The 144,179-nt window shown below is 39.3% G+C and overlaps 4 protein-coding genes and 1 long non-coding RNA gene across 6 annotated transcripts in view; 2 read left to right on the top strand and 3 right to left on the bottom strand.

The window, feature by feature from the left end:
* LOC307127031 overlaps positions 1–8,964 on the top strand; it is a 9,088-nt gene extending 124 nt beyond the window's left edge. The window contains exons 2-4 of the long non-coding RNA XR_013816587.1: positions 1,180–1,294; positions 7,454–7,535; positions 7,702–8,964. This is a non-coding gene — a long non-coding RNA (uncharacterized lncRNA). The remainder of the gene's footprint in view (positions 1–1,179; positions 1,295–7,453; positions 7,536–7,701) is intronic.
* Positions 8,965–34,035: 25,071 nt separating this feature from the next.
* mest (mesoderm specific transcript) lies at positions 34,036–39,077 on the top strand. Of its 2 annotated transcripts, none has more exons than XM_079817415.1 (12): positions 34,036–34,276; positions 34,521–34,710; positions 34,796–34,875; positions 35,050–35,127; positions 35,233–35,369; positions 35,486–35,544; positions 36,375–36,415; positions 36,502–36,572; positions 36,731–36,832; positions 36,921–36,997; positions 37,416–37,479; positions 38,733–39,077. In XM_079817415.1, the coding sequence occupies exons 1-12, from the start codon at positions 34,259–34,261 to the stop codon at positions 38,848–38,850; spliced, it is 1,035 nt and encodes a 344-aa protein (XP_079673541.1). In that variant the 5' UTR covers positions 34,036–34,258; the 3' UTR covers positions 38,851–39,077. The 2 variants fall into 2 exon arrangements, with proteins under 2 accessions (XP_079673541.1, XP_079673542.1); XM_079817416.1 differs by having other exon boundaries at positions 34,043–34,276; positions 34,524–34,710.
* copg2 (COPI coat complex subunit gamma 2) lies at positions 38,889–51,822 on the bottom strand. The gene is made up of 23 exons (XM_079817412.1): positions 51,686–51,822; positions 50,884–50,936; positions 50,720–50,800; positions 50,556–50,627; positions 48,244–48,323; positions 47,794–47,869; positions 47,590–47,682; positions 47,352–47,438; positions 47,115–47,272; positions 46,442–46,575; positions 44,883–44,950; positions 42,972–43,160; positions 42,713–42,808; positions 42,264–42,507; positions 41,904–41,979; positions 41,501–41,604; positions 41,198–41,323; positions 40,924–40,992; positions 40,509–40,820; positions 40,095–40,192; positions 39,864–40,002; positions 39,645–39,743; positions 38,889–39,516 (listed from the first exon to the last, which is right to left on the bottom strand). Exons 1-23 carry the CDS (start codon positions 51,720–51,722, stop codon positions 39,386–39,388), a joined length of 2,622 nt encoding a protein of 873 aa, XP_079673538.1. The 5' UTR covers positions 51,723–51,822; the 3' UTR covers positions 38,889–39,385.
* Positions 51,823–53,132: 1,310 nt separating this feature from the next.
* On the bottom strand, positions 53,133–54,625 carry ucn3l (urocortin 3, like). The gene is made up of 2 exons (XM_079816611.1): positions 54,552–54,625; positions 53,133–54,153 (listed from the first exon to the last, which is right to left on the bottom strand). The coding sequence occupies exon 2, from the start codon at positions 54,142–54,144 to the stop codon at positions 53,701–53,703; it is 444 nt and encodes a 147-aa protein (XP_079672737.1). The 5' UTR covers positions 54,145–54,153; positions 54,552–54,625; the 3' UTR covers positions 53,133–53,700.
* A 5,908-nt stretch (positions 54,626–60,533) lies between these two features.
* On the bottom strand, positions 60,534–135,540 carry col7a1l (collagen type VII alpha 1-like; the record flags this gene model as incomplete). The annotated part of the gene is made up of 109 exons (XM_079816479.1): positions 135,409–135,540; positions 129,574–129,754; positions 129,297–129,456; positions 126,158–126,251; positions 124,965–125,138; positions 122,148–122,311; positions 121,850–121,979; positions 121,113–121,229; positions 120,624–120,779; positions 119,307–119,423; positions 119,081–119,227; positions 118,007–118,126; positions 115,312–115,470; positions 115,085–115,198; positions 114,840–114,989; positions 113,232–113,369; positions 113,001–113,147; positions 112,796–112,915; positions 111,823–111,969; positions 111,117–111,380; positions 109,272–109,411; positions 109,008–109,131; positions 108,772–108,915; positions 106,114–106,301; positions 105,944–106,024; positions 105,844–105,861; positions 105,726–105,752; positions 97,159–97,227; positions 96,480–96,560; positions 96,375–96,401; positions 95,983–96,027; positions 95,797–95,865; positions 95,602–95,697; positions 95,095–95,121; positions 94,952–95,005; positions 94,713–94,784; positions 94,379–94,438; positions 94,233–94,259; positions 94,104–94,148; positions 93,868–93,903; positions 92,280–92,324; positions 91,485–91,520; positions 91,212–91,247; positions 90,853–90,885; positions 90,292–90,363; positions 90,127–90,186; positions 89,167–89,202; positions 88,940–89,020; positions 88,721–88,756; positions 88,446–88,490; positions 87,792–87,863; positions 87,610–87,645; positions 87,391–87,420; positions 87,110–87,148; positions 86,939–87,001; positions 86,818–86,856; positions 86,655–86,705; positions 86,508–86,540; positions 86,020–86,076; positions 85,870–85,914; positions 84,275–84,310; positions 84,149–84,175; positions 83,976–84,044; positions 83,831–83,893; positions 83,634–83,651; positions 83,515–83,550; positions 83,385–83,420; positions 83,258–83,293; positions 82,244–82,378; positions 81,977–82,078; positions 81,562–81,744; positions 80,542–80,649; positions 79,999–80,043; positions 79,314–79,388; positions 78,795–78,857; positions 78,576–78,620; positions 78,409–78,462; positions 77,172–77,225; positions 77,043–77,096; positions 75,273–75,356; positions 75,107–75,160; positions 74,974–75,012; positions 73,790–74,302; positions 73,475–73,510; positions 73,008–73,034; positions 72,862–72,921; positions 72,603–72,728; positions 72,407–72,478; positions 72,266–72,301; positions 72,103–72,162; positions 71,884–71,928; positions 71,064–71,099; positions 68,907–68,942; positions 68,775–68,831; positions 68,298–68,369; positions 67,924–67,995; positions 67,765–67,800; positions 67,604–67,684; positions 67,319–67,372; positions 67,185–67,238; positions 67,042–67,104; positions 66,905–66,967; positions 65,726–65,842; positions 64,253–64,330; positions 64,095–64,148; positions 63,952–64,000; positions 62,744–62,944; positions 60,698–60,883; positions 60,534–60,547 (listed from the first exon to the last, which is right to left on the bottom strand). The coding sequence occupies exons 1-109, from the start codon at positions 135,482–135,484 to the stop codon at positions 60,534–60,536; spliced, it is 8,964 nt and encodes a 2,987-aa protein (XP_079672605.1). The 5' UTR covers positions 135,485–135,540.
* Between the last annotated feature and the right edge of the window lie 8,639 nt (positions 135,541–144,179).

Below are 144,179 nucleotides of genomic sequence, written 5' to 3'. Positions count from 1 at the left end.
AAATGTCTGATGTGTTAAACAAAAGGCACATGGTCCAAACACAAATACGGGACAAAAGATCATCTTACAAGACTCTTTTTTTTTTAATGATTTGTGTAATTGGTAAAGTAGATGTTTTCATCTTTTTTGTTAACAAATAGCGTTTTGTTGTTGTGTTGGTACAATTTGCAAGAGTCAAGCAGCTTATATTAAGGTTTTTTATACGTGTTATTTGACAGCTCCCTCTTATGGACATTAAGTATATGCAATAATAAATGACTCAAATGATCTTACATCTCTCAATTATCATTGAATTGTATTGCAGGCCCGTAGCCAGCCTAGTGAAAGGGGGGGATCTTTTTTTCCAAAAAGTGGGATTATCTTGTCTGCTGTTTTCTTAATGAGCATACTTTTTGATGCACAGAAAATATTTACTACAATGTTGTCAAATTACTAACCAAGATCATGTACCACCTTTTTCAGTCGAAACACACACAGTTATTTGGCATCACTGACTTATAATTGGTCAGGAAGCATAGGTGCTTTAATTATGTGTACTGCGTACACACACACACACACACACACACACACACACACACACACACACACACACACACACACACACACACACACACACACACACACACACACTAGGTAGTCAGGGGGGTTTGGGGGCATGCTCCCCAGCGAAAAATGTGATTTCTCTGATCTACATATCTGCATTTTAAGATGTTTGAAGGCCAAAAAAAAAAGAGAAATGGCTTTAAAACGAAGTCAGTGAGCACTAAATTATTTGTCAATTCCTGCTCTCCTCATCTCCATCACTCTTTCTTTTTTCTCTCATTCTCCTTATCTTGCCCTCTCTTCCTCTCCTAAAGCAGTCAACAAAGCATAGGGTATTTAGAATATTTTTTATTAATCACTTTCTAGCCTACACATTGGAAAAATATAAAATTATTGGCAGTCATTACTTAAAAGAACACTTGTTTATTACAAAAAATGACTTAAATTCTGGACCTTTGGCAGTTAGGTGTGGTTCGTTTGAACAAGCTTATGGCATATTATATGAGACATAAAAGCCTGGTTTATCTAATATGATGCTCAACTGAAAACATATGTAAACATCAAGATCTAGATTTTTCTGACTTTTGTTTGTCAGCGTTTACAGCATTATATTTATATATAAATATTTATGTTTAGACCTCCTTGGGTTGAGACTCTTGCTGTTCATTTGAGTCATTGAGCAGAAGATCAACATCCGGTCACATGACTATGGAAACACTGTAGCTCTTCAAGGCTTCTGGCAAAAATCCAGGTGTGTTAAACTGCTTTTTCTCTATCTCTTAGTTTGGCCGTATACGCTCAGCAAACCTGTTCAGATGTTAATGTTAAAATATATGTGGTTTTTGCAAGATAAATGTGTAACCAGATATTCTTAGATGTGTTTTGAAATTGAAACTTGAGAGTAAAGTAAAAAAAAAAAAAAAAGTTTCAGTTACACCTAATGTTGATATTTTACATTTTCTTTATTTTACACCACCCACGCTGCACTTCACTGCCTGTCTTTTTTCTCGCTCGTTCCCTCTGTCACGCCAGCCAGCCGTTTGAATTTTACTGCCCATTCCGATGGTCTTCTCCAATTCGGTGAGCATGTGCTGTGGCTCAACCTATCAGATCTCCCTAATAGCGAGGAGTTGCGCATTGTTTGAAGAGGCTTTACAGTTCCCAGTGCGCCCCAACCCCCCCACCACACACATCCGTTGGGCGATTTTAAAAGGGAAAACATTGAGAAAGTGTGCACAAGCAGTGTCCCCACACAGCTCCCTACACGTACATCTCACAAGTTGAATAAAGGCTTCAGCCCCAGTGTTCCCCAACACACAAAAAATGTAACGAATCAAATGAATTTGTTAATGAGAGAGCACACGTGTCGCCCCTAAGTTGTCCACTATATGATGCCATCGTATCACAAATGAACGATCCGGCCGAATTAGCAGACCTATGCAATTCTCTGGGGAATGTGGGGACTCTTGAATCATGTAACAGCCTGGCAGTCCGGGTTCGGCTTCCGAATGAGTGATTCGAACTATAATGAAGGGCAACAGACTTCAGTTTGCCAGAAAACCCCCACATTTCAGCTGACTTCTCACACAGAAAGCTCCGCTCACACTCTAAAAGACGAGATCTCTTCTCGAGAAGGGGATGGTGCGAGTGGTCGGAGGCTATCACTGCTGTCCTGATTTCAAAGAAAAACGGTTCTCTTCATCCTTTGCTGGATCTCAGAGTGTTGAACAAACATTTGAGGAAATACAATTTAAAAATGTACGATCCACGATCGATCTGAAAGAAGCTTTTTTCCACATAAGCATTTATCCGCCACACATATGAAATGTATTCGTTTTGCCTACCAAGGCATATGTTACTAGTTCAGAGTTCTTCCTTTCGGGCTTGCTCTCAGTCTGAGAGTGTTCTGTCTGTGTGCGGAGGTGGGTTTAGCACAGCTGAGAATAGCGGGGATCGTTCAAAATCCTAACATAGCTTCTCTGTTCATTCCTTGTGCACTAAATTCTCTCTCAGCGGTGATATGTTTTTTCTCATGCCTAACCCGGCCTTTATGCCAAAATGCTTCCCAGTGTTCACATGCAAGGTGGATCCGAGGTTGGATGATTTGTGTCTTGTCCGTTCTCAGAGCACACTCCACTAGGGGTATGGCTGCCTCCTGGGCCCTGTTCAAGGGAGTTTGCTTTCAGGACATATGGGCCGCTGCAAGCTGGGCCTCTCCCCATATGTTTGTCAGATACTACCGACTCGATGTCACCAGGACCCCGGTAGCTCATTCTGTCCTGGGTTTGAGCTTGTGCTCATAGGCCCTCTACCCCTCTTTAAGCCCGGACTGCCTAGCCCAGCTTATGTCACTAAGCATGTTATTTGTACCCTCACCTGGCACCATACAATTTCATCATTATGTGTTTGCCAGGTTTATTCATTAATGTAATTTCTACCACGTAATTTCTTTCATTGCTGGGTTGCATCCTCAATTTGTGTATGGTCTGCTACTTTGTGACGTGTCAGTTGATCTACAGTGTATCTCCAATAGGTGGATTTCGAAAATGAGTTGATGAAAGAGAACAATAGGTTACTGTTCATAACCCTGGTTCCCTGAAACATTGAGTAGAGAGATCCACCAAGAAGTGAATATGCTCACTGAGGAAAGATAGTGCATGCAGGTGCTTTATACACTCTGGTAAGGGGCAGGTCCCTTACCTGGCATTGGGCACACGCTTCTGTCTGTCATGCCAGACTTGGTGCAGTTGGATGCTTCTGCAGAGGTCAGGTACGGATGCCCTTCCCATAGGTGGATCTCTCCACTCAGAGAACTGGGGTCACGAACAGTAACCTATTGCTTTAAAGGGATAGTTCACCCGGAAATTAAAATAAAGGTATTTTTTTCTCACCCTGCTGTTGTTCCAATGCCCTATGTCCTTCTATCTTTTTCTGACCTCAAAAGCAGAAATAAAATAAAAAAACATCCTGGCTCCTCCATAAAATGGCAGTGAATGGCAACCAGGCTAAAAACATTACAAAAAGGGTACAAAACTATCACGCAAGGATACAGAGAGATGCGCGCAATATACAGTGAGGAAAATAAGTATTTGAACACCCTGCTATTTTGCAAGTTCTCCCACTTAGAAATCATGGAGGGGTCTGAAATTGTCATCGTAGGTCCATGTCCACTGTGAGGGATAATCTGCATAATCTAAAAAAAAAAATTCCAGAAATCACAATGTATGATTTTTTTAAACTATTTATTTGTATGATACAGCTGCAAATAAGTATTTGAACACCTGTCTATCAGCTAGAATTCTGATCCCCAAAGACTTGTTAGTCTGCCTTTAAAATGTCCACCTCCACTCCATTTATTATCCTAAATTAGATGCACCTGTTTGAGGTCGTTAGCTGCATAAAGACACCTGTCCACCCCATACAATCAGTAAGATTCCAACTACTAACATGGCCAAGACCAAAGAGCTGTCCAAAGACACTAGAGACAAAATTGTACACCTCCGCAAGGCTGGAAAAGGCTACGGGGAAATTGCCAAGCAGCTTGGTGAAAAAAGGTCCACTGTTGGAGCAATCATTAGAAAATGGAAGAAGTTAAACATGACTGTCAATCTCCCTCGGACTGGGGCTCCATGCAAGATCTCACCTCGTAGGGTCTCAATGATCCTAAGAAAGGTGAGAAATCAGCCCAGAACTACACGGGAGGAGCTGGTCAATGACCTGAAAAGAGCTGGGACCACCGTTTCCAAGGTTACTGTTGGTAATACACTAAGACGTCATGGTTTGAGATCATGCATGGCACGGAAGGTTCCCCTGCTTAAACCAGCACATGTCCAGGCCCGTCTTAAGTTTGCCAATGACAATTTGGATGATCCAGAGGAGTCATGGGAGAAAGTCATGTGGTCAGATGAGACCAAAATAGAACTTTTTGGTCATAATTCCACTAAACGTGTTTGGAGGAAGAAGACTGATGAGTACCATCCCAAGAACACCATCCCTACTGTGAAGCATGGGGGTGGTAGCATCATGCTTTGGGGGTGTTTTTCTGCACATGAGACAGGGTGACTGCACTGTATTAAGATGACCGGGGCCATGTATTGTGAGATTTTGGGGAACAACCTCCTTCCCTCAGTTAGAGCATTGAAGATGGGTCGAGGCTGGGTCTTCCAACATGACAATGACCCGAGGCACACAGCCAGGATAACCAAGGAGTGGCTCTGTAAGAAGCATATCAAGGTTCTGGCATGGCCTAGCCAGTCTCCAGACCTAAACCCAATAGAGAATCTTTGGAGGGAGCTCAGACTCCGTGTTTCTCAGCGACTGGCCAGAAACCTGACTGATCTAGAGAAGATCTGTTGGGAGAAGTGGGCCAAAATCCCTCCTGCAGTGTGTGCAAACCTGGTGAAAAATTACAGGAAACGTTTGACCTCTGTAATTGCAAACAAAGGCTACTGTACCAAATATTAACATTGATTTTCTCAGGTGTTCAAATACTTATTTGGAGCTGTATCATACAAATAAATAGTTAAAAAATCATACATTGTGATTTCTGGATTTTTTTTTTTTTGATTATGTCTCTCACAGTGGATATGCACCTACGATGACAATTTCAGACCCCTCAATGATTTCTAAGTGGGAGAACTTGCAAAATAGCAGGGTGTTCAAATACTTATTTTCCTCACTGTATGTAAAGTGTTCAGGAGGCATGCTATAAGAATTTGCGAGAAAGAAACCTCATTATTCAGTGAAAATACTGAGTTTGGCCGTGACTCTGTGCGCGTTCCTGTGAGTGTGTGCGAGCCGTCAGCAGCCGCACTGTTGTCATGGCACCCAGGATAAACACACACACGCACCATTTTGAGAAATGAGGCTCAATAGAAACAAACTTGACTCTCCTCTCTTCATAACATAAATAATAAGAAATAATACATTAATACTAATAATAAGGTAAACCTCCTGAAGTGAATGTTGTGTACCGGTTGTCATGACAACATTGCATGCTGCTGATGGCTCGCACACACTCACAGGAACACACACAGAGTAACGGCGAGCTCAGTATTTTCACTGAATAATGAGGTTTCTTTCTTGCAAAACCTTATAGTATGCCTCTTGAACACTTTCCATACATGGCGCGCATCTCCCTGTGTCATGCTTTTGTATCCTTTTTGTAAAGTTTTAGCCTGGTCGCCATTCACTGCCATTATATGGAGAAGTGCATGCAGGAGTTTTTTTTTTTTTTTTCTCCTTTTGAGGTCCAACAAAGATAGAAGGACATAGGGCATTGGAACAACAGCAGGGTAGGGATGCGCGGTATACCGGTACTGCAAAAATACCGGTATATATTTTATTTCAAACGGTACGATATCATGATTTTGCTCATTTCGGTATATGCTGCTGTTCCGAAGTTCACCGCTAGGTGGCAGCGCGCTACCCAAACTGACGCGAAACCGGCAAATGTGGCAACAGAACAAGATGAATACAGCAGTTGAATCTCACTCAACACGCACAAAACTCATTAATAAAGACAGGAGTAGACGTGAAATTTGGAATTACTTTGCTTATAAAACTGCTGAAGAACCATCAAACCTTGCCAAGCATCTGCCACTTAATTCCTGACTTGTAAGACATTAAGAGATCGACAGGTGAGTGCATAATTCTAACGATCTAATTTAGACATTTTTCTTTTAACACTGATTAACGCACATACATAAGATCGTATCGTTTAAATATAAAGAAATCTCCAGCATTCGTTTCAACCAGTGACGTTTAGACCTCATAGTATTTGCACGCATACTATTGCACTATTTACATCCGCGAAAGACATACCCAACTGTGTTTATGTAACTACTCACTAAAGATTGACATTTTGACATAATTTTGTGTGTATTTGACTGAGGAAAAACAACTTAATTTGGAATGCGCGAGCTCTTTAGGCTTGTGTGTGTGTGTTTGTTGTTGGCATGAGCGCAAAGAAAACTCTCTCTCTCAAAGAGCTCTCATCCCATATGTATTACGAAATGCTATAAAATCGCTTGCATGTTCAAATTGGCGAGGTTTAAAAAGACGTGGGCAGTGATTTCCGTCATTTGTCCCGCAACGGAAGCGAAAGTGTTGAATCTGAGCGCGCAGATTGCTTTTATAGTGCAGGTGCGATGTCTTTTCAAGCCAGAAGCAATGGAGACGCGCAGTAATGCTGAAATTACTTACAAAAAAGTTTCCAAATGACTGATTGATGTGACAATCTTTGTTGATTAATTTAATAATAAACATTTGCGGTAATTTCCCGCTTCATAAACCCAAAACTTGCGAGAGTGAGCAAAATTATGCACAATACCCGCATCAAAATTCAGACCCTGTATGGTATCGATTTAATATCGGTACTTCGGTATTAGATTGTGGTACCGTACCGAAGACAAAATTGTGGTATCGAGCCATCCCTACAGCAGGGTGAGTAAAAGATGGCTTTATTTTCATTTCAGGGTGAACTATCCCTTTAAGTTGTCAATGCGGGCAAATGACCATGGTAAAAGTGGGATAATTCACAACAAAGCTATGCATTAAACACGTTGGGTGGTTCTTTGCCTCCTCGTTGTCTATTAAAATCTAGTCGTGGATTATCCCTATTTTAATTGATTTACCTAACTACAATAATCTTCAGGTTAAAATATACTTTAACGTAACAATTTTAAAAGAAGCCACTGCAGAGTTAAAGGTTCTAAACACTAAAAATCAACTTGTTCTGTTGGAAATATTAGAGCCAACCATTGAGCTCTCTTTTTTCACTAAACTTAAAGCAAAGAGACAGTTTGTCTTTAACATGTTAGCTGCTTCCTAAAGATAACGTAATTCAAGTTTAAACCTAGTAGTACAATATGGAGCGATGTCTTTGTTGATTTATATCTTTGCCCTACAGAATAAGAGATGTGTTTGGAGCGTTACACTCAGGGACGTGTGGACAGACATTCACTGTATGATGGACATCTGCTCAGGCACAGGTAATGCTTCTAACTTGTCAGTGTGTTGTTGGCGTGTAAATGTGTAGGTTACCATCATTTTCTTTTTGAAGGGACAGCCCTTTGAAAATCAAATGATGGTAACCTAAGTAGGTGGGGAAGGAAGGGTGAATTAATTTTTTTTAATCGCCAATTTAATTTTTTTCAGGCAAAAGTATAACCGCTGCTGGACATTGTGCTGGCGGTCAGGGGGGGACCCCATGATCCCCCACGCCTTCTCACTCACACCACACCATTCATTCATATCGCAGAGATCTGGCTGGACTCGAACCAGCAACCTCTGAAACCGTGAGGCAGCGCTCTTACCTGTGAGCCACAGATCTCTTGTCAGGACATGTGAAGGAACTTATATTTCACTCTTCACCTGTGTGTGACAATAAACCAGTTAAAGTGCTGCTGCAGGAGGACTCACAGAGAGCCAACCTGCTGAAGTGGGGTTTGAACCCAAGTCTTTATCGCAGCTTCACCCACAAGTAATGTGTGTTTAGCCACTGCACCGTCATGGCTTTCACACTGAATGGTGTTATTTATGAAGTTTTGTTGGATATAATTCAATTTGTAGGATTTAAGATGAGCAATAGTGGGATTTGAACCCAAGCCTTTATCACAGTCTTATCCATAACTGCCTTGTGTTTAACCACTACACCACCACGGCTTTCACGCACAATATTGGCATTTGGGAAGTTTTGTTTGGGTATTAGGAAATATTTGGGATTTAACTTTAGCAATAGTGGGTTTTGAACCCAAGCCTTTATCATAGTCTCATCTACAACTGACATGTGTTTAGCCACTGCACCATTATGGCTTTCATGCAGAGTATTGGCATGTGGCAAGTTTTGTTGGATATAATGCAAATTGTGGAATTTAACATCAGCAATAGTGGATTTGAACCCAAGCCTTTATCACAGTCACATCTCCAACTGACATGTGTTTAACCACTGCACCATCATGGCCTCATGGCTAAGCGCAGTGTTGGCATTTGGGTAGTTTTGTTGGATATAATGCAGTTTGTGGGATTTAACATCAGCAATAGAGGGATTTGAACTCGGGTCTTCACAATGAAAACAACACTTTACCTCCTGTGCCACTGAGTCTTGGAAGTATTATGTGGGTTTAGGAAAGGTTTTATTTATTAAAAACTTCAAACCCACACTTTCATGTAAGAGAAACAGATGATCATCCTCTGAGCCATACCTACTGGTTTATTAGTGTGTTTTATGGTCTTTTATGTACTTTGCTTTATATTCTGACAATCATTATGAAGCTTCAAAATGTTTGCATAAAGTCATGTGATTTTAGGTTTCTTTACGTCGTGTATGTTTTGAAACATTTGGACATTTCACTGGTTCGCCACTAGAGGAAGTCCGAGCCAGAGAATTCCAGATCTACAAAACAATAAAGATAGTGTTTAAAAAAACATGAGCAAATGCTGCTGAATAAAAACCTGAGCCCTGCTTCGACACATTCGAATGATACATCAACACAAACTTAAATTCAAATTATGACTGATATAATGTGTAGTAGCGACAAGAGAAAATCCCTTTATGTGGAAAGTGACTTACAGGTGAGTCGCGTTACTTTCTTGATTCCTGCACTTTATAACAGAGATTGTCGGTTGTTTTGCAGATGTGCTGGAATATGTGCTGTTGAGTGACATTATGAGTCTGTCAGTGAGCTGTCATCTGCAGGATTTATACTTTAATGGCCTTAAAACGGTAAGAATGTGTTGTCGCGAGCTGGCGACTGTCATCACGTGTCATGTTGTTGACAAAAAATCGTGTCATGTTGAACGTGAAAGGCGCTTACGCCGCCTAGTGGAGCGGATGATAAACTGCACAGTTTCTACCAGAGGAATCGTGTTATTTCCACCTACAGAATGAATGAAAGTGACTTCAGGTTGGGTCATTTACACAGTTATAATGCCTCTAGCTCATTTTAACATATTCAGAAATCCCTTTTTATTACGTTAAATAAGACAGCTGACACCGGCTCCCTCCTGTGGTCAATAAGCGCATCAACAGCATTAATGGATGAAATGCCAAGCTCCAGCTGGCCGTCTTTGGTGAAACGACAGAAATGTTTAATTTGATATATCTTAAAGTAAATCTATGATTGTGTCAGAATCTCGGGCGACAGATAAACTGGGAATCTACTAGTTAATTGACTCAGATCAGCTCTCAACTGAGGGGTAAGACGACAGATTAAATATCTGATGTGTTGAACTGAGCCTGTGGGATCCTCCATCTGCGGAAAGTGATGAGAAACGGAGCTTTATGAAACTCTGAATCAAATGAACCGATTGCTTCGCAAAAATGATTCACTCTTTCGAAGTGATCGAAACACCGTGGTGACACCTGCTGGTCAAAATAGTGCAATTGCAACAAGAACAGCACAAACACGGTGACATGACATCCTATACATTTCCATTATAATTCCAAGTGTCATTTAATCATTAAATACTATTAAATATGAAGAGTATGTACAACTCGTGTAAATGTATTAATTTGTAGTATGTGGTTTTAGGAGGTTTTTCACTAATCAGGCCAATGAAAGAATTAACTCAGTCTCCATTATACACACTTGTGTTTGTCATTATAACTGAACCTAAATAAAAACTGACCCAGATCAGTAGAAACCATATATTAACACTGGTTCATGGGTTGACCAGACCAGAGGGTCACAAACCCTCTAGTGGCGAACCATCGAAATCTTTTGAAACAGTATGGAGTAAAGAAACCTTGTTTTCTGAAATCACATGACTTGACCAGTTTGATGCTCTCTTTGAAACACTGAATTGAAACAAAGGATTAATAACATTTTTAAAGCTCCGTGATGATTGTCACTATATTAATCAAAGTGCAAAAAAGACACATCAGGACATATTGGCAGAGGATAAGCGTCTGTCTCTTTCACATGAAAGTTTGGGTGCAAATCCCACAAGAGCTTTAATATAAAAGAGATCTCAATAAGAACCCATCGAAAACCTACTTAAAACTTGCCAGACTCAGTGGCACAGGAGGTAAAGTGTTGTTTTTTTGTCAAGAAGACCTGGGGCCTGTTTCAGAAAGGAGGTTCAACCAACTCTGAGTTTAAACCTGAACTCTGAGTTGACTTACTCTGAGATGGGAAACTCTGAGTTTTGGGTTTCAGAACAGCTGAATTGAGGTAGTTCAATCAACTCTGAGTAGACTGACTCTGAGTTAAGCTCGTGCACTCCAACTATTAAAAGCCATGATCAATGGAGCTCCGAAATTACGATTAACCATGGCAACAGCACCCAACAAAAATATGTTTGCATACTTCCGGGTCAATACACAAGTTTAATTCTTAATTATTTTAAATAAGTTTAATTTTCATGGTATCCAAAAGACAAACAAAGAATGTGGCAGCAGCTAAAACAAAAAACAAAAAACAATTCAATCAGGAAAAGCTTTAAGCATAAAATGTTCATGGGTGTAGGTTTAATGACTTTACAAACATTTGACATATTAAATAAATATCATTCAGTGTCTAGTGTGCAGCAGCTTTTCCCACATAGACCCTTTTCACAGACTGTGATGACGTGTTTTAATGGTCATCAATATCGTAAATCCTGCAACGTTTTTTGTATTTTTTTTTTGATGTATGTACATTTATAACACTAATACTTTGTATTATATTACTTTTGCATCAAATTACAAAAATCAAGTTACCGCTGCTGTGAGAGTGTTTCTAATACAGCGTCTATGGGAGTGATAGTTAAAATTAACATCTTTCTCTCTTTTCACTTCCGTTATCAATCTCACTCTAATTTTTCCATCTTTTTGAAAGTTGTGAAATCACTATTGTGGAGTTTTTCTTTTGCAATTTGAGCAAATGGAGACACAAAAATATATATTTAATGTATTCTCTCATTCACCGCTATAAGAGTTAACCCAACTATGACGACTTCAGCTTCGGAAACCCAGAAATGTGAAAGGGTCTATGCTCTTTTCACATAATGAAATGTTCTCTGATCCCACCTGTTACATTTATTAATCAGGGTAATGACATTAACATTTGACTTCTACTCAGACCAAACTCCAGCACCACTGACAGATGAAGAGGAGATGGAGGAAGAATATTAACACCCAACAGGAAAAAAAATAAAGTATTTGTAGGAAATAAAGATGACTATAAAAAAATGTAAATAAATGTATTTAACAGCTGTGGTGGCGGTTATGGCATATATCTCGTACTACCATCTGGCAGCATCCTTCCATTCCATACAATAATCCGTTTTCAGAAAGTGTGATGATGGGAATATGAGTGTCAATGCATCCAACCACTGGAAATCCTAAAGGAAACTCTAATTATTAGGATACTTCTAGAGGATTATCAAGTGAACGTCAGGATCCTGTATAAAAGGACATGCCATTTTTGTCACTTTGACTGTGTCCTCATGATGAAAATATGAGCAATGAATGAATGTTCCTGCAAAGAATGCTTTTCTTACTTTGCATTTTTGTCAAGTGGCAGATAATTTAATTTGTTTTAAGTAAACTTCGTTTACTTTAGATTTAGATTAAATTCATAATTTTTTTTATATTTATACTTGAAATACGACCAAAATACTCAGTAAGAAAAGCATTTTTGGCGTTTGAAGGAATGAATGAAGTATTTAAACACTGCTGGTGCTTTAAAAAGGGGGAGGAGAACGAAACAAACTCTGGGTTTACCAAAGAAAACCTGCTCCTGACCAGGTTAGGTTCACAGAGTAAGTGACCCTGGTAACTGACTCTGAGTATAAGTTACCTCTCTTTCAGAAACGGGCTTGACTTATCCTGCTTTCTCGGGTTTGACATACCTCCCATTCTGAAACAGAAAACCCAGAGTTTCCCTTATTTCAGGGTTAACCAACTCAGAGTTTTCACTTAACCTCCTTTCTGAAACGGGCCCCTGAGTTATTATATCCAACAAAACACCCCAAATGCCAACACTGAGTGTGAAAGTCATGATGGTTGTGATGACTCCTGTGTTTCTGGGGTTTTCCCCAGGCCCAGGTGGATAGTTGGCTGGCTCCGCCCTCTCAAGTGGCTATTCAGCACACCTGTTGCTAACTTCCTGTCGGGCCTTGTTAAAAGGAGCATGATGAAGAGGCCAGGAGGGCTGCAGATTGGACTTGATTTTGTTTTGCGTTTGGTTTCCTTTGATATTGTTTCTTTGGTACATCCAACATTACCACATCACATTACCCTTACATGCATTCATTTCACTTTACACCACTGACTCCGGTCTTTTACATGATATACTGTTTATTTCTGTACAGTTATATTTTGTGAATAAATTTAGTATTCTATTTTTTGCTTTCTTGTTACATCCCTTTTGAGCCACGGGGCGTAACAATGGTGCAGTGGCAAAACATGTCAGTTGTGGATGAGCCTGCGACAAACACTTTGGTCCTCATCCCAATGTTGCTTAAGTTAAATCCCACAAATTGCATTATATCCAACAAAACTTCCTAAATAACACCATTCAGTGTGAAAGCCATGATGGTGCAGTGGCTAAACACACGTTACTTGTCAGTAACAAGCTGCGATAAATACTTGGGTTCAAATCCCACTATTGCTAAAGTTAAACCCCAAATATTGCATTATATCCAACAAAACTTCCCAAATATCAGTATTTTGCGTGAAAGCCATGATGGTGCAGTGGCTAAACACATGTTACTTGTGGATGAGGCTGCGATAAAGGCTTGGGTTCGAATCCCACTACTGCTAAAGTTAAATCCCAAATATTGCATTATATCCAACAAAACTTCCCAAATAACAACACTCAGTGTGGAACCCATGATGGTGCAGTGGATAAACAAAAAACTCAGTTGTAGATGTGATTATGATAAAGGCTTGGGTTCAAGTCCCACTATTGCTGATGTTAAATCCCAAATATTGCCTAATACCCAAACAAAACTTCCCAAATGCCAGTATTTTGTGTCAAAGCCATGATGGTGCAGTGGTTAAACACACGTCAGTTGTAGATGTGACTGTGATAAAGGCTTGGGTTCAAATCCCACTATTGCTTATATTAAATCCTACAAATTGCATTATATCCAACAAAACTTCCTAAATAACACCATTCAGTGTGAAAGCCATGATGGTGCAGTGGTTAAACACACGTCAGTTGTAGATGTGACTGTGATAAAGGCTTGGGTTCAAATCCCACTATTGCTTATATTAAATCCTACAAATTGCATTATATCCAAAAAAACTTCCTAAATAACACCATTCAGTGTGAAAGCCATGATGGTGCAGTGGCTAAACACATGTTACTTGTGAATGAGGCTGTGATGAAGACTTGGGTTCGAATCCAACTGTTGCTGATGTTAAATCCCACAAATTGCATTATATCCAACAAAACTTCCCAAATGCCAACTCGAAGAGTGAAAGCCATGATGGTGCAGTGGCTAAACACACGTTACTTGAGGGTGAAGCTGCGATAAAGACTTGGGTTCAAATCGCACTACTGCTAAAGTTAAATCCCAAATATTGCATTATATCCAACAAAACTTCCCAAATGCCAGTATTTTGTGTGAAAGCCATGATGGTGCAGTGGTTAAACACACGTTGCTTGTCAGTGAAGCTGCGGTAAAGACTTGGGTTCAAATCCCACTATTGCTAATGTTAAATCCCACAAATTGCATTATATCCAACAAAACTTCCTAAATAACACCATTTAGCGTTAAAGCCATGATGGTGCAGTGGCTAAATGCATGTTACTTGTAGTTGAGACTGCGATAAAAGCTTGGGTTTGAATCCCACTATTGCTTATATTAAATCCTACAAATTGCATTATATCCAACAAAACTTCCTAAATAACACCATTCAGTGTGAAAGCCATGATGGTGCAGTGGCTAAACACACGTTACTTGTCAGTGAAGCTGCGATAAATACTTGGGTTCAAATCCCACTATTGCTAAAGTTAAACCCCAAATATTGCATTATATCCAACAAAAATTCCCAAATGCCAGTACTTTGCGTGAAAGCCATGATGGTGCAGTGGCTAAACACACGTTACTTGTGGGTGAAGTTGCGATAAAGACTTGGGTTCAAACCCCACTTCAGCAGGTTGGCTCTCTGTGAGTCCTCCTGCAGCAGCACTTTAACTGGTTTATTGTCACACACAGGTGAAGAGTGAAATATAAGTTCCTTCACATGTTTAGACAAGAGATCTGTGGCTCACAGGTAAGAGCGCTGCCTCACGGTTTCAGAGGTTGCTGGTTCGAGTCCAGCCAGATCTCTGCGATATGAATGAATGGTGTGGTGTGAGTGAGAAGGCGTGGGGGATCATGGGGTCCCCCCCTGACCGCCAGCACAATGTCCAGCAGGGGTTATACTTTTGTCTGAAAAAAATGAAATTGGCGATAAAAAAAATAACTCAGCGTTCCTTCCCCAACTTCTTAGGTTACCATCATTTGTTTTTCAAAGGGGTGTCCCTTCAAAAAGAAAATGATGGTAACCTACACATTTACAAGCCAACAACACACTGACATGTTAGAAGCATTACCTGTGCCTGAGCAGATGTCCATCATACAGTGAATGTCTGTCCACACGTCCCTGAGTGTAACGCTCCAAACACATCTCTTATTCTGTAGGGCAAAGACATAAATCAACAAAGACATCGCTCCATATTGTACAAATAAACTTTCAATTGTATAATAGCACAAACAATCTTCCTTTACACATTTATCTCCCCAAAAAAACACTTTTTTTGTTTATGCAATTTAAACAATTTTGATTAAATTATGAATAATAAAAGACACATTTATAGACAGAGCTTTAAATTTGTGGTACTAGTGGAACATAATGACCGCTTGATTTGGCTGTGAGCGAGTCTTTCATCTCACCGGTTTGTCTGAGAAACCAAATCATAGGAAGTCGAGTGCAGCAACTCTGTTAAAGCGTTGAGTCAGAGAATCCCAGATCTACAAAAAAAAAAAGATATAGATTAAAAAAGAAATTCTGCACAATGAAAACCTGGCCTGTGTAAATTAGCAAGAACATCAGAGCTTCACACAACACCAACTAACTCTAATAACAACATGAATCCAGTAGACTATTTAAGGGTTAGTTCACCCCAAAATGACATTTCTGTCAGTAATTACTCACCCTCATGTCATTCCAAACCCGTAAGACCTTCGTTCGTCTTCGGAACACAAATTCAGATACTTTTGATGAAATCCGAGAGCTTTCTGAACCCACATAGACAGCAACACAACGACCCTGAAAGGCCCTGAAAGGTAGTAAAGACATTGTTAAAATAGCCCATGTGACTCCAGTGGTTCAACCTTAATGTTATGCATGTGACAGAACCGTCGGCCGGAGTGACTGCGGTTAGGCCCACTGAGTGGCAAAAAGACTGAGAGGCAGCATTGCGCAGTATCTTCAATTTCCAACGTGTTTTCTCATCGGTGAGTAATGTAGCCAATCAGAGACATGTTGATTTCTGAAACGCAATGGCCAATCGCAGGTGTTGAAGTTAGAATCCACTCACCGCTCGAGTTTTTGTCCAGTGCTGAGTTCTGCATGCGTGCAAATCCTCTTCAACAAAGAGTAAATATTATATACATGCGGGATTCACTCTCGAAATTGTGATGACTGACAGTGATAAATATTTATGTTTCGAAATCAGGCTCGTATAAATGTCAGGAAAACACGATTCCTGGCTGCATGTCATTATCCATGGATCACTGGATCTTTGGTAAGTTGTAAGGATTGTAACTATATCGAGTCCAACCTTTAGTTTAAACTAGTGCTGTCAATCGATTAAAACAATTTAACTAATTAATCGCACATTTTTTCTGTAATTAAATCGCAATGAAAAACATCTGCGTTTTTAATATTTTTATTTTACTGTTACAAAAGAATGTAGAAATAACTTAAATACAGTATATTTGAAATATGTGTTGTAATGGCCTTTATGAAGGCTAGTATCACTGATACTAAAACTGCAACTGATGTCTCTGATTTTTTTTTTTAAACATTAATGATAGACATTCAACATTACAGTATAATTAAAAGCTATATCAGTTTCAAGTGAACTTAAATAATCTTCACATAAACATATTATCAAGTTATAAGTTATCAAACTGTCTGCACTGCATAAATAATCCATTAAATATAGAATAACTCCTTATTAAAGCTAAAATTTTCTGTTACCTCTGTTCTGTGACTAACATTAATTATGACAGGAAGCATTAGTCCCTGCTGTTCCTTTAAAATCTGACGCACTGACACGCGCATCTCAATTTCTCCACAACTCTTTTAAACTCATTTAAGACGTTATTCAAATCATTTAAGACTACTCTTATCAATATACTCAACAAAATGGCCATTTTGCCATAATTGTGTGTTATTGTTCATTCAAACGCGAAAGAGAACTAGATTCTGGCACGCGTCTTTCAGACAAGGGCTGTGTCTCAATCAGCTTCCTAGGTCAGAGTCAGGGCACTGGTCAGGGAGTCAGCCACGTTCATGTACACGATTCACGACCTATGACACTGTGATTGAGGTGATTGAGACGCACCCAGGACATTCACAGACAGCACATTCGCCTTTTGTCTTGTCACGCTGGAATGGTTTAAAAGCATTTGCATGAATAAGAGCGTGATCATATAATGTTACGCTAGGAGTATAGAAAAACGGATGCTGCGTTAATTGCGTTAAATATTTTTAGCTTGTTAAACTGAAAACAATTAAAAATTAAAAAGAGTTAACAAGCTAATTTTGACAGCACTAGTTTAAACTGATAACCGTTTGTTTTACTTGTGTTTCCCCCAATTAAATCTAGTCATGCAGCAGCTCTTCTGCCACTCAGTCCCGGCTGAGGGGTTGTGTTCCGGCGGGAAAGTGCCATCAATGCATACTCTCTATTCACACAGTGCAGCGCTTCTGAGTTCTACGGCAGAACGGCGGCTCACTATTGGCTGAGCACCACATGTCATGTCGAGAGTGTCATGGAAGAGAAGAACGGTTTTGCACACAAAAAGTATTCTTGTCGCTTCATAACATTAAGGTTGAACCACTGGAGTCACATGGACTATTTTAACGATCTCTGTACTACATTTCAGGGCCTTGAAAGTGGTCGTTGTGTTGCTGTCTATGTGGGTTCAGAAAGCTCTCGGATTTCATCAAAAGTATCTGAATTTGTGTTCCGAAGATGAACTAAGGTCTAACGGGTTTAGAACAACATGACATTGAGAAATTACTGACAAAATTTTCATTTTTGGGTGAACTATCCCTTTAACTACAGTGACAACACAACATCAGCAGATAAAAAGTTCTACTACTTATTATTCTACTTTATAAGCTTTATAGGAATCTTCTCTTTAGATTCCTATGATAAAGATCATGCAACAGCAGGGTTAAAGTCAGACTTTTAAACAGTGAATGAATGACAGTGTCTGACAAAGAGCAGCATTACCTAAACAAATCTAGCACATTAAAACCCTGCTTTGACACATTCAGAAGAATGATACATCAACACAAACTTAAACTTAAATTCAAATTATGACTGCTATATAATGTGTAGTAGCGACTTTACAAGAGAAAAACACTTTAACGTTATGTGGAAAGTGACTTACAGGTGAGTCGCGTGACTTTCTTGATTCCTGCACTTTATAACAGTGTGTGTCGGTTGTTTTGCAGATGTGCTGGAATATGTGCTGTTGAGTGACATTATGAGTCTGTCACTGAGCTGTCATCTGCAGGATTTGTACTTTAATGGCCTTAAAACTATCAGAATGTCATGTCATCGGGTGTCAAGTTGTTGTTGACAATAATTCAAAGGTGTCACGCTGAACGTGAAACGCGCTTACGCCGCCTAGTGGAGCGGGTGGTAAACTGCACAGTTTCTACCAGACAAGTCGTCTTATTGGTAACACTGAAAATCACAGTGTAAGTTGGATCGTTTACTCAGTTCTTAGACAAAATAAAACAAAAATCCCTATTTATTACGTTCAATGTAAAAGAAAGGTGATCACCGGCTCCCTCCTGAGGTTAATGAGTGTATCAGCAGTAATAATGCGTGAAACGCCAAACCGGAAGTGTTAGTTGCGAGTTGTTGATGAGAATACACATTTTTTATTATATACTGAAGCAAATCCATGACTTTGTCAGGCTCTGGGCCGGCAGATAAACTTGGGATCTAATGGTTAATTGATTAGCTTTCAACTGGAAGGGTAAGACAGATAAAATGTCTGATGTGTTAAACAAAAGGCACAAATACGGGACAAGAGATCATCTTACAAGACTCTTTTTGAATGATTTGTTTATTGGTAAAGTAGATGTTTTCATCTTTTTTGTTAACAAATAGCGTTTGTTGTTGTGTTGGTACAATTTGCAAGAGTCAAGCAATATTAAGTTTTTTTTAATACGGGATATTTGACAGCTCCTTCTTGTGGATATTATATGCAATACTAAATGACTCAATTATCTTACATCTCTCAATTATAATTGTATTGTATTGCTTATTTTGCTCCACGGTGACTAAAGATTCTATCATAAAACTAAGCGTTTAAATATCATCATACTAAGAAATATTATTGGGATAGAGTGTATGTATCCTAGTAGTCTGCTATAATGTTATAAGATCACATTGAATTATTACGAGCTATCAGAAGTTCATCTTACTTTTTGGCTATAGACATAAAAGCCTGGTTTATCTAATATGATGCTCCACTGATAACACATGCAAACTTCAAGATCTAGATTTTTCTGACTTTTGTTTGTCAGCGTTTACAGCATTATATTTATATATAAATATTAATGTTTAGACCTCCTTGGGTTGAGACTCTTGCTGTTCATTTGAGTCATTGAGCAGAAGATCAACATCCGGTCACATGACTATGGAGACACTGTAGCTCTTCAAGGCTTCTGGCAAAAATCCAGGTGTGTTAAACTGCTTTTTCTCTATCTCTTAGTTTGGCCGTATACACTCAGCAAACTTCAGATGTAAATGTTAAAATATATGTGGTTTTTGCAAGATAAATGTGTAAACAGATATTCTTAGATGTGTTTTGAAATTGAAACTTGAGAGTAATGGGAACCTAAAGTAAAAAAAAAAAAGTTTCAGCAAAGTTTCAGTTACATCTAATGTTGATATTTTACATTTTCTTTATTTTACACCACCCACGCTGCACTTCACTGTCTGTCTTTTTTCTCGCTCGTTCCCTCTGTCACGCCAGCCAGCCGTTTGAATTTTACTGCCCATTCCGATGGTCTTCTCCAATTCTGTGGCTTCCTCCAGCGATATCCCGTTGTGTGCTTGCCCGGCTACGTGTGGCACGCTCATCGCTGCTGGGCCAGCGGGTGCTTGGTGGCTCTTTCCGTCATCGGTGAGCATGTGCTGTGGCTCAACCTATCAGATCTCCCTAATAGCGAGGAGTTGCGCATTGTTTGAAGACGCTTTACAGTTCCCAGTGCGCCCCAACCCCCCCACCACACACACCCGTTGGGCGATTTTTTTTCCGGTTCAAAAAGGGAAAACATTGAGAAAGTGTGCACAAGCAGTGTCCCCACACAGCTCCCTACACGTACATCTCACAAGTTGAATAAAGGCTTCAGCCCCAGTGTTCCCCAACACACAAAAAATGTAACGAATCAAATGAATTTGTTAATGAGAGAGCACACGTGTCGCCCCTAAGTTGTCCACTATATGATGCCATTGTATCACAAATGAACGATCCGGCCGAATTAGCAGACCTATACAATTCTCTGGAGATGGGGACTCTCTTGAATCATGTAACAGTCTGGCAGTCCGTGTCGGCTTCCGAATGAGTGATTTGAACTATAATGAAGGGCCACAGACTTCAGTTTGCCAGAAAACCCCCACATTTCAGCTGACTTCTCACACAGAAAGCTCCGCTCACACTCTAAAAGGCGAGATCTCTTCTCGAGAAGGGGATGGTGCGAGTGGTCAGAGGCTATCACTGCTGTCCTGATTTCAAAGAAAAACGGTTCTCTTCATCCTTTGCTGGATCTCAGAGTGTTGAACAAACATTTGAGGAAATACAATTTAAAAATGTACGATCCACGATCGATCTGAAAGAAGCTTTTTTCCACATAAGCATTTATCCGCCACATATGAAATGTATTCGTTTTGCCTACCAAGGCATATGTTACTAGTTCACAGTTCTTCCTTTCGGGCTTGCTCTCAGTCTGAGAGTGTTCTGTCTGTGTGCGGAGGTGGGTTTAGCACAGCTGAGAATAGCGGGGATCGTTCAAAATCCTAACATAGCTTCTCTGTTCATTCCTTGTGCACTAAATTCTCTCTCAGCGGTGATACGTTTTTCTCAGGCCTAACCCGGCCTTTATGCCAAAATGCTTCCCAGTGTTCACATGCAAGGTGGATCCGAGGTTGGATGATTTGTGTCTTGTCCGTTCTCAGAGCACACTCCACTAGGGGTATGGCTGCCTCCTGGTCCCTGTTCAAGGGAGTTTGCTTGCAGGACATTTGGGCCGCTGCAAGCTGGGCCTCTCCCCATATGTTTGTCAGATACTACCGACTCGATGTCACCAGGACCCCAGTAGCTCATTCTGTCCTGGGTTTGAGCTTGTGCTCTTAGGCCCTCTACCCCTCTTTAAGCCAGCTTATGTATGTCACTAAGCATGTTATTTGTACCCTCACCTGGCACCATAACATTTCTAAAATTTCATCATTATGTGTTTGTCAGGTTTATTCATTAATGTCATTTCTACCACGTCATTTCTTTCATTGCTGGGTTGCATCCTCAATTTGTGTGTGGTCTGCTTCTTTGTGACATGTCATGCACCACCTTTCTAAGTGACCATCCTCTGGCTGTGAATGTATTAGGCAACTGATCTACAGTGTATCTCCAATACGTGGATTTCGAAAACGAGTTGATGAAAGAGAACAATAGGTTACTGTTCATAACCCTGGTTCCCTGAAACATTGAGTAGAGAGATCCACCAAGAAGTGAATATGCTCACTGAGGAAAGATAGTGCATGCAGGTGCTTTATACACTCTGGTAAGGGGCAGGTCCCTTACCTGGCATTGGGCACACGCTTCTGTCTGTCATGCCAGACTTGGTGCAGTTGGATGCTTCTGCAGAGGTCAGGTACGGATGCCCTTCCCATAGGTGGATCTCTCCACTCATTGTTTCAGAGAACTGGGTTTACGAACAGTAACCTATTGCTTTAAAGGGATAGTTCACCCTGAAATGAAAATAAAGGTATTTTTTACTCACCCTGCTGTTGTTCCAATGCCCTATGTCCTTCTATCTTTTTCTGACCTCAAAAGCAGAAATAAAAAAAAAACATCCTGGCTCCTCCATATAATGGCAGTGAATGGCAACCAGGCTAAAAACATTACAAAAAGGGTACAAAACTATCACGCAATGATACAGGACATATGTATATCTGTGCGTAACATATGTAAAGTGTTCAGGAGGCACACTATAAGAATTTGTGAGAAAGAAACCTCATTATTCCGTGAAAATACGGAGTTTGGCCGTGACTCTGTGCGCGTTCCTGTGAGTGTGTGCGAGATTTTCACTGAATAATGAGGTTTCTTTCTTGCAAAACCTTATAGTATGCCTCCTGAACACTTTCCATACATGGCGCGCATCTCCCTGTATCATGCTTTTGTATCCGTTTTGTAAAGTTTTAGCCTGGTCGCCATTCACTGCCATTATATGGAGGAGTGCATGCAGGACAGTTTTTTTATTTTATTTCTCCTTTTAAGGTCCAACAAAGATAGAAGGACATAGGGCATTGGAACAACAGCAGGGTGAGTAAAAGATGGCTTTATTTTCATTTCAGGGTGAACTATCCCTTTAAGTTGTCAATGCTGGCAAATGACCATGGTAAAAGTGGGATAATTCACAACAAAGCTATGCATTAAACACGTTGGGCGGTTCTTTGCCTCCTCGTTGTCCATTAAAATATTTTAATCCACAGCTAGTCGCGGATTATCCCTATTTTAATTGATTTAACTAACTACTATAAGCTTCAGGTTAAAATATACTTTAAAGGGTTAGTTCACCCAAAAATGAAAATTCTGTCATTAATTACTCACCCTTATGTCGTTCGAGACCCGTAAGACCTCCGTTCATATTCGGAACACAAATGAAGATATTTTTGTTGAAAGCTGATGGCTGAGAAAGGCTTCAGATAGGCCTCCATTGGCATTCAGTACACTTATACTCCCAAGACCGATAAAAGGCACTTAAAATGTCATTACAAAGTCCATCTCACCACAGTGACTCTACAATAATCTTACGATGCGACGACAATAGTTTTTGTGCGCAAAAAAAAATCAAAATAACACCTTTATCCAGCTTGTTATTGCCTTCCGCGTGTGCCTCCACGACGCATGCGCGAGAATATGACGTAGCGCAGGGGGTTGGGGATTCCATGAAATGCACACTCTAACCCCATTTTGAGCACTACGCCGAGACCTAAAGCACGATCAATGTAGAATCCAACAGCTGAGATACTCGCGTCTTCCTCTGATTGTAAACAAATCACTTCTGGGTCATCTGTCCGAACGCCGGATCTGCGTCATATTCTCGCGCATGCGTCGTGGAGGCACACACGGAAGGCAGTAACAAGTTGGAAAAAGGTGTTATTTTGATTTTTTTTGCGCACAAAAACTATTGTCGTCGCATCGTAAGATTATTGTAGAGTCACTGTGGTGAGATGGACTTTGTAACAATGTTTTGAGTGCCTTTTATCCGTCTTGGGAGTATAAGTGTACTGAATGCCAATGGAGGCCTTTCTCAGCCATCAGCTTTCAACAAAAATATCTTCATTTGTGTTCCGAATATGAACGGAGGTCTTACGGGTCTCGAACGACGTGAGGGTGAGTAATTAATGACAGAATTTTCATTTTTGGGTGAACTAACCCTTTAACGTAACAATTTTAAAAGAAGCCACTGCAGAGTTAAAGGCTCTAAAGACTAAAAATCAACTTGTTTTGTTTGAAAATATTAGAGCCAACCAGTGAGCTCTCTTTTTTCTCTAAACTTAATGCCTTTGCATTAAAGGCAGTATGTGTGTAACAAGTTAGCTGTTCCTAAAGCTAGTGTAATTCAAGTTTAATCCTAGTAGTACAATATGGAGCGACATCTTTGTTGATTTATGTCTTTGCCCTACAGAATAAGAGATGTGTTTGGAGCGTTACACTCAGGGACGTGTGGACAGACATTCACTGTATGATGGACATCTGATCAGGCACAGGTAATGCTTCTAACATGTCAGTGTGTTGTTGGCTTGTAAATGTGTAGGTTACCATCATTTTCTTTTTGAAGGGACACCCCTTTGAAAAACAAATGATGGTAACCTAAGAAGTTGGGGAAGGAACGGTGAGTTATTTGTTTTTTTATCGCCAATTTCATTTTTTTCAGGCAAAAGTATAACCGCTGCTGGACATTGTGCTGGCGGTCAGGGGGGGACCCCATGATCCCCCACGCCTTCTCACTCACACCACACCATTCATTCATATCGCAGAGATCTGGCTGGACTCGAACCAGCAACCTCTGAAACCGTGAGGCAGCGCTCTTACCTGTGAGCCACAGATCTCTTGTCTAGACATGTGAAGGAACTTATATTTCACTCTTCACCTGTGTGTGACAATAAACCAGTTAAAGTGCTGCTGCAGGAGGACTCACAGAGATGTTCTGCTGAAGTGGGGTTTGAACCCAAGTCTTTATCGCAACTTCACCCACAAGTAACGTGTGTTTAACCACTGCACCATCATGGCTTTCACACTGAATGGTGTTATTTAGGAAGTTTTGTTGGATATAATGCAATTTGTAGGATTTAATATAAGCAATAGTGGGATTTGAACCCAAGCCTTTATCACAGTCACATCTACAACTGCCTTATGTTTAGCCACTGCACCATCATGACTTTCACGCAAAGTACCGGCATTTGGGAAGTTTTGTTGGATATAATGCAATTTGTAGGATTTAACATCAGCAATAGTGGGATTTGAACCCAAGCCTTTATCGCAGTCTCACCCACAAGTAACGTGTGTTTGGCCACTGCACCATTATGGGTTTCACGTTGATTGTTGGCTTTTGGGAAGTTTTGTTGAATATAATGCAATTTGTGGGATTTAACTTCAGCAATAGTGGGATTTGATTCCAAGCCTTTACCACAGTTTCACCCACAAGTTACGTGTGTTTAAACACTGCACCATCATGGCTTTCACATTCAGTGTTGCATTTGGGAAGTTTTGTTGGATATAATGCAATTTGTGGGAATTGAAATAAGCAATACTGGGATTTGAACCCAAGCCTTTACCACAATTTCACCCACAAGTAACGTGTGTTTAGCCACTGCACCATCGTGGCTTTCACACTGAATGAAGTTATTTAGGAAGTTTTGTTGGATATAATGCAATATTTGGGATTTAACTTTAGCAGTAGTGGGATTTGAACCCAAGTCTTTATCACAGTCTCACCCACAAGTTACATGTGTTTAGCCACTGCACCATCATGGGTTTCACGTTGATTGTTGGCTTTTGGGAAGTTTTGTTGGATATAATGCAATTTGTGGGATTTAACATCAGCAATAGTGGGATTTGAACCCAAGTCTTTATCACAGTCTCTCCCACAAGTAATGTGTTTTTAGCCACTGCACCATCATGGCTTTCACGTTGATTGTTGGCATTTTGGAAGTTTTGTTGGATATAATGCAATTTGTGGGATTTGAACCCAAGCCTTTACCACAGCCTCACCCACAAGTAACGTGTGTTTAGCCACTGCACCATCATGGCTTTTACACTGAATGAAGTTATTTAGGAAGTTTTGTTGGATATAATGCAATATTTGGGGTTTAACTTTAGCAGTTGTGGGATTTGAACCCAAGCCTTTACCACAGTCTCACCCACAAGTTACGTGTGTTTAGCCACTGCACCATCATGGCTTTTACACTGAATGAAGTTATTTAGGAAGTTTTGTTGGATATAATGCAATTTGTGGGATTTAACATCAGCAATAGTGGGATTCGGACCCAAGCCTTTATCACAATCGCATCGACAGCTAGCATGTGTTTTACCACTGGACCATCATGGCTTTCACGCAAATAATTCTCAATTGGGAAGTTTTGTGGGCTATAATGCAATTTTTGGGATTTAACTTAAGCAATAGTGGGATTCGAACCCAAGCCTTTATCACAGTCGTATCCACTACTGCCTTATGTTTAGCCACTGCACCATCATGGCTTTCATGCGCAGTATTGGCATTTGGGAAGTTTTGTTGGATATAATTCAAATTGTGGGATTTAACATCAGCAATAGTGGGTTTTGAACCCAAGCCTTTATCGCAGTCTCATCTACAGCTAGCATGTGTTTTACCAATGGACCATCATGGCTTTCACGCAAATTATTCTCCATTGGGAAGTTTTGTTGGATATAATGCAATTTTTGGGATTTAACATAAGCAAAAGTGGGATTTGAACCCAAGCCTTTATCACAATCACATCTACAACTGACATGTGCTTAACCACTGCACCATCATGGCCTCATGGCTAAGCGCAGTGTTGGCATTTGGGTAGTTTTGTTGGATATAATGCAGTTTGTGGGATTTAACATCAGCAATAGAGGGATTTGAACTCGGGTCTTCACGATGAAAACAACACTTTACCTCCTGTGCCACTGAGTCTTGGAAGCTTTCTGTGGGTTTTGGAAAGGTTTTATTTATTAAAAACTTCAAACCCACACTTTCATGTAAGAGAAACAGATGATCATCCTCCGAGCCATAGAATATGTACCTACTGGTTTATTAGTGTGTTTTATGGTCTTTTATGTACTTTGCTTTATATTCTGACAATCATTATGAAGCTTCAAAATGTTTGCATCAAACCGGCCAATTGATGTAAATTTAGAAAACAAGGTTTCTTTACGTCGTGTATGTTTTGAAACATTTGGACATTTCAATGGTTCGCCACTAGAGGAAGTCAGAGCCAGAGAATTCCAGATCTACAAAATAATAGATAATGATTAAAAAACATAATGAGCAAATGCTGCTGAATAAAAACCTGAGCCCTTCTTTGACACATTCGAATGATAGCCTACATCAACACAAACTTAAATTCAAATTATGACTGATATAATGTGTAGTAGCGACTTTACAAGAGAAAAACACTATGTGGAAAGTGACTTACAGGTGAGTCGCGTGACTTTCTTGATTCCTGCACTTTATAACAGTGTGTGTCGGTTGTTTTTGCAGATGGGCTGAAATATGTGCTGTCGAGTGACATTATGAGTCTGTCAGTGAGCTGTCATCTGCAGGATTTGTACTTTAATGGCCTTAAAAGAATGTGTTGTCGCGAGCTGGCGACTGTCATCACGTGTCATGTTGATGTTGACAAAAATAGTGTCATGTTGAACGTGAAAGGCGCTTACGCCACCTAGTGGAGCGGATGGTAAACTGCACAGTTTCTACCTGAAAGTTCTTGTGCGTCTAGCTCACTTGAACATTTTCATACTCAAAAATCCGACAGTTAAATAAGACAGCTGACACCGGCTCCCTCCTGTGGTCAATAAGCGCATCAACAGCATTAATGGATGAAATGCCAAGCTCCAGCTGGCCGTCTTTGGTGAAACGACAGAAATGTTTAATTTGATATATCTTAAAGTAAATCTATGATTGTGTCAGGATCTCGGCCGACAGATAAACTGGGAATCTACTAGTTAATTGACTCAGATCAGCTCTCAACTGGAGGGGTAAGATGTCTGATGTGTTGAACTGTCACATGGTCGAAATACAAACACAAAAGGAACAAAATATATTACAAGACTTTTGGAATGGTTTGTTTATAAGTGAAGAAAATATTTGAATATTTTGATCTGACGTGATCTCAATCATTTTGTTCATAATTGAACAGTGATTTCGAGTCAGTATTGTGTTGGTATTTACCAGGTATTTGCAGATTCAAGCAGGATTTACAGCCCCGCCTTGTGGACATGAAGCATATCTGCATTAATAATTGATGACACCAGCAGGATTAAAGCAGCACTAGGTAGTTTTTTGCTCTCGGGGTCCCCCTACAGTTGGGAAACAGTATTGTCCTCTACTACTGTCGTAAACTGTCATTCTACATCAGTGGATGCATCGCACGTGCATTTGTTGACATGACAACCATGATAGCCCTGAACACTGCAGGAGGAGTTCACCTGTCTATGGAGTTCACATGCAGGTGTTCTACTTGCGTCGCGTGTGAAATGTCTTCATCCCAGGTACAGTGGCATATGTTCAGCATGTCATACGATTATAATTTCATGGGTTTTATTTTTTTCAAACGCCAAATGATCGCGATGCTCACGTTTACAAGCCAGCGTCATTATAGTAGCCTAGTCTATTGTTTCCCGTTTTACAGAATCTATATGATACTTCAATTCAATGTTTGAGTGGTAGGTAATAACCATATATCGTCAATATTATAATATCAAGCTACCATAGATGAATCTGCAAATGTGAAAAATCGATTTGCATTATAGCTTGAGGCAAGACAAATAAACCAATATCACAGACATGTTAGGTATCCTAAAATATGATTTTGTACGTCTTATCATACTTGCAAGAATGTAGCCCCTCCTCCTTCAGCTCACGCCCGCGAGCAAACGCCGGCCCAATGTTGATCCTCCTGTCTTTAATCCGATCACTTTCTCGTTTCCTCTTTTTGCTTTCCTCCGACAAAACCTTTGCTTTCTTATTTTTCTGTGCTGCTTCGGCCATGACTATAACATTCGGCAAACAAATAATAGTTTGGCTCGCACGTCCGAATTTAAGGAAGTGGGGGTGGTGGTGGAAGTGACGTATGTGCCGTGAAGCAGTCGAATTTTGTAGTTCTTTTTGTTCTCGGGTTACTCCCCGAAACCCGAAGTTTAAAAGTACGATTAAAAATGATACAGACCCCGTCAGGCTATGGCAGACGTGTCATTCAACCTATTGTAAGTCGATGTATCATCACAAGAGTCTTTAAAATATATTATAAAGGTTGAAAAGTTACCTAGTGCTGCTTTAAAGAGAAGGGATTTTGAGAAATGAAAAGAGGAGTGCCTGGCTATAGAGCCGTTTCCAAACCTTGTTATCTGTCCTGGTAATTATTCACAGAAAACTGTATGACTCTGATTATTACATCAAGCAAAAAATTAATTGTATTACTAAACCCATAATAAACATGACCATTTAAGAGGAATCGCCATATCCATGTACACTGCAAATTAAACAGAAATAATGTAGTACATTTCTGTTAAGATAAAAAAAAAAACGGCCCAACATTCATTCCCATTACAGGATATATCCCACTCTTGCTGTGAATGAGTTAATAAAGCTGAGATACGCATTGATGAAGCCTGTGGGATCCTCCAGCTGTGGAAAGTGATGAGAAACGGAGCTTTTTGAAACTCTGAATCAAATGAACCGATTGTTTCGCAAAAATTATTCACTCTTTCGAAGCGATCGAAACACTGTGACACCTGCTGGTCAAAATTGTGTAATTGCAACAAGAACCGTTCAAACACGGTGACATGACATCCTATACATTTCCATTATATTTCCAAGTGTCATTTAATCATTAAATACTATTAAATATGACGAGTATACAACTTATTAATTTGTAGTATGTGGTTTTAGGAGGTTTTTCACTAATCAGGCCAATTAAATAATTAAATATCAGTCTCCATTATTCCATTATACACACTTGTGTTTGTCATTATAACTGAACCTAAATAAAAACTGACCCAGATCAGTAGAAACCATATATTAACACTGGTTCATGGGTTGACCAGACCAGATGGTCACAAACCCTCTAGTGGCGAACCATCAAAATGTCCAAATGTTTGGAAACAGTATGGCGTAAAGAAACCTTGTTTTCTGAAATCACATGACTTGACCAGTTTGATGCTCGCTTTGAAACACTGATTCAACACAAAGGATTAATGAAATTTTGAAGCTTCATGATGATTGTCACTATATTAATCAAAGTGCAAAAAAGACACATCAGGACATATTGTATGGCTCAGAGGATAAGTGTCTGTCTCTTTCGTTTTAATATAAAAGAGATCTCGATAAAAACCCATCGAAAACCCGCTTAAAACTTGCCAGACTCAGTGGTACAGGAGGTAAAGTGTTGTGTTTTTGTCAAGAAGACCCGAGTTCAAGTCCTGCTATTGCTGATGTTAAAGCTATTGTATAATATCCAACAAAAAAACCCAAATACCAACACTCAGTGTGAAAGTCATAATGGTGCAGTGGCAAAACACATGACAGTTGTGGATGAGCCTGCGACAAAGACTTGGGTTTGACATAATGCAACAACAATGCACTGTATTATAAAAGTAACGTTAGTTAACGTTACTTACAAGTGAGTCGCGTGACACTCGATTCTTTATTTTGTTCGTCGGTTTTATTTGTTTATGGGCTGGAATGCGTTCTGTTAGGTGACAGTTAAAGGGGTGGTAAAACACATTCTTTTGAAGGCTTGACTGTGTTTGTGGGGTGCACTGTAACATGTGTTCATGCTTCGTTTAAAAAAAAATTGCCTTATTTTTCATATATTTGACCTTTATTCTACACTGCTCTGTCCCTCCTTGTAAAACGGTCTGATGCTTTCCGGGTTGTATGAAGCCAGTCCCTCAAAAATACGCAGTGGGCTCAGATTGGTTAGCTGGCCCAGTGTGTTCTGATTCGCTAACCGCAGTGCACGTCGGAAACGTCACGCCCCTTACCGGAGGCTGTGCTTTGGTCAGAATTAGAAACAACGGCGTCAATAAAACCATACCAATCTGAGCCCGAATCAGACCCAGAACATTTGAGTGAAGATGATCGAGCAGAACCTGTTCAGTCCTCAAGAGTAAAGACTGCGGGTCTATAGTGATCGCTACTGAATGGCACTTTAACTTTTGTATTTTTAGAACGATTATAGCCAAATATCTGTCGCAAGAACTAACCCAAAACGAACACTAAGCATTGGCTTTAACTAGTAAGTTAGCCAAATCACACACAGAACCATGTTTAGCAAGCCTGTAGATAAACAATACATAAAAGCTCTAATCAAAGAATCATTTACACTAATGCCAGGTTCGCTGTTGAGATTTTAACGTTAGTGTTTGTAACGTTAGGTGTTCGTCGGATAACGTTAAGTATGAATGAGCATTTAACAGACTGGTTTGCAGAACAGCGTTGTCATCTGTTTACTTCCTTGCTACAACCTATTACAGGAAAACACATCGATGAAATATAAATCAGACTTACAGGTTGTGGCCCGTAACAGCTTCTGTTTGTAAATCCAGCTTTCAGGACAAGCCGTTGTGCAAATCCTGTATTGAACTCGCGAAGTTTGTGGAAGATTGTGTTGTCCTCCGTGAAATGTGCAGCGTGCGCGTTGTGCATCCACGCACCGGCAGTGTTTTTTTCACGCAGCTGACGTTGTGCAAATCTGGCATTGAAATCGCGAAGACGGTGGATGTTTTCCTCTGTTAGATGTGCTGCAGGGAGCCCTGCGTGCGACTGATTCCCCGCTGACTCAAACACACGTGCATATAACATGCTGTATGTTAAACGCTCTGCAACGCACCCCCGTCCCAAGGAAGGCTGAACAGAGCAAGTACCCCAGACCTGCAATCCGGATGAAAATAACAGCGTTTCCTTGGCATCGCGGCAACAACACTCCAGCCTGACTATACCACAACAGCGCCGCGATACAAAATGGCCTCACCCCCCCTTATTTAATATTCTCGGAGGAGGGGTTTATGTAAATATTGAGCCTGTTGAGGTCACCAACCCTGGAGGAATGTCTGTAGTCGCCTACTGGCCGTTTGCTGTAGTTCTTAGAAACTGATTTCTTTAAAAGCAAATATCTCCCTTTGCTTTAAACTTTGAACGTTGTAACTTTGCAGATGTTGTTTATGCTCAAGCAGCAACATTACACGTTAGCTAAAGTTAGAATAGTGAAATCGTGGTTTACCACCCCTTTAAATGCTGTCATCTGCAGGATATACTTAAAACAGTCTGCATGTGTTGTTGCAACAAGTGTCATGTTATCAAGAATCCGCCAAACCTGTCAGACTTAACTTGAATCCCGCTTACGCCACCTAGTGGAGTGGATGGAACAAAGCACATCAGTTTCTGCAGGCCAACCAGTGTTGGGGAAAGTTACTTTTAAAAGTATTGTGTTACAATATTGCGTTACTCGATATAAAGTAAACTAATTGTGTTACTTAGTTTTTATGGAAAGTCATGTGTAACGTTACTTTTGCTTTACTTTTTCCTCACCTGGGCTGGGCTTGCTTTTTAAAGACACAATATGTAGTTTTTCGACGCTAGAGGTCGCTTATTCAAAACAAAGGTGTAGCTTGGGTGGAGCTTTTATTATGGCGCAGACGACCACTTCTGCTTTTTCAACTTTTTCCGCTGTTTTATCATATTAGATACATTTTGAGCGTGGTGAAAGTTATGTTATAATGCTGCTACTCTGTGCGTTCGCTCGGTGGCTACTATGAGACACTTGTTGTACACTGCAGTAAGCAAGATCGATATTAGCCATGGTAAAACATGGCACTTGCGGTAAATCAAGAAAGCGAGATTTGAACAATAAGACTAAACGTGTTGAGCTATATAACAATGATTCATATTCTGTCGCTGAATCTATTCAAACAGTTTCTCACCTGTCTAATAAAACACACAATATATTAAAGCTTCTTTGGTGTTTCCATGGTTACAAAATAAAAAATCAAGGGTAACGCACGTATGATGTCATTGATACTCGACACACGGTCCGTGGGTTAAAAGTGCTTATTTCTCTGGATTTAAACATTCTTGGAAATATTTTGGATAATGTAAGTACACAAGTCAACTAAATATATAACATTTTTCTAGTGGTTTTTGGATATTGTCTCAAGCTGAAGGAAATGCAAATTCACGCCAGAGGGTAAAGCTCAAACCAAAGAAACACAAATGTGATGTTTATTTAAAGCCATTTTTAGTTATGCATGGTTGAATTTGATTATCGAAAGTCAGCAGCAAATACATTGGTTAATAAAGTGAGATTAAATATATAAGGTATATTTGTGTTATTTAACATATTTAATTATTTCAGGTTTGCATAACATTCTGAGTTTGCATTTCATTGTATTCATTTTGAGGAATATTGAGTTTTCTGTTTTTTTGTGCAAGTGAGATGAGTAAATGCATGCTCACATTTAGTCCTGAACTACAATAACCCTCATGTTTACACAGCGCACACAACGCCTCTGTACTTACTCATGATTACTCTCAACATGAGGACCGGAGAGGTTTAAGGGAATAAATGGGGAAACAAAGTAACTTGCTCTCACTTATTTTAAAACGCAACTCAGATAATTTGTTGTAAATGTGTACTTGATAATCTGATAACGTAATTCACATTATTTGTAATGAGTCACGGTGCCAAGTTGCCAACAGACTCAAAGTTGCTTCAGAATCATTGACTATATTCAAAACATCACACTTTTTTTAAATTGTCATAATCAATGGTAAAAAAAAATTAAATGTGTAGAAGGCCGGTGACATGATTATCAGCTCCCTTCTTGTGGTCAATATGTGTATCAACATGAATAAATAATATGACAAACCTGAGGTGGCGAGTCGTGGATGAGCAGGTTGAGATTTAAATGTTATATATTTTTCGACTAAGTTATGATTTTGTTAAACATGAATCTAGTAATTTTGGTAAATGAACCAGATCAGCTCTCAAGGGTAAGACGGATAATGTTGTGTTAAGGTCAAAAGCACGTATGCTAACAGTGTAAACACACACAATACTGTACAAAAGATCTTCAGAGACTCTTTTACTTTGTCTATGAGTGAAACAGGTCTTCTAAAGACTGGCCTATGACAACTTTTAAAATGGTGTTCTCATTGATTTCTGTAGATAGATATAAATAATGTCCACAAGGTGGAGCTGCTAAATGTGCTCATTCCATAGACCGTAAAGGCGCATTCCTGTTGAAGTCACCATTGTGGTTTTCAGTGACAAAAAATATCAAGTTCCTACGCTTTTAGAAATACATGGATGGAACAAATGATTGTCATTTACTAAAACAGACAATATGTGGTATTTATTAACATTTGAATGGTTTTCTTTTTCATTTATAAAAGTTGTAATTTATCGAACCATGCAATTTTGAGATTAAATCTAATAACAAAAGCAGTTTTAATATCAACAGGTCCATGTTTAACCATTTACTGCATTTTAAAATGATGACAATACTAATTATATCCATCCATTTTTATCTTGTGTGATAGTGAAAATGCCATTTATGCACGGTCCACATTCCACATCGATTTTAAATATTCATGTATTATTACTGCGATACACTTAATGGCCAACAGATGATGATCACCTTTTTGTCCTACATTTATTTTAATAAATAGGGACTTTTGCTTGAGTATACAAAATAAACGTTTTGAAACTAAAGCAGTTCGCCCGGAAGATCCTAAAGTGCCGTTTGCCATCCGCTCCACGAGGGGCGTAAGCAAGCTTTACTTTCAGCCTGAGACCTTTGGATCCTTAGCAACACGACGCTTGATAACAGTCGCGGCAGACCGTTTTACGGCCATGCATGTACGGATTCTGCAGATGACAGCTCAGTGACAGACTCACTGTCACTCGACAGCACACAGTTCAGCCCACCAACAAAAACAACCGACACACGCTGCGAAAAAGTACAGGAATCGAGAATGTCACAAGACTCACCTGTAAGTAACTTCTTGTAAATGACTAGCACGCATTATTTGCCTAAAGTTTGAATTGAATGATCATATAAAGGCTGCCCTATGAGTTTATTTACGTCCGTGTTATGATGCTGCTTTGACGAGCTCGTCTGTGCCTGCCTATCTGTCTCTACTTCTAATACAAATAAGGTTGCTTTTAAAACAAGAACAACGGCAATATACATCACACAATATAGTGCAGTAACATAAAAACATACCCTGTCTGCAGCAGAACGAAATTGAGTGCGGGTCGGCCCGTCGCGTGAGCAGGGAGTGGTGGCTTCACGTGGGTCTGTTGTGCATTCCTCTGCTCGCGGTGTATCTGCACATCCCTCCTCCACAGCTCTCACCTGCGCTCAACACCTGGCGCGCTTCCGGACACTTCTTCACTTTCAGAGGAAATAACATCTTTTATAAAGGTATTTTGTTTACAAACTTACTCTCGTAATACGATATTCTTGTGAAGTTGTAGTCTTATTGTAATTTTATGCTGTTTGTCAATAGAGTCAGTTGGTGTTGTGGGAAGCTCTGATGTCATCCTGCTGCTTCATGGTTTTCCTACTTCTAGCTATGACTGGTATAAGGTATAAGCACATTTATTATCATTTTCCAATGTAAAACTGCACCAACATTTCAGAAAAGCAATTATAAACTCCATTTAATGCAATGTGGAAGCAATTCACAGACAGTCGGCTCTGCTTTGCACTTAGTGCAGCATTTGCTCTTGATGTTTTTTTAATCTCGTTGTCGTTTTGTAGATTTGGGATTCTCTGACTCAGCGCTTTAATAGAGTCATCGCCCTTGACTTCCTGGGCTTTGGTTTTTCAGATAAACCGGTGAGATGAAAGACATGCAGTCACTACAACTACTGTCTTTTATTATCCATAATTTGAATCATTATTTCTATCACACAAACATCCCATCTCATGATGACACTCCAGCGACCACACCGCTACTCCATCTTCGAGCAGGCCAGTGTGGTGGAGGCCCTGATCGCTCATTTGGGCCTGTCAGAGCAGAGGATCAACCTCCTGTCACATGACTATGGAGATACTGTAGCTCTTGAGTTACTGTACAGGTGCAGTATGAATCTTTTATTTGTATTAGGGATCCTTTAAGCTCTCCTGGCATAGTTCAGCTCAATGTTCCTGTCAATATGATCTGGGTGGTTCTCACGTGCAGTTAAACACACAGGGGCGACCATAACAGGAGCGGACACGTCACCATAAACAGCCTCTGCCTCTCAAATGGAGGTACATTAAAGTGTTATTCAATCTTCATGAAAATACACTATATTGCCAAAAGTATTGGGACGCCCCTCCAAATCATTGAATTCCGGCGTTCAAATCACTTCCATGGCAAAAGGTGTATAAAATCAAGCACCTAGGCATGCAGACGCTTCTACAAACATTTGTGAAAGAATGGGTCGCTCTCAGGAGCTCAGTGAATTCAAGCGTGGTACCGTGATCGGTTGCCACCTGTGCAATAAGTCCATTCTGGAAATTTCCTCACTACTAAATATTCCACGGTCAACTGTTAGTGGTATTATAACAAAGTGGAAGTAATTGGGAACAACAGCAACTCGTAAAATCACAGCGCGTGGTCACCCTACCTGTTCCAACATGACTGCGCACCAGTGCACAAAGCAAGGTCCATAAAGACGAGTTTGGTGTGGAGGAACTTGACTGGCCTGCACAGAATCCTGACCTCAACCCAATAGAACACCTTTGGGATGAATTAGAGCGGAGACTGTGAGCCAGGCCTTCTCGTACAACATCAGTGAATGACCTAACAAATGCGCTTCTAGAAGAATGGTCAAAAATTCCCATAAACACACTCCTAAACTTTGTGGAAAGCCTTCCCAGAAGAGTTGAAGCTGTTATAGCTGCAAAGGGTGGGCCAACTCCATATTAAACCCTATTGATTAAGAATGGGATGCCATTAAAGTTCATGTGCATGTAAAGGCAGGCGTCCTAAAACTTTTGGCAATATAGTATATATATTTATTTAAGAAAACGAAAGTCTGAATAGAGATTCCTAACGTTATGTAAAAACTGAAAATGAAGGATCTTTTTTGTTTTAGGTATATTCCCTGAGACTCATTATCCAAGATTCGTTCAGAAAGTGAGTGTGTCACTTTTTATAAAGACACATTTGTTTTCATTTGAGAAGTGTTGAGTGAATATTTCTAATCTTTTTGTCATCTACAGGTGCTGAAAGACTCTGGCTTCATTTCACCTGTACTCACCCGCCTAATAAACTTCCAGCTTTTCTCTAGAGGGTGAGTGGAGCGTCTGGAATGGGAGTGGTGTATAGCTTTATGCTTTCTAGTACACAGTTCAAACTGTTCGTTGTACTTTACACAGTCATATATCATTTAGTTTATAGGTTGTGGCCTAACGCCTTCGATTGCAAATATTATATGTATTTACCCTACAGAATAAAGGATGTGTTTGGACCGTACACCCAGCCAACAGAAGGAGAGTTCTGGGACATGTGGACAGGCATTCGCTTTAACGATGGAAATCTAGTCATGGACAGGTGTCCAAGCTTTTCAATGTGTTGCATCTGCAATGCTTTGCTTGTAATGATAAGCCTCACCAACAATACTTTGTTCTGTCTCGCCCAGTGTCCTACAGTACATTAACCAGAGGATGAAACACAGAGAGAGATGGGTGGGGGCTCTAACCTCGACTTCAACACCATGTGAGTACACACAGACCATTTATTTAGTGGTATAAAGTGCTAGAGTAGCCGTCATGATACCACACTGAGGTGATTCACTGTGGCCAGTGCATTTGAGGCTAAGTAGTTTAATCCATTGAAAAGCACTGCGGAAGCTGCTTAGCCCGTCTGCACTCCAGGCAAGAACCGTTTGAGGTGACAGTAGCATAACATTACAATATATTATACTGGCAATGCAGCAGGATAAGCATTTTAACACTCATGCTATATGATGGGAGGGTTGATTTGTATTTGTATTAAGAGTAATAAATTGTTTTGTGCTTTGGAAGTTGATCATTTGATAAATCACTTCAGGCTGTGTAATGTGGGCGACGGCGTACAACATTATGAACATGTTTCTTTGTGAATATCACTGATTTATCACTTTATAACTTTGCAGTGCACATGATTTATGGACCCCTAGACCCAGTTAATCCGCATCCCCAGTTTATCCAGCTCTACCAGTGAGTATATATGTCTGTTTATATTTATTAACTCTATTTAAACTAAATGTATCATGAGTTTTTTTCCCCGTAACTTTTGTGAAAAACATTTACATAAGGGAGATGGTGATGGTCCTGTGGTTAGAGCTCATGGCTCAAAAACCTCTCCCAATGTGGTGGTGATTGGACAAGAAAGCAAAGAAGCCTTTAAAAAAATTGGATGAAAACTAATTGCTGCACATACTGTAGTTGTTTGTAACTCCAACACACTGAGGTGGGATTTGAACCCAAGCCTCTGTCACAGCTAGCCTAGACCACATTGTGTGTTTAGCCATTGAGCAATCATGGCTTTCACAGCGAGTGTGGCATTTTGGGATGGTTTTGTAAGTAATAGTGGGATTTGATCTGGACTCCAAGATTAAAGCAGAATGCTTTATCTTCCGAGCCACTGAATCTGACATGCTGATTGAGTGTTTTGGATAGAGTACTTTGTTTTATATGCTTAAAAAAGTGGGATTTAAACTGATTATGGGTATAAAACATGGAGCTTTATCTTTTAAACCACTGAGATTGGACTATTTAATGGCTGAAATGAATTCAGAACCACATACTACTCTTACTATTTCTGGCATAGAAAGGTGGGTTAAAAGTAGTACAAAGTATACTAGAATGTGGTTCCGAATGCAGCAATTGTCTTTTTTAAAATTTATTTAAGAAATGACTAAATAAACGTAGTAAAGAAATTTGGATTTGAACCAAGACTTTCTTGTACAAAAGGGTAAAAGATTTGTAGCAATTGTTTTTAACATCACTTAATTTCTTGTGCATGTCGTGATATATAAAAGAACATTTTCTTCTTTATATAATTGTACACAGTTAAAATCAATTTAGTTACCCACCACAGTGTCTCCCAACCAACAGTACACATTTTGTCTCCCTTTACCCGATCCATCCATTTCAGGTCTTGAATCCCTACTAACGAGCTGATGAGTTGAATCAGGTGTGTATCATTAGGAAGAGTTTAAAATGTGTACTGTTGGTGTGCCTCCAGGACCTGGTTGGGAAACACTGCACTACACTAATAGTGAATGTAGACTTGTAGAGGGTTAGTTCTTTATTACTGGCAAAAGCAATTATTTAAAGTGGGAAATAAGTATATAAGCCAAGATAAAACTGCTATGCTGTGAATTCAAGCTGTCCCTTCAGATAAATGGGCACTATAACATTAGAAATGTTTTATAACCACTTTTCCCCTCTCTATTCCTCATCCACAGGAAAGAAGTTCAGAGATCCACAGTATCGGTTCTAGATGAGCATGTGAGTCATTATCCACAGCTGGAGGATCCCACAGGCTTCATTAATGCCTACCTTAGCTTTATCAACTCATTCTGAGCAAAAGAGTGTGATCCTTCTGAAATGAGTGGAATATTGCCCCAAATAAGATGTTTAATAGACAATATTCCAATACATTAACAAACCGTGAAGTATGCCAGTCATGTTTCTAAATGCATGAATAAGTATTGCACCAAATAATCTACAAAATACAATATGCCATTACTTGTAAATACATTTGTGTTCAAAGCATGAATGGTTTTATTCAAATAAAAAAGTCTTTGTATAAATTGTGTTTTGCGTAGGGGGAAAAAAACAAGTCTTGTACTCTTATGGACTGTTTTTATTATTGATAAATGAAAGGTTTGTTCCCCACGAGTCATGAGACAAGGCCAAAATGCTTAAATACCAGAGAAACAACAATGATTAGATCTCTTCCACATTAAAGTGGCACAATGTTTTAGAACTCTCAGAACAGACAGAGGATTCATATCAAGCCACAAAGATGGTTGTGTGAAACATTATAGAGCTACTATATAGATACATATAAAAGGACAATGACCCAGATTGATTGGCATGTGACCAGGTCGCTCGTTTAGCCGACAGACGCCAGGATGACGTCGACCACACTCTCGTCTGTGCTCCTCACAGTCACCTGCATAGTGACCCCATCAGCCAGGGCCAGACGCGCCCTCACCAGCACGTCATGACCTCCCCTAAACACACCTTCAGAAAGACATGATCATTAATCATCATTCAGGTTAGAAATAGAGAAAATTAATATGTAACACATTTCAAGACCTTGCAGAACTAAAAAAAAAAAAAAAAATTGGATTGATGAAATCAGTACAAACCTGCTAAGAACAGAACGTGCGAGTTCTTGTTTTCAGGAACTTTGTCTGAGCGTTCACAAGGCTGCATGCCCAAGAAGCTGATGATGTTATTTACCGCCTCTGTGAAGATAAATACAATCAAGAGTTGATTTATTTCACATTCTGCATCTTACAGCCACAAAACTTTACATTTATTTGACGGTCATGGGGATATTACAATTGATTTTAAATCAAACTGACCATCTAGAGTTCTGACTGTGGCCAAAGCAAACGTCTCTTCCTTCTCAAACTCGTCCCCGATCTCCTCCCACGCTGCACCGAAGTTCGGCTTTAACACCTTCTGTATGTGGTCAGCGACGGTTACCTCTAAATCTTCCAGCTACGATGAAAATAAGAGATTGAGTGAGGAATGGCCGCTTAAAATCTTCCTGTTTTTTCGTTTCCATTAATTGATTTTTAAATTTCACATACCACATATTCATCATCATAACCATCATCATCAGGCTCTCCCGTGTTGGGATCGCAGTCCCGGACCAGATATTTCATCGTACAGCTGAACGTGCAAGAGACTAAGACAAATGCAAACAAACAAAAAAATTAACATTCATAAGTACTTTAAATAGCCTCATCATTGTTTGTAACCCCAACACACTGAGGTGGGATTTCAACCCGAGCCTGTATCACAGCCATGACTGCAACCAACATGTGTTTAGTCCATTCACAGAACAGAACACTTTTTTTTTTTCAAAAAGCACAATCTAGAGATGAGGTTAAAAATTTTTCAACTTGAGTAGATGCGAGTGCAACAGTCTAGCCCATGTTTACACAGAAAAACAACCGAAAAGCAGCACAGTGGGATGCAAAAATACATTCTGTGTGACATACCTGCTGTGGGGTCATCCTCTGGTAACCGGACCAGGCTGTAGCACGAGCCAGGCTGGCTGTAGGGGAGGCTGGGTGCAGGTACGTAATGTAGTACCTCGTAGGCCTCCGACGGCTCCATCTGGACCATAACCTTCTGCAGCAGCTGGTCATTCAGCGTGTTGGTGCAGTCGAACTGGAAGATCATGTGATTTGCAAAAGTGTGTTTGATGCAGCGCACTACATATTCCGTCTCTGCTTCTGTTAACTGAACCGGCTCTGATGACTTGAACAGGGGACCCAGGCCCTTGAATTCTGGGATGGCTGCAAGTTGCTCTGAGAGAGAAAAATAAGGGAGGAAAAATGTGGCACAGTTTGCTTCAAACTCTAGTTTAATGGTGCCACACACATTGCTTTGCTAATTAGCTAATCGCCTTACCTTGGTAAATGTCTTGGCGTGAAGGGGCAAGCCTTTCAGGTAGTTTGCTTGTTGCAACAGGTGCGATTTCTGGCACGAAGGAGAAAAATAAAGTGAACTTGTGCAATTTGAGCAGTTAAAGAAATAGGAAGATTAGCATCTAAATCAGATGCCAAACAATGGTAGCCGGTAAACAAATGTTTTTTTTTTTTAAATACGTCATTATAGATTATATTGAGTAATAGTCTAGTTATTGGACTCTGGTTTATAAGCAGTGTGGATAATCTATTCACACCTGTTTTCTGTTCGGTGATGGGTGCGGTAGCCAAGGGAACGGTCTTCATGTCAAACGGTTTATCAGTGGGCTCCAGTGTGTACTGGTGGAGGGATTTCTCCAGTCCAGGAACAGATACGGACAGACCTGTGAACAAACAGTTCAACAACCATTATTCAATAATGACAGAACTTTAATGCAGGATTTAAAATAATTCACACCGCATCCACAACCTTTTATCACGTACATCAGCATCAGATACACAACAACTATGCAGAACAATGGAAACCCACACAAAACCACCACTGCAAAACAAACCCTCACCATTGAAGATGTATGCGGCATTCAAGGCCTTCTGCTTCTGCTGAAGGACATTCATGTAGAATGTGGCTCTGTCTCTCACCTCATCATCACTGTCCATCATACACCTGTCAGACACACACACTTTAGTAAATCACATAACGCATTTCGCTACGGATGGATGGGTGATAAGCAACATGACAATTGTATCTAATTTTAGTACACAAACGCATGGAAAAGTGATTAAAAATACTGAAAAAGTAATGAAAAGGTCAGTATAACTTAATGAGCAAAATTAAATAATTTAAAAAAAAAATTGGCATTTACTATCCGCTTTGCATAATTTGTAATCCAATGATGAGTTTGTTTGATTTTAGGTAAAAAGTCACCCACTCCCCCCACACACTTTCTGCCAGTAAAGGCCTACCTCTGCATCAGGACCAAGACACTTGGCAGCAGGTCGTCATTTTGAGCTCCAAACTTGGCCAGCGCACTGACCGCAGCTTTGAAGGAAAAAACGTGAGAGAGTCAGAGCAGAAGAACTTTTAAATATCCTAAAGCTACTAAACTCTCTCTGAAGCTGTTTAAATACAGATTATCAGGCCTGGTTAAATTGATTACAATTTGCAGTGGGACAGCAGTTAATTATTTGTAAAAAAAAAATTAACTGTACTACTATATTACAAACACACGCATCCTGAGATCTTAAAGTGGTACGAGCAGCAGGTTTATAAACTCATTGCAAGGAGGTTAACACACAGGTCAAAGGTCATATGGCATTACTCACCTGCTCGCACAGCCTCACTCTCTAGCACCACACGGTTGAAGATGAAACGGATGTATTTGGAGGGGGTGGGGGTACGTGGCCCCTCTTTCCCCAGCAGGTGGAGGATCTTCGTAGCCAGGACGGTGTGCTCGCAGTCTTCGATAAACTCACACAGGTGAGCCAGGCCTGTCTCCTTACTCTCTGGGTTTTCCTCTATGATGCTGATGATACAGTCCACGATGGCTCTCTTGTAATCAAAGCCACCCTGCAAAATAAAATAAAAATGAAATCTGATACACTTCTAATATAAAAATAAATATTTTACAGCAAGATCTATGTTCAAAACTGTTACGAAGTAAAATAGGTATCAGTGCAAATCTGGTTGTGTGGTTTGGCACAAGAAAAGCGCAAAGACTAAGAGAGATTACAAGACTCCATTTTAACAGAATTTGGACCTTGAATGAACTTACATCATCTCTAAGCATGTTTGAAAGGAAGTTCATCATCACGCTATGCTTTCTGGGATACTTCTGGCACAGAGCACTGATGGCCTGGACCACAACCACCTGAAAAAAAATACACACCATTTAGTTAACTGGAACATTATCACATAGAATCAATTATTTAAAAATGTGATATGTGCAAATTAATAACACACTCCCGAATATGTATCTAAAACAAATGTTTGTTCTCTAATTTATTTATTCGCTGTCTGTGTGATGAATTCACCTTGAACTCATCCGAGATCTCGGAGACGAAGGAGGAGATCTGTTTCATGAGACGGTCCACGCTGCTCTCGCTGCCGGTCTTAAGCAGAGTGGTGATGGCCAGGGTGGCGATGCTGCGGTTGGAGTCAGTGATCAGGTTCTCCAGGTCCAGGTTGCATGCGGTCACCGCTGACGGATGCTTCATTGCCACCTGTTAAAACCAAAACCATTTGTTACTAGAAATAAAATAAACATTAAATATAAAAAAACCCCACAGCAAAATCTAATAAAAAATGTGTATAACTAACAGTATGTCAATTAGGGATGAAACGATTACAGGTTTCACGATAAACCACGATAAAATTTAGTGACGGTTAGTAATATTGTATAAAATGTAATTATCATTAAAACTGAAAACTTCAGCGTCAGTCTGGTGCAGCGCACTGCTGTTTTTTGAATAAAGGAGGCAGTGACAGCCCTCGGGGGATTGTTCAGACTTCTAAAAGGACCAAATCTGCGGTGTGGTCATATTTTGGCTTTTACAAAAGTCCTGAGGGAAACTTAATCGAAGATGGTCATCCTGTCTGCAGAACATGCCAGAAGAAAGTCACTGTAATAGGGAAAACACTTCAAAACTACGAACGCAAGGCAAGTGGACTTTGACCTCAATACCAAAACTACGTCTGGCAACTTATAACGTGAAGCGAACGGACAAATTCAGACAAGACTAGGGTGACATTTAAGGGATAATAATCAGGGTTTGACATTAACAACCGCCATTTGCGGGTGTAACGTTATTTCGGCTGCACACTAACGTAGTCACTCTGGCTGTTGAACTTATTATAGTCTTCTCAAAAGCCATCTGTTATAATCGCGTTGCGCATTATAACCACTCACACGTGTTTCTATTGAGTTTACGAATGATGTCTCATAATCAGAGGCGTTCAGATTAGCCAGAGTTTTGTTCAGAGCGCGCGCCACTCTCACTCGCTGAAATATTCACTCATAGATAAACGTGCGATGTATGCAGGAGATTCACTCATCATACAGAGGTTGACTGTTTTTGTTCTATTTCAGCAGCGAAAATGTTTTAAAAAAAACATGGCAGAACCACAGCGCATCTGATATGACTGGCATAACGCTGGCGAATTTAGGGACCGTCTCTAAAGTGACACACGACATTGGTAACGTTATACACGTTTCAAACTTCAATAGCATTTGAAGAGAATGACAGTCATAAAACTGACTGTAAAGTGATCATCTAGGTCTCAGGTATGATGCACACATTTTGATATTTAATAAAATAAACTGTCAAATCATATGGAAATATGGATATGCATTATTTCACTAGGATACCGTTTGGGCTCTAACACAAAATATGCTAGATTTAAATGCATCATTGCTGAACACTGATGAGAATATTGCTTGAGAATATATTTACAGAGATAATATTAGAGATTATATTTACGACAAATTATTATTATTTCTGCGTTATGCGTTGCTATTGACAACGGCCATTAAGGAAGGAAATCCCACAGAATCTAGCTTAAAAAAGTGCATAGAGCTGCTTTAGTTATTTGTTGTTTGTTGAATTTCAAATATAAAACTTGTTAAAATGTTTTAAGTGTGTGCATCTGTTCTTTTTGAACACTTTCATCTCGTTTGAACAAAACCGTGATAATATTGATAACCGTGATAATTTGGGTCACTATAATCGTGATGTTAAATTTCCATACCGTTTCATCCCTAAAGTCAATTATCCTAAAATAACACTGGTGTGAAAAAGAGCTCAATTTTGCACAATTTCTGTGATAAAAGGGTGATAGCAAGTGTCCTTGAACACAAAAATGTGTTCTTTGGTGACTCCATGTGGTAGTTCTTAATGCAACAGTTTACAAATGGAATCCTATTCAAACAGACAGGAAAAACTAACCTTATTAAGGGTCCGTACAGCTGCATATCGCAGGGCTGCTTTGGGAGAGCTGCAAAACAGCTGGAGAACTATGGAAAGAGAGAGAGAGAGAAAATTAATTGAACATCTGCTTTGTCTTGTGCGCTGGTTAGAAAGCAAAAAGGTAGCAGCAAGAAGTAAAAGGCACTAGTAAGTAGGGATGGGCAACAGTGGTCGAGTAATCGAGTACTCGAACGTGACAGCAATCATCGATCATGAGAACGATGATCGCCCTGAAAAAAAAATATTTGTCTCTTTTTTTATTGGTTATTGCGTCGTTTTGCGCAGTACCGGAGGTCTGATTGGTTAGCGTTATACAACACGCCTCCTGACCGCGGCGAAATAAAGTGAAACTGAGGCGTGCACTGCAGTGATGTCTGGAATCACTGTGATCATTAAATGGTTAGTGCAAGATGTGCAGCGCCAATCTGTCACAGCCTACATAGCATTATAATGAGAACACGATGGAAATTAGAATGCTGTAAATGATCTGTGCTTAGTTCCCCGTGTATCAGCTTATCCACAGAGAAACTAGCGAGAACACTCAGACTAGCGCGTGAAGTTCATGTGCGCATTCGTGTCCTTTTCTGCAGATGCACGTTGTAAGATTACTTTGTATGTTGTCTATCTGATTCATCTAATATAAGAAGCGTTTGGTTGAGCTTAATAAGCTCGCAAAGCGCTGCCGTAATACCGGCTGTTGTTCATTCTCTTCAGTTTCTTTTTAGATAGGCTATTTCTTTCTCAGAATCATTGATATGAGTAATGCAGCAGTGCTATACTGGTCTCATATTTTTTAACAGTAGACCTAGTTTATTTAAAGTTGTTTTTCGTTATGAGTTTGAAAACGCGCAGTGATGTCTGTAAACACTTCGATCATGAATAATAAAATGAAGTGCATGATGTGCAGAGTCAATCTGTCATAGCATTATAATGAGAACAAAATTTTAATAAAATGTTTCTGTGCTTTCGTTGTCCGTGTATCAGCGTTGTTAAGGGAAGAGCGCATTCAAAATGTTCCGTTTCAAACCCTTCGCCTGTCAAATCTAGCACGCTGAAGTTCACGTGCGTATTCACGTCCTTTTGTGTTGATTTATGTCGTAATAGGTTCATAATAATCTTCATATTAATATTGATATAGGGTGCGTTTGGTTGAGTTTATTAACCAGCTTGCAAGCTCTGCAGGGTGGTGTTATTTCACAGTTTCAGCTCAAAGGCAATGCTCGATATTACTGACTTGGTTATTTGAGACGGTCATTTTATAAAGATGTTTCTTTTTCAAAGACATTTATGCATCATAATCTAGCAGTTATTTTTAGTTTTATATGTTCATGTTTTCATATACCTGTTTTCATGTCACTTGTATTTGTCAACAACCATTTTCATAACAGTTTTCATTATCTCAATGACGGACAAGCCCCGCCCCCTGCACATGCCCCGCCCCCGAGTACTTGAGTACTCGTTTTTGAGACCTATCGATGATCGAAATGAGAAATTATCAAAAATGCCCATCCCTACTAGTAAGAAGTAAAAAGACTAACCGGACACAGCAGGAGCCAGCTCACGAGCGGTACAGTTGGGCATGTGGACGATGGCGGATGCTGCTTCATAAACCACCATCTCATGTTTATTCCTCAAGCAGCTCTCAATGAAGTCAAACAGCGGGCTATCATGCCTGTTAAAAAAATATGTTGACAAACTATGGGCCAGATTTACTAAACAGGGCAAACTAGCATGTGAACAAAATCTCCAAAAAAGAGATCTGTGCATGACCTGACGCAGCCTGATAATTTCCATAATGACCAACCAATTTACTAAGAGCAGTGCAAATTATCATCTGGTTTAAGGCATCCTTTCTTTGGGCAGTAAATAATGAAGCAAATACCAGTAAATTGACTAGTTCAAACCTTAGTAAACCACCTTGCATGGTTCATTTAAATACTCTCCTCCCATAAATTGTGCATCTGAAAGGGAAACTCCTACAAATGCATAGATCTAATAAGTTTAGCCGCAAAAATAACTGTCCACGCCTTTTCAGCGCAAATTTTTCACTGTGTGTCTTTAGTAAATCCTGACAGCAGTTTTTTAACTCCGAAAGAGGGTTTTGCGCTGGCGAAAGCTGTAAATCTGTCCCTAAATAAGTCTAAATCATAAGCAACTGCATGATGTTAACACCGAAAAGAGCCTAAAAAAGCTGATGTCCAACACACATACCCTGCCTCCGTCTCCTCCAGCAGCTTACTGGCAATGCGAATCATCATGCAATAAGCAAATGGAGACTTGAGGCCAGATTTGGTGAATTTGTTGAGCATCTTGGTCACAGCCAGACGGTCATTCTTCCTCAAGTGGTACAGAAGACCCAGAGCATGGTACTGTGCAAAGAGATCCCATTTTACTAAAGATAGACAGGCCACCAACTCATAAGACAATAGATGCAAACATCTCACTAACCTGCACCATGATGTTATCACTTGAAGCTGCCTCCTGAGCTTCATTGACCCAGCGTTTTACCACATCAAAACTCATCTTCACCATGTGCTGAAAAACAAATACAAAAACAAACAGTATAGCTATATTATCCAGAACTAATTGTAATAGTCGGTTTAATGCCATTATAAAATATTGATAAATACAATAATAGTAGATAAATAATACTAAAATAACACCGGCCACTAGGTTGTGATCTTACCAGTGAGGAGACCAGAGCAGAGCTGGACACGCTGGGCACTTTGTCCACGATGGCCTGTTTCATGTATCGTTCAATAGCCTGCAGCATGGTGGTCTGATGGACAGGATGGAAGAAGCACCGTTGAAAGGATCATTTATATCAGTTCCATCAGTTTACTTATAGTTTATTTCTCACTGAACTAAATGAGTTTTCAAAAAGACTCACATCAGTGATCCTGCAGAGAGCTCTGATTGCCGGGCCTCTGTAAACATCCTCTTTACCAGTCATGTCCTTTGTCAAGCTGAGACACAAAGAAAATATTATTCAGCGTTTTTCAGGTAATATCAGTAGCGTGTGCAAAGATTTCCATTCCTCATTAAATAACAATTGTCGAAGTCGGGCAGAACTTTGTATCTCCGTATTGGTTTTGGTAACATGTTAATAATATAATGAATTGTGCAAATGTTTGACCATATATATGATAAAGCCACAATATCAACTTTGACAAGGCAGTGTTTCATTATTTAAAAAAATACAGAGTTTTTCCATTTCCTGATAAGTATTTTCAAAAAGTACCACTCTGTTTTTGGAGATACATTTCCGCCCGATAGCGGCAATAGTGTAATTACCACAACAAATAAGAAATACAATGCTATAGCAACATAAACTGCTCACCTGCTTGTAACGATGATCACATCCTCTGAGATGTTGGCCATCTCCTTTATGGTCAGGTAACACATTCTTCTCAGAGTTTGCTAAAAGATGAGGCAAAAACAAGAGAATTTTTCATATAAAAAAGCAGCTTCATGGCAGGAACAGCCCATTATTTGCATTAAATTATTAACTGCCCCAACTCAATAACTAAAATAAGTATTAAATGAATCAGTGTAAATGAATATTAATTATTTACCATTATAGGTTTCTATTCATATTTATTTATTTTTTCCAGTTTTCATTTAGTTGTTCTTTGTTTTTGTCTTATTTTTTTAAATACCCCAATATATATATATATATATATATATATATATATATATATATATATATATATATATATATATATATATAGTTATTTTTATTTAATTTTTTATTTATTTAATCTTAAAAATTATTTAAATGAGTTGCCAAGGCTAATTCTAATTTACATTATGTTCACATCTTATTAATATTTATGTATTAACCTCTTAACAAGCGCCCCATTTTTGAGAATTCTTTGAAAACGATATACCCAAATGAAAATGTCTGCAGCTCTTAAACCCTATGGTCCATATTCATAAACCTGGTCTTATTTTAAACTAGACACTTGAAATATTGCTACCCAAGAGTCATAATAACTCAAAGTAATATGGGAACAGAGTAATATACATGTAAATATACATGTAAGTGACTCACGTTTTTTGTTTTCACTTAGGGAAAAAAATATTATAATTTAATGTTAAGAGCCTGAAAATAACTTAAATATAAAACTGAATGTCTAATCATGTCATGATTCAAATATGAGGATGATTCTCTCAGTAATGTGGCTTCTGTGAGCTTTTATGTCAAGAAAAGTCTAGGCGTCATTTCAAAAAGGCCATTTATTTCAGAACATTTGCTATTGTAAAGAGTAGTTTTTCATTCAAATAAATCTGCAATAAACTGCAATATACTACTAATTATAATGGATAAACAGTTACTGAAAAACTAAAGCAACTATTTACAGAGATTACAAAGTGTAAAAAACTCATTTAGCTGATGGGAAGCGTCAGTGAGAGACTGCGCGCTCCACTGCAGTTGCGCCATTGAGAACGCGCAGCCAGCGCACAAACAGTATTCACCAAAGCCTACTTACGCAAACTGCGCAAGATAATGCCTTTTGATTGGTTACTAAGTCCATCAATCAAACCTTTGTTGGAAAGGCATTGGCTGGGCACCGAGTGCCTTTATCCAACGAAAACCATGGGCGCAATGATTGACAGCTCACCAAGCCTGTAAGGCACTTCCTCTATATGATGCATCCCAGAAGAGTCTCTGATTGAAGGAGAGAGACGAGGGTTGAACCATTTCACGTGGGAGAAACTATTCTAGCAGGGGGAGTTTGCCAGACACGGAATAGAATCGATATTTCATTGAAAATGGACATGATTGATCACGCTAACTCAAAACTCTCTTGCAAACAACGGAGGATTTTTAGTTTTTTCCCTATTTTTTCGTTGTTTTGGATTAAAAAGTGGGATGCATTTTGAAGAGTGGACTCTCACACGGAGATGTATGCGGGTGTTTATTGGATTCGTCCGATCTGATCTGAACGACAGGAGATGAAAGATGAGTAACGCTGATATTATGCTAATGTTTACATGGACGGTCCTTTAGCGTTTCATTTAACCCTTTCCTCTCTGGTGTATTTATTGCAAAAACAAGTTCAGAACATGAATCTTGAGTGTTTTAGCTTTCAAATGATGCATAGTTTGTGATAGTTGATTGAATATTTTGTATAAAACAAAAGTAAATAAAAGTACACACCCCCCCACTTCCGTCAACCCCCCCGCCCACGAACCGGTGCGGGTTAAGAAGTTAAGATGTATTATTTAATTATTTACTTAATTTATTGCAGCTTCAATTCAACTAACATTTTTTTAATAGTTTTAATTAACAGTAATAACCCTGATGATACACAGATTTATCAGCCATATCTGCACAACTGTCTGTTTGGCTGATAAACAAATTGTTAATCACCCCCTTGTGTCAGTTCAAAAACAGCCTCATTAATTTTAGTGAATTTAGAATAAATAATATAGTTTAAGATAGATGTTAATTTTATGTAAAAAAATGTGTACAATTTAAAAAATATATTACAATTATATTTACTGACATTAAATATACTGCATAATGCAATATGTATATCTTGGCGATATTGCTTCCTTGATATAGGTCTAGCCTTGTATGCCTGTCTAACTCTAGTAAAAAAAAAAAAAAAAACAGAAAATAGGGCAGCAAATAAAGTGTCTTACATCATTAGACTGGAACAGTCTAGTCATGGCAAAGAAAGCTTCAGTGGCTTCGGTGGTTCCAAAGTGCTCACCCTGAAAAGAGAAGGAGATTAGTGATGAAATCAGTCCATAAAGAGAGAGAGAGAGAGAAGTGGAAAACTGCTGAAAAAGATTTAATCGCATACCTGGTTGAGCAGGTAGATGATCTTGGTCAGGATGTGCAGACATCTTCTCGGATTGATGGGTGTCTCGTTGAAGATCCGAGCCTTTGGAACAAACATGCAATGTAATGTACACAGTACTAAAGAAAAGAGTACATCATTTTATGATTCAAATTCATCAAACTCACCTCCTGTAGTACAGCACTTTTCTCCAGATGCTGAAAGGGGTTTGAGCCACTTCCTAGACGCATAAGAACAGATCTCTGTCAATCAACTACAGGTATAAGCCTTCATTCAGATACAATATCAGGCTATTGTGTTATAAATCATAATGCAATTTCTTCAAGAAAAGTGCTCATAAGTTATGAGAGAACAAATAGCATCTGTATGTGGCTCTTTGTCACTGCAAAACAGTAATATTAGTTACATTTATGGAATGTAAATCCTATGTGAAGTAAACAAAACCAAAGATTTGGATCTTCTGAATCTGAACTGTCAGAAGACAATCAGATTAAGCGCCTTATAAACAAAGAGAATAGCATCTATATGTGGACCCTTTGGAGCATATTAATCAACTTCTATCAGAAATTACCTTGAAATATATGGAATACAAAGCTTATGGAGAAAAAACACGACGCAAATCTTCGTTGACAAGTTTGTAAAATGAATATAGATAGATAAAGGCAACTGCTAGCACATTAGCTTCCTAAATACATATTAAATAAGCTCATACTGTAGGATACGGCAAAACCACATAGCTGCTAATACTAGTTAAAACACAACTTAAATTAAGTATAAAACTGAAAAATGTACATAAAGTTTTCGAGTTAAACAAGTGTCATTTCTTTTAGTTGCAGATGTTGTGCTGTGGCCTGCAGAGACGCTCTTCCTTAGCAAAACAACCGACATCCCTTTCGGCCACTGAAATAAGCTGAATTCATAGGATACATATTTTAAAATGTGTCAGCATGAATTTAATAATGATCGTACCAGACTCCTCGTCCTTCTTGTCGAATTTCTTGATCATTTTGCTGAATGTTTAAGAGCAGAAAACGAGATGATCAGACTATCATTCACGCTCTTTTCCTCCACGTCAACCAGTGTGACGTATGCTGTGAGCTGGCGGAGGTGGCGCCACTGGGTTCACACTTCAAAATAAAGGTCTGTGTTTAAAAGTCGCGCAGACTATCCACCCTACCGCACTAAATAATATTGAATATTAATGTCACATACTATTTAGGATGGATAGTATGCACATTGAGATGCAGGCGTGGGTTTTCTTCTTCTTCTTCTTCTTGGTTTTTCTTCGTTCGTTCCAGACTGATATAGCCTATAAAAATATAGAAATATAATATTTATAAGCTTGAGCATACAAATTGACCTACCAAACAAGTTACAAATACAAACTATAATTCACAAACACATAGTATTTTAATGGTGTGTACATTAAATTACATATTTAATTTATTCAATAATAATTTAATTTATTATATATTTAATATATAATTTACACACCATTCAAATACTGTTTGTGAATTATAATATGTATTTGTAACATATTGTCATATTTTAAATAGGCTAATTATTTATAATTATTTACACTTCAATCTGAAAATTGCAGTCTTCACCAAATTTTAAATGACTATTATGTAACTGTGACCTAATGTTGTGTTTGTATTGTATATGTGCACTGGAAGCTTCAGCACCAAAAAAAAAAAAAATCCTTGCATGTGCCAGCAACACAGCTCTTTCTGATTCTGATTCTGATTCTGATTCTGATGACAAAAGTGATCAATGGATATTTTTGTTTTCAAAACTGTTAGCCTATAACAGCAATAATTATTGTGTTGAGTCTGGAATGATTATAAAAAAGTTGTGGGTACGTGATTTAAAAAAAAAGTGCTACAAGTGTATCAAGTGTCTATTAGCCTAATATATATATATATAGGCCTATTTTTTCAAATCCTTGACTTACAAACATGAATATACATTGACTTTGCTCTGTGTGTGTGTGTGTGTGTGTGTGTGTGTGTGTGTGTGTGTGTGTGTGTGTGTGTGTGTGTGTGTGTGTGTGTGTGTGTGTGTGTGTGTGTGTGTGTGTGTGTGTGTGTGTGTGTGTGTGTGTGTGTGTGTGTGTGTGTGTGTGTGTGTGTGTGTGTGTGTGTGTAGTTTTTTGTTGTTGTTATTTTTAGCACAAAAAAATTATTAAATAAACAAATAGTCATCGGTAATTTGATAGCGTAGCTAGTCATATTAAAATATTAGCCTATCATAAACTGACTTTACCCTATAAATGATCTTCTATGTTATCTGCATGTGCCTGGATCAATTACGAATGGGTTATTGTGAAAGCAGACTGTCTCTATAGTTTTTGAAAGATGCGTAAAACAGAGAAATCCCCCATTGAAATAAAATGCTTCGAGTGGACGCTTGTTTTCATTTGCATTTATTTATTTCACGAAAAAAATAATTATTTTCAGTACAAAAATATTCGACAGTCGGTTTTATCAACCCACTTTATATGTAGCCTAACCCTTCAGCCATGAAGCCTGTATCTTATATAGAGCAGTATTTTCAATAATAATTAGGCTAGATAAATTGTGTGAATATGAAGAGATGAAAGAGCATTGCACTTTCCTCTGAGACGCAATATGATACTCCAATCATTATGTCTCTTTGAAGCTTGAGCATACAAATTGACCTACTAAACATTTTTTATATTACAAATGTCATGAGTCTCACTGGTATAGCAAGCCGATTCTAATCACTTCCTGTACAATCTAACAATAACCATTATGCGTTTTAGTGGGTAGGCTAATAAATCAAACCCTTTACAGACATTTATATCACCTGCTAATAAGTATTTTCAGTATTGCAAAAAATTTTATGCAACTGAAAAAAAAAAACTTTTATTACATTATTAAATTAGATATAACATGCCGCAGTTGGTTACAAAAACAAATATTAAAGTCAAATTAGTGTCAGGAATAAGCAGGAATAAGAGTTCATTTCCTCTTTCCAATCTGCGCCAGCAGGCGCGCGTTGTCATCCGCCTTTGCGCGCAGGTTCTTGGCTTTGGCAATGTTGAAGAGGATGTTCATAATGTTGGTGGGGACGTCGAGGGAAAGAGTGACCTGGCTGCGTCGGTCGCTCTTCGCACTGTTGCGGTACAGTTTACTCCTGAGCTGCGTCTGGCTCAAGTATCTGTATTTGGACGCGGGAACAGTCCTCCTCTCTCGCGGCTCCTTGGAGGAAAGCGCGTGCGCTGATTTGTACAGGAGGTTTACACTGTCCAGCAAGGAATTCGACGGTTTCCCGTTATCATTCGCCTCGGAAAACACCTCGTTGTTGCAAAGAAAGTTGAACTCTGGGTTGTACGTTGGTAAGCAGAGGCTGGAAACCGGTGCGCAAAGAAGTGCCAGAGCGAGGAGGGTCCGCGCGAGCCACATTGTTTTGCCCTGTTGAACGGAGGTGCGTGAGAATATGAGACACCTTCAGGATTAACATTTCATGCGTAGCTTACCGATTACTTCATTTAAAACTTTCAGAAAGAAACTTTGTATAAAAAGTATATAGTATAAAGGAACAGTTCAACCAAAAACAGTGTGTTCACCCTCATGTTGTTCCAAACCGGTATAAATCTTTCTTCTGTGGAACACAAAGGGTGTCGCAAGATAGAATGAAAGTTCGTCACCATTCACTTTCGTTGTATTGAGGAAAAATACAATGGAGACTGAAGCTGTCACCCTCTGATTCAGAAAGTCATACAGGTTTGGAACCACCTTTGGGTAAATTGTGGAAGAATTTGGTCCTTTTTGAACGAACGATTCCCTTGAACTGCAAAAAAGTACCTTACCTGCACTGTTTGGATGAGAAGAGTCTTCTGAAGCGGAGCACTGTTCGTCAACCAGAACTTTTGGATCGTCAATCCAAAGTGTTATTAAAAAAGGTAAGCAAGTCAACAACTCAATGTCAACTTAAATAAGAGTGATTTAGGGGGTTTGGTGTCTCACTGGCTGCTGATAATATCCGTTTGGACTGTTTGCCCATTGGATGTGCATTCATTTAGTATAAGCCCATTTACGCTGCGGTCGTACGCCAGCAATAACGTCATTTATTTGGATCCTCCCAGTAAAATGAGGCGGTGATTAATGCGCTTGTGCACCAAAGGCGCTTTTACCGTCACCATATAGCCTAAAACAGACAGCCGACTTAATATTTGATAAATGCGATGTACATACATCCTGTTAGGCTAATTATAGAAAGAAAAAAATTGATTATGGATGCGTCTCAATCAGCTCCCTAGTTCAGTAGTTAGGGCACTGATCAGGGAGTCAGCCATTTTAAAGGCTGTCTCAATTGCAAAATCATAGGGTGCGTCTCAATCAGCTCCCTACTTCAGTTGTCAGGGCACTGATCAGGACATAAGTCAATAGGCTGACTCCCTGATCAGTGCCCTGACTACTGAGCTATAGGGCTGATTGAGACGTACCCATAGGCTACCAGTGCACTGAAATGTTTGCTCCCTAAAAAGTCCCACAATGCACCGTGTAAACCAGGGTGCATCGATGCTCACAATGGCTTCGTCCGAAACCTTAGGCAGCTGACTTGTTGTCTCCCTGGCCTTATCAAGCAATGACTTTGTAGGCAACGTTTGTGCACAAAGGTACCTCACAAAAGACTTCAGAGGCAACATAACAGTTTAATGATCTACTGCAAAATCAAGGGAGCTTTGGTGATAACCAAGCAAATATTTTAAGGGATAGTTGACCCAAAAATGAAAATTCGGTCATTAATTACTCACCCTCATGTCGTTCCAAACCCATAAGACTTTCGTTCATCTTCAGAACACAAATGAAGATCTTTTTGATGAGAGCTTTCTGTCCCTCTATTGACAGCTACGCAACTACCACTTTGACACTTCAGAAAGTTCATAAAGAGATCATGAACTAATATGAATTGAGCGGTTTAGTTCAAATATTCTGAAGAGGCTTTATCACTTTATATGATTAACAGATTGAATTTAGGCTTTTATTCACATATAAACATTCATCAACTCACATCAGACAGAAGAATAAGCATGTTTGCTTGACATGCAAGAACCAATGAGGTTCATTCTTGTGTGTTACACAGCTGGTTTAAGCTTCACAAGAACCAATGAGGTTCATTCATGTGTCACGCAGCAAGTTTGAGCTTCACAAGAACCAATGAGGTTCATTCTTGTGTGTTACACAGCTGGTTTAAGCTTCAGCAAGAACCAATAAGGTTCATTCTTGTGTGTTGCACAGCACGTTTGAGTTTCAGCAAGAACCAATAAGTTTAATTCTTGTGTGTTACACAGCTGGTTTAAGCTTCAGCAAGAACCAATAAGGTTCATTCTTGTGTGTTACACAGCAAGATTGAGCTTCGCAAGAACCAATGAGGTTCAGTCTTTTATTATGCAGCATGTTTGAGCTTCACAAGAACCAATGAGGTTCATTCTTGTGTCTTACACAGCACGTTTAAGCTTCACAAGAACCAATGAGGTTCATTCACGTGTCACGCAGCAAGTTTGAGCTTCACAAGAACCAATAAGGTTCATTCTTGTATTACACAGCTCGTTTGAGCTTAAGCAAGAACCAATAAGGTTCATTCTTGTGTGTTACACAGCACGTTTAAGCTTCACATAAACCAATGAGGTTCATTCACGTGTCACGCAGCAAGTTTGAGCTTCACAAGAACCAATAAGGTTCATTCTTGTGTATTACACAGCACATTTAAGCTTCACAAGAACCAAAGAGGTTCATTCTTGTGTGTTACACAGCTCGTTTGAGCTTCTGCAAGAACCAATAAGGTTCATTCTCATGTGTTACACAGCACGTTTGAGCTTCCACAAGAACCAATGAGGTTAATTCTTTTATTACACAGCATGTTTGAGCTTCCGCAAGAACCAATGAGGTTCATTCTCGTGTTCCACAAAACATCTGAGCTTCTGAAAGAGGTTTATTCTCGCGCGTCAAGCAGGTTCAATTGAGCTTCTGTTTATGTTCAATGATCAATGTTTATATGTAAATAAAAGCCTAAATGAAATTTGCTCAATTCATATGGATAAGTTTTACAATCTCTTTATGAACTTTTTGAAGCATCAAAGTGGTAGTTGTGTAGCTGTCTATAGAGGGACAAAATGATCAGAATGATCTTCATTTGTGTTCTAAAGTTGAACGAAAGTCTTACGGGTTTAGTACGACATGAGGGTGAGTAATTAATGACAGAATTTAATGACTACAATAGCAATTTCCCGCTAAAAAAATTACATCAGAAGTGGAAAACTTTGGTCAAAAATGTACATTTGCACACAAACTGACCACCAACCGCAATAAAGACCACCATCTTTATTTTTAGCTCAACTGTCACTGAATGGGAAGCACAGGATTGTGGGATATCAAAGACAGCGAAGGATACATCCATGCTGACTTCAAAAATGTATCAGATGAAGGTATCTCAGGAGACAGGAAGTGAAGCTACACTCTAAAAAAAAAAGGTTCTATATGGCACCAAAAATGGTTCTTGGCTCGTAATCATAGGGGAACCTTTTTAAGTGCTATATAGCACCAATTTTGGTGCTTCAGTGATTCTTCAGCGGTTTTTCTGAGGTTCTTCACCGGTTCTTTGACTAAGGTGCTATATAGCACCCCTAACTAAGAGTGTAGCATTGGATTCAGACGGAGCTACACTACGTTTCGTCTCGTGTTTTGGTGTGATTTTTGGCTTTCGACAATCCTTCCTTTTTGTTAATATGCCTTGAGCAAGGGAACCGCTCCCTTAAGGATTTCTCTTTCTATCACATCTATCGAACTTCCCAGATGAATGCCTCTGCACGTTTCTACGTGCCGGCCTGAACACCGACATAAAAGAGCAGTTGTCTGGGGAGGGCCCTTGGGGGAGCTTCGTTAGCTATGTGGAGTGGGTGCTGGTATCATCGCTGACTATCGGACCAGCTGACGACAACGCCAGCCTCACTCCCAATCCAGTGCCTAGCCAGACCCAATCCCACTGCGAGGAGCTGCAGCACAGGCCCACTGCAGACAATGAACCAGCGCCAACAGGAGCGAGCTGAACATCACCTTTGGAGCCGGAGCTGCGCAAGTCTGACCAGGTGTGCGAGCCGACTACAACATCCATTGTCGTGGGAGTCCTCGTGGAATATGAGGGTATGGAAGTGAGTGCCCCCAACCTTCCCGCCATTGAGAGTGAGTATCAGCCCCTCAGTACCACCTCAGCCTCCTCTCAGTGGCGTGGCTAAACCTCGGGAATGCTGTGAGCCACCTCCTCCTGGCCGTGAGGAGCCCGTAGCTCAGCGCTCCTGTCCACCTCCAACCTGTCGCCCTGGTTCCTCTGCCTGTGCTCTTTCCTCCCTTGATTCCAAGAGTGACCATCAGCCATTTGACTTCTCCGGGCTCCCTTGGACTGTCGGCTGCACCTGGGTCCGATATCGCACTGCCGACATCTCAGGGGGTCGTCGTTGAAGCTCCGTTGAGGCCACCAGGGTCTTCAGCAGCTCGTCACAACTTTGGCTATTCATCTGTGTGGTAGGCTCCTGCTCCTTCACCGCCACCTCCGCTCATCCCCAACTCTCTCCACCATGGCTCCTCCCTCCAGCAATGCCGGCATGCAGTTCTGGCTGCGGCCTGGATTGTCTCCTATCTGCCCCTGCTCAAGGCTGTTGCCTGGATCACACCACTTGCACCACCCTGGACTTTCCTTTTGATACCTCTCCCGGACTCTCGTCCTCCACCTGAGCCACCTCCATTCATCTGCAGTCGCAAGGTCGTGCTTTACCAGAAGGGGGCGTAATGTCACAAAGTCACCTCAGTTTGGACTTTGTTTTCGTTTGCACCATTTCTCCCTGCCTTGTTTATTGTCACAGTTACAGATTTTATTTCATAATTAAGGTGTGTGTGTGTGTGTGTGTTTAATCATCGTTTTCAGTTGTTTATAAGTTCATATGTGTTCTCATTGTCTTTGTCAGGTCTCGCCTATGGTATGTTTTACTTCGCTCTCTTTTAGATGTGGATGTTATTAAACACTGTTTTGAAGCTGAACCTTCCTCTTTGTGCGCTTACTACTACACAACCGTGAGAGTCCCAATGTGAGCCAGGGTCCTTACTGTCCTAACCAGTGCCCGAATTCATGTACACAATATACTGATTCACGACCTAGGAAGCTAGCTATGTGTTGTATCAAGACCTTGCTTATCAGTGCGCTTATTAAAAATATAAAATATTTTACTACTAACTAACTATATTATTATTATTAGTTTTTAATTTACAATTTATTTTCCATTATTATACAAAATAGCCTACCACTCAATGTCACTACTGGCTGGTTATAATTATCCAGATAACTGTGGAATGAAATGGTTATAGGGCTTATAATTAATCTGGCATATTGAGAATTTACCAACTTAAAGGCATTCAGCACCATGGATAGCGCAGCAATTTACTTATTCTGCGTGTATTTAGCCATTTATATGACAGGAATTTTTGGGTCTGTTTTATTGTTTCATCAGTTGTCAGGGTCAATGACTGCATACAATATTTGTGTTCCTTTTTAGACATCCCTGTGAGTTGATTGCTGTGCAGTTCCGTTCCCACTTCCCTTTAATGATTGCTTGCTTTGCTGTCAAGGGCTCTAAAGCTTGGAGACTTCATTAATGATTACTTTTAAAAACTGTAAACATTGTGCATTGGACTGGACGATAATACTTTTCTTCCATATGACGGTAAAGGAAGCTCATTAAACCTTAAAAACAAAATTTTAAAGCTGGTGTAAAGGGCATCTGTGCTCTGTAGTATGCACTCACAATGAAGCTCATTCAGGGATACCCTTTAGACACACTATCTTCTGACCTTTACCACGGTCTTCTCAATGTGCTCTAAATTGGACTTCGGCCTGCTACACAGGCCCCCTGCAGCCGGGACATATGTAAAAAGCTAGAAACCTAGGGTTGCAACAGGGAGCAGCTTAGTTGGGAGATTATATAAGACACAACAGAGTCAATGTCAGCGGAAGGTAAAGCTTTTAAGACTGGAGAAAGAGACGAAGAGATATGGAGGGGTTAAAATAATGAGGAAGGAAACATATACATAGACAAATGTACACATATAAGCCACCCACACATGCATCTAGTCCATTTGCTGCAAATGCACACACACTTTCTCTGCCTGCCCCCAGGAGACACCGTCCAGACACGACTCGAAAAACATTGCTGAAGAAAAGCCAATATGGCAGCATTTATGCACAGCACAGGGCCAAGCTCAGAGAGCACAGTCCAAAATCAGAGGTCACGATGTGAAAATGTTCTCACGCACACACCCACCTACAGGGAACCCTATGGCTATATAGCTCATTCAAAAATATATACAGTTCGTTGTTTTATTGGCTCACATAATTTTTTTAAAACAGTCAGATTTTTAAACACAGAAGAACCATTAGTGCAAAATGGTGAACCTTATGGTAAGCAGGTCATAAACACAGTTGATTATATTAATAGTGCATTTAGAATCATGACCTTAGTTAATAAACATCAAACTATGTTTTAAATAAGAACGTGGAATATTGGTAAGAAATTTGTAGGTAAGCATGTATAACTACAACAGTGCAACAATGGGTGGTGCTATAGAAGTGAAATGCAAACATGATATAGAATAAACAAGTTATGAACACATTTTTTTTAACATATAGAGATGAGATGAACTAATATACATATGGAATGACGAAAATGTACAGAACTAGTTTTTTTTTTTTTTTTGTGAGATAAACATCAGTTCAGCTGTTAAAAATAGCAAAATGTTCTTCCTCAGGATCCAGAATCTGTACAACAAGAAAAGGGGACAAGAAAAGTTCACTTAAAGTTATGTTAAAATACAAAAATCACATGTCTTTAGGGTGAGCATCTTTCAAATAATCACCTCTAATCATTTATATTGGAACCTGAAGTCTGAATTCTGACTGGCTCTTTACCTCTCCTTCCCAGAATGCATTTACTCCGACAGTCCTGTTTGGAGCTGAAGCGGTTCCTATTTCCTCCGCAGCCACCGTACACAAAAGGACGGCATTCTCCTGAGACGGGGTAGTAGTACCACAGCAGGACGTATTCAGTGCAGTGGCCCTCAGACATGGGTTCAAGACACAGATCAGCGTCCGGGTCTGCATTCAGTGGAGGTAGCATTACATAAGCAGTTTCAATTCAATAAATAATGCATTCACACTGTTTTAATGAAAATAAAAATTGAAAACGTATTTAAAATATTTGTTGAATCTTAAATGTATTAAACTATGAATACAGATACATGAAATGATCATTTTATTTATGCTATTTTTTTATTGATAACTATATTTAAAATAAAAGCTGTCCATATATCACTGCAAGGAGACAAGAAGTAATACATGGTTAAATCTAAAAATAGTTCCACTTTTAATACATTTTTATTTTGTATATCTGATTGTTAATCAGATGTTCAGTCTCTATCTCTCTCACACATACACACTTGTGGAGTGATGATTTGAAAGATACTTTTATCAGTGGTTTAATTCTCGTCTTATCTGTCTGTTTCTGTTCCTGTGTCTCATATTGCACTGTGGAAGTGACAGAAATAGACTGGCTATGTGTAATGCCTTGCACTTTTAGTGCCAGGACCATTACTGTGTACTTCTTTGGACTACTATCCTGTATAGTAGTCCCAACATTTCCACTGCAAATCCTTTTAATTCGAGCACCAGGTTTAATTTGTGCAGGAAATCTGACTATATTGCTTATGTGAGCTGTTTTTGTAGTTGTATTAACTCATTAAAAGCACTTGGAGCAGCAGTCAGCAGAGGACGATGTTCTCCTCTTTTACTCTACACACACCTGAGTGGAGTTTGAGTGCACGTCTCTTTTCTCTCAGCTCTCCATCTCTCTCTGTACTGGCTCCTGAGTGCAGCAGAAAAGATTATATTATATCCACATTTTTCACTTAATACCAAGTCATTGCATAAACATAATCATGGGACAACATCTGGAAATCATTGGCATAATATTGGAAAATAAATCACCCTGATGAGGTTTATTGTGCGAAGATGGATTTAATTTTTTTTTTAATTATAAATACATAAAATACTAATTTGATTTGACATGGTTTTATTAAATGAGAAGAAAGACACCTAATGAATCTTTGTGCATTTCTGAGCAACACACAGACTCAGTAGTGGCGTTTGAATGAATCAGTTGAATTAATGATTCAATGACTCGCTCATAAAGATTTTCTGAGGAAAGAGCCACTAAAAAATCTCAACCACTAATGGACAGACTGACAGTCTGGAATGCGCAAACACAGACAGATAAAACAATTAAGAGAAGATTAGTTATGTGCAAAAGTGGAAACATTAAAGTCATCACTGTGGTTTTGAACATTCTTTATTCTTTTTTCTTTATTTATTCTATGACATTGCCTGAAAAGTCTATTTCATTAATTTCTAGTTCACCCATTTCTTTCACATCCTAAGTGTATACATCATAATGTAGCCAGATAGATAGCCTGTACTGTATTTTAGGTCTTTCATCATTGAAGTTCACATCAGGTTGCCTTGAGCAACAACTATGTGGTTGGAACTTTGAAAAACAACGCAGAATTTTTTTTTCAAGTGAGATGAACCATGTGACTCAGTTGCTTAAAATAACACAAAGTAGACCATGCAGAACCTTTGCGTATGACTTCCATTTATTTATACCCTGTAACCATTTCCTGTTTTCCATCTGGTAAAGAAGAGCTAAATGGTGTTTATGGATGAATGAACTCATCTACAAAGATGCCAGATCTCAACATAATAGGATTGGCTTCCAGGACTAATGTTTATAAGACCCCAAAATTTGCAGTTAATCAACACAAATATAAAACTGATTACCGGTATATACAATTAGAGTTTCCCCATCTAAACGCTTCCAGGCCCAAGGATAAAATACAGGCATGATATCATAAGTGAGAAGCCATGTTATAACATATTGGTTCAAAGCAGGAATATACCTACTTGTAACGTTGCCATATGTTAATGTTGGCTCAGACTCTGAAACAGCAGGACGAACTGTAGTGGTCTCGTCCTCCACCTCTTCATCCCACACTTTGGGGTGGGTGAGCAAGAAATGAGAGGCAGAATCCGCTCTTCCGTCTTCTCTTAGGATACTCCCATCATCTGGATCATTGGTGTTCACCATCAGGAGTATTTCCTTTCCTTTGGTTAAGAAAAAGACCATGCTTTATGCAAATTTCATTAGGCATCAACATCATTAATTAATGTAATTTCATTCAAATGGGAAGTTATTCAATGGGGGTGGGGGTGGGGGGTGTTACGTCAGAGAAGTCATTATTTCAATAAAATTCTGAAACCGTCCCAGTTTTTTGTTAATTTGGTTTTCGCATTAATGAATGACTTCTGAAAATGGAGTTCTTAGTAGTTTGTCTTCAGTAAGAGAACCCACTAGAACACAACAGATGGTGGAACCCATGGGGTCCAGAGGTCTCCACAACAGGGGCCTCCAAACACATATACTGAGAGGCACAAACTCACACAAATACACAAAATCACACACTTCTAAGCACCAACAAATAAATGTTTTAATGAAGCTCTGTTATTCAGTCATATTTCACTTCAACGGACAGTAGTACAGTGCACAACTGAATAGATTTTAGTGTGGGTAGACTGCATATTTAATTTAACATGAATAGACAAACAGGTTCAGCTGTATATCTTGGCGGTAATTGTTTAGCCGACAAAACACTGAAAATGCATAATTTCGAAACATTTACACATCTAGAAAAATCTTTATGTATAAATTAGAGGTGATATACAGACTTTATGCACTGCAAAAAAAGCATTAGTCAGTATCGTTGTCCTGTTTCTTGTACAAATATCTAAACATTCTTAAATCAAGATGCATTTACTTGAGAAATTACTGTTTGTTTTCAAAAAAATTATCACAATTAAGTGAGTGTATGCTTTATGAGTCTATGCAAGATAATTTTTTTAACAGCATCAACTTAAAATCTTGAGTCAATTTCCTTCTCAAGTAGCCTAAATGTATCTTGATTTAAGAATTGTTATATATATGTAATGGAAAACAAGACAAAAATACTAAGAAACAAATTTTGCAGTATGTCTATATCCTCGCAGTTTTGTTTTCGTGTGCAGTAAACCCTTTGTGTGTTTAAGAATACAAATGAGCATACACACACACTCACCGCACTTCTCAACCACCTGCTTCGTCACTAGATCCTTCACTTCCTCCACCTGGAACAAAAGAAAAAGTTTCTCGTAACACAGAAATAGTATTCGTAATCCATAATGATAAATATATCATAGAAAGAGGCCATTGTCAACATACACCGAGTCCTGGCTCCCCCTTTTCTCCTTTCATGCCGAAGTTTCCCACTTCCCCCTGCATAGAAGACATATGTATAACTTTAAACTGAACATGGTTGTGACTAGACAAAGCCGTAATAGAGTGAGGATACAGTTATTTGTGTGCAGATTCCTTATTACATCCAGGCCTCTGAGGCCAGGAATCCCAGGGGGTCCCCGTTGACAGGCCTTTCCTCTGCCTCTCCTCCCCTTCTCTCCCTGGAAAGATTATCAAACATTGTTGGTCAGGTTGTAATACATAAAAGCCTCATGTCACCACAACACAGCCATTAACCCTTGAGCTTAAGGCTACACATAACCAAACCAATGGATTTCCTACTTTATTTCCAACTGAAATATATTAGTATAAAAATGTATTTGGCCCTGTTTTAGAATGGAAAACCACCAGATTAGCACTTTACAACAATGTGTAATGCATAAACATAACTACAGTACATCCACAGCATTTGTTACTTTTGGTTAAAAATGTATGTCTACTTAAATGTCAATATATGTAGTTTGGACTGTTGGGTCAGACACAGGCAGATGCATATTTTTACTATGAACTATGTGCTTGACTCAACGTTTTTGGAAATTGTGTGGTATAGCAAACAATGTTTTAAGCAAACAATGTTAAATGTTTGCTTAAAACAACCCAATTTCTGGGTTAAAACAACCCAATCGCTGGGTTAAAACAACCCAATTGCTGGGTTAGTCCATTTTCAACACAACAGCATTTTTTAGAGTGTAGTCATATGATTATTATTATTAAAAACAACAAAACAACACACTGCAACTACCAACACACACACACACACACACATGTTGGGTTTCCATGCTTTATTGGGACTTTCCTTAGACATAAGGATTTTTATACTGTACAAACTGCATATTCTATTCCCTAACCGTAATACTACCTAATCTGCATTATATGTGATTTATAAGCAGTTTTCCTCGTCCCAAGAGGACCCAACAAGAACAAGGATTTCGGATATTGCCATCTTTGTGGGGACATTTTGTCCCCATAACATAGGGTTTATTAAGACACCCCTCCCCCAACACACAAACAGAAACACACACACACTTCATTAACATAATTAGCGCATAATTACTGTTAGGACACTTGTCAAATATAAAACTATTGAGAAACCTTTTTTCATCTCACAGAAACTGCCTCATGTTTTAAGCTGATTATGTGCTGGAGTACAGTTCACCTTTACTAAAGAGACTCTGTCCATGAGAGCAGTTTGCCGAACCCTCTCCATTCCTATCAACATCAAGAGATGCTTAATTGTGGCTAAAGGCGGCCTTAGTGCAGTGTTTGGTTTGATAGCTCAAATCTTCATCCCAGCAGAAATAGCTCCTCCCCCCCATGTCTCTATCTCTCTATCTCTCTCTCATCCTCTTCTTCTAGTGAGTTAATTAGGGACTTGTCCTCCTCCACGGTTCCTCCACATGAGTGAGGTATGAAGATGACCATAATTACACTGGTTTGACTATATATCCATCTGTCTGTAAGGTCTGATGAATCACACACACATAGGAATAATTCATTCAGCTCTATTATTGTTTTTATATGGAAACCTCATAAGTATAAGTGGGTCAGACTCATACCTTCGGTCCCACTTCACCTTTGGGTCCAACCGGACCAGGTCGACCCAGAGCCCCATTAGTTCCTGGTGTACCAGGAGATCCCTTAAAACCTGAGAAACCAGTGAAACCAGTCGCACCCTGCAGGAGAATGAGTTAAATAAATAACAAAATTGAAAATTATAAGGACAGAGAAAAAGATTGCACATATTCAAATTAGACACAATAATGTGATTTGACTATGGTGTCAATCATGGTTTTCTTATGTCTTGTAATTGATTGTGACATGATTACATATTTTAGTACTATTTATAGACATATTTTTTTTAATATAAGCTTTTATTATAATCTTTCAGATTTTGTGCTTTTTCCTTTTTTATATTAATCTTGATGTTTAATTTATTTGTATTAGTTTATTAGTTCTAGTTTATTGAGTATTTTTTGTGCTTCAACACTGTCTATAAAAACGGATAATGTCAATGACAGAAAATTACCAGGACATTATCCAATAATTTACAGACATTTCCGTTAACCCTAAAACAGAATGAACGCAATGAAGTTCAAAAATTTAAAATACAGGTAAAATACCCGTAAAAAATACATATGGAAAATTCTTTCAAATTAATACAGTACATTGTGCCCTATTTTTATGGATTTTTTGGGGTGAACTTTCAGTTAGCTGCCAAGGCAGTATATCTAATTTTCATTTAATTTAAGTTTTCCATTTAATATTTCTCTTTTTCAGCTTTATTTCACTGTTTAATTAATTATTAATTTACTTTTATTTAATGATACTATCCCTCCATGATAAGTTTGAATATGGAAAGCCATAAATATAATTTGATTACTAAAGCAGAGGGCAAGTAATTTGTAATAACATACATTTCGTTCTCTCGCAAATTGATCGTATCACGTCAGAAGGCTTTGAATATTGCGCATGAGTCATATGGTCTAATTTTAAGATACTGATACTTTTATGGTGCTTTTAAGTCTGTTTCGCAGCTTGACAGCTCCTGATTGCAATATGCTTTCATTATATGAAAAAATTCAAAACATCTCTATTAGTGTCCCAGTCAAACAGTTTTAGAAAGATGTGACAGAATTTTTTTTTTTTTTGGGGGGGGGGGGGGGGTATCTTTAATAACAGTATAAAATAATTATTATTAATGTAATAATGTAAAAAAAATTACAGTGTCAGTATACCTTCTCTCCTTTCTGTCCAGGAGCTCCATCAAGACCGTTCAATCCACTATCACCCTTTTCACCCTAAACATAAAAAGAAAACAATACTTAAATACTTAACTTTACATGCTGATTTTAATATCCGTTTGTCTACTCACCTTTCGTCCCGGGATACCATTTAGTCCTGGAATGCCAGGCCTGCCAGGGTCCCCAGAATCACCCTGTGTTTTACAGTCAAACGAAATGTTCTTAGTGGTTTATTTAATCCAGTTTTTCATTTAAGATGAAATGACAAAAACACCTGTTCTCCATCCAGTCCTGGGTTCCCTATTCGACCAGAGAAACCTCTGAAGCCCTGCAGGAGAACAATGCAATGGTTACAGACAGGTGAGAACACAAAAACTAAATCAATAAGTTCAGATCGACACTTCTTACCTTCTCTCCTTTAATTCCTGTATCTCCAGGTAAACCAGGCTCACCGGTCTCACCCTGAACACACAAACCAATGAGCTTGCAGTCTAATGCCCCTGAATAAAGTGTGTGACTTTTAAACAAAACAAAAAAACTGACAGGGCAGTCTACTTAATTATTTAATCATTCATCTAAATAATGGAGTTAGTAAGAAAGGTTAAGGAACAGTGTTCTCCCTCTCAGTTGCCTCTGTTGCTCAGAGGATTTTCCTCATTATTAATCTTTTATTCAGATGATTCATATTCTCACCTGATCCCCCTTTCTGCCCTGCAGGCCCATGTCTCCCTTTTCACCTATTTCACCATCCGCTCCATGTTCTCCATTTCGTCCCTGCAACAAATCTCAGCCAATCAGTATGATTTAACCATCTCAAACTTGATTTATGAAACAACCACAACCACTCATGTCACCTTTTCTCCATTGGCTCCTGGCTCCCCTGGATCTCCCTAAGGAAAGAAATTTTACTTTCCACAGTAAAAAACATTTAACAAAACTATATAACCCATACTAAAAATGCAGTTTTACATAGCAATATAGTGCAAAAACTTCATAGCAGTGCTAATTCTGACCTTTTGTCCTACTGGACCACGTGCGCCAAAAGTCCCCATGCCTCCTTTGGTACCAGCCTCACCCTTCAGTCCCTGAAATTTTAACGAAACAAGTGTTAGAAATTCACTTTACATGGTCTACATACATTAACCTCTACAGGTATCATACTTTACTGTTTAAAAGTTTACAATTTTTCTTAATGTTTTTAAAACTCACTTATGCTCACTGTGAAATATTATTACAATTTAAAATAACTGTTTTCTATTTTAATATGATGGCAAAGCTGAATTTTCAGCAGCCATTACTCCAGTCTTGAGTGTCACATGATCCTTCAGAAATCATGACCCAAAACATACAGTAATGTATATTTCACTCAGAACGGTGTGTAAAATACCTTTGCACCAGGTGGACCATCTTCACCCTTCTCTCCTTTATCTCCGTCAAATCCTGGAAGCCCACGTTCACCCTGCCATATAAAAATCAGACATACATTGACATACACATCGACCTGTATCTGTCATTTCTACTTAAAAAAATGTAACACTTTACATTAGTCTCATTTGTTAACATTTGTCAATGAACATTAACTAACAATGAGCAATATATTACAGATTTTATTAACTTTAGTTAATGTTAGTAAATAAAATGTTCATATATTGATTTTAAAAATATCTTAAATGTTGAGTTTGACATTAGCTAAGATAAATAATGCTGTATTGTTCATTGGTCGTTCACGTTAACTAATGTAGTTCACAAATGAAAACCTTATTGTAAAATACAAGTGTTGTGAGTTTTGCACAGTCAATTATGATTCAAGTATGTCCTTTGTGGGAAACATCAGTGAACGTATACATAAATACAGCAATCTTACTGGCTCTCCTTTTAGACCCTTATATCCTCTGGGTCCTGGCATGGACAGAGGACTACCCTACAAAAACAATATGATAGTTGGTAAATAAATCTAAATAAACACCATACAGGTATGCTTATATGCGGTCCTTACCTTGTCTCCTCTGTGACCAGGCACACCTTTGTCACCCTGTCAGTCAAAAAGTCTTTATTAATTTTGTCTGGGTTATATTCTAAACAATTCTAAAATAGGTTTCTAGGGGTTGTAAGTGGTGTTGTTTCAACACAAACACTATTGTAAATCTGAACCTGACATACAATGAAGAAAATAAAACCGCATGACTGACAACTGATGCAGATGGTGACGTTGGTGTGAGTGTGTATGTCTGTGAGAAGAAAGTGCTGTTCACAGCAGTTTCAAAAATTCAAAGATTGGCTTGAGCAGAGAGAGTTGAAGAGAAGGCACTGGCAAGTCAATACAATACAGAGAGAAGAGAGGCTCAGTGGTGCTGTCAAAGCTGCCTATATGTCTTTGAGTTACAGAGACTGACCCTGGCAGAGTTGGCTTGGCTATTAACATTTAAAGCCCGTCAATGCTTGGCCATAACCACCATAGACATTAAGGGTATTAATGCAATAGAATATTTTTGATGCTGCTCTGCTGCACTCCATTACACAGAAATCAGTTTGTTGTTAGGAGGATGACGAAACATTTTTAAGGCTGGTCTGCCTCAGCAGTCTAACAGCGCTCGTCAATGTCAAAATGACAGAGATGGCCATTCAAATCAAAGAATAGATGACGAGTACGAATTCCAATGCAACATTTTCGTTTTAACAGTGAAATAGTGAGTTTTAACACTGAATTTTTGACAACTTTTTTACGATAGAACGACAGTAATGACAGAAATATCCAACAACAGACAGTAATATCCAGAGATGCAAACTACTGTTTTTTTTTAAATACCATTTCGAATTAAACATTTTATAATTTACTGTACATAAATCATGTTATTCATAAATGAATGTGACAAAACAAGAAATGTTTTGCACCCCCCCCCCCCCCCCCCAAATAAAAAACTCACCCCCAATAGAACCTTTTCACAGACTGTGATGACGCGTTTTAACGGTTATCAATATCGTAAATCCTTTAAAAAAAAGCTTTTTGTATTTTCATTTTTTTTTAAATGTATGTACATTTATAACACAGTATTATATTACTTTTGCATCAAATTACAAAAAAACAAGTTACCGCTGCTGTGAGGGCGTTTCTACAGTCTATGGGAGTGATGGTAAAAATTTACATCTTTCTCTCTTTTCACTGCCGTTATCAATCTCACTCTATTTTTTCCCTCTTTTTGAAAGTTGTGAAATCACTATTGTGTAGTTTTTCTTTTGCTATTTAAGCAAATGGGGACGCAAAAAATATATTTAATGTATACTCTCATTCACAGCTATAAAAGTTAACCCAACTATGACGACTTCCGCTCTGAGAAACCCGGAAATGTGAAAAGGGCCTATATTGAAAACATGGGCTGAATCCGAAATCGCCCCTTAAACCCTCATTCACTATTCACTACGTTAGTCCACTACTAGTTCACTTGAAGGAGTGAATGAAAATGAGTGAGTGAAGTCGGGCAGCCGTTGAGTGTACATCGGCTGTTCACTCGTTATTGCGGTGCAATGAGGTATTGAATGAGTGCACTCAATAACGTCTACTATGGTTACGGACACCACTACAAATGGCTGTTCCCTCAAATAATGCCCTATTTGAGGGTATAGGGGGCGATTTCGGATTCAGCCATGGTATTCATAGTTTTCAATCACGTGACTGTCGCGGAGCCCTGGAGGGCAAAACAGCCATAGAACTGCAGTAGCTTGTTAATTTTTTTTTTTTTTAAACTATGTGAACAAGATGCAAGTTTTGGGCACTTGTGATCCATATACAGCTCCTGCTGCAGTATTTCAATCACTACGATTTTTAAACACTTAACATGAAAACACCTATAAGGTGAGTTGCACCAATAAGAATTAAATTAAGCAAAGTTTAACCCAAGGATTTGTTGATCTGGGCTGGGTTTTATTTTAAATGGTGTTGTCTAGCATCAATAAGGTGTATATTGAATTTGGTCTTTTAATATCACTGTCTTACTATATAAAAACTTACTACAAACCTGGTAAAAAATTACTGGCAGGCAATGGAGGAAAGCCTTGTTTTGCCCTCCAGGTGGGCGTTCCTATAATGGTGTGACGTCACGTGAAAACTATGAATTGGCCTTGGCCTTGCCAAGCTTGGTTAAAAATGGAAACTTACCTTTTCTCCTTTCACACCAGTCAGGCCTTTAGCACCCTTAATTAAAGAGAAAGGTCAGAAGAACTTAACACGTTGCACAGAATCACGACAGTTGTGGCACTTCGATCATTTCAAGTTGCCAGGTATTGTGTATCAAAAGTTGTATTTTTGGCCATTTTTGCCTGTATTCAGATAGTACAGTTGAAGAGAGGACAGGACTACAACAAAATATTAGTGACATGACATGATGCGAGAGTGTGATGTGGTTTAGCTTTGATAAACTTGACACTCGGGCTGTCGTTTTCATGCCCTACAACCATGTGAGGTTGATTGGAAGAGATTCTGTATAACCAAAATATGGTGCATATTATTCACAAAATCCAGTTCTCTAAATAATGTATGAGGACACAAACAACTTTAAAAGTAACTGGGTAACTTTTTCTCGTTTGGGTGTTGATCAGTTAACAAATCAATCGGTCACACCGATTAGGATATATAATTATATTACTAATGGATATTTGCTGTTTATTAGTATAAAGATGCCTTATTCTGCATGACCATATTCTACATCCCTTAATCCTACCCAATGCCTAAACTTAACAACTACCTTCCTAACTATTAATTAGGAAGGAAATTAGGAGTTTATTGAGGTAAAAGTCGTAGTTAATAGTAAATATTTGTTCCCCATACTAAAGTACAATCAGTATAAAGCAGAGGAAGTTCCTTGTGATAGGCTCCCTACTATCTCACTGGATGGATGAACGGGTCTGCCCATAAACTTGAAAAAGGTCTGCATTTATCTGCTCACAAAATATTGTCTACAGAATCACACACGACTTACCGTGAGACCCAGAGGTCCTCTAGAACCGATAGTGCCTTTGGCTCCCTTGTAATGATGAGAAGTTATTAATAAGCATTTAAAGCACACAGAGATAAATATAACTGTTTCAACACTATAATTTATAATTTTTTTACTTCAATAATGACAGTGAACTAATGTGCTATTACGGAATAAACATTATACCTACAATATCTGAAGGAATATTTATCATAATATTACCCGGCGACCTGGGAGCCCAGAAATTCCCCTGTCACCTGGTTCCCCTGGGATACTGTCTCCCTGGTGATAGCAGATGAATAAATGTTTATATTTATGTCTGTTTGTGGGGCATTTCAACCTAACCTGTTCATGTTGAGCATCAACATAACATGCAATGACTTACCTTTTCACCTTTAACCCCGGAGAGGCCAGGAGGACCCTGTAAAAAGAAGTTCTCAGTTCATTCTAGCCCTTCACTTTTCACTCTATAAATTCAAATCCAGAGTACATGTATTGAAATACAGAGTGAATGCAGCAGTGGTACCTGCTGTCCAGGGGGACCAATTGCACCTGGAGTGCCAGGTGAGCCATTCTTTCCTCGTCTCCCTCTATCACCCTGTAAAAGCATCCAAGTTCATTCATTAGTTCCTTTTTCGCATTCGAATAGCAAAATGTGATTCAATTAACATAGTCATAACTATAAGAAAATGATTTAACCTATAGAATAGATTGACTATTACCGTTCTACCTGGCTCTCCAGGGTCACCTGGTTGACCTCTTTGACCTGGTGACCCAGGGATGCCAAGGTTGCCACGGATACCCTGAATGCCCTGTGCTCCAGTTGGTCCTGGTTCGCCAGGCTCGCCCTAAGCACATACAACATCAGCAACTTTTATGAGCTAAGTTTGGGTTTATGTTCATATTCTCTTCTCTATGTAAACTATTCATCTGCCCAACTGGGAATGAAAGTTAATTTCACAGTATTGATAAAGGACATACCTTTTGTCCAGGTGGGCCGGCCTGACCAATTGGCCCACGGTGACCAGTTCCAGGTTCTCCCTAAAACAGAACATATAAGCAAATCATAAGAGGGTAAAGCATTCTGGGATAAACAGTTGTTGACACCAAGCTGGAAATGAATGTACCTTCTGGCCTTTTTCTCCAATCTCCCCCTGCGCAAATTCACAAATGATCAGCCACTCGCAACCACAATTTTTACAGGGCAAATAACAAAAAGAGCTCAGATGTTCTCCATCAGTACAATGTTAATAAAGACTAATTAAATCCTTTTCAGGCTCGCAGGAGTAAAAATAAAGCTCTGGGGGCATCAAAGCAAGCGGAAGGGGACTACTGAAATTCCACCCACCAGGTTTGATTGACAGCAATAATTTCCTAACATAGGCGGGGATGTCGTGTGTGTGGGTGGGGTGCGGACCAATCAAGAAGCAGGGATGATTATCTAACAGACTTTGGTTTGGGAACACACAGAGCTTATTCAGTAATAAGAGCTGACGAGAACATTACTCAAATAACATTATTTATCGGGATGGGACTATCATGCTTATTACTAAGAACAGAACGTCCTGACTTATCATGAAAAAGCTTGCCTGACCTTAGGGCCTGGTTGTCCGCTTTCACCTGGAGGTCCCTGTTCAAGCAAGGAAAAATGCACATACATTTATACATACATAATGACCGTGGGGTCCAAAAGAGATCATTACAGTAATTAAGTTAGGGTACAAAAGTCTGAAACTGCACTAAAAATTCGGGATTTTAAAATCCAAACTTAAATCTGGAAATAACCATGCAATAATATAATATAATGGCTCAAAGATAATAGATATTTTATTATTTATTAGATATATTGTGGATATGTGGAATATTTGTATTTTTGTTGAAAACTGTAGATTTTAAAGCACATTCTTACCTTCAGATAATCACAGTGGGAAATTTGGGGCCCCGTGTCTTCCTCTCCGTTTGTCTCTCCCATCCTCTCTCTCTCCATCTTTTCTCTTTGTCTCTCCCATTCCATTCTTTGTCTCTGTAACTGTCTCTCTCTCTCCTCCTTTTCCTCTTGCTCCATCTCTGTCTCCCTCTCTAGCTCTCTCTCCCTTTCAAGTTCCTCTGCCCTTTCTCGTTCCAGCTCAATCCTTTCTTTTTCCATCTCCTGTCTTTCCCTCTCCCTCTCTAGCTCAAATTCTTCCTCTGTTTCCTCGCTGCCTGTCTCCTTATCGCCATCACCTGAACTGTATTCTTTGGTCTCAGTCACACCATCCTCTTCCTCCATGTCCCACTGCGCCTCAGTTCCCGTTTCCTCTTCAATCATTCTTTCCTTGTTCTTAAGATAGACTTCGTCTTCTCTCTCTCCCTCTTCTTCCCTCGCTCTTTCCCTGTACATCTCTGTCACAGGCTCAGTGTCTTTGTTTTCTAGCTTCTTTTTCTATAAAAGTGACAGAAATATAAAGTGTGAGAACTTTTTATTGTGCGATTAGTTTCCTTTTTTCTTGCACTATAAAAATTATACTTTAAAGGGATAGTTCACCCAACTGGTTCCAATGAAAACCTTTGTTCTGCTGAGCACAAAGGAAGATATTTGGAAGAATGTTTGTAACCAAGCAGATCTCGGGCTTCATTGACTATCATAGTATTTTTCCTCCCTATATGGTAGTCAATGGGGTTCGAGATTTGTTTGGTTATCAACATTCTTCCAAAATATCTTCCTTTGTGTACAGCAGAACAAAGAAATGTATACTAATTTGGAATAACTTGAGGGTGAGTAAATTAAGACAGAATTTTCATTTGGGTGAACTATCCTTTATAAATATAACTATATTTACTTACTATTCCAGAGTTTTAACAACTTTCAGGAACATATGTAATGCATCTCAACACAGTTTTCAATGTCAAATATGCACATTAACTTCAAAATTTGTGAAAAAATGGCTTTTAGGTTCAGTCACATTCCTCTTCACAAATGGAACTACAATAATTGATGTCTTGTGATGCCAAGATGAGTTTGTTCTATTCAAATGATCGGTTATTTAACTGAACTTTTTTAAATTGATTCAATTGAAGAATCTTCTTAAAGTTTACTAGGAAAAACTCACTCACATTTAGTTTCTTTTTGCCTCCTGCACCTGAGGTGGAACGCTAAAAGAAGACGAGATAACACAATTTTACTTTCTTCCCTCCATTACATAATGCAATCACATCCGCAGCTCTCCATAATGATCTTATCCATCACCTTATATCCTTGTCTGTAACGGTTTTGTCCTCCTGGTGTTCCAGGCATGTAAGCCTACAGAAGACACACTTGATTTGTGCTTCATTCAACTACTGTGTACAAATGACTCTCCTAAGAAAACATTAGCCATAATGTCATCATAAATGTTATGGACAAGTTGTTTTACCAAGTTGTTGTACTCAGGCGAGGGGGCGCTCCTCTTCACTTTAGATCTTGCCCCTTCCATGCCACTTTTGTGGGACAAGTACCCCTGTTTATACCCAAACAGTCTTATAAACATCTTTCTCGCACTCATGTACATTTACTGCACTACTTCACTATATTTACTTACTAAATCAATTGTTTTAAATGCTACATGAATTTGGGCACCATAACATTATAAAGTACAGTAAACTCTCAGAAACAAATGTACAATTTAGGTACTAATATGTACCCTTTAGGTGTAAATAAGGAACAAACGTATAGCTTTCGAAAGGGTATCACCCCACTGACAACTTTTACAACTGTACATTTTTGTGAGTGTATAAAAAAATGGATATGCATTTTGAGATTACACACAGTGTTTCTAAATATTAACTTAGATGAAGGCAAAGGCAATCTAAAATTAAAAATAGGGGAAATGAGCATGCTCAATGACATATAGAATGAAAACTGATACCGAGAAAAGAAATAAAAACTCTAATATTGGCCAATATCGGATATGGTACCAATATAGTGGATATCCTTATTTAAAAATGTTATGAAGCAAACATTTTGCATGATTGTGAAAAGAACACACGCACGCACACACATACACAATAAAGACTCAGAAACGGCAAGACTGGTTTAGGAAGAACACATTTACTCACAGACATGCACAAACAGATTAAATATGCAAAGCAATATGTCTTTGAATTTCACCAGTGAAAACATGTAGCACATTATGTTACCGCAAATTAAAAAAAGTAAATATGCAGACAAACAAAATACAATACTTTTTCAGTCTTATCAATAAATAAGGAACTGATGAACAAATCGATGTTGCATGAGCTGTCAGGGCAAATGATTTGATACTCTAAGCAAGTTATTAAAACAACTTAGAACCATTCATAGGCGTTTTTGTGTTGTCATGTTCATATGATTTATGATTTAGCTTGTATTTGTTCAGTAAAGACAGCACATTACAAGGTCTTTATGTTTATACTGGGCTGGTCTCTCCTCAGAGAGTGCTGGTGGTTCTTCTCGATCTATCAAAGGCACTGCAGCGGACTGAACGCTAGTCGTGGTGGAGGCAGCATGGATGAATGACATCATCATTGTGCGACGGGAAAGGAGGCTCTCCCAAAGTAATGCCGGCCAGTCAGATCCTCCCCCTCTTTTACCCTTCACAGTTTCTACACGCTTGAATGTCTCTCTTACGAGTTTAGGGGAGCTCCTGTGTTAAGAAAATAAATATATTAAAGAAAACCTGTAGCTGATCTGTAAGAGCGACTATGAAGCGTGTTTAATGTTTCATTCTGCAAGTACACAAACCAGAGGAATCATGACTAAAGTTCAAGTGCAGTGCATGCTGGGATGTCAGTGTGTTACTTCATGATGATATATTTATTATTATGTTCTTGAAACTCACACTTTATACTTATACACTGAAGTTGGCTGTTTAAAATGCATATGAACATACGCAAAATATTGTTTGCACTGGTGAAATTCACTGATTTTGTCATGCAAAAAATAAAAAGGCATTTGACAAAATGCATGCTAATTAAATAACTCATGAGTTGCAATGAGCTAAAGTGTCCAACAGACATGCTGAAGCCAGAGTTCTAGTTAGTTCATGCTTCAAACAAAAGCCACATGCAAGACTTGCAGCATATCAATGCATGAGCTGTGGAATAAAACAGAGCAAAAAGGCAAAACAGAAGGGAGACAGAAAGCAAAATCACAGACAAATCTTTACCTCCTCTCCAGTTTGTGTTGTATTTAGCACTGATAATAATGTGGTTTCAGGCTTCTGTGAAACAAAAAATAAGTCAATGTGTATCATACGCATTAAGCTGCTGAAATCAACATAGCGTCGAACAAGTACCTGATCTGTTACTCTTGATGAAAGCAGGCGACTCGCTGGTGTTGTGTGAGCCGTCTGAAACAAATTGAGAGGACAGTTTTATGAGATATATGATGATGTATGTTTGTCATAATGGAAATTAAAAGTTGTCAAACAATAAACAAATGCATGATCTTAAAAAGAAAGTGTCTATTTAAAATATGCATTCACTACTGTTTGTACCAGTTTCGACAAATATTAAGCAGCACAACTGTTTTCAACATTGACAATAACAATGTTTCTTGAGCACCAAATCTGTAGCATACACTCAAAAAAAAAAAAAAAATTCAGGTCTCCAATTGAAAATGTTCTGCAATTCACAGAAATTCAATTTGGCCAACTAAAAAATTTAGATGTGATCAGCCACTAGAACATTTTCAATTGGAGACCTGAATTTTTTTTTTTTTTTTTTAGAGTATATTAGAATGATTTCTGAAAGATCATGTGACACTGAAGACTGGAGTAATGAAAAAAGAATTTTGAGCTTCATATATATATATATATATATATATATATATATATATATATATATATATATATATATTAGTGCTGTCAAATTGATCGTGATTAATCGCATCAAAAATAAAAGTTTGTGTTCACAAAATAAAAGTTTGTGTTCACATAATATGTACTGTGTATAATTATATATATATATATATATATATATATATATATATATTAGTGCTGTCAAATTGATCGTGATTAATCGCATCAAAAATAAAAGTTTGTGTTCACAAAATAAAAGTTTGTGTTCACATAATATGTACTGTGTATAATTTTATATATATATATATATATATATATATATATATATATATATACATATATATACACACACATTAATTTGTGTATATATTTAAATATTTGCATGTATAAACTGTACATATATTTACATAATTTATATTGTATATAAATATAACACATTTTTTCTTAAATATATAGTGCATGTGTGTGTGTATTTATATATACATAATAAGTATACACAGTGCACACACATATAGGCCTATTATGTAAACGCAAACTTTTATTTTGGATGTGATTAATCACGATTATATATATTTAAAATGTTTTTATAATATAAAATTATTTCCTATTGTAATAATATTACAATATAAAAATTTTCTATATTGTATTTGCATCAACTAATGCAGCCTTGGTGAGCATTAGAAACGTCTTTCAAAAACACAATAAATCTTTTGAACGGTGTGTATATTCTTACCAGTCTGATCTCCTCTGGAGACTGTATAATCGGAGAAGATATTTCTGTCTCACCCTGTATAAATTTTAACATTTTTGGAGCATTATAAAATGCCCTGTTCCGATGCAACCATTAACATTCTAAATTATTAATAGCATTAAAAAGAGAGGTTAAGCAGAGACTCTTACCTCATTTTCTTGTGTGTATAAAGCTGTTGTTGCTGAGAATTTTAGCTGAGGAAAAAACAGGTTCTTTAGCTTAATGCACTTCGTACAACCCTATAGTATTGAGGAAAAATTATTTATACTGTACCATGCATTAATCTAAATTGTGACTGTGTCTGCAAGTGCTTTCAGTTGTGTATTTATGTGTATATTGTGATTTGATTTTGTTGCAATAACGCTCACCTCCTCCCCTCCGTCCTCCTCCTCCTCTCGAGAGGGAAAAGGCTCTTTTGTGGGCAGCTCGTCCTGACATGATACAAACAAAACGTTTAAAAATCAATGTGAAAAGTTCATGAAAAATGCTTACAGTGTGCAAACCATTTGTTTAAAGATATAAACTGAAAGCTGTGAGACTATGAGCATAATTAATCAACAATAATTAGTAATGTTGTGATTACGGTTTCTTATTTAGGCTGGGGAGTGGGAGTAATATATTAAAGTCTTCTAAATTGTGAAGTGAACGGTGTAATTGAACTCTTCATTGTGGGTGGGTGTGAGTGAGGGAGATATGAGGTAAACTTATTAGTGTAGGCTGATATGTCAGGTCCCATTCAGCAAATTATGCACATGTGAATACTAAGAGACACATTACAGACAAAATCTGATGTACTGTGTGATATAGTTTGTGTTTATGAATCACATCAGTGTATTTGCCTCATCAAGGTGTCTTAAATTAGAATCCACATCATGTGACAGACTTACTTCGTATTCAAGACTGTATTCCTCATCGTCATATGATGCTTCCTCAACCTCCTCTTCCATGTTGTCTTGATCTTCCTGTAATTTAACATAGTAAGAGAAATTATTTCTGCCTTCTAATGATAAATAAAGAACATGATCAGCTAAAAATATGCTAATGAACAAACAAACTGAGAGAGAATAGATTATAACACATTTACATATTAGAGGCTAGATTTACACATTACATACTAAACTAATGAACAAAATTGGTAATCATGCTTTATAGAAAATTTTAATAGTTATAAATCACCCAAAAATGTAAATTCCATTAAAGCCATACAGGTTTGTAAAGACATGAGGGTGAGAATTTTCATTTTTGGGTGAATTATTCTCTTAGTTGAAATACAGATAATGTATTTCATGGCATATTTATTAAAGTATTACTGCATTGTGATTATGGGCAAACCACAGGTGTATTTAATGATCGGTTTAAGTGTATGATTAAAAGATTCATCTGGGGTTTATGCTTTTTTTAATGAAATATTTAGGCATATTTAGACAAGTCTATAGTATATCAGAATATTTCAGTAATCACAAAAATAAAGTTCAATGTAATAGAAAAAAGGTCATTATTTTGCACTGTTAAGCTCCCTTGGATGTGAATGATGTGTGAATGTCAGGTTAGGTGCGATGATGAAACATTTACCAAACGTTTCCTTTGCCGTTTTTGCCGTCCTTTATTTCCTTTGCCCTGGTTGAGAGTTTAGCAGTTGAGAAGCATCATAATTTATGAGATGGCTTTAAATAACAATCATCAGACATATTTAGAGACACTTAGGAGGTTAGCAGCCATGACTTTTTATTATATTTAATTGCAACGTTTAGTATTAGTTATGTCTGGTTAGGTGTTTACTATTATTGCACAGATTAAGATGTTCACCCTTATAAAGAAATTTGGCTGCTTAACCCTATAAAGCCTACTGTATCATAGTTGATATGCAAATATCATACAATACAAGCCATGAAAGCCTGATGTATCAATTATGATACTTTGTTTTTTTGTGTTTAGATTTTCTATCATTATTTGTAATAATTTATTATTGTTATTTTTGTCTAATTATTTCATATGTCAGGCATTACAGGGTTAATAGCCAAAACATGTTTATGGCTAATTTGACTTTTTATTAAGGTATGTTTTGTTCATTTACAGTAAGTATAACATAGAACTGAGACATCAAGATCACTTTACCTTCCCTCTCTCTCTGCCTTTCTTCTTCTCTCCAGATGTTTTCTTCCCCGTGTCCTCATGGCTGTGGAAAACTGTCTCCATACTTACCTCTACCTTCCCAGAACCCAACTGTCAAAAAAGAAAAAACTGCTTTTTTATGATTGAAACTTGTTTTAAAAGTAGTCATTCGATGGTATTATGTAAATCAGAAAAAAAGACAAATCATTTTAAAGGGATTGTTCACCCAAAAATGAAAATCATCCCATGATTTACTCACCCTCAAGGTGATATATGACATTCTTCTTTCAGAGGAATACAATCGGAGTTATATAAAAAAAATGTCCTGGCTAATCCAAGCATTATAATGGCAGTGAATAGCAGCCCAAAATTGAAGCCCATTATAAAAGTAATTCACACGACTCCGGGGGTTAATAAAGGCCTTCTGAAGCGAATTGATGGGTTTGTGTAAGAAAATATCCATATTTAAAACTTTATAAAGAAAAATATCTAGCTTCCGCCAGACCGTCTTCAGTGCTCAGTTTACGAAGAAAGTGTAACGCCTCTCGCAGTTTACTTTATAACGTGTTAAATATGGATATTTTTCTTACACAAAAGCATCACTTTGCTTCAGAAGGCCTTTATTAACCCCCAGAGCCGTGTGGATTACTTTTATAATGGATTGATGCACTTTTTTGGCCTTCAAATTTGGGTCTGCCATTCACTGTCATTATAATGCTTGGAAGAGCCAGGAGATTTTTTTTTATATAACTCAGATTGCATTCGACTGAAAGAAGAATGTAATATACACTTTAGGGTGGCTTGAGGGTGAGTAAATCCTGGGGTAATTTTCATTTTTGGGTGAACTATTCACTTAAGCAAATTTACATCGAATTGATGAGCTCTGATTTATTAAAAATGTATAAGTGCTGAGGTGTATGTTTGGCATTATCATAGATGGAGTGCATTGTGTCCATATAAACCACAATATTAATGAGCTTCAGTACAATAAACAACATCATTAAATATGATTAGTGAACATACCCTCTCAGAGGAAGTGTTGGTTTGGAGAAATTTCAAAGGTGTTACATCACTGAAGTTGGTCTCCACAAGTTTCTTTTCTTCGACATCTACCAGCTTGTCCTTTGTTTTACTCAGGTCAGTCTTTTTGTGAATAGTAGAGATGGTCGAAAGGGTAGGACCCACTTCTGTTTCCTCCACAGGCTCCTTAAAAAACAAGACAAGCCATTGAATTAAAAACAACAACAACAAAAATACAGCTTTCATTAAATCTTGAACTCAATCGGCACATGAGAGGGACAACATCACATTACTCATTGAAAAAGCAACATTGAATCAGAGCAAATCAATATCTGAAAAACTAAAAGTATTGATGTTAGGTTATAGATTGTGAATAATGGTGCTGCAATTACTGACAAAGGAACGAATGTTTGCTTACAGGACTGGGTTCAGGTGTCTGCACCTCTTCAAGATCAGTCTCTTCATCAATCAAATCCGCATCAGGTAATGACTCTTGTGGGTGATTGTACTTTACTGAGCTCTGTGGATTAGGAAGAGCTCTCATGATTCAATAGGCTTAATATAGCCATACTATTATTGCTGATAGTAGGTATGCATGCAGTCTGTATAGAAGTCAAAGTGTTTGTATTATTGTAATAGTAATTTGTTTTCCTGGGATGTTTTGTATGTTTAAGAGGCTACACACAGTGTATTCGGTGATGACGTTGGAGTCAGGCTCCTGTCTGTCTCCTTTCACTCTTTTGCTGGTGCCGATCTCATGAAGAAGCTCCTCCATTCCATCCTGAAGCAGCCTGTCAATCAAGGCTTTCAGCAGCGAGAGCTGGGAAGTGGGATTTTATTTATTGCAAATGTGGTACTGTTTTATTGTCAGAATTGTTGGAATTCATATACTAAATACAGATAGATGACAATAAAATGGTTAATAATGGGGTGTGATCATATACTGGTGGTCAATTTCAAACCCTTACTGCATGATTCACATTTGTTAGTGAGTAAATTCATTTTTAAAACAAAAAGTAATTTAAATTATTTATGTTATGGATGTAATGAATGAAACCTTCATTGAGAATATTGTTTTAAATAGTAAAAAATAGTAAATATAGCAAATCGAATTAATTAATTTAATATTAAAGCTTACTATTTGATCAAAATGTAAGTAAAGGTTAATCTAGGAGCTAATTATATTTGATTCTGTTATTAGTTAGTAAAACACCTATTGTTCAAATATAGTGTCATTTTTTTTCTTCTGTTTTTAACATTTCGTATTTTGATATAAGTAAAAATAGTCACTCAATTTGGCTACAAATAATTCAATCTATAAAAACATTTTATTCATATCTCTCTATTCTTATATAGCATTACTTCCAGGCAACATGCCTAAAAAGAACCCTTATCCCCCGCATCCATTATAACACTTAATATGGGGAACACATATTCACTATTAACTATGACTTTTTCCCTCAATATGTTCCTAATTTACTGCTTAATAATAGTTAGGTAGTTGTTGTATTGTTTAAATTTTGGTATTGGGTAGGATTAATGGGTGTAGAATATGGTCATGCAAAATAAAGCATTAATATGTGATTTATAAATACTAATAAACAGCCAATATGCAAGCTAATACGCAATTAGTTTTCCCCATACTAAAGTGTTAGCATTATTATTGAAGTCCATTTATGTAAAAATACAGAAAACTTACTTTAATACCATATGAATCAAATAATCCTTCAATGTCCTGAAATAGAACAAAACAATATGTTTACACCACCTAAGATCAGCTTTGTAATGAAGTAAATTATGTATAGGCATTAAGTAACCATGAAGACCTTCATTTCAACAGCTCTCCCAGGGCCCGCATCACCCTGTTAAATAATACATTGCCCACTATCATTCCTTCTGCAACATAGAGATGTGAAGATAACTTGTGCAATCAATAAGATGTAGAAAGTTTGGTACCTTCTCTCCTTTCAACCCCATTTCTCCTTTCTCTCCCTGCCAACCAAAGGAGAAAAATTAGATATAGATATAATTAGATATTTCTTAAAGGATTTTTGGCAATTTATAGGCTGCTTTACCTTCATCCCAGGAGGACCCTAAACACACAGAAATACAAGTAAGGGCTAAAAAAAGTACCTCAAACTGATACATTTTCAAAAACATAAAAGCCTCACATGTCTTTTGCATCTAAATGTCTCAATGGTATGCAGTCACATGTTCTGATTATATGGTAAAGAAGCTCGTATTTACAAGGATATCAATGTGACGCACTCACCGGCGCACCAGGGGGTCCCATTGGTATGGGGAATGCTTTTTTTATGTCCTCAATAGACATACCCTGGGAACAAACACAGATATAATTTAACAGTAGTCATGGTTGCAAATACAATTTTGTCTAAGCTCAAACAAAAAACTTGTACCTCTTGGAGAACAATGGGAGGACCTGGCAAGCCTGGAGATCCTTGCTCTCCTTTTTGACCTTCATTTCCCTAAGGCAGTTCAAATGACAAAAAATACATAACATATAATGGAAAAACAAACCATTTAATCATACCACAGTTTGCTTAAAACTGTTGATTTTGGATTATCTTACGTTTGCACCAGGTTCACCTTTTTCACCCTATGCATTAAAATAAGAAATCATGTTAGCCAAATACATTTAAACTTAAATAGGGTTTAATGGGATAATGGAATTGTTCATATCAGTCTGTTCTCCCACCTTTGTTCCTTCATCACCCTTTGGACCTTGTTCTCCCTGAAAAAAAAAAGGTTTCGTTTAAAAAAAAAAAAAGTAAAAAAAAAAAAAAAAAAAAACATGTAGTGCAGAATTATTAAGCACATTGATTTTCTGATCATATTTTTTTTCCAGGCACATTTAACCAATTCCAAACCACATTAATCTTAATAACTACTATTCATTTTATATTTAATCATTTATAAGTGATATATAATTGTTCATGAAGGCTGGAAATATAAAACACCTTATATTCAGGTGTGCAGAATTATTAGGCATGTTTTCTTTTACAGAAAAAATGAGTCAAAAAAGAGATTTGACAGACTGAAAAGTCAAAAATTATGAAATGCCCATGAGAAGGATACGATGCTAATGCAATACTAGACATTGCAGTTAAGGCATGACCATTGGACAGTGAAATGCTCATTGGGTCAGCAGGGTCAGACAAAAACGTGGCGAAGAAAAGACACGTTAACTGCAAAAGAATTAAGAGATAAGGTGAAGAATTAAGGGTGAAACCATCAGGAACCCTTTAGTCTCCAGCGCCACCATTTTCCAGAACTGCAACCTGGAGTCTTCAGAAGTGCAAGGTGTCAAGATCTCAGAGATTTAAGTCAGGTAAAGAATCCTAAAAAACGAAGAATCACAAGCTGAAGTGTTGTAAAATACATGAAGACTGTTTTTATAGGCTTTATAGACAGATAATACATCCTCCTGTACCACTGTTTGAAGAATTCATCTTCCAGAATCTGCCAGTAAGTTTTGGGAGTTAATCTGCAAAATGGACTTCAGGACAGGAGATGGACTAAAAATGAACTCCGAAAACGTACTGCCAGATTCTGGAAGATGAATTCTTCAAACAGTGGTACAGGAGGATGTGATGCTGGTCCTTCAAGAGTCACTCTCAACCGATCTGTCTGTAAATCCTATAAATAAAAAAAATCAGTCTTCTGTATTCACACCACTTCTTCATGTATTTTACAACACTTCAGCTTGTGATTCTGGTAGTGGTCATTTTTTAGGATTCTTTACCTAACTAAAGCCTCTGAGATCCTGACACCTTGCACTTCTGAAGACTCCACGTTGCAGTTCTGGAAAATGGTGGCGCTGGAGACTAAAGGGTTCCTGATGGTTTCACACTTAATTCTTCACCTTATTTCTTAATTATTTTGCTGTTAACATGTGTTTTTTTTTCGCCACTTGTTTTTGTCTGACCCTGCTTACCCAATGAGCATTTCACTGTCCAATGGTCACGCCTTAATTGCGATGTCTAGTATTGCATTAGTATCGTATCCTTCTCATGGGCATTTAATAATTTTTGACTTTTCAGTCTGTCAAATCTCTTTTTTTAGCTCATTTTATCTGTAAAAGAAAACATGCCTAATAATTCTGCACACCTGAATATGAAAGTTTTTTATTTTATTTCTAGCCTTCATGAACAATTATATATCACTTATAAATGATTAAATACAAAATTAATAGTAGTTATTAAGATGAATGTGGTTTTGAATTGGTAAAATGGGCCTGATCAGAAAATCAACGTGCCTAATAATTCTGCACGCAGTGTATATTAAACATACATCTTTTCCGGCAACTCCACGTTTCCCATCAACTCCAGGTTTGCCCTGAAAGAAGAGAGAACAGAACATAAGAACAGAGAGGAAATTAATAGCTTTATTATAGAGATGTTATGGTTATATCTGCTGTAAATGTTACTACTGTATACTCACAGGTGTTCCAGGTAAACCAGGCATACCAGTAATCCCAGCACGCCCAGGATCTCCTTTCTGTTTAATAAAAAAAAAAACGTTTTGAGGACTCTCCATAAACATAATGATTTTTATACTGTACAAACTTTAAATTAGGGGAGACATTTGGATCACACACGTACACACACTGAAAAGTACAGCATTAACTCTAATTATAATAATAATAATAATCTGTTCTTCAAGAACAAAAGATAACCTTTAGATAAAAGCATGTACTTGACAGATTGGAATATTTTAGCAAAATTCTCCTTTTTCATTTAGCAAAATGACAATGACAATGACAAACATTAAAAGGGTCCTACAGACTCATTAGCTGACATTGTGTATTTTGATGCCATTTAATGCTGTACACCTGTCGCACACCCTGCAATTCAGTTAATGTCACTGATATTTAAAATGTGAATCACATGATAAATGATCACAAAATAATTGTTATTAGGCCTACTCACTGGTCCTGGGTCCCCACTCTGTCCTGGTTCACCCTGCGTACACACAACCACATGGTTAATTATAACTGCAAATAATTACAACAGTACATATGAAGAGAATGATTAGCCGTCATATTGCAGAAATATTGAAACAGGAAGTAGTCGAACCTTAGATCCAGGGCTTCCTGGTAGACCATCTCTTCCTGTGCTAGATCCCAACTAGAAGAGAACGAAAATGGAGCTACATTAATTAACTCATTAAAAGACATGCCATCTGAAAAACTGACAAAATGTATGCATTTTATTTATTTATGACTTTATATTGACTCACCAATGAATTCCCTGGAGGTCCTGGTTTACCTTCAGGACCCTAAACGATAAAAAAAGCAAATTGTAACCAATATCATTCCGTTTTTAATAATGCATACATAGGATGTGAAAACCTCACTTACAGGTGGTCCCGGACGTCCCGTCTCCCCCTGAAGTCCTGCGAGTCCCGGCTCACCAGGTTCACCCTTTAAAGACACCACCAAATATATACACAACTCACAATTGACTGAAGTTTCCTAGATTGTTGTTGTGTATATGTAAATGTGTATACATTTCTGGATGTCTTACATTACCTTAATGGCCCTGAGAATGGTGTTGTCTGATGTGGTAAACTAGGGGAAAAGAATTATGAGAATCTGAAGACACTGACAATTTGTATTAACAAAGATAACCATAAAATGGCCAATCAAACGAATTACAAAAAAAAGTGACTGCCACAAGAGCAATATTATCTTGACAGTTTTTGACATGTGTAACAAACAAATTTTAAATCAACCAACCGACATGATCACATTAATATTCATGTATGTTAAATAGCTTGATTATAATACCCAGTAAGGACAGTGAAACTCACTTGAGTATTTCCCGGTGGTCCCGGCAGCCCCTGCAGAGAATACAATATTAATATGGTGACTCCTGCTCTTTAATTTATCATCGGAGAGCCCCAGCATGACAAGAATAACTGAGATTCTGTTATGCAAGCACAGAGCATGACCGGCCAATGAATTATTGAATTCCTCTTTAAAAAAGTATACAAAATAAAGTTATTCTTGTGCTTTTTAATAGCACGCACCTGCTCGCCTTTCTCTCCTTTGTGTCCCTCTGTACCCTGAAAAATATGGACATTCATTATCAAACGGTATTGACTATTCTGTGTTATTATGTTTCATAATTCAGTGGCACTCTGAAAGTGCTTCAGAAGAGCATTTGATCAATGATTGTCAATAATATGTAAAATAAAAGGAATCTGCTTACTGGTAACCCTAATTTCCCAGGCTCGCCTTTTCCCCCAGGGTCACCGGGTCGTCCTGGAAGACCGAGAGGGCCCTGACATTGGAGATGAGGAGAATATATATATATACAATGAGGAAGAAATAAAGATTTAAAAGGGGGAGGGTGATATTATTACAAACAGGCCAATACAGAATATCGGATTTGGAAATTGCATGGCCGTCGGAAGCAAAATAAATGTGGGTGCGTCCTCTGCCATGTACATTAAGTACAAATATACTGCGTTGTTTACTAAATGTCTGGTTGGGCCAGACAAAATTACAGAAATCACTGAACAATTTAGAGTGGCAATAGTGTAGGGTAAGACGCATAGCATCAAGTTTTGACACAAATCGACCCGAGGTTCGAATCCGCCTTTTGCCGAACTCGCTCCACTCCCTTTTCCCATCACATATCAGATCGGAAAGGCATTTATCAATTGGAAATAAAGCGTCTAACATGTGTTTAATAATAAGTGTTTATCGGTTAGCGGTAGGTGAACAGACGTGCTGATATAGAGAGGATAAAATTGAGTGGGTCCAATATCATTGATCATAAAAAGTGTGTTGGTCTTGTCCACATACAATGGTTCGGACGCCCATGGGAAATTGTGATTTGGAGGTTTAGAAGAGAGACTACCTTGACACCTCTCTCTCCAGGTTCTCCTGGTGAACCAGACTCTCCCTGTAACAAATAAAGTTATAATAATAAAAAGTAATAAAACCTGAAATCATCTACACACTGTAAAGACACAAACAGCTTAATAGACATAAAAAAGGCTAGTGTGAGATTTAGGGGACGTAAAATATCATTAACTCAGTGTAAAAACAATAGAATCTCCAACATAATAGAAAAACATGATGATTGTGTATGAAGGTGTGGGTCTCTCTGTGCTGCTTATTGTTGAGTCTCACCCTTGATCCGACCTCCCCTTTCAGTCCTGGCACACCCTGAAATTTAATTAAATATTTATGACAAAACATTAATTGAGAAGCAAACAATGGATAGTTTATAACCCTTCAAAATCTCTAATATCCTTAATGCAATGATGCAAAGCGCACATACACACATGCTCACAAATACACACTCGCACACTTCTTGTATCAGTCACTCTGGGCTCTCGATTTACTTACATCTTTACCTCTTAGTCCTGTAGAACCAGGGTTGCCTGGGAAACCCACCTCCCCTTTCTCTCCTTTGGACCCATCATTGCCCTGGACACAACCAAAAGGAAGTGTTCATGTGCTTGATCTGTTTCATTTAATCTTTCATGCCTTCTCTTTGCCAAAGATTCACAATCACCTTTGTAGTGTGACAGAATTTCACAGGTATTAAAATCAAGAGCGTATAAGAAACTTACTTTTGCCCCTGGTTTCCCTGATAATCCAACATTACCCTGTGCATTAAAAAAAAGAAGTGAGACAGAACAGTCTAAATATTGATTGATTGTCTTCTAAAACATATATAAAAGCCACAAAAGATTAATTAAAAAAACATATATAGTCAATTGTATAATGTCAAAGCCAGGTTGACAAAGATTAAATGTTACATTTAGGCTATACAAGATTCTGTACATCATAAATAATGTGACTTCCTGTGGACTAATGATGTCATTACCTGCCCCTACAGTCAGTAAGAATGTTCTTTCTGAAATATTAATTATTAATACTTTTATTCAGCAAGGATGCATTAAATTGATCAAAAATATTACAAAAGAGTTCAATTTAAAATTAGCTATTCTTTTGAACTTTATATTAATCAAAGAATCCTAAAAAAAATTGATCAAGATTTCCACAAAAATATTAAGCAGCACAACTGTTTTCAAACATAATTAAGAAATAATAGTATAATTATTGTGCAACAAATCAGCTTATTAGAATGATTTCCAATGGATCATGTGACACTGAAGACTGGCGTAATGATGCGGAAAATTCAGCTTTACCATCAGAGCAATAAATTACATTTTAAAATATATTAAAATAGAAAACAGTTATTTTAAGCTGCAATAATATTTCACAATAGTACTGTTTTTACTTTATTTTTCATCAAATAAATGCAGCCTTGGTGAGCATAAGAGACTTCTTTCAAAATCATAAAAAAATCGTATCGATCCCTAATGCTAGTATATAAATATATAACTGGGGTCCATTTAATATATTCCTAATAAAGATCTGAGAGGTTAAAACGTTGTTGTTGTTGAATAAAATCTGAAGGAATAAAATTAGCGTGTCGACATTTTTTTCAGTTTTCTGCATTGTGTCCTGTGGTTGGAAGTAAACACTTTTCTAAATGCTATTCTATAAGTCTCATAAACACTCACTCTTTCTCCACTCTCTCCCTTGGGACCAGACTGACCGGGGATTCCAAATCCAGGATTGCCCTTTAAAAACCCAGAAGATAACACATCAGAACATTCATATTGGCAGCTAATCAAAAAATGCAATGAATTGTACTTTCACATCCAACACAACAAATACACACCTACCTTTTCACCTTTATCACCCTGATCTCCTTTCATTCCTTGTGGTCCTGGTGGCCCAACTTGTCCGACATCCCCCTTTATACCCAGTTCAGGGGGGAAAAAATCTTTAAAATCTCTACTGATGACCATTTCACACAACATGTAACCAAACAACATACATCACAGATATGGCCAATATGACAGCTGTGCTCAAGCTCAATTTTGTTTATTTAGGGTTATCACCTAAAAACACCTTTAATTAAATGCACCAATCAGATTTTACCCCTGGGGTGTTTAACCCTGGGGTTGTAGTTTATAAAACTGTGTGTTCATTGACAAGCAGACCTGAGGGAGATATTGGTTTCGTATCGATGCTCACAACACTAATTAACTGTGTTTAAGTTGTCCAAGCGCTGGATGCACTGCTTGTTTTCATCAATGATGAAGGGAACCCAAAGGGAAATAAATCACAGACTTGAGTCAAGAGCTCTGGGTGGACGTACCACTCAAAGATGACCAGGCTTGGTGCAGACAATTGTTCACATTTTATATATATATTTTGAAACGGATTCTTGTTTATCTTACCCTGGCACCCTTTTTCCCTGGAGGACCAAGTATCTGTGAAGTGTGAGGGGAAATATTAGCAATAGTGTATTTTTAATTAAAAACACAATGGCCGGTTTCACACACAGGGCTTAGATTAAACCAGGATTAGGCCTTAGTTCAATTAGTAACTTTTATAAAAGTGCCTTAGAAAAAAACATTACTGGTGTGCATCTTGAGACAAAACAATGGCACTGATATATTTTAAGATGTGCCAGTGCAAGTAGCTTTCAGTTAAAACAGCTTAAACATGCATTTTAGTCTGGGACTAGGTTTAAGCCTTGTTTGTGGAATCAGGGGAATGGTTTAGATGAGATACTAAGCTAAGGCATCATTTTTACCCCTTTAGCTGGGTCACCGGGAGCACCGCGCTGCCCCTGTAAATCAAGCATAGAAATATAAATCACACACAGTTTAATTGTACACTTCTATAAGTGCTGATTAATTTACTACAGACATTCCATGTGGGATCAAATAACTTTCAGTTTTGAAACACTGAAAGTCACATGGCTGACTACATTGTAGGGTGTATTTAAACTTGTTATTTAGAAGGGGATGTCCACATGCATAGCCAGTGTAATGTATTAGAAATTAAGAAAATAGTTTAGATTCACCTCATCACCCTTTCGTCCAGCAGCTCCAGGGAAGCCCTGAAGTTTAAAAAGAGAAAGTTGGCTTTCCCTCTAATCATTGCAAGAATTGTGAAATTAGTATTCAGCAAATATGAATGACCTCAGGTGCCTTGAGAGGTGCTTTGAGAGTATTGGTTCTCTGAGAGCATCTTTAGAGCTGCGGTAGAGCTCCAACCCAAGTGTTTTATCATGCCGTAGTGTTTCTAAGAGGACCGAGGGATAATGAGAAGTTGAATCGCTTCCTTGATCTCCTCTCTGAAGGCTTGGATTTAATAATGACTGCATAAGTTTAATTGGAAAGTAACTGAAAGTCTGAACTGCCAGAGATGGACACACAGTGGCAAGGTTGCATGTCAAGGATCAAATATAGAAGTCCTTCATTTTTTGCACATGTAAATCTCTCATTATTAGGCGGCGGAAACTCCATCCAGGTGTTTCTTTTTTCTAATCAGGTCAATCATTTGGATCTGGACCTTCGATGTGTATTTTGGAGTCCATCACTGGCCAGGGAGCAAAGAGGAGGCAGTTTTTCCTCTTTCTTAATCGACTCCTTTAATTTCCCCAGAGATCTATATCTCATTCTTGCCCTTAATAGAACTTCGACAGCACCATACAGAGTGGAAAAGTTTGAAGAGCGAACAAACGAATAAGGATTTGACTTTTTAACAAAAAGTGCAGGGCAGTGATTTAAACCAATTAACTGGTTCATCACACATCTGGTCTTCCCCAGCAGTTTCCATTTATATTTTCAGAGATGTGAACAAGTTACAAACTTACTGCAATTCCTGGAGGACCAATCGACCCGATTTCCCCACGTTCACCCTGTCAATTAAATGCAGTTATTGAGTACACTGAAGGATTTCAAATTTATCGTTGAGAACACGTGTCAGGTGTCAAATAATACCTTCAACATGCAAAGATTAATCTAAAATCAGATGGTTATTATTGCAAAATACACATGAGAGGGTGGTCAGGTCTTATGACCAGCTGACTATACATTAAGCAATTTATAACATGATTAAACTAATCAATTGGAATGACATATTGATTTGAGATGAAAATATTCTATTATGTGAGAGGAAAGAGCCAGAGTGATACAACAGATTATAAAATATCCTAGTGTAGTATATTGCCAAGTTTGCCAAAGGCAAAGAGTCAAATTTACACTTAAGCATCATAATCAAGTCACCTTTATTTATATTGCCCTTTTTAAAAATGCAGATTGTTTCAAAGCAGCTTCACAGTGTTAAACAGGAAAATAATGCAATAGAATTTGATTCGGCTGTACTCATTTCAAATATCATATACTGACAATGCGGGCAGATCAGTAATTTAGTTGAAAATTTATTTGAATAGTTAGTTGAAAATTTATTGTCCCCCAACTGAGCAAGCCAATCCAAAGGTGAGAGTGGCAAGGAATCAAAATTACATCAGGTGGCATAATGGAGAAAAATAAACCTTGGGAGAAACCAGGCTCAGTCGGGGTGCCAGTTCTCCTCTGGCCAACGAACAAACAGTGTATGATTATGATTCTGGCAACATTACAGGTCAGAAGTCATTTTAGAACGGAATAGTTGAAAGATCAGAGTCATCACGCAAGAGACGGGTTTATTGAGGATGCCGTGTCGATGAGGCAATTATTAGATAGGAATATTCGAAAGATTGGAGTCATCACACCGGAGACAGGTTTATTGAGGAATGCCGTGTCGATGAGGCATTTATTAGATAGGAATATTCGAAAGATCGGAGTCATCACGCAAGAGACGGGTTTATTGAGGATGTCGTGTCGACGATCCATTTATTAGATAGGAATATTCGAAAGATTGGAGTCATCACACCGGAGACGGGTTTATTGAGGATGCCGTGTCGATGAGGCTTTTATTAGATAGGAATATTCGAAAGATAGGAGTCATCACGCAAGAGACTGGTTTAATGAGGATGTCGTGTCGATGAGGCTTTTATTAGATAGGAATATTTTAAAGATCAGTCATAACGCCGGAGACGGGTTAATTGAGGATGTCGTGTCGATGAGGCATTTATTAGATAGGAATATTCGAAAGATTGGAGTTATCACGCAAGAGACGGGTTTATTGATAATACAAAAGTATTTGACCAAAGAATGCCAGAATTGAACAGAGAGCATCTTTTAATGAACAAGACAAGTTCTCAGGATGATGTTTAGTGCAGTTCATCCCATTGTACATTTTTGAACATGTTGAAAATTGAAGTAGGATGTATTATGGATCAGGTTATTAAATACAGAGCAGCCACAGCACTAAACAAAAGCACTAACTTGATGGGGTTTTTTTTTTTTTCTAATTGTAGAGGATGAGAAAATCGGTTATGTGCTTGAGAAAAATCATACCTTGTCTCCTTGATCTCCTTTAAGACCCTTTTTCCCCTAAAAACAGACAAAAACACAACCACAGTGAAACACCTCTGCCATAATGAAGACCTTAACATTTATTAAACAAGATTGCATTTAAGGCTGGCATCTGTTAAAAGGTTCATGCTGATTCACTGTGGAAGATTTAATCTGACAGCATGAATTGACAGATGAAACACTTTGTTGGTGAAATGATTTTGTATAGTCTGACGAACCCTGGGGCCTGCGATTCCCTGGACTCCTTGGATTCCTACTTCGCCCTTTGGATGAATATGGAAACTACAAATTACACATTGCAAGAGACAATTATCTGTCACTCTGCTCCATTGATTTTACATGCTTACCTTTGGGCCTTGTAATCCTGTATTACCCTGAAAAAAATTATTAGCATTGACTTAATAATTACCCTTAATATGTTCTGACAGCAGAACATACATAAGTTAATGAAATACTAATATGAGTGTGGTTTGTGGGTATGAGAAATATGTACCTTCTCTCCAGCTGGCCCAGGTGGACCTTGAACACCTTGAATTCCAATACCTTCCTCTCCCTTTATGATCAAAACAAAAGAAATTCAATCAAACAAACAGCTGCACTAAATTTAGCTTTGTGCAGAGAGGAAGAGCATTTTTTACAGCGCTCTGAACAATGAGACTTCCAAAACGATAGAAGGAAGATGAGCAGAAAGATTTAATTTATGCATTTTAACTATCCCATGCAAGCTGTAGGAAGTCATTGCTTAAAATAGCTTTAACATCACTGCTGAAAGTACAAAATGGCACGTGAAGCTGTTTTAGATATTTGTATCCCTAAATCTCACCCACCTTCTCCCCTTTCTGACCAGGAAGTCCTGGAAGTCCATCCACTCCTACAGGTCCTGGTAAACCTGCTAGACCCTTAGACAAACCACAAGATCCTAAATTAAATGACTTGTTTCATTATTTCAATACAACCTATTAAATGGCTCACTTATAGGCCTAGTTATGCAAATGAATATGGGATAATACACACTATATAATAATACACACTGTAGCTTTGAGAGAGTAACTAATAATGCACTAACATTATTCCCATGCTCCCCTTTCTCTCCTTTGGGACCTGGTTTTCCACGTGGACCCTAGAGAGTGTGAGAAGCATTATAATCACACATTCTATTTTGAATGTGTATCTTATGGTAAAATATTGCTTGTGCAGTAGATGACTTACTTTAGCACCAGATTCTCCAGTCTCACCCTAAGAGGAAGTAAAATTGGAGAAAAAAAAGCTGAAATCTCTCAAGTGTATGTGTATGGCTTTGGATTTAACATAAGATGATTATATAGATTATAATATTATTATATATATTAAAAAGGTAATCTTTATTTCGATGGTCCACTTAAGACATTCTACTAACTATAATTAACTTTGCAACTACATGTCAACTAACTCTCATTAGAGTATTAGTAGACTCCTAGTAGGTTAGGGTTCGGGTAAGTAGAATAAGTTTACATGTAGTTGCAAAGTTACTTATAGTCAGTAGAATGTCTGTTGGGGGACAATAAAAAAAAAGTGTTAGCAGATATTAAGCAGACAGTCTCTAATACTCTAATGACTGGTAGTTGAGATGTAGTTGCAAAGTTAGTTAGTAGAATGTCTAAAGTGGACTATCGAAATAAATTGTTACCGATTATAAAATAGACTCAAGTGTGCATCCTCAGGATATTTCATACTAACCTTAACAGAGAGTCCAGGAGACCCCAGAGGGCCAGGCAGACCAGGGAGTCCCGGAGGCCCTGATACCCCTGGGACCCCTGGAGCACCTGGGGGGCCCTTTTAATCAAGAGGAAAAAAGATTAATGAAAGAAAAATTCTATTTCATTTCATGCAAACTAGTTTAAAACAGCTGTTTAGTATGACACCATTACTTACAGAGGATCCTGGTTCTCCTTTACGTCCTGGAATAACCTCCATACCTCCCATCACATAGCCTGGCTCACCCTACACGAAAAGTTAATATAGGTCAACTTGCATTAAATAGGTTTTGTTTATTTGTTTAAAACTAAATGAATCAATAAAATAAAACCATACAACATACTTGTCAATAATTAAACTTACTCTCTCTCCTCTCTGCCCTTTAGGTCCAGTATTACCAGGAGGCCCCTGAGATTGGGGGAAAAGAGTGACAGGGAGAGATGGACAGAAAGTTTTCAGACACAATCACACAGAGAATAATCAACTTGTCTAAAACGTGAGACTTTTAATAAAAAAGGGAGAAACTTTAAAAGAAAGTAGGGGCAAATTCTCTATACTGACTAGCCATAATCACATTTCTCATTACTCCCTCTGTGAATCACTAACATAATTGCACCTTTCCCAATTCTCCTACTAAGATATACATATATAGGACATTGCGTACATGCTTTAAATGAGTGAGACTACAGAATATACAGATTTAAATACCACCACCTACACTGTTTTTATACAGTGAGATTTAATGCGACACTCACCATGTCACCAGGAATTCCAGATGATCCCTGAATCAGATTAAGAGATTGTTTAGGCACATTTACACGTTTAATCAACAAAATCTTGAATTTGAATTCATCCTTTACCCTTTGTCCAGGAGAACCAGGGGGTCCGGTTCTACCTGGTCGTCCTGGTAACCCCGGGATGCCATCCGTTCCGGGAAGACCCTGATGAATGGGTGTGGAGCGGGAATAATAGAGACAAAAAAACAAACAAACAAAACAAAACATACACAAATACAGAAATTGTTTGATGCTGCTCAAATATAACATCAGAACATCTTCAGTGCACGTATTACTTTGAAATCAAATATAGAGCAATATAATTTCCACGCATTCACATTGATACATATCACAAAAATAAATAAGGAAACATCTACAACAATGCTGATCTTGTTAGCAAGACCTGTCACATTTCATTTGTTATTCAAAAGAGTCGCTTTGATATGACAAGCGCTTTCATGTGCCGCCTTCTCAAAGAGATAACAGGAAGAAGGGAAAAAAGCAAAGTATGAATAGCACCCCGCATTGAGACAGATCTGTGATATTATTAATTAGATTTAATCCTTTAATCTACTAAAACAACAACCAAGTCACAAAAACAATCTCATCATTAACAGAACGCCTCGGTTTAAGTTATAAATGCTCCAGTAACTAACATAAACATGAATGTGTAATTACGGAGAGGACGGGGGTGTTTTATTTGTGTTTATTTAAGTTTGTGCTGTGGGACGGCATGAGTGCTTCAGATGCTGGATGTACTCACCCGCTCACCCTTCTCCCCTTTGACCTTTAGAGAGAATGAGTCATAATGCCCTGGGCCTTGCTTGAGTCGCTGTGTCAACAGAAAGATATTTTAAAAAGAAACACTTTTTAAAAAAATACCGCAAGACACTAAATTTGTATATTTTCTGAAGAAATTGTGTGTGCAAGACCAGTATTGTTATTGGTAACTAAAACGTCTCGGTTACGTATGTAACCCTCGTTCCCTGAGGAGGGAACGGAGACGTACGTTAGTGACTAACGTATGGGGGTTTCGCTTAGAAGCCAATCATCTTCGAGTATTCAACAGCGCCCAATGGCAGTGCCAATGCCATGGGCATGCGGAATTTGCATGCGTAACTCCGCCCCACCTCGTGGGTATATAAGGAAGTACGCTGGCAACATCGCATTATGTTACTGCTGCAGGAGCCAAGACTGAACTCCGCGTTCCAGGCAGCACAGCTGACGTGGCAAAGGAAACGTACGTCTCCGTTCCCTCCTCAGGGAACGAGGGTTACATACGTAACCGAGACGTTCCCTTTCGTTCAGTCACTACGACGTACGTTAGTGACTAACGAATGGGGGATCCTATACAACAACGCCACTCAGCTGTCATCCAGTGCCCTGCGTAAGTGTGAGATCCCGCCACTTAAGGCCGTAGGACTCCCACTTAACACAGGATTACCAAGGTACACTGGGAAGCATATCCCAGTGAGGGAATGCCAAGATGCCTACCGTAGGGAGGGCTTAGAGAATACACATATGACCCGCTGAGGGCTGCATATGGAAGATCACTAGGGTACCAGCCGAAGGTGGATTTTTAACCCTAGGGGTGGCAGGGACTTGCCAAGGGAAAGACACCTGCTCACTGAGGAGGCTTACGGTGGAAATACTCGTGTGGGGGTCGCCAGAGGGAACCATGCACACGGAGCACCTGGCCGGACATGAGGGTCTGGGCTCGAAAGGGCAGACTGAACTGATGTCGGCGTAAGCAGTGCTGGAGGAGCTCAGGGCTCTCGGGGAGCTCACCTGAGGAAAATATCGCACGTATCCAGTCCTGGGAGTGGAATGGCGAGCAAGCGAAGACACCTGAGCCTGGCCCATTACCGGCCACCCGTAGGGGCGAGTACATAGTCGGACACTGGCTCCACTCGGAGATTATAGAATCTGGCGAATGTGTTGGGTGTCGCCCAGCCTGCAGCTCTGCAGATGTCTGTTAGCGAGGCGCCATGCGCTAGAGCCCAAGAGGAGGCCACACTCCGGGTGGAGTGTGCCCTCACACCAAGGGGACATGGTCGGCCTTGCTGCTGGTAAGCCAAAACAATGGTGTCCACTATCCAGTGAGACAACCTCTGCTTTGAGAGAGCACTTCCCTTCCGCTCTCCACCATAACAGACAAAGAGCTGGTCTGAGGTCCTGAAACACTGCGTCATGTCTACGTAGGCGCGGAGAGCGCGTACTGGACAGAGCAATGCCAAGGCTGGGTCTGCCTCCTCCAAAGGCAGCGCTTGCAGGTTCACCACCTGATCTCGGAACGGAGTGGTAGGAACCTTGGGCACATATCCGGGCCGGGGTCTCAGGATCACGTGAGAGTTAGCCGGCCCAAACTCAAGGCACGCTTCGTCAACCGAAAATGCTTGCAGGTCCCCGACCCTCTTAAGCGAGGCCAATGCGGTCAGCAGAGCCGTCTTCATAGACAAGAACTTAATCTCGGCCGACCGCAAAGGCTCAAAGGGAGGCCTCTGCAGAGCACTTAAGACTACTGAGAGGTCCCAAGAGGGAACGAGAGGAGAGCGAGGAGGATTCAGTCTCCTCGCCCCCCTCAGGAACCTGATGATCAGGTCGTGCTGCTACTTACCTTTTTGTCTCCCAGGAGATCGTGGTAGGCAGATATTGCGGCCACGTACACTTAAAGGTGGAAGGAGACAGCCTTCGTCCCACCCCCTCCTGGAGAAACGAAGCACAGACCCGATCGGGCATTTCCAGGGGTCTTCCTGGCGGGAAGAGCACCATGTGACGAAGAGGTCCCACTTCAACGCATAGAGGTGTCGTGTAGACTCTGCCCTAGCGGAAGTGATGGTAGCGACCACCGCAGGTGGAGGGCTACTCAAACCAGCCGCGTCCCGTCCAGAAGCCACACGTGGAGCTTCCAGAACGCTGGACGCGGGTGCCAAAAGGTGCCCCGTCTCTGAGTGAGGAGTCTCAGAGGAATAGGCCAGGGAGGGGCTGTCGCAAGGAGTAGCAGTTCTGAGAACCAGGTCCGGCCGTGCCAACGGGGCGACCAACATGACCTGCTCCTTGTCCTCCCTGATCTTGCACAGTACCTGTGCGAGAAGGCTCACTGGGGGAAACGCATAATTGCGTAGCCCCGACGACCAGCTGTGCGCCAGTGCATCCGTGCCAACCATAGGTCAGGGAATAATACAGGGAGCAATGGGAAGAGTCCTGGGAGGCAACAGGACTACCTGTGCGTCGCCGAACCGTTCCCATATCAGCTGGACCGTCTGGGGATGGAGTCTCCATTCTCCAGGAAGTGGCTGAAGCCGTGAGCTCGTAGGCTGCACGGTTCAGGACTCCCGGGATGTGGACAGCATGAAGGGACCTCAGATGCTTCTGACTCCAAAAAACGAGATGGCGGGCGAGTTGAGACATACGGCGGGAGCGTAGACCGCCCGGCCGTGTCGTCTGTCCTGACTAGTACATGTTGACCCTTCAGCAACGCTCGGAAGCGGTGCAGGGCGAACCGTACTGCCAGCAACTCGAGGCAATTGACATGCAGAAGGCGCTGGGGTCCTATCCAGGAGCCCGTGGCTGCTTGTCCATTGCACATGGCACCCCAGCCCGTGGATGATGCATCTGTTGATACAACAAGATGCCTGGAAACTCGTTCTAAGGACACTCCGGTCCGTAGAAAACTGAGGTTCGACCACGGGGAGAGAGTCTGTAAGCAGGCCCGAGTCACTTGTACCCGGAGCGTGCCAGACCGCCATGCCCATCTCGGGACTCGATCGCGTAGCCCGTGCTGAAGCGGTCTCATATGAAGCAATCCGAGCGGCGTTACCGCGGCTGCAGATGCCATATGACCCAGGAGCCTCTGAAACAGTTTCAGTGGAACCGCACTCTTGCCCTCGACTTGTCGAAGGGAAGTCAGCAGAGACTGCGCGCGCTCGCTCGAAAGCTGCGCGCACATGGCGACCGAGTCGATCCATACCGAGAAAAGAGATCCTCTGCGCGGGGCAAAGTTTGCTCTTCTCCCAGTTGACCCGAAGGCCCAGACGGGCTAGGTGATGGAGCACCAAATCTCTGTGTCCGCAAACCTGCTCTCGAGAGTGACCCAGTATGAGCCAGTCGTCGAGGTAATTCAGGATGCGAACCCCGTGCTGCCGAAGGAGTGCAAGGGCTGCCTCGGCAATCTTCGTAAAGACGCGAGGGGACAGAGATAGCCCGAATGGTAGAACTGCGTACTGATATGCCCGCCCCTCGAAATCAAACCGTAGGAACTGTCTATGTCGAGGTAGAATGGAGACATGGAAGTAGGCGTCCTTCAGGTTGATCGCTGCAACCAATCGTCTGGACGAACGCATTCGAAAAGGCGTTTCGCTGTCAACATCTTGAACGGAAACCGGTGGAGGTAACGGTTCAAGACGCGCAGGTCCAGGATCGGTCAAGCCCACCGGTCTTTTTGGGTACAATGAAGTACGGGCTGTAAAACCCGGAATTCACCTCGGCTGGAGGGACAGGTTCGATCGCACCCTTCGCCAGTAGGGTGGCAACCTCCGCTCGCATGACGGGGGCATTAGCCCCGATCATAGTGGAACGGACTCCCCGGAAGCAGGGAGGAACCTGCGCGAACTGAATCGCGTAGCCGCACCTGACTGTCTTTCGCGACCCAGCGGGACAGCCCTGGAATCTGAAGCCAGGCTCCCAGGAACTGCACCAGCGGGGTCAATCGGACTACAGGTGTACCCGGAGTGGGGCAGCGATGCAGCGTTACCGACCCGGACAAGGGAGGCTGTTGGGCGTCCCGGTGTGGGGGTGCGGTTAACGGCTGCGTCCTGACAGAGGAGACCAGGGAAGGACGCGCGTTCCACTGGGGTCTGCTCTGCCAGGAGGCTGGCGACAGAGAGGGATGCGAGTGGCGGGACCCATGGGTGGCGCGCACTGTCATCACCGGTCTCTGGGTCCTCAGAGACAGGAACATGAGTTCTTCCCAAGCGCTGCTAGCCCGGGGGGCCAGCAGCGGAAGGATTTTCCCCCGGCCCTCCACCGGGGGAAGGAGAGGCCCTGCTACCATCCCCTGGGAAGAACTGGAACCCATCTCTGAGTTGTCCACCTCCAGCGTGGCGTTTAACCAGTCTGGGGAGCGGACTGGGCTACATCCTCAACCACCTCCACGGCGCGGCCCAGGTTAAGGCTGCTGCTGGGGCCGGGCGGGAAGAGGGAGGGCGCCCTCGGCGGCGAGCGGACTGAGGCGACTGAGCCGGCGGCTGGTGCAGCAGCTGGCCGCCGGGGCAGTACGTGTTACAGCCTCAGTCTGCTCTGGGGCGGCCGAGAACTGTTGGGCGCAGTTCCCAGCCGCGCCGCCGAAGAGGCCAGCCTGGGATATGGGTGAGTTGAGGGGGCGGGCCCACTCAACGTCCTCCAAATCACCAGGTAAGGCCAGGTGTTCTCCCGGACCACAGCTGTGGACATCTCCCGACCCAGGGAGCGTGTGGCCACCTTCACCGCCCGGGGGCGGGATCAGTCGCGGCACGCAGCTCAATGAAGAGCCCTGGGTCGGCTCCACCCTTGTGCATGTGCAATGGGGCGGCGGCCTGCCCGTAGCTCTGCAGGACCACGCCACCGAAGTAGACGAGCCCACAGGCTTTGGGAGGGTGCTTAGGACAGCCACACCACGCCACGTCAAGCCCTCTGTGGACACCGTAGTGCGCAACAGAGAGTTCAACAGTGGGGGTGAGGGGGCCCCAGTGTACCCTAGGCCGCGGCCCCATCAAGGGCAGAGAAGGCGGAGGAGGCCACCAAACGATCGCGGGAAGCACGGGGACTTCCAGGACCGCGTGATCTCCTCATGCACCTCGGGAGCGAAAGGCATTGGGGGCGGGGCCCAACAGCTGTCGGGTGCCGTCCCCAAAAACCAATCGCGCAACCACGAGCACTCGCGACTGGGCGGAGTTCCACACCAACGCGAGACTCGCGGCTGCCCGAGATAACATGGCTGTCCACCTTAGGTCGGATCAGGCAGCGCTGACACACCCGGAGGCGGAGCACAACTCCTAATCGTCATCCCCAAAGGACTCCAGCCCACCTTGGGATGCGGAGATCGACATCTCACTGCTATCTGGAGCGTGGACGAAACGAACGAGGCGTCAGAGACGGGCCGCTGTTTCAGTCCAACACTCGCGGGTTTAAGCAATGTGCGAGAGGGGGCGTGGCCCGAGGAATGATCGTCGGGGTTCTTAATACCACGGCACCGCACTCAGGTCACCCTGGCCACCAGCCAAAGTACCACCTCACTCGGAGACGGTAGATTGGGGTGTGGCAGAGGGGACTCTCTCTCCTTACGGAGATCACTGAGTCTCGACCGCAACATCGCGATGGTCACGTTCCCGCAGTGGGAACATGACGCATCCACAAACACTGCCCGAACGTGCTGAAGCCCAAACACATCGAGCAGTGAATGTGCCCATAGACAGCAACGGAGATCGATCGCACCCGGAAGTGCACGGGCGAACCGTCTTGAAAAAGACGTGCCACGCGCAAGCTCTTTTTGTGAGAGGAAAGCTCTGCAGAGTGCCGAAGCGCCCAGGGAAACACACACACAGCTGTTGCAGATCACTGCACAGATCAGCAGGCAGGCAGTATGAGATCGCTGGAACGCGCCGTAACACCAACACCCTGGAGAACCGCTGGTCTCGAAGACTGAAGAGAAGACTTCAGAATTCAGGCTTGTAGGAGTGAAGAGATCCTCTTGGCTCCAAAGCAGAAACATAATGCGATGTTGCCAGCGTACTTCCTTATATACCCACGAGGTGGGGCGGAGTTACGCATGCAAATTCCGCATGCCCATGGCATTGGCACTGCCATTGGGCGCTGTTGAATACTCGAAGATGATTGGCTTCTAAGCGAAACCCCCATTCGTTAGTCACTAACGTACGTCGTAGTGACTGAACGAAAGGGAACTAAGGCTATTCTTATTCATTGAAATAGCTGAAATAAAACAAACTATAAATATTAGATGAAAAACTATGTTTAAATTCTACAATTGCTTGGTCGTTGCTTGTAAGCGTAAAGGGCTGGTCAAACCAAGTGCGATAACTATAAAGATAACTATATTAGCATCCACACCAGCTCTGTTTATTATAAGTGCGTGTTTGTCTGTCGCTTTAAATGCTCGAGATTGTTACAGCTGGATGGATTCTGATTGGCTGTCATTGTTTTTATTGTTCATCAGCTGGATAAAAATGTTCTGAAAGTCATTCCAACGATATTGTTTCTCTGTGCCGTTATCATTATAGCTTTAGTGTGAACTCTGCTATTCTTTCATTTTGAGAACGATTTTTATCTATGGGCCATATCATACACCCGGCGCAATGCAAAGCCAGGCACCATGCAAGTGTTTTTGGCTAGTTTCAGCCAAACGCAGTTATCATTTTCACGTCCAGCGCCATGTTGTTTAAAGAGCAAATGCATTCGCACCTATCTGTTTGCCCGATGGGAGAGCTGGTCTGTAAACAAGGTGTAGTCAGGCGCATTGTTGGCGCGTTGCTATTTTGAGGCAGCTGAAGACAACTGTGCCATTGACCAACAAAAACCTGGTCTAAAGTCAATAGCGCAGTGTTTTTGTGTTATTTAAAGGGCGTGTTAGTAATATGCGCCTATAGACGGGTGCACAACGCACGTACACTATGCTTATTACACACACAGAGACGCGCAGCAGCACACAAACATTTTTAAATATTAAACACAAAAGGATTCCTCTGGAGAAGCGTTCAGTCTTTTCGCTCGCAAATTCCGCCATGTTAATAGCGAATCCGCCATGGTGCAAGTGCAAATTGCTTTTAAAGGGAATGGAAGATGAAACTATGATTGGTTTATTGCACGTTACACCCAAAACACAACCATGACTTATTAAGAGACTAGGTACATCCCTTTTGGACCATGTGCCTGGCACGCAACTGTCGTTAAACGACACTAAGTGCACCTGCGCCATGTGCTTCAGCCCATTCGCTGAGATCGTTAAAATAGGGCCCTAAATCTTTGTCCTGAACGGGCCTTAAAGGGTTAGTTCACCCAAAAATGAAAATTCTGTCATTAATTACTCACCCTCATGTCGTTGGACACCCGTAAGACCTCCGTTCATATTCGGAACACAAATGAAGATATTTTAGTTGAAAGCTGATGGCTGAGAAAGGCTTCAGATAGGCCTCCATTGGCATTCAGTACATTGACACTTCCAAGATCCATGAAAGGCACTTAAAACGTCGTTACAAAGTCTATCTCACCACAGTGGCTCTACAATAATCTTCCAATGCGACGACAATAGTTTTTGTGCGCAAAAAAAAATCTAAATAACACCTTTATCCAACTTGTTCTCGACTTACGTGTATGCCTCCACGACGCATACGCGAGAATATGACGTAGCGCCGGTGTTCGGAATCCATGAAATACACACTTAAGCCCCATTTTGAGCACTACGCCGAGACCTAAAGCACGATCAATGTAGAATCCAACAGCTTAGACACGCGCATCTTCCTCTGCTCGTAAACAAATCGCTTCTGGGTCATGTGTCCGAACGCCGGATCTGCGTCATATTCTCGCGCATGCGTCGTGGAGGCATACACGGAAGTCGAGAACAAGTTGGATAAAGGTGTTATTTTGATTTTTTTTTGCGCACAAAAACTATTGTCGTCGCATCGTAAGATTATTGTAGAGTCACTGTGGTGAGATAGACTTTGTAACGACGTTGTAAGTGCCTTTCATGGATCTTGGAAGTGTCAATGTACTGAATGCCAATGGAGGCCTTTTTGAAGCCTTTCTCAGCATCAGCTTTACACTAAAATATCTCCATTTGTGTTCCGAATCTGAACGGAAGTCTTATGGGTGTCCAACGACATGAGGGTGAGTAATTAATGACAGAATTTTCATTTTTGGGTGAACTAACCCTTTAAGTTAGGCGCAAAAGGGCGCACTGTAAGTCTCTGTGATACTTTGGTCCCTAAAAATTACTCGGGTGCCACCTTTAAGGTAAGACTATTGGAATTTTTAGGCCAATTTATCATATGTCTGTCTAAGTCTAATTGCTAATAAAAGTTACAGCACACCTCTACTCAAAAAAGCTAAATAAGTTAGTATATACTTAGTATATAGTTATCGTTCTTGGTGTGAACAGGCCTTTAGGGTTAAGGGTTTGTTTAAACCCCTATTTCTAAGTATGAGCAATAACAATATGTTACCTCAGCAAAGGTGTCTAACAAAGTGAGACTGTCTGTCAGAGTTCAAACAGAATTATGAAGTGAGCCATTGAGATTAGAGACTATGGAGAGAAAAAAAGTCTTCAACTGTCTAACATACCAGGCCGCCATGACCAAATCCATCTCCCTGCAGCGGAGAAATAAAAAATGATCATGTCATGTCAGTTAAACTGTAATTATATGATCGAATCGGACACAGTAACATGATAGCCACTTACCTTCTCTCCTTTCTGACCCTGTGAACAACAACAAACTGGGAATGAGTTTTCATATAAGAAATGGCGTGACCACTGTAATAAGGATAGAGGAGGCGTTTACCTTGCAGGTAAGAGGACAGCTGGGCCCTTCAGGTTTAGCGAGAGCTTCTGGGTCATCTGTGGGTGTGTCCAGTTGAGCAGACTAGGAAAAAGACACACAAAACTTGTGACTTGTGCAGTATGTATTGTGAAATTATTACCCATGAGTCCACTCTGATCTGCACGACCCACCTCATCGTGTTGTTTGAACTCTGATTGTAAGGCCTCGCTACAGATACTGTTGATAAACTCTCTCTCGATGGACGGAAGATCATCAAAATCACCGGCGAAGAAGATGTTCTTGTAAGTGGTGGGGGAGGCGATTGTCCTCAACTCCTCAATATCTGCATGAGCAATGCCGATGGCCAAAACACTGACACCTGAAACACAAGTATACCAAAAACTGAAATGTATCATTCATTTGGCCTTATACTAAAGTGTCATAAAAAGCATGACACAGATAAAGTAGTAAATAATACTTGCGCTACCATTCAAAGGTTTAGGATCAGTGTGATTTTTTTTAATGAATACTTCAATTCAGATTACACATTACATTGATCAAAAGTGACAATAAAAATATATTAAAAAAATACAATAAAATATCTGCTTCAAATAAATGCTCTTTTGAACTTTCTATTAATCAAATGAGAATTGTTCAACAATGAGAATAACAAAAAATGTTTCTTGAACACCAAATTAGCATATTATAATGCTTTCTGAAGGATGTCTGTAATGTCTAGTGTCTTGGATTAGTTTCTTGTTCATGTTCATATTTTGTCATGTTCACTGTCATGTTTCCTGGTTTGTCATGTGATTCCATTGTGCCCTCATGTGATCATGTCATGTGCTTCCCTAGTGTCTTGTGTCTTGTTGTCATTGGTTGATTTAGTCATGTGGATTCTTAGTTCTGGGGCACGTTCAAGCTCAAACCGATGCACAACGTTTTGCTACGGTTTCCGGGTTGAATGACATGTTTCCTGGAAACTGTGTGCAACGATGTGCAACAGGGTTTGAGATACGTTTCTCTTTTTTGGGGGATGTGTCAAAAATGTCAGCCCAATCAGCAGCAACATGTATATAAACCACGCTGTATTAAAGAGATAGCTCGCACAATGGGTCCAAGAAAAGTTGTTTACAAATGTGTCCGCTGAAGCTCGGTATACGCAACAATTGAAGATATTGGAAGACATGTTTGTTGTAAGAGTTTTAAAGTAAAAATATAGCCTATCGACATGATGAAGTAGTTGTTTATATTTTTAGCTTCAATGCAAGGCAAGTTTATTTATATACCAAATTGCACTGCAAGGGCAGTGACTGTTTGAGTGTGTTTTGCAGTATTAAGCATTATTTATACCGATTTCATCAGGCTCTGACAATTCACCCTTCGCCGGGAGTTTGATTGACCGGCGATCTGACCAATCATAATCCGCCATTCGCCGAATCCGCCAAAGCAGTCAAGAGAGTTAGTAGATTAACGTCGGTGGACTTGAACTTGAAAAACGGTGTGTACTGACGTCTTTCCACGGTTGAAACAACATTCCTTCTGAAGTTCATTCATGTTTATTTGATACTATAAATTAGGAAGAGATGATTGGTTCACGAGCAGCTTTAACTGAGGTGCTACAGCGACATGTCACCACACATTAAAGAGCCACAAAACGGTATTTATTGTTTACATTTATTTAAAAATTGCAATATTTTAGAGTTGAGAATTTGTTTCATATTAAAAGTAACCTGCTCTGTCCTGTCTGTCAGTGCGTTGTCAGTATCCTCTTTGCTCTGCGATGTGTTTTTCACTGCGTGAGAACGTGTGTGTGGTGTGAGAGCGCAGCTTGTCGGACATAGCAACAGTAACTAAAGGGGGTGGGTCTTTGCGAACGGTCAATTCTTCAAAAAGAACACAAAGAATGTAGACTGGGTAAACCCAGCCTGATCTGCCGGCGATTAATTAACCTGTACATTAATTTCTACTGCTTCTGTTACACTTTTGCGGGAACCAATCACAGACTGGCTTATCCACCTGGCGCGCTATTGGCGGGTTTAACATGATGACGGATAGAGAAGCAATGGGTCGTTGCCCGTTGATCATGCCTCTTGTGGTCTGATTGGTTGAAGCTTGAAGGACTATCCAATTGCATACAGAGTCATTTAATTTATGCTCGTTTATCAAGCCTCTTGTTGTCTGATTGGTTGGAGGACTATCCAATTGCGAACAGAGTCATTTAATTTATGCTCGTTGATCACGCCTCTTGTGCAGTAGAAAATACATAGCAGACTCCCCAGACCAATGTTCAATCTTAAATTGAGCTTTGTCTGGTGATAGCCAGACAACAAAGAATGGCCTTCTCGGCTGCTATAGTTGCAACTCTTGCGTCATAAGAAACAGGGTGTTCAACGCTCCACCATTTCCGTTTAAAAAACATTTTGCAACGTTTTGTCGGGGCTGAACGCAGCCCAGTTCTGTCATTGGTTCATTGTCTTGATTGTTCACCGGTGTGTCTTGTTTAGCCATTAGACCTTGTGTATTTAAGCCCTCATGTTTGCCTTGTTCCCTTGTCTAGTATTGTTCCCTGTACCACTGTTAATAAGTATGTTCAAGTCAAGTCCTTGTTTGTTTTGTTCACTTGTAATAAACTGCACTTGGGTTCAACTGCAAGCTTGCCTCCAGTGGACTATAGTTACAATGTGACACTGAAGATTATTTTAAACGGTAATAATATTATTACACAATATTACTGTGTTTTTGATCAAATAAATGCAGCATTGGTCAGCAAAAGAGACATTTAAAAAAAAAGTGACCCCAGAATTTCAATGTTTGGCTATTCCTGTATTGCAGTTTATATTACTTACCCAGAGCATGTGCTATTCTGGACGGTGGCTCTACATCATCCTGAGCTCTTCCATCTGTCAGTAGTACTAAAACATGAGGGACTTCCTGTCTCATACCCTGAGACTCCTGAAACATCTCCCTAAGGACATAGCTGATCCCACGACCTACACACACATTCACAATCAACACATTTTAGATCAGATTGCACCCTAATATGTGCCATCAATGATTTCTATCTTTAAATGTGTACATAAACCTGTTTTTGTGTTGCCCCCTCCATAGTGGACTTCTCGGAGTGCTCTTAAAACAGAGCTACGGTCTTTATGAGTGTTAAAGTTGAACTCAATCCGGGGCTGATCACTGTAGTGAACTACTGCTATCTAAGGCAAGTTAATGAGATGGTTCAGTCCACACATAGAGCAAATGATTGAGACTATTGATTCAGTGCATGACTAAGACAGAATGATACCGAATTACGTGTAGCATTTTTACTTTAATATAGTGCATTAGCATGTCCTACCTGTGTTCCTTTAGGTCCTATAGAGGGGAAGTAGGTGACGGTTCTGAACAGGAAATCCTTCAGTTTGCCAAAGTTATTAGTACCAATGCTCCAGGATTCATCAACCAGAAACACGATATCTGCTTTCACCCTGCCACACACTAAAAGAAAGATTCATTCACACACAACACACAATTCATTCACACGTTCACATAGTGCAGGTTTACACTGTTTCGAGTGGGTAGACAGTGTTGTAAAATTTCTACTTTTGGAGATTAATTTAAAAGGATTGTTCACCAAAAAATTATTCTGTCATAATTTCCTCACTCTCATGTTCCAAACCTGTATGACTTTCTTTCGTCTGTGTGTTTTGTCCACACAATGGAGGCCAATGGCCAAAAAGGTTTGGTTACCAACATTCCAACATACCAACAATAATTTAGATTATTTGATTATTTATTTAGATTTTTTGATTTCATATTATTTGAAATGTAATAATCGAAATAATCAAATAATATAAATAATATAAACATCACATAATATATAAACACCGATCAGGCATAACATTATGACAGGTGAAGTGAATAACACTGATTATCTCTTCATTACGCCACCTGTTAGTGGGTGGGATATATTAGGCAGCAAGTGAACATTTTGTCCTCAAAGTTGATGTGTTAGAAGCAGGAAAAATGGGCAAGAGTAAGGATTTGAACGAGTTTGACAAGGGCCAAATTGTGATGGCTAGACGACTGGGTAAGAGCATCTCCAAAACTGCAGCTCTTGTGTGGTGTTCCCGTTCTGCACTCTGCAGTGGTCAATATATATCAAAAGTGGTCCAGTGTGGTCCGATCAAACAGACGAGCTACTGTAGCTCAAATTGCTCAAGAAGTTAATGCTGGTTCTGATAGAAAGGTGTCAGAATACACAGAGCATCGCAGTTTGTTGCGTATGGTGCTGCATAGCCGCAGACCAGTCAGGGTGACCATGCTGACCCCTGTCCACTGCTGAAAGCGCCAACAGGGGACACGGAGCACTATGCACTATGGGAAGAAGACAAGCCGACGGAGGCAGTGTGATGCTTTGGGCAATGTTCTGATGGGAGACCTTGGGTCCTGCCATCGATGTCCTCCCTTCCATGGAAATGGTATTCCCTGGTGGCTGTGGCCTCTTTCAGCAGGATAATGCGCCCTGCCACAAAGCAAAAATGGTTCAGGAATGGTTTGAGGAGCACAACAACAAGTTTGAGGTGTGGACTTGGCCTCCAAATTCCCCAGATATCAATCCAATCGAGCATCTGTGGGATGTGCAGAACAAACAAGTCCAAGATCCACGGAAGCCCCACCTCGCAACTTACAGGACTTAAAGGATCTGCTGCTAACATCTTGGTGCCAGATACCACAGCACACCTTCAAGGGTCTAGTGGAGTCCATGCCTCAACTGGTCAGGGCTGTTTTGGCAGCAAAAGGGGGACCGTCATAATGTTATGCCTGATCAGTGTATTAAATATATATTTTGGTAATTCATTGGAAATTGTACTTAGAAGCTTTACATCATGTGAAAACAATTATTAATAGTCTATTTGTATGGTATATTTCAGCAAACTGAGCAGTGTATTTAAAACTGTTACAATGTTAGAAAGGGTTCTTGTTTTAAATTTCACATGCATTTACAAGTCTAAAAAGAAAATAAACTACAAAAATCCTGTTTTATTCTAAGGATCACTGAGATGGCGGGAAAATGTCATGAAAATTGTTTTGCATAAAACATTTGTATAACCCCCCCTTTAAAACATAACTTCAGCAGCAGTTTATACATTTTAAGAGCAAAATATTGATTTAAACATGATTGAGACAAAATTTGAATGACCTGGTCCAGGTGGGGGCGTCTCAACATAGAGGCTGCTTTGGTCATTTACTGTGGTAATTCTGGTCAGTGCTGAAGCAGTTTGGCCGATTGTGATCTGAGGCCTCACTGCGAGTCTCTGAGTGGTAGTGGGTGTGCTGGGGGCTTTGACCACTGGGGTGTGAGTGTTTCTGGTTGTGGTGGGAAGGTGCATGTCATTGCTCTTGGTATTAGCGGAGACAAAGGCCGGCGTGGAGCTCTGGACAGGAATGAGATGAGGAGCTCCCACTGTAAATTGAGCACAAAAAGTCTTAAGCTCTTTGCCTTTAGTATACACCATTAAAAAGTTTGCAGTCAGTAAATTTGTAATATTTTTGAAAGACGTATAACTTAATGGATTCCTGTGATGGCAAAGCTGAATTTTCAGCATCTTTTGATCTATTCAACAAATTAAATTCATAAAAAAAAAAAAGTACTGACCTCAAACATTCGAACGGTAGTGTTTTAAAAATACATACACTTTCCTACATAGTGAGTTTCACAAACTTGCATAAATTTTCATTCACTAATCAGCATTTTTGTTTTCCAGTCAAGCATGAACAGAGAAAATAATTTACACCAGATGTGTCTAACACATCAATCATGCCTTATGATATGATATGTGTTATGATGAGTGATTCGCATTTAAAAATGTAAAATGCTAATGATACTTGCAAAGTTAAGGCCTTACAGATCCTTTTAGTGATGGTTGTGACTGGACCCTCCACTTCCCCATAAAGTGGTCTGATGGAAAAGATGTAGGTTCTGCCATACTGGAGACCTCGGATCTTATAGGAGGTGAAGCCAGAACTCAGCAGATCAGTGGATATGTCCACCTCTACACAGAACATGAAGGGAGGCATTTGCATTAGGACAGAATAATGTCACCATTATTGTGACCAAACAGGAGTGGGAAAGTACAAAAGTCCATTGTCTGCTAAATGATAAAATAAATGACTCAAAATACATGAGATATGTCATAATGTCATAGAACATTTTTAGCTTTCTCAGGATGACAGCCTTATATGTGTCAAAAGCTAAAGATAAGTCCACTTTTAAAACCCTCATAACCTTCATGTTCACGAAAAGGACACCCTCATTAGAAGGGTTGAATTTGTTGACGTCATTGCGAGAACGGGAATGAATCACAGATCTCATCATGACATTATCTACGCTGTCTATTCTCTTCTTTTTTGTGTCTCGCATATCAGACAAAATGGCTTTTATTACAAGAGCTTATCTGAAATTAATTTTTCCCTGCCATTTACCAACACTCATTAACAAATAAATTGTCATTCTCCTTGTTCTAAACCATCTGAGCATTGTTAGAGCCTAGATTCAGGTTTCAGCTATGTCAATAAATGGTATATATTATAATAATATATTATATATTTAAATAATCTATAATGCAATTTGATTTTATACCATTTTTTGTCATCCGAATATCAGCCAATGAGCACGTCCCCATTTTTAAAATGGATTAAAACATTTGTTGTCGCTGTCAATATACTGTATATTAAATATACTATCTTTCAACCACTGTACTGTATATGGATATCATAGTTGACGTCATGTTCATAAGCTATCCTTTATTTCTACAGAAATATTTCTGTGTGAACATTTAGGATCCTTTTTTACACAGTCTGGATGCTTATGTTCCTGACCTGATATGTGTCTCCAGGACAGAAGGTATCCAGAGGCTCCAGTCACGCTGGTCCAGTTCAGTACAGTGCTGTGGTCGGTGGTGTTCAGAGCACTAAATCCAGTCACTTTGGGCAGATCCACTGTAACACACCAGCAATTCTTCTTCAAAATACTTGCATTCGAATGCTTACTGTTGTAAATTTACATGAAAACAAGCAGACTCACAGGTGCGGGCGGTCACCATTACTGGGCTTCCCTCTTTGCTTCTGACCACTGCAGACACCTGGATCTTATAGGCAGAACTTGCAGGCAGATCAGTGATAGTGAAGGACGTGGCAGAGGAAGATAAAACCTCACTCTTCTTCGCTCCACCTAAAAGAAAAGACACAGAACAGCAGAGTGAAGATGATGATAATGTAATGATAATGGAGCGTAATGAGGGCTGCCGGTGCCCACCGTGAAAGGGGCTCCAGGTGATCTTGTACCCAGTGACCCCTGGTGTTTTCTTCCAGGCCAGTTTAAAAGAGCTGGCGCCAATGTCCACAACTTTTACCTCCCGAACTGTCTCAATCAGCTCAGAGTCTGTTAAAGAAGCTGCAAAACAACATGGCACAACAATTAGTGACACCAGGTTTGATAAAAGTCACTGAAATATCTTTATTATTTAAGAATTGTCTTGAATGATTATATCCATTGTAGGATTGTATCTTGAAGGATTATAGTCCAATATGTAAGACACATTTAAGTAATAATCTTACGGTGATGTTATTTTATACTCATACATCTATATTTGTTTTTGCGTTTGTTTAAGTGAACTGTACCCACATCATTGTGAACTGTGAAGATGTGCTGATAACAGTGATGCTGACAGTGAACCACTGACACCCACACACAGAGCTTCAGTAAAAATACTGTTCTATATTTAGCGGTGGTCCTAAAAATGGGGGCTCAAACATAGGAGCTGTCAGTCAATCTCCTGAAATCCCACAATCCCACTGGAACAATGGGCGGAACATCTCCATATCCCCGAACCCTGACTGTCTGAAGTGCTTAATTAACTGAGCAGAGGTTTCTTCTCAGGGCTCTGATAAATGACTATCAACCAGTTGTCATTCGAAGAAGACACAGAGCCAAACTGAGCAGTCCAACCAGACTGAATAGTTCAAGAACTGTTAGTACAGCTTTCCTACAGAGTAAGTGGAACAGAAAAAAAAAAAAACACTGTGGAAGACTTAGCATAAATCTTAGACTTAGCATAAGTCTTAGACTTAGCGGACAATACTAAAAGGTGCAATATATATTTAAAAATCTAAGAATACCAGTATGACGACCTTGTAACTGTGAAAAGCCAACTGTGGGTTGAGAAAGCAAAAATAAGAGTGTCTTAAAATAATATTCCAATTTTCAAGTTTCAGGTATGTTGATTACGACATAAAACCATTCTAACTAATTATTTTCTTTAAAAAAAAAAAAGAGAGAGAGAGAGAGAGAGAGAGAGGGGCAAAAATCAAAGTTGCAGGGAGGCATTTACAATGGCAGTGAATTGGGCCAATTTTTGAAGGATTTAAAAGCAGAAATTTGAAGGTTATCATTTTAAATCAACTTTTTTACGTAGATTTAATTTTACGATTTATGGCGTTATATTGTCATGGCAACAAATATGTAAGATCAGATATCACTTTAAAGTTTATACATAAAAGGTAAGTAAGTGACTTTTCACACTACAGTCATGTTAACACGCATATTAAGTCTCTATATTATTGAGAAAGTATTTTAACATTTGCGAATGTACCCCATTGTAAATGCTTCACTGTAACCTAAATGTTTGCTTTTTTTTTAAAGAAAAGGTGAAACAATTTGCTATTCATTTTTGTGGAAATCACAAACTTAACTTGTACTGAACTCAGGATATTCCTTTAAATGAGTGTTTGGGTGTCTTGAGACAGAAGGACAAATCCAGAAACAATCCAAAAAAGGTTGAATCAAATACACGGTTATTCTTCCATGACAAAAACATATTTTTTCCTGCATATCTGCAAATGAGTTTATTGTTGTAAAAAGTACCTGTTTGCTGTGAGAGGGTGATGTCTGGCCCTTCTGTGTTGCTGTAGAGAGCGTGAATGCTGACAGAATACAGCGTGTGTGGCTGAAGACCAGTGATGCTGTGCTGTAAAACGCTGCGGTCAAGATAACGACTCTGAGGACGCACAAATTCTGAAAGCAAAAGCACACGCACAACAAAGAATTATAATTTGATGGGCCTTATTTAAACTTAGTGGACACATTTGCCAGTGATTTTGAGTTTTTACCTGAACTCCAGGTGAGTTTGTACTCTGTGGCCCCTACAATAGGACTCCATTCCACATCGATGGACGAGCTGGTATATGACGTTACTTTAAAATTTGACACGTATCCGAGAGGTGCTGGGGAGCAGAACGCATGACATAAGACCCGACCAATAAGCTGCTCCGAACACTGCATGTGTTTATCAGGATGTGTTTATCAAGAAAACAGGAGAAAGTTCCAGGTCACTCACAGGTTCTGAATGTAGCGGTGATGCCCGGACCAACCACAGAACCAAAGAGCACGTAAAGAGAGAGCACATACTCGGTGTCATGGGCCAGATTCTTCAAAACATACTCAGTAGTGCTGCCATTCAGAGCCAGCTGTCTGGGCCGATCTCTTCCTGTGAACTCTTCACATAAACACACACAAATACATACAGTTTAAATAGATAAAAGAGTTATGTATAGCATCCAAAATATATAGTAAGTAATAGGTACTTGCATATTATATATACACATTTTCTGGTAATACAGAAATAAATGTTTTTAATAATAAAATAGTTGTGTTTGAGTCCTTCAATTGTCCTTAGTGTGAAAAGATGGATCTCCAAATCATACAGTCACTGCTGGAATGGGTTCAAATATGCAAAGATGTTGGAAAACTGAAGAATCTTTGGGACCTGGAGGATTTTTCTGAAGAACATTGCTCAGGACAAACAAGGGACTCAAGAATAACTATTACAAAACAAATAAAACAGCCGTGGATCATCCAGGTAACCATACAGTATTGAGAATCAATGGTTCATAAACTTTTGAACTGGGTCATTTTTATAAATTCAGCTTTTTTTTTGTCTTGTGGACTATTCAATTCAATTCAGGAGGCTTTATTGGCATGACAAAAACATACATTTTGTATTGCCAAAGCATTAAAACAACAGAAAGTGATTTCTAACAACTGAACATATTCAGAGATAAAAGTAGTAATGATAGGACTAAAAAAATAAAAAGTCCTGAATACATTTTGGACTATATGTAAACATCTTTTATGTAAAATATCTTATTCAGGACAGTACTAAATACAAAAAAAATAACATGCATTTTGTGTGATCCCTCTTATTTTGTTAAAATTATTCACATTTCCACAGATTCGGCAAGGGGTGTGTAAACTTGAGCAAGACTATATATATATATACACTCACCTAAAGGATTATTAGGAACACCATACTAATACTGTGTTTGACCCCCTTTCGCCTTCAGAACTGCCTTAATTCTACGTGGCATTGATTCAACAAGGTGCTGAAAGCATTCTTTGGAAATGTTGGCCCATATTGATAGGATAGCATCTTGCAGTTGATGGAGATTTGTGGGATGTACATCCAGGGCACGAAGCTACTGTTCCACCACATCCCAAAGATGCTCTATTGGGTTGAGATCTGGTGACTGTGGGGGCCGGGCCATTTTAGTACAGTGAACTCATTGTCATGTTCAAGAAACCAATTTGAAATTATTCGAGCTTTGTTACATGGTGCATTATCCTGCTGGAAGTAGCCATCAGAGGATGGGTACATGGTGGTCATAAAGGGATGGACATGGTCAGAAACAATGCTCAGGTAGGCCGTGGCATTTAAACGATGCCCAATTGGCACTAAGGGGCCTAAAGTGTGCCAAGAAAACATCCCCCACGCCATTACACCACCACCACCAGCCTGCACAGGGGTAACAAGGCATGATGGATCCATGTTCTCATTCTGTTTACGCCAAATTTTGACTCTACCATCTGAATGTCTCAACAGAAATCGAGAATCATCGGACCAGGCAACATTTTTCCAGTCTTCAACTGTCCAATTTTGGTGAGTTTGTGCAAATTGTAGCCTCTTTTTCCTATTTGTAGTGGAGATGAGTGGTACCCGGTGGGGTCTTCTGCCGGTGGGGTCTTCTGCCTCAAGGTTGTGCGTGTTGTGGCTTCACAAATGCTTTGCTGCATACCTCGGTTGTAAGGAGTGGTTATTTCAGTCAAAGTTGCTCTTACAAGGCATTTTCGCCCACAGGACTGCCGCATCCTGGATGTTTTTCCCTTTTCACACCATTCTTTGTAAACCCTAGAAATGGTTGTGCGTGAAAATCCCAGTAACTGAGCAGATTGTGAAATACTCAGACCGGCCCGTCTGGCACCAACAACCATGCCACGCTCAAAATTGCTTAAATCACCTTTTTTTCCCATTCTGACATTCAGTTTGGAGTTCAGGAGATTGTCTTGACCAGGACCACACCCCTAAATGCATTGAAGCAACTGCCATGTGATTGGTTGATTAGATAATTGCATAAATGAGAAATTGAACAGGTGTTCCTAATCCTTTAGGTGAGTGTATATTAGATTTCATGTTTCATTCTTTTTTTTAAATACTAAATATCGCACACCTAATTTAGCCTCTCTCGCCCTGTTTCTCTCCCTTTTCTCCATAAACTCAGCCTCAGACTCATCTATATGTATGTGTCAGAGCGTGTGGTATGAGTCACAGAGCACTTCTTCATCAGAATGTTCTTCCAGGCCGCTCTTTTGAAGCAGGGGCCCGCAGCCCATCATAATGACAGAAATGTGCCGCTTTCAAAGACTCTTCTTTTGGAGGTGCTCAGAGGTGACATTGATTCCTTTCTCTCACACATAGCCCCAAACACACACACACACACACACACACACAAGTCCTCCTAAACACACAGATAAAGTTGACGGCATGAGTCATGAGGCAGCACAGCGACACCTCATGTTGTCACCAACCTGTCGCTTCCATGAAAAAGAGACTATAAATCAGAGAGCGAGAGAGAGGGGAAATGAAAGAAAAGTAGCGACAAAAAAGAGAAACAGACTACAAAGTGAAATTAGGAAAGTGGTGCATGGCCAAGTTCAAGACAATGAGATCCTAGGAGAACAGGCACTTTTTAAGGTACCTGTAGTAGGACCCCAGGCCAGTCTGTAGCCTGTGGCTCCAGGTACAGCGTTCCACAAGGTAACAGCGCTGCTAGTGCTCACCGCAGATGCTCTCAGGGTCTGTACTGCACTGCTTTCCACTGAGAAAGAGAGAGAAAGAGAGAGAGAGAGAGAGAGAGAGAGAGAGAGAGAGAGAGAGAGAGAGAGAGAGAGAGAGAGAGAGAGAGAGAGAGAGAGAGAGAGAGAGAGAGAGAGAGAGAGAGAGAGAGCATTATCATCTTCCTCCATGGTATCCCAGCAAACAGGGAACATTCTTGGAACTTTGGTTAACATTAAGAAGGTTCTCTCAAAGTTATGAACAAATGTTCTTCCAGTAATGTTAAAAGAACATTCATTCAGAGTTATAATAATGTTATCAAAATGTTAGTACAAAAACATTATTTATACATCTTTGATGGAACGTTTTTATTTCTGAAACGTTTTAGTTGGATGTTCATATGGTTTTTAAATGTGACTGCTTGTTTCTGAGAACATTCAAACGTAACGTTCCCATAATGATTACAAAATTATAAATTGGAATGTTCCCTTCAAAATATTCATATTTACACATATATAAATATATAATTACTGGTTTATGTAACATTTCCTACTGTTTTTAAGACATCTTAAAGGGATGGTTCAACCAAAAATAAAAATTCTGACATAATTTACTCACCCTTAAGTTGTTCCAAACCTGTATGAGTTTCTTTTTTCAAAGATACAAAAGAAGATGTTTAAAATAATTTATGTACTCACACAGTTGATGGTAGCCATTGAATTCCATAGAAGGAAAAAAAATACTATGGAAGTCAATGGGGACCATAAACGGTTTGGTTACCAACATCCTTTAAAATATCTTCTTTTGTTTTCAACAGAAGAAAAAATCTCATACAGGTTTTGAAACAACATGAAGCTGAGCAAATTACAAAATTTTCATTTTTGGGTGAACTATCACTTTAAGACCCGTTTAAATCTGTTGGCTCTGTCTAGCTGTTTTGGAAAACAAGGATGCGTCCTGTGTGAACAGCCCCTTAAAGTGCCCATGTAACACTCACATGTCTTGGCTTTTGCAGAGATAACAGGCCCTTCAATGTCCACAAAGATGGGGTTGATAGTGATGGTGTACTCTGTGCCAGCATGCAGGCCCTGCACCATGTAGAAGTTAAAGTTGTCTCCTAGGTTCACATTTTCTATGTGTCCCTCTGCGGAAATAGGCACACATTTATATTTATGTTTCTAAACAGGCCGTATTTAATATCAAAGCAGCTCAGTGCTTGTTACCTAATGATGACCAGGTGAGTCTGTACCCTGTGGCACCTCTGACAGACGACCAGCGGGCTTGAACTGTGTCTGTAGTGGCGTTCTGCACCAGCAGTTGATCAACTGGGACCAGCTTCACTGCAACATCCAGAAAATGATAAGTGCACAGAGTTTTGAGTGGGATCATAATGCATGACAAGAATCATGAAAGTTTTACTGCAGTTATTTAAAGGATTCTTCTTGAAGAAGTGTGATATACTGCCATCTAGTGGTTAAACCAGCAATACACATCATAATTCTAAGACAAACAATTTAATATAAAATTGTCACTTTATTTTATATATATATATATATATATATATATATATATATATATATATATATATATATATATATATATATATATATATATATATATATATATATATATATATATATATATATATATATATATATATATATATATATATATATATATATATATATATATATATATATATTTATTATAACCAAAATTTATTCAGACAGCGACATTTTCTCACATTATCACAGTTTATTCGCTATAGTTTAGAAAATGGTAATACAAAATGACAAGAACTCCATTGAGTTAATCAGAACAAATTAATCTTGATAAAATAACTTTGATAGAAAGGTGTGTAATGGATTACAATCAACCAATCAGGCAGCTGTTAAATTCAAATACCCAATTCCATAATACCAATTGAGGTCAACCAATCACCAAGCAATGCTTCATTTTGCTCAGTCTGTGGTGTAAAAGGTCACATTAGCAATTAAAGGAAAAAACACTTAAGCAAAACATGGTCAGGTCAAAGTGTCTGAATATTTTTGGTCCCAAATTTGTATACATTCTACTGGTAGTCCATTGTATGAAGAATTTTTGGGAATAATATGTCCTTATTTCGCTATCCTCACTTACATAAATTAACTATAGTGTCCAGCACCCACTAGTAAAAATGATATCTGGTGTCTGAATAATGTGTTCTGGTGACTAAAATATCTTAAATGATTGCAAAATACTTTCATGTCTAATGGGTTATTACATTTGTTTCTAGTGATAAAATATATTTACGAGCTGTTTATTCATAAAATATCATTAAAATTAAACATCTATAAAACTAAATTAATTAATTAAAAATAGATTCATAAAAAATGCCATGATGGTACATAGATATGGTGATTATTTATATAAAGATTCTGATATCATCATGATGACACACTATTATTTTGGAAGGGCAGACTTGTGTGAGTGAGATGAAAATATGCAATAAAAGTAAAGAAACAGAAGACAGGAAAAAAGAAAAAAGGAAAAAGACTTACAAGTTTTTCCTGTGATAGATACGGGCTCACTGGGACCCTCTGGGTAGATGGAGTAGATGTTGACCTTGTACTGTTTATCCTCTTCTAAAGTGTCAATCACGTGAGAGGAGATGTCGCCCATCAGCATCTGCTCATAAATAAGCCCGGGTCTGTCCGCTGAGGAGGAAAAGATGCTAACACTTTAGTTTATGGTTCAATTCACACTATTAACTAGTTGCTTATAAGCATGCATATTTATTGGCTGTTTATTAGCACATTTTAATGCCTTATTCCACATGACCATATTCTACATCCCTAATCCTACCTAATACCTAAACTTAACAACAACCTTACTAACTAATAATAAGCAGTAATTAGGAGTTTATTGAGGCAAAAGTCGCAGTTAATATAGTGAGAATTGGACCATAAATATAAGTGTTACCGAAAAGATATAATAAATGTTAATATGAGAATGCATATTAAGTCTCAAAATGTCTGTTGGTTACTCACTTCTTGGAACATAGATTTTATATCCATCCACTTTTCCAAGCGGAGGCGTCCATCCCAGGCGTAAAGAGAAAAGTCCTTCTTCAATCACACGGAAGTTTGCAACCGGTGGCACAACAGCTGAAAACAAAGCGAACGTATGAATGCTGGGATACTGCATTCAGACGATGGGAAAGTTTGTGTACAAATAAATAAGATCATTCATTCAAAATATATACTGTATATGCATGCGCTTTTAAAGTACATTTATCATGTTTAGAGACATTTTTGATTTACACTTGTAGAAAAAAAACGCTCTATATAAGAAGAAATGATTGCGAAATACTTTCATGTCTAATGGGTTATTGAATGATTTCTAGGTATAAATGAGGTTTACAAGCTGCTTAATTCATAAAATATTGAAATTAAAAATGAATTTCAAACTAAATTCATGAAAAAGCCTAAAAGGTTCAATAAATGAAGCACTTGACATTGCAACATGTTCCTGGATCAACAACATTCCAATCAACCAATCAGATTTGAGGGATAGTTTACAGTTTATGATTAGGTAACCATAGGCGCTTCTACATGAGTGTAATTCACCTATCATTTCCCTCTGATTTTAGGGATAAGTTGTATTAAGTTGCAAAATATGTTGATCCAGGAACATGTCTTACTTAGAAAAATCGAGTTGACCCAGAACACTTTAAGGTTCAATATAGAGCCTTTTTTTCTAAGAGTGTATAGAGTTTGACACGCACTGGTTTCTGTGATAATAGTGGCAGATTCTCCGATGCGTCCGGGGTAGATGGCGTATACAGTGAGAGAGTACTCAGTCTTAGGACTCAACCCGGTTACTGGAGTACTACTAATATCTCCCTTCAGATCAATCTGAGATAGAGAGAAAGAAAACAATATATTCTGAACAAACCATACACATACATACACTTGCAAATAAATGATACAGCTTATTGCCACATATACAAAACTTGTCCATGTGCAGCCTTCCATCTGCTGTGCTGCATGGGGTGTGCATATGGACAGGTGAGTGTGTCTAACCTGTCTCTGCTGTGCTGGGAGCAGATGGCCCTTTGGAGACACAGGGGTGATGAGCAGCCTGTAGCCGGTAACATCTCCTGTGGCCTGACTCCAGGTCAGCTGCAGAGAGCTGTAACTCAGCTCACTCACTTGCAGATCTTTAGGTCCTACTATCCTCTCCACCACTACAGCAGACAGAACAAAATAACATGATAGAATGAGCTCTTTGCTGAGCCATAAATTCTTAATGTTACTGACCAGTTCTACGTAGCAACTGTTGCCAGCTGCTACATCATCAGACAAAATTGTGCTCTTTACTAATATTTAAGATCTGTGTGTTTGTGAAGATTGTGGAAAGTAATCATAAATACTGTAAAACGCTGTTGCCGGGTCACTTAGTGCCACAAGTGAGAGGATCGGGTGTGTTTTTCTTTTTCTTTTTAAGATCTTTACATTGAAAATATAGGTAGATATCTTTATCATAAATCTTGAGAGGTTCAATCTATTGATCAAGCTATCAATATCAAGCTTGTCAAGCTATACAAATATATATGACATCACGTGTTGGCGTTAGGACATTAGTAACATTACTAAAAATGTTCACTAAAATTGGAGCAATAGCAACTAAACAATATCACAGTACCAAAATGAAAGTGTTCAACTGTCAAGTTTAATCACTTTTAAAAGAAAGGGTCAGGGTTCTGTCACTTCGGTATAGTTTATTCTTGGTTTTGTGACAGAGCCCTAACACTCCTATATTTGTCTTGTCTTTGTGTGAGCACATGGCGTGTTATTTTGTCTTTGCTGGGCATGTGCTTGTGTTTGTCATGTTTGGTGTGAGCACATGGTTTGTGCTCTCCTGTCCATTGTCTAACCCCGCCCATCTTGTTATCTGATTATTGGTTCATTTGCCCAACCTGTCTTCTCTCGTTACTCTCTTTTGTTGGATCCCTATTTATTCTCCGGAGCTGAAACCGAAATCGCCCCCTAAACCCTCATTATTCCCTACGTTAGTCCACTAATACAGTTCTCTTGAAGGAGTGAATGAAAACAAGTGCGTGAAGTCGGACAGCCATTGAGTGTACATCGGCTGTTCACTTTGTCTGGCTATCACCAGACCAAGCTCAGTCCTTTAAGATTGAACATTGGTCTGGGGAGTCTGCTCTGTATTTTCTACTGCAAAAGAGGCGTGATCAACGGGCATCGTTCAAATGACTCTGTACGCAATTGGATAGTCCTTCAACCAATCAGGGGTGCGTTTCCCAAAAGCATCGTTAGCCAACTATGGTCGCAAGTTCCGTCGTTATCAACATAGTTCAACCAGTCTGCGTTTCCCGAAACCATAGTTCGAACAAACATTCGCAAACAGCATCGCAAAGTTGAGTGGTTGGAACGACAGCTCTCGACCTGTGGATTGAAGAATAGTTTCTTGTTTGCATGACATATGGACTTAATAAATCACATTTAGTACAATCTATATCTTTTATTTAGAATACATACAAATGTAATTTATGTATTTTAGTTTGTCAAGAGATTTAAAGCACCTTTTTTTGAAGAGTGCGCATGTGCGAACGTGCTCTAGTATGTAAGAACGAGCCTATTTGAATATGGAAATAAAGCAAAATAACTGAGAAAAATAAGAATAAGTCCTCAGGTGCCATGTCCATAATTTCAAAATAATTAATTAAAAGCAGTTATTACTCCACCACTTGCGAGACATTAACCAACATGGTTGAACGATCAGATTTGCGACAATATGGTTTCGGGAAACAGTCGTGACTAGCTAGTTGATTTCTTCAACGATGCATCGTACTATGGTAGTTCAGCAGTGAGTTACGTCGTTGTATGGGAAACGTACCCAAGACCAATGATCCATCGTTTCTCTATCCGTGATCGCGTTAAACCCTCCAATAGCAGGTCAGGTAGATAAGCCGGTTTGTGATTGGTCCCCGCAAATTTGTGACAGAAGCTGGATAAAAATGTACAGGTTTCTAGCCTGAGCTGCAGGGCGAAATCAAATCGCCGGCAGATTGGGCTGGGTTTGCCCAGTCTACTGTACACTTGTTATTGTGGTGCAATGTGGGATTGAATGAGTGTACTCAATAATGTCCACTATGGTTTCGGACACCACTACAAATGACTGTCCCCTCAAATAATGCCCTATTTGAGGGTATAGGGGGCGATTTTGGATTCAGCCCTTGTGTTTGCAGTCCTGTGCTGGATCGTCATCACCTGTTACCTATCGTTTGTGCTTCGTGTTTCCCTGAGTCTCAAGTCAAGTCAAGTCTTGTTTTCCCCCTCTGGGTTGTTTCTATTTGTTTTTGTTTTATATTATTACTAATAAAGCCTATTTCTCCTGCGATTGAGTCCTCGCTCCTTTCATCACCCAAACCCTGACAGAAAGGGGTTAAAAAGACAATATTCAGTAATATTTTCAACTTAACTGCACTGACACTATTGGATGAGAACAAAATTTGAACGGAATTGAGCTATATAATGACACTCTTGCCTTTTGTAGAGCTGCTTAAAACTGAATTGAACCCCATTCATGATTGTAGTTTTGTGAAATTAATTGTAATTTGGCCTTTTAAAATAAATAAATGAATGTCACAGGCCAAGTAAAATTAAAACCTATGTAATTTATGAGTGCGTTTTATTGAAAATGAAAGGGTTCATGTAAATCTCCCATTTATTACAAATAAATATATAATATATAAAGCTTGTCTACACGAGCAACAGTAACCAAGGAGGGCAGAGTTTAACAAGCAGGCTAACTGTGTTTAGATAAGCTTGGTAACAAAACAAAAAAAGTTAATTAGCAAAACTTGGTAATTTTACCAGGTGGCTTTTGTTTAACAGGTAGTGGGGGTTCTGAAGCGGTGAAGCAGATGCGGCGAGAGAGTTTGGGCAGCAGGTGCTCGAGGAAGGAGAAATCTGGGCTGAGCATCAGATGTTCCTCGTGGGGTTCTGTAACGATCTTCTTCAGCTCAGACTGATCGGTGTTCCTCACCCCTGAAGAACACACAACACACATGGGCTTCAACACAGATCTACCTCATTTCTTGCAGATTATGGGATCAAGGCACGTTGCAGGCCAAACTCAAACCTTCATCACCCATATGATCACCACGGCTATTCACTTACCACTATGCCACAGCTCCAAAGTGATGTTTTACATTTTTTATAGCATGGAGGCCTGTAAGGCGCAGTTAATTCATAAAAGGTGTGTGTGTGTGTGTGTGTGTGTGTACACAAGTGATCCTCATGTGTCTCAGACCCATCTGCAGTCTTATCAGAGAGTGTATTGGCTGTAGAGTGATGATGGGAGAACGTCACGCCGTGTCGCTTTGCTGTATACATGTGTCTCATAGATGTGTCAAACGGCCTGATCTCTCTGGGAAAACTGATTAGAAAGGCAGGACACGGTGTCAGTGTGTGCATGAGTGTGTGTGTTGAAGGGGGGCAAGGAGGAATGAGCTTGATGAAAAATTACAGCAATTAGTTGGCCACCGGGTAATGAGCCATAATTATTTCAGCACTCTGGTCGTCAAAACAGAAAGCGCGTCAGAAAGTCAAGGAAACGAGGCTGGCACACACAAACATACACATGTTTTATGTCTTGGTCTTGGCACATTCACCAATATTACATTCAGCGTAAATCACTCCACTATAGTTACTCTGAGTCACACGTCAAAATATAAAGGAGTGAAACTACAACACATACACACACTCTTGAATATGTAGTACTCTCCGTAGGAGTAATGGTTTTTATACTGTACAAACCGTATATTATATCCCCACCCCAACCCATCACACAAAACTTTAGGCATTTTTTGAATAAAAACAAAACAAAACACCATTTGGTTTTTTTTAAGCCATTTGGTTTACAAGGATACAGGAAGTGTCCTCGTAAACCATGTTCACGTTGCAATAACCATGTCATTATACACATTTCTGTCCACATAAAACACATATACCTGTACAGATACACACACTTTTGACATAAATAAGCACCAAGTCTGAAAACTCACCCACAGCAAACAGTGAAATCCCACTGTCTGTAACAGCTTTAGCTGGACCGTCCACTGGATCATCCGATTGGCCATGAGTGATCAAAACAGCAATCTGAGGCCAGAAAGAAACTTTATATCCCAACAGCAAAAGTGTAAAACACTCACATATGTGCTTAATAGCAAATGAAATTATGCTAAAATTCAAACAATTTAAAAATTACCCTTCGTTTGTTTAAGGTCCTAATGTTGGAAAACAGTTTTCCTTTTTTCCCCCATTTAATTTGAGGAGTGAAATACAAACTTGACATGTCTATTGTGAGATTTTCCTAACTACAAAAATATAAATTCAACACAGCATACTAAATAAGTAATAAAACTGGGTCATACTTGTAGATCCCCCTTAGACATGCCTGAGGCTTTAAAAAAAAAAATCACAAATCTTGCAAATTTCAAACATATTAAAGGGTAAATCTCACAAAGACTATTGAGAAAAGTCCTGTTTGTATAAAACCCCATAGAAAAAAAGGTATAGCACTTTATTTTACAGTATGTGCATGTATAGTGTACTTACATGAGAAAGTACTGAGTAATAAGGTAACTATATGGACTTAATATTAGGTTTAGGGTTAGTGACTAGTTGTTATAGTAAGTACTTAGATGTAAAACAGAACTATCGGTGCTACCAGGAAAAAAAAAAATTGACATATAGAAATTTAGGCCTACATTTAGGACTATTACCTTTTTTGCATTTTGACATTTTCAGGACAAGTAAGGATTTTTTACACACCAGTTTTCACTGTAATGAGTAACCATGTACTTTTACTGTTCCCATTATTTTCATTACCGTAATATATAGATTCCTTTTTTACTGCATTACAAAAAAAACAATACTGTTATATAATCTGTTTATATTTAAATCATCATAAATGTTATGTATACTTTACAAAAACCTTTACAAATATATTTATCTTTCACATTACAGTGTCTAAACAGCTTTCATGAAATCCACCCAAAAGTGTGAAATTGTATTAAAGGACTCAATCTGCCATTAAGAGTATCACGCTGATACTGATGCCCTTGAAAGCACACAGAATGAATTATCATCTCATTGCATACATAATTCCCCAACCGCAGCAGATCCAAACTTGCAAAGTCGCTTACACTCACAAATGAGTATTCTGAAAAAGAAACATCTCCTGGGTCATCTAAAGTTCACCGCATTGGTCGAGCCGAGTCTGGGTTCATCTTTATGCACCTTACACTATGTCATTACAGTATGCGAAGAGAGTTTTAATAAAAGGTGAAATCTCTGCAGTTCATTATAAACGCTCGTTTCTTCACACCAGGTGCTCAACGGCAAGACCAGCAGCTGTGTGCAGTTTGGAATCCTAATCAAGCCCTAAATTAGGATGGGTGGGACACTGCGGAGCAGAGTGTGTGCACTGCAGCGCAGGACGTGATGTCCTGACAGAATCAATGCAGTGATTGCGGGAGCAGCTCTTTGAGATATAATTAGTAGGTTGTTATGTGTGTATGTGACAGGATGTTTGAAAATTTAGCATTTTAATACTTTGCAGATATCACTAAGATGCAGTATTCTGTCTTAAGACAGTGTCCTAACCAAACGAGGTGCCATAAGATGCCAAACAATGCAAGCTGTGAACATGAACATGACTGGTTTCAATTTATGTGCCATCATGCTGGGTACACTCTTAAAAATAGATCCATGAAGAAACCTTATAGTCGGCATTAAACGGAAGTTGCGATAGTCTTTTTCCCCCACTTATTGTGACGTATATCCGAGTGATTTTTTGCTATTGCTGTGATCTCATGTGAGTGACAGGTTGTCCCTGTCCTCGTCGTAAGAGAAGATATGTCATTAGGTGTGTCCGACTTGAAGCCGTGCTGCGCAGACCGGTCGGTGTATGACATCAAACTACCGCGAGTAAAGCAAATCCGTATGCTTTTGAATTGCTCTTGCGGTATTTTCATGTCATACACAGATCAATCTGCGCAGCACAGCTTCAAGACGAACAAACACGTATCTTCGGAACACAAATGAAGATACTTTTGGTGATAATGAAACGTTATTACCACTTTCAAGGCCCAGAAAGTTAGTAAATAAATACATTGCTTAAATAGTCCATGTGACTCCAGTGGTTCAACCTTAATGTTTTGAACCGTCAAGAATACTTTTTGTGCGCAAAAACCCCTAAAATATCGACTTAATTCAACTATTTCTTCTCTTCCGTGTCAGTCTCTTATGCTGTTCACATGAGTATCACGACGCATGTGTGTGATGCTGACGCAGGAGCCGGCCAATACTGAGCTGGCGTTCTGACGTAGAACGTGGAAACGCTGCACTGTGTTTTTCCACTTTTTTTTGCTCACAAAAATTATGTATGTAATGTATTTACTATCTTTCTGGCCCTTAATAGTGGTAATATAATGTTGCAGTCTACGTAGGGGTCAGAAAGCTCTCGGATTTCATCGAAAATATCTTAATTTGTGTTCCAAATATGAATGAAGGTCTTACGGGATTGAACGACATGAGGGTGAATGATTAATGACTGAATTTTCATTTTCAAAAGAAGAATCGTCAATTTTGATTTCATGGTGACTTTAAAATCCATAGAAACTTTACATTGCACAAAAGGTTCTTTATAGTGGAATAAGGCTCTTTAGATTTTTAAGAATAAATTGGTTCTTTTAAGAACTGCTCACTGAAAGGTTCTTTGGTTCTTCTATGGAATCGCTGCAAAACAACCTTTTGAATTCTTTATTTTTAAGAGTGTAGCCAGCCCCACCCACTTTGAAATGTCATTGGTCCATAATCCTGACCCTTATATAAACATCCCATATCATGCTGTGCAGCAGTTTCAGGGTCAGTGTCGACATACAAATTGTCGTCATCTTTAAGTGTGAATTACGGCACTTGAGAGGCCCTAAAATTTAGAGTAAATATGCAATAGTGCATACAATTTTAAAATCTCCCTTGTGGCTCCAGGGTTTGGTTGTGTGTGAACTCGTCTTTTGTATATTTATATGTAGCTCTTTTGATGCAGCTTCAGTGCCAACTTTACAGTACAAAGTTGGTCTTTTCCTCACACAGATGGGAAGAAGATGTTTTGAAGTGATTGTGATTGAAGTGTCGCACCTTTGGGGAGTTGTCTCTGATGATTGAAGGACTGAACACTGACTCTACGAGGAATTCCAATGCCAGGCCGGTGCGGCTGCTGCCTCCCTCATACGGCACCTCCTCCACGGCTCTGAGCACTTCCTCCAGAGTCGAATAATCCGTCACAGCTATACGCATCCTGAACAAGGACACAACCGGATACATATGGACTATTCAAGCAGTTTATTCATGCTTACTAAGATACAAGGTCGAGCATGCAGTATTCACACATGCAGCACATTATTTGCATACAGACCTGGGCAAGTCTGAATAGACAGTTACTCCAAAGCGAATGCCTTCCTGTCCAACTGCACTTCCCTGGAAGGCTCGGATGATGTCCGCTATGAACTCTTTGATCTGCTGGAAGCTGGTCGGACCCACTGACCAGGAATCATCCACCAGGAACACAATATCAGCAGGCATGGCTGTACGACATACTGAAAAAGAACAAGGGAGATTGATTTTTGACACATTTTCCTCTTTTACCATGAGACTGTCTTAACTTTTTATAAGTGAGATTGTTCTAAAAGATGGCTAAGACTTCATATTATGAAAGTTTCACCCCACAGAAAACTGAATCGGATCGACAGCAAGATTTAATTTCATAGAAGATCAACAAACACAACCGAGGGTTAGCCCAACAAAAAGCCTTGTCTTTTGCAAGTCTGATGTACTTTGGCTTTGTTTTGAAGGTAAATTGGAGCATTCTGGAAAATGAAGGGTTCTTCCTTCATGGGTCATAAAATCAAAGTGCAATTAATAAGTATAGTATTTGATTCTATCAGCATTAGAAATTCTCTTAATTTAACTGCATTTTAGTTATACTTAGTATGAAATTTAATTGCAGTTTTGCATCATATTTCAATAAAACTTCAGGAACTGACTTTACATTCTCAGTTCAACTGAACCATTGTAACAGAATGGTCCAACCTCACTCATGTCAAGGCTTTCTTGTTCACACCCAGCAACAACACGTGCATTCACCATGAGATGGCAGTGTAGACTCAGAAAAAATCTGATTTTCAAAGCTATTTAATTTATGCCTAGTGATCTGCACTTTAGAAACCCCATTAAACAGGAACAGCTACAGACGTAACCTAAAGTCTAGTCATCCAATGTTTGTGTTATGGTTTGATATGCTCTGCAATTTCAGAATGCATTCTGAGCTTCTTTTCCAGTAGTGTACATCCTTAAAATAGATCCAAATAAGTATTTGATAGGTGCGAATGTGGCCTTGCTTGTGAGGTGATTGCACAATCATCATGACACTTGTTACGGCTGGCACTAAGTGTACTGCAGATGTCCTCTAAGTCTGACATTTCTTTAAAGATGAACTCTTTTAGAAGCTAATCAGTACTAGATTAGACTTAATAGTAGCGGACAGTGGGCAGAGAGATCTCAGAGAAGATAGTTTTACACACCCACACCTGAAAAACCAAAGGAGACATGTACATCTCAGGCTTTTCAACGGCTCTAACTAGCTCATGCCTTGAAATGCCCCCTCCCCCACAGACGCTATTATAAAATCAAAACACAATAGAGCTCTGGAAACAAAAGTATATGCATTAAACGCCATGATGTTATTGATCATCTGGCAGGGACTACATAAAAAGTTCAGTCTCATTTCCGTAAAAGTTGCGGGAGTTGGGAAAAATCTGTGCCACCCACATCAAAAGGGAACAAACACTGCAGGCTGTAGTGATTTATCACTCATATACAGCATTCTAAGTGAGAAAAATGTTTTAGTGCAAAAGGGAAGTTCATCCCAAGCAAACTTTAGTGGTCCAGTGAGGATGCTCTCTGCAGTCAGCGCTGATGGTCCAGAGGCATTCAACCAGTGGAAGAGACGAGGACAGACGGACTGGAAATATCTGAATTTGGCAGATGCTCTCTCAGCCCAAGCATCTTAATTCAGGTGAAAATACATTCAGTATGCGGCACATAGTGATTTTGCAGAGTTAGATGTGTTGGGTCCACATATTTCGTTGATCCTGGAACAGCATTCCTGTCCAAAAATGTCCTAACCCTACACCTAAACCTACCCCTACCCATAAGTTATCCCTAAAATCATAGGGCAAAGATAGTTGAATAACACCCATGTAGAAGACGCACCTAATGCTGGTTCTAAGCTTACGCTTGGCATAAACTGTAAACTTGTCCTTCCCCAAGCAATTTCACGTTTAAAAGATGTCTAATAGCCACCCAACAGCCCTGACGTCTAGGCTAAAACAAGGCACAATTTGGGCTGTCAGTGAAAATTTAATAGTCTAAACAAACACCTTGTAACCTGTTAACTTTGCTTACATGTTGGAATATCATATCTCGCAAGTTATTTTGACAAAAAAAAGACAAATTCAAGGTTATTTTGGCTATAAGTGGGTTACTCATAGACAGGCTATATTGAAATGATGACTATTGCTTGCTGGGTCGTTTCTGATTGGTTGATTGGAATGTTGTTTCAGGATAAACAAAGATGTTGATGCAGGAATATGTTGCACTTGGTGAAATCACATTCTGCCAGTATACAGCATTTAACATTTTAGATAGATTTTAGATGATAGATAGATAGATAGATAGATAGATAGATGGATGGATGGATGGATGGATGGATGGATGGATGGATGGATGGATGGATGGATGGATGGATGGATGGATGGATGGATGGATGGATGGATGGATGGATGGATGGATGGATGGATGGATGGATGGATGGATGGATGGATGGATGGATGGATGGATGGATGGATGGATGGATGGATGGATGGATGGATGGATGGATGGATGGATGGATAGATAGATAGATAGATAGATAGATAGATAGATAGATAGATAGATAGATAGATAGATAGATAGATAGATAGATAGATAGATAGATAGATAGATAGATAGATAGATAGATAGATAGATAGATAGATAGATAGATAGATAGATAGATAGATAGATAGATAGATAGATAGATAGATAGATAGATAGATAGATAGATAGATAGATAGATAGATAGATAGATAGATAGATAGATAGATAGATAGATAGATAGATAGATAGATAGATAGATAGATAGATAGATAGATAGATGGATGCAAAGAGGATTACACTAAAATCATCTGCTGCTAGATTAAAATCATCAGCCTGTGAAGATGATGCAGCTTAACACGATGCGACTTAAAAGAGCTCCATTTAGTGCTGAGTCAAAATCCGTAAAGAAATAAGGTTATTAAGCAAACATTTGCTTACTTTCAAAGCAAATGTAACAGACTGACAGGCCATTAACATGACAACAAAGCCCTGAAGGCAGTGAGAAGTGACTACCTGTGTATTTACAGATATAAGGGTTGATTGCTGGGTTAGATCCGCGTACATTTAACAGGTTTTCGACATAAAGCAGGAAGAGTTGGTGAGAGAGTACAAGGATGTGACCTCAGAAAGTGCATTCTTTCCATTTCATAGTCAAGTGTCTGTCACTGCAAACAGCCATTTTGAAGAGGTGTGGAAAATTACAGTGTTTCAGGGCATTAGTGCCTCAGTCAGTAATTGGTCCTGACAGACTCCTCTAAAACCATCCTGCATGAATTCAATATGTTTCACATTCCTGTTCTTTCTCACTCTCTCCCCCTCACACACCCACAGCTCAAGGTGAAACAGAAACACACACACACTGATTTCTTTGTAGACAGCTGAGCTGAGCTGAGCTGATGGAAATCAGAAAGGGGTACAATGATTTATCTTAAAATGCTCAAACCAGAAGTATAATGCTGCAGGAGGTCTGCAGATGTACCGCAGCAGAACCTGCTGACTCAGCAGGACACATGTGCAAAGAACTCTGTGTTCACTTCCACTCCACCTGCACAGCCTCTTCAGGTGAACTGACACAACACATGGTAATGATTAAAAAACTTCCAGCAATCACTATTGCAAAATAATCTCATACAACAAGAAATTCTGTAATGGTTTGAACTGTGGGTTCATCAAGGACATTTATATTTTTGGGACAGGACAGTGACAAGAAGCTATCAACGAGATATGCGTGAACAATTAGGATCGCTTTAATATCTTGATTCTCGATTATTTGTCATAGACAGCAATATGATAAGTAAATTGAAAAAAAGAGGGAAAATAAAATAACATTGAATAGGCAAAAAGCATCAACATTTAAGGAACTGTTTAAGTATTCAACTAATAAATACAAAAAATTATATTATAATAACGAATTAACTAAAAATATGATAAATAAAATAATTGTGTTAACCTTTTTACTTTCCGTTGTCTCACTTTAATAACGTAACGGATAGTTATGCATCAGCATTTGTCCGGTCCGACTTATTAACTTGCATCTAGATTACATATCAACTTTAAATTGTTTTAAAAACATTTTATATGAAATTGTAGAGTGTGAAAGTAAAAGAAATCTCAATGTACACTCTAAAAAAAAAAGGTTCTATATGGCACCGAAAATGGTTCTTGGCTCGTAATAATAGGGGAACCTCAATTTTGGTGCTTCAGTGGTTCTTCAGCGGTTCTTCAGAGGTTCTTCACTGGTTCTTTGACTAAGGTGCTACATAGCACCGCTAACTAAGGTTACACCGCTAACTAACTAACCGCTACCATATACAGAACATGTTAAGATATGGTGCTATATAGCACCAAAACTGGTTCCTCTAAGATTACGACGAAGAACCATTTTTAGTGCCATATAGAACCTTTTTTTTTTAGAGTGTATGCAATGGATATGCTAGTCAAATCATGCAGTAAATTAAAAACATCAGATGTCTATGTTTCTTTCATTCTTTGGGAAGTTTTCTTTCTTTTTAGTTTAATTCAGGGGTGTCCAAACTCGGTCCCGGAGAGCCAATGTCCTCCAGAGTTTCCTCTAGCTCCAGCTTGCCTCAACACACCTGCTTGGAAGTTTCTAGTATGCCTAGTAAGAAGTGTTTAACTGGGGTTGGAGCTAAACTTTGCAGTCGGGGCAGTCGTGGCCTAATGGTTTGAGAGTCGTACTTGTAACCGAAGGTTGCGGGTTTGAGTCTCAGTTCGGGCAGAAATTCACTCTTCGCCGCGATTTTGATTGACAGGCAATCTGACCAATCACATCGCCGAATCTGCCGGTTTGTCCGACAAAGCAGTCAGGAGAGCTGGTAGATTAACGTCGGTGGACTTGAAAGACGGTGTTTACTGACGTCTTTCCACGGTTGAAACAACATTTATTTTAGTGTTCATTTATGTTAATTTGATGCTTATCAATGAACTAGAAGGAAGAGATGATCGGTTCACGAGCAGCTTTAACTGAGGCGCTACAGCGAACACGACACATTAAAGAGTCACAAACGGTATTTGTTGTTTACATTACTTTACAAAAAAATGACAACATTTTAAAGTTGAGATTTTGTTTCATATCAAAAGTAACTTGCTCTGCCCTGTCTGTCGGCGTGTTGTCAGTATCCTCTTTTCTCTGTGATGTATTTTCTTTACGTGAGAACGTGTGTGTGTGTGGTGTGAGAGCACCATGGCTTGTCGGACATAGCAACAGTAACTAAAGGGGGTGGGGTCTTTGCGAACGGTCAATTGTCGGTGGGGGGAGTGAATAACCAGTGCTCTCTTCCACCTTCAATACCACGACTGAGGTGAGACACTTGAGCAAGGCACCGAAACCCCCAATTGCTCCCCGGGCACTGCAGCAATATGGTTGCCCACTGCTCTGGGTGTGGGTTCACTACTGTGTGTGTGCACTTGGGCACTTGCACTGGTTGAATGGGTTAAATGCAGAGCACAAATTCCAAGTATGGGTCACCATTAGCCACATGTCACCTCACTCACTCAAACTTTACAGGACAGTGGCCCCCCAGGACCAGGAATCGACAACCCCTGGCTTAATTCACATCGTTCACATCCAAACACAAACGGTTGGATGTCATTCTTGCGTATTCTTAAGAGTCACTTAATTTTAGTTTAGCATTTAATGCTTGGCAAATGTTCATTTTGTACATTGCCTGCAACCTTTTCGGAGTGTGATTGATTGAAGGGCGGGATATTGGCAGTCCATTGGGGACTGAAGAGGCCCTATCGCATGTAGATAAAGTGTTAGTCAGCAGTCTACCTTCAGCCTCTGCAGTGGCGCTTTGATAGGAGAGAGACAGGGACAAGAGGAAGATCCATATGCCGCAATATCCCATTCTCTCTCTCTCTCTCTCGTCCTCCGACTTTCTCTTTCGTTCCCTGTCCTCCCCCTCTTATCTCTCTGCCGGCAGATCCTCTTCCTTGGACTGATGTCCTGAGACGCACTTGTTCTCCGCTTTATTTAGCTGCTATGTTCTCTCCCTTTTATCTGTAAGACAGAGGAAGAGAGAGATCGGTATCGTCAAACATATGCATATACACACATTCAGAATAATCGTTTTGATCTATTCTGTTAGCAGACTCAATGTAATCGCTGAATCTTTGCTGAAAATCGGCTGTATAATCCTGCACATTTATCCTGTCAGATATGGCTGTGCAGGCCCGCTGAGTGCCGGGTTAAGAAATGAATAGCGCTCAGATGGAGACAGGTATTATTCAAATAAAAGAGAATTGTTTAAGGGTAAGAAACCGGGGTACTGCACAATGCTATTCTACAAAGAGCCTGTGTCATGTAAGGATTAAATTCAACCGAGGACAACAACACATAGTAATGTAATAATATTCAATACAGCAAAAAGAATGATAATTGTGTCAAAATGTAGCCTATATGTTGTTCTTGGAACACAGAAAGAGAAGTTTGACAGAATGTTTTATGCTGCTTTTTTCCATAATGAAAGTGGATGGTGACTTCGGGCAGCCAAGGTCATAGTTGCAACATGCCACAATTGATCAAAAGTGACAGTAGGCTATACATTTATATTACAAGAGTCTCAAATAAATGTCATAGGAATGTCATAGGAATATAGGAATTTTAGAAAGATTTTTGTCATTTTAGGTCATTATTCCCAACCAATATATGGAAAAGAAAACCTATTTTTGTGTTCTTGGTTTGGAACAAGTAAGTAGGGTGCCACACTTTTTGCCATTGAGATGACTTGGAAAAAGTGTCCCAATAAACCTAAATTCACCCTAATGACAGACACCAGCTGGTGCTCATCATTTATAGGGGAGAGCGGGGCACAACCTAACGCTTTTTGACGTCCTCAGTTTGTGTAAATCCACTTGGGGTTCAGAGTATTTATTTTTTCCCACATTAATTTCACACATGTCTAGTACAATTATGTGGTTTTGTTTCATTAATACAGTGTATACTTTTTTCTTGAATTACCCCGACAGAATGGAAGTGAAATGTGAAAACATGCCCCATATGTGGGGTACATTGTAACATGTTAGGGGTACACTGTAACATGACCAAATGACAGCTTAAAATGCTACCTGATATAATAAAAAAAATCCAAGACAAACAAAAATATTTTGTCAATAAAATACAAAATACTTTTTTAAATAAAATAATGGCATTTTTTAATCCTTAAAAATATACACATTTTTGAGTTTGACAACAAACACATCGCTAAATACAGCTAAAGCATAGTTAAAAACATAATAATAATAAATAAATATAGCTGCAAGCTAAATTAAACACATTTTAAGATGATTTTAGGCAAAAAGGCTGAAAAATGCATTGTAGTCTATGGGAATTTCATGTTTTGTTCTATTATAGCGCCACCAAGAGGCACAATCCTACCATTTTTTTAATGTGTCCTCGGAGTGAGCCCATACATGTGTGTGGCAATTTTGGTGAAAATATCTAATTTCGTTTTGGAGTTATAGACATTTATATGAAAAAACACGTAAAAAATGAATGACACCTGACTTGGATTTTACTACCCCTTACTATAAATTTTTTGCCATTTGGGCATTAATTTGTGACCTATCAACCTATGGTTCCGAATTTCTGACACTGGTTTCGTCTCGATCGGACTAGCGGTTTCGAAGATATCAGCTAGCGTTTTTTAAGCGGTAAATTACAATGCTGCACAAACCATACGCTGAAACCTGGCAAATCTGGTATCGTTGGACTCAGCAAGGATTCAGGAGACAAAAAAAGTTAGTCCCATGAAAATAAGTCAATCACACCCAAAGTTATAAGCATTTGAAAAAAAATAATGCTGATGACCCATACCGAGTTTCGTAACAATCCGTTCATGAGTTCATAAAATACAGCATTTTAGCACATAATTCAAAATGGCCGACAGCCAAAATGGCCGATATGGTAAAATTGGATATCAGAAAATGCGGCAAGGATTCCTGAATTTAATGAGATTCTAACTTTTATGATTTTTGGACAAACAGTTCAGAAGTTATAAGCAAAAATAGCCATTTTTCGTATCTCTGGACCAGTAGGTGGTGCTGTGCCGAAACACTGCAGTTTGCCTCAGGTCATGCTTGTGATGACATGTACCAAGTTTGATTTGAATACGATAAAGCGTAGCCTTAAGTGTATAAACGATTTGACGATTCAACTTGAATTTCATAACTTTTTGTCAGCATGGTCTGGAGATGATCTGGTTACATTTTTGTGAAAATTGGAGCAACGGCCTAGGAGGCGTTTAATTCGGTTAATTGAAAATGGCGGAAAAAATTACGTCATAGGGTGCAATAGAATCAGCTTGACCCAAGGACTCAGAGGAATTTTTTTTGTTTCTAGCTCTTATGGTTCAAAAGTTATTCGCACCTTCGGTGCTTGGCCCCTAATTTCTGAACATTGACTATCAGTCATTATTCACCTTTTTCTCATTGTTTCTCAAAATAATTCATAAAAGTATAGAATATAATAGCGTAGTTCTAAAAGGGGTACATTGTAACGCAGTGTTACCCCTGCGCAACTGGGATTTAACCCCGGCTTGTGTCTTCTGCTGGTTAGATCAGCATTAAAGAACTACCTCAACTCTTAAATAACAGATATAAGATGTAAGATTTTACTTATTTTAAATAAACACAAAAAACAGAGATGAAAAATAATAATCTTAAGTAAGAAATGTACTTTTGCTATGGTTAAATAAATGCTGAGTGATATCTTCCAAAGATTTTTATTTTGGAGCAATTTTTTCTCTAAATAATGTTGATATGGCAACTAGTACAAGTTTTCCTGGTAAGTTTGCTTTGTTGGACTTTTTTTAGCAGGGTTCTCGTCAAAAAAAACCACATGTCTGGTTCCATGTGTTATGACAAGACCTTATATTTATCTCTGTGAACTGTGAATAACCTTACACATCTAGGCAACAGAATGAATAAAACTGGTTATATATTTATAATGCATCTTTACACATTGTTGTGGCCCCAAAATGCCTAACAATACAAAGACAGTGAATTGACACTATTAGCAGGTTACGACATGGGTGGCAGTTGACATTGAGGTCAAAGTGTCCTAATAAACTTGACCTTTGTGAAAGACATCAAGCGTAGACTGTTCATGTCTGCGTGTGGTCTACTCTAGAGGTGAGAACTGCAGTGAAAATACTGATCTGTCATTTGATACGATCACACTGGGTGAAGAATTCCAGATCAGAACTGCCTTTAGGACAGAAGATTCTAGAATTTAAGAAGGTGGATGAGTTTCCCCTCAAGGACATCAATTCATTGATGTAACTTCTCCATTACAGTGTGACTTCTGTCCTAAAGATGGCTTAATATATCACAATGTGACATTATCACCCGGTTTCACAGACAAGACTAGCCTAGTCCCAGACAAAAATAATTTTGAGCTTTTTTAACTGAAAGCAACCTATTATGCCCCTATTATGGTTTATAGCAAATATAGCTGTTTGTGAATGTAAACGTTCAGCAAAGTTGTAAAGGAGTTGAAAGTGCATGCTCCTCAGAATCACAACCTGTAAGTCTGAATAATTATTGATGTATATATTTTCTACCGGGTGTTCAAAATATGTAGTTTTGTGTTTTATATTGTGTAGGTCTCCGGCTAACCGTTATTACTGTCTTACTGAAATACTGCAAATCAGCTGTGTGTCCACTGTTACCTAAAACTGTGTCTATTAATGCATGTTGTCTGTCGTTCTTACTACTTTAAGTAAAGAAAAAGGATGGAGCAAGATTGTTTTGCAAACTTTAATGTTACAATAGTCATTCAAGTGCTTGGCTAACGTATGCACTGTTAATACAGTTCACGCATGTGCACCGCAATACATTTGAAATATACAAACCTAATCGGTTTGTTGATGGACATACACTTGTTAATGATGATAGTGAGGAATTACAGTTGCAACATCGCATTATGTATGAAATGAGTAGCGTATCACTGAGAAACGTCCTGCTCAAGTCATCCTAGCGATGGAGGTTCGGGTTGAATAAGTTTGATGCTTGTAAACCTGTTGTTGGAGACCTCCAAAACAAAATCAGGAAACTTTAAAATAGCATAATTGGGGCACTTTAAAATATGTCAGTGCCAATATGCAAAATGCTTAATCTAAACCCTGCATGTAAAACCAGGCCTATATGACATCATTGTGATGTAATATTTAAATGTGACTTTATAGGTCATAGTTATGATTTATCATCTCACAATGTAACTTTTTATGTCATAATTGTGACTTTAAATGTTATAGTTGTGATTTAATATAACACAATATGACTTAATATGTCACAATGTGACTATTTCTTGTGATTGTGACTTCCTATCTCACAATGTGACTTTTTATGTCATAATTGTGACTTAATATCTCAATGTGACTTAATGAGTCATAGTAGGGATTTAATATCTCACAATGTGACTTTATTTCTTGTGATTGTGATGTAATATCTCGCAATGTGACTATTTCTTGTGATTGTGACTTAATATCTCACAATGTGACTTTATGAGTCATAGTTGTGATTTATTATCTCATAATGTGACTATTGGTTATAGTAGTGATTTAATATCTCACAATAATATCTTATGGGGGGGGGGGGGGGGGGGGTGAAACACTCAGTTTCAGTCAATCTCGTGTAAATCTTGAGTACCTATAGAGTAGTATTGCATCTTTCATATCTCCGAAAAGTCTTTAGTTTGATCATATTTATAAAAGAAAAATACGCTGTACCGAGTCTTTCCGAAAAAAACGAGCTGCTGGAGGCGTGTCGTGTGGGCGGAGCTAAAGAGCCAAGAGCGTGCGCAGCTATTGCGTCTGAAAGCTGTGACAACCTTAAACGTGGAAAAGAAAAAATTATCCTAAATAAACCATGACTATCAATCAGATTTAGCCATACATATATGATCCAGAATCTGATCGGGAGGCTGAAATTGAACATGAGCAGCAGCAACGACGACTACAGCAGGACGTCTCAATGGTTTGTACTGTAACTGTATATACTTGCTTAGGCCTTGTCATGCGCAAGTTTTACCACATTTGGTGTGTTTACGCATGGTTTATGAGGACATAAATCAGGTTTATAAGGACTTAAAGTTAGCTGTAGCAAGTGGAACGGTTTTGCACATCATGTTGTTTACTTGAGGTGCACTTACACGCTGATAGCTAACAAATCAAAGACATTTGAAGCAGTTTTACTCACCGCTTCTTCCAACGCACGACCGTGAACCTTAATCGCTGGGACCACTCCATCTTTCAGTATTAGACGAGCTACAAATCCGGAGTTGAACCGGGCCTTGTTCATAAAACGATCGTCGCCGAAATTCAGGGAACAAACAAAACACTTGCACAACTCCGTTGCTGCTCCGGAAAAACAATCTCCATCCACTGTCCCATTAACGCTGGGTTCTTTGGGAAGCTGTGCAGGGTTGTCTTGCCCTGACAACCAAAAACACACATCTTTGGTGACATTGTTGATTTTGTGAAGTCCTGTGACTGCAGCGCAGCCGGCTTCCCTAAACCCGAGCACAGTGCGTTAATGGCCGAGTGTTTACTCTCTCGCTCTGGTCGCGCATGCGCCCTTCCATGAGATGAGCCCGTATGACCCGTACAAGGACATTACGCCCTTGCTGACGTCAGATAGCCCCATACTCGAAAAAAACTTTCCGAAACTTGTGTATTTTTTAAGGAGTATTTTTGACACAGAAATACTCCTTAAAACGTCCAACTTTAAAAAAAAAAAAAAACTTTTCCAAGTCTTTAACAGTGTAAAAAACTCAGTATGCATGAAACAGCATTTCACCCCCCCTTTAATGTGACTTTATAGGTACATTTATTTATTTCTTGTGATTGTGACTTAATATCTCACAATGTGACTTTATGAGTAATAGTAGTGACTTAATATCTCACAATGTAACTTTTTGTCATAATTGTGACTACTCAATGTGACTCGATTGGTCATAGTTTTGATTTAATATCTCACAATGTGACTTTATTTGATTGTGACTTAATATCTCACAGTGTCACTTTATAGGCCATACTTGTGATTCAATATCTGACTTTATGTCACAACTGTGGCTTTATGTTGTGTAATTGTGACTTAATATCTCTGACGTTAAACAGACTTCCATATTCTCTTGAAGTTGAGTAGTTGTAAATCCTGGACCAACAGAGCAGAAAAGAAAATCTCCTAATACTTGAGAAGCTTTAATTAAGGCAAATTCTCTTCATCCTTTGAAATCAGGACTAATCCCAAAAAAGCTCTTTATACAAAATCCAGAGGCATCAGACAGGTGAACGGCTTCCTCCTAAAATAAACACTGTCATTCCGAATACTGCGCTAACTAACTACATTCCATACAGAGAAGAGCTGTGGCTTTGTCAGGTTACATCTGCAGGGGATATTACAACTAGCGAGTCTCTGTTCAACCAACAGACAGCACTGTCAAAGCTGTGCAGAAACCACAGCCATTCAAATGCGATGGTTTACTGCGCAACTGCCATCTCTAATGTGCAGGGAACGAGTCTGACAGTCCACAAAATTAATGCAGCTGCAAGGGTTCGCTGACTTTAACATACTTCTCTTGGGTGCACAAGGGAGTCTATAAAGCACTTTACATACTGTAGTGCTAAAACTTTATGTTATCATGAAAGAGCAGGTCAGACACCCTCAGCATACAAAGTTGGCATGTTTTCCTATCAGATGCAGTGAACTCTGTTAGATTTTTTCATAAAAAAAAATAAAAAAAAACTTGTGTGGCCATGAGCTCTGCACATACCAGTCAAACTCAGTCCTGTTCGAGCATGTAACCTCAAGCACTTCTGTACCACAGTCAGTTTACATGACTTCACATGGACTCTGGACGGGGCCGATAAGACTTTTTGAATTGCTGCACTTTGCGATTTATGAATGAGTCTGATTGAACGAGCGATTACTCGCGTCAACGTACAGACAGGAAGGTGAGACATCTGTGACTCAAGCTATACTTTTCTGATGTCTGCCACACAGCAACTTGCATAAAGCGTACAGAGAATGTAATCTCACAAGCGCAGGCTGACTGGAGAGGTGAGTGTGCAGTTGGATTGTGCGCTTTAAAGGATTATAAAGGTACAGGAGCCGACCCAAGTCTCCTTCTTGCTCTCTCTACAAGCCCTGCTGTTTGTTAGCTATTTCTGCATACGGTCACTTCACAGGAGATTATCCGTGCAGCTCTAAATTAAGAGTTAAACGGGTGAACATTTCTTAAAAGCGTCCAAAAATGACGCCTATGTCTATGCAATTGTTGAATGGTACACAAAATCAAACATGAACACAAAGTTCAATAGTGCCCATTCATGAGATAACCCAAACATCCTTAAACGACGCTTCAGTGAAGAACGTTTTTAAGATACTGGGAGGAAAGTCCTCAAAACATCTGTTGTAGTAGTACAAATGTCGACACGCATACTCTCAGTACTCGCTCGCTCACAATAAAAGCCGGAAAGGACGCTGTTTGTGGAGGCTTATCAGCTGCAGGAAGAGGCAAGCCGCCAACGTGCAGTAATGAAGTGACTTTATGCGGCTCCTCTATGACATTACGAGTAAAGTCAGAGTGCCGTTCAACTTCGAGGGGCGTGTAAAAGCCTGTGCGTGGAGGAAAAAGCTATCAGACTGGAGGCATCACAGACACACTCTACTATTTTGTTCAAGGCTTTTTAGTTGCATTAGCAGGGCTATTGAAGCCGTCAGACGCGGCTGTAAATGGAGTGGAACGGCACATGGCGGATTGAGTCTCTGATTTTGTTCCACAATTACCTAATCAAAAAATGCATTAAACAAATAAATGAACTTGGGTCAAATTATGCCAGTTCTAATCAGTAGATGTTTTAGAAAATTAACTTTAAATGAACTTTTGCTTCTCAACTGAAGGGTCATGACCCTAAAATGGGCCGCAGGTCTGTTCTGATTGGGTCACGGGGAGAGGGGAAGATCAATGTTAAATGCTAATGCTAAAATGCAAATATCTATGTAATTAGAATAGCAACATAAATAGTCATCGTGTAACTTTTAAAGGTGGGAAATTGCACCCAATCGAACTCTAAATTAGACACATGCCAACATAGACAGGTTGCATGGCATTGCTTCACCCTCGAAAACCATGCAAAACTACACAGGGTAAAAGAAAACTAGATTAAATATTCATTCTACTGTGATGAACTGCCACTTGATATCCAAGAAAGTCTGAATCCTGAAGCAAAACTGGTTGAGAACTAGCGGCTTAGAAACTCTGAGAGAATGGCCCACATCCAGAGTATGCGAGGAAAAGAAAACGAGAGAAAGAAACTTGGCAGTGAGCTAGATAGACATACAGCTTTCTGCATTGTGAGACAGAGACCCTCACTCACCTCTCCCACTGTACCCTGCACCATGATCCTCCTCTCACACGCAAAACTGCTGCCCGCATGAAACAGACCCGGTTCGCTGGAGATCCGTGAGGTAATAATACAATCCAAGATTGGGTTATGGGACTCCAAACGCTGTTGTACACTGTCCCAGGACGAGAGGTGT

Source organism: Gobio gobio, assembly GCF_949357685.1.
Source record: "Gobio gobio genome assembly, chromosome: 5".
Classification (NCBI taxonomy): domain Eukaryota; kingdom Metazoa; phylum Chordata; class Actinopteri; order Cypriniformes; family Gobionidae; genus Gobio; species Gobio gobio.
Note: the sequence above shows the minus strand (reverse complement) of the source record. Positions and strands in the feature narration are given on the sequence as shown.

What these genes read in the sequence shown, in the direction of transcription:
- mest (XM_079817415.1), top strand. An exon ending in AAATAACATCTTTTATAAAG is followed by an intron (nt 34,711 to 34,795) that starts GTATTTTGTTTA and finishes GTTTGTCAATAG; the next exon opens with AGTCAGTTGGTGTTGTGGGA. An exon ending in GGAAATCTAGTCATGGACAG is followed by an intron (nt 36,833 to 36,920) that starts GTGTCCAAGCTT and finishes TGTCTCGCCCAG; the next exon opens with TGTCCTACAGTACATTAACC.
- copg2 (XM_079817412.1), bottom strand. Translation starts at nt 51,722, where the DNA reads ATGATCAAGAAATTCGACAAGAAGGACGAGGAGTCTG. An exon ending in AGATCTCGGATGAGTTCAAG is followed by an intron (nt 42,809 to 42,971) that starts GTGAATTCATCA and finishes ATTTTTTTTCAG; the next exon opens with GTGGTTGTGGTCCAGGCCAT. An exon ending in GTCTTGGTCCTGATGCAGAG is followed by an intron (nt 41,605 to 41,903) that starts GTAGGCCTTTAC and finishes TGTGTCTGACAG; the next exon opens with GTGTATGATGGACAGTGATG.
- ucn3l (XM_079816611.1), bottom strand. Translation starts at nt 54,144, where the DNA reads ATGTGGCTCGCGCGGACCCTCCTCGCTCTGGCACTTCTTTGCGCACCG.